This window comes from Hibiscus syriacus, unplaced genomic scaffold (assembly GCF_006381635.1).
Source record: "Hibiscus syriacus cultivar Baekdansim isolate YM2019G1 unplaced genomic scaffold, ASM638163v2 tig00110339_pilon, whole genome shotgun sequence".
Lineage (NCBI taxonomy): Eukaryota > Viridiplantae > Streptophyta > Magnoliopsida > Malvales > Malvaceae > Hibiscus > Hibiscus syriacus.
Window position 1 is genome coordinate 11092 of NW_024062692.1, and position 127108 is coordinate 138199.

Sequence of the window (127108 nt, forward strand, 5' to 3'; positions counted from 1 at the left end):
AATCCACTATCACTTGAATATTTTTGGGATCCACTCTTATGCCTTGTGCCGAGACTATATGACCAAGGAAGGCAATCTCAAATAACCAAAATTCACATTTGGACAATTTCACATACAACTTCTTATCACGTAGTGTCTGAAGAACCACTCAAAGATGAGCATCATGTTCCTCCATTGACTTGGAATATACCAAGATATCATCTATAAACACTACCACAAACTGATCCAAATATGATTGAAACACTCTGTTCATTAAATCCATAAATGTTGTAGGGGTATTTATTAATCCAAACGACATTACCACAAATTCATAGTGTCCATACCAAGTTCGAAAAGTCATTTTGGAAATATCTTCCCATTCGACCTTTAGCTGATGGTACCCCGACCTCAGATCTATCTTAGAGAACACTATTGCACCTTTTAGTTGATCAAATATGTCATATATCCTCGAAAGAGGATACTTGTTCTTTATCGTTACTTTATTCAACTAATGATAGTCAATACATAACTGCATATACCAATTCTTCTTTATCACAAATAGCACAGGTGCTCCCCAAGGAGAAACACTGGGTCGAATGAATCCTTTATCAAGCAGCTCTTGTAACTGTGCTTTTAATTCTCGCAACTCCGTTGGATCCATTCTATACGGAGCCATTGAAACAGGTTCAGTACCTGGGTAAACCTCAATTCTAAATTTTACCTCACGATCTAGGGGCAAACCCGGTAACTCTTCCGGAAAAACCTCGAGAAACTCCTTAAATGTGGGAATATCCTAAAATCTTACTTCCAGAGCTCTAGTGTCTATTGCATTAGCTAGAAAATCTATGCATCCTTTTAACATCATTTTCTTGGTGGTCATGGTTGATATCACATTAGAGAAAAATTTCACTTTTTCGCCGATCACTACAATTTCGAAACCATTGGCATCCTTTAGAAATAAATGTTTCTTACAAAAATCAACCCATCCATAATGTGAAGACAACCAATCCATACCCAGGATAATTTTGATTTCTTCGAAGGGTGATTCCATCAAGTTGGTTGAGAACACAACTCATTGTATCTTAATCAGACATTTTCTACATACCCGAGTTACCCTTGCACTATCACCCATAGGGTTTACGGCTATCATTTTACTAACAATGGTTCTAAAGAAATTCCTAGTTCTAACCAACTTTGTACTAATATACAAGTGCGTAGAACAAGGATCAACTAGAACAAAAACATGCTCATTAATGAGGGGAAATGTACCTGTTATGATCTCCGGATCCTCCCAATCCTCAGCTGTCTTTATATTAAACATTTGGGCCACTCCTCGAGTCTCTTATCTTTGGCTAGTCTCATTTTGACCGCATGATCTTCCTCTTCCTCTGTTTCTACTAGGTGTTGTTACCGATATCTCAGATTATACTGATCTATCCCTTGATCTTTGTGGACAGCTCCTAGCATAATGATCGGTTCCTCCACAATTAAAGCAAGCGCCAGAGAGCACTCTACATACTCCCCGGTGAAATTTACCACATGTCTGACTTGGGTTATATTTTTCTCCAAAAGCTCTACCCGAGCTCGTAGCAAAAGAATGGGACTGTTTAGACTTCTGTGTAGCTACAACAGTATCCATTCTATCAGTATATCGGGAACCTTATCCCTTGTCTCTCTTAGCATAATGTGTAGATGAAGACATCCTAGTCCTTTTTCCTATATGCACACTCCGCTCCGCAGCTAGTGTCTACTCTTGAGCTCTTTCAATCGCCTTAGCCCTATTTATCACTTCTTGTAGACTAGACAAATTTAATGCAACATCATCTCTTTAGCTTAGACAGACCCTCAATGAACCAATCTCGACGAACTTTATCAGTAGGAACAACCTGTAGCATAATAACTAAGCTTATTATATTCAACCTCATACTCATACCGCTCGATCACCTTGTTTCAAGCTAAGAAACTTAAACATCATTGATCTCATAAACTACTCCCCGATACACTTGTTCTTGAAATCCTCTTGGAAGAACTGCCAGTTCACTTGCTTGGGAAATGCATACATCGTTGTGTTTGTCCACCATACCCGAACTGATCCTCTGAGTAAGGATACAACTCCACCAAATTTTTCATTTTTGGAGAACTGTAGACTTTTCAACATCATCATCACATCATTTAATAAGTCCGCGTGTATAGAACCTTCACATTCTTCTCCCCTGAACTCAGGAGCTCCCAAACTTCTTAACTCATTCAGAATTACCATTGACGGTTCTAGAGGGGGGAGGCAGTGGAGGTTGGAATCTTGTCAAGATAGCGTCAAGAGCTTGCATGAATGCTCCAAACTCCAGAACAAGCATACCCTGAGCCGATGCACTGGCGTTCTCAGACGAAATCGGGTATTCACTATTCTCTTCATAGTTTTCACTACTCGATTCGTCTCTACTCTCTCGACCAGCTTCTCTTCTCTCAAATTCATAGAATCCTACATCTATTGTAATATACATAAATATAATTTACGTTAGTAAGGTGAAACATCTTATTATATTCATTCTATATCCTATCAGTGACCTTGACATCTTAGTGGCATGTACTCTTTTTACATTAAATTACACTTGATTCAGCCAAGAATCGGCTAACCTGAAGCTTTGATACCAATAAATGTAACACTCATATTTTGTATACCCTTCCGTATACGAGATATAGATGTCACATCACTATTATTACTGTTCCTAATTCGAAATCCGTAAAATTTTGTTTCATTTTATAAAACATCTAATTCACTTATAATAACATACATTAACTTTAATATACGTACAAAAAGATATGTTCAAACACCTCACCATTTTATAAAAGTTTAATCCAAATGTGAAGTATCTTCGGACTATATTCTTAAGAATCAGCTCCTGATTTGTAGGTAAATGTCGGTGACAAAATCGAGCAGGTTCGGTTCTTCCACTGTCACAAACATGGAGTTGACCGTGTCTTTGTTGAACACGCAATGTTCCTCGAGAAGGTTTGGATTATATTAGTTAATCTTGTTTCCCTTACATGTTTTCCTTTATTCTTCTGTTTCCTTATTTGACGATAATAATGGTTCAGGTATGGGGAAAAACTGAATAAAAATCTATGGCCCTAATGCAGGCGTGGACTACAAAACAGTCAATTGCGGTTTATCTTGTTATGCCAGGAAAAAAGTATACACTTCTCAATCTCACCATCCTATTGTCTTATTTTGAACCTTTTTTTCTGGTTTGCAGGCTGCTCTGTAGGACCCAGTGTTTTAAATTTAAACTGTAACAAATATTTCTCATGACCATGTGGTTTGGATTGTTCCTCTTTGGTCTTAACCTTGAAAGTTTCAACACTTATTTTCATGAAAGTTAGGCCTTGTGTGCTTCATCTTTTTCAGGGGAATATGTTATATTTATTGCCAATGATTGGCACACTGGTCTTCTTTTATGTTATTTGAAAACATGTACTAGTCAAGGGGTATCTACATGAATGCCAAGTTATGGTTGATGGACGCTTTGTTTAAGTGAATCAAAGTTGGGGTTGATTTAGGCATGTTCAAGCTTCAAACTTACGTTTTGTTTTTGATAAATATGTTAGGTTGCTTTTTGCATCCACAACATATCCTATCAGGGAAGATTTCCGTTTTCAGATTTCTCCGTTCTCAATTTGCCTAATCAATTCAAGAGTTCATTCAACTTCATTGATGGGTATGAAACCTTTAATGTTGATGTTGTTTTCGTTGTTGCTTGGAATCTATGATTGATACTATTTTGATGCAATATTTTCTTAGGCTAAAGACTTCAAAGATTTTTTGGTTGTCAGGTTACCAAACCTCAAGGGAAGGAAAATTAATTGGATGAAGGTTGGAATTCTGGAATCAGATAGGGTCTTAATAGTAAGCCCTTACTATGCTCAGGAGCTTATATCGGGCAAAGACAAAGGTGTTGAACTCGATAACATCATCCGTAAAACCTGCGTCACTGGTATTGTGAATGGCATGGATGTTCAAGAATGGAAACCCTACCACTGACAATTACATCGGTGTCAAATATGATGCAACGACTGTATGTGCTTTCAATGACTTCCAATCCTTCAATTGTGTAGTAGTAGCAGCCATGTTATATATGATATGTTATCATTTTAGGTAATGGATGCAAAGCCTTTACTGAAGGAAGCTCTTCAAGCAGAAATGGGTTTGCCTTGTGACAACAATGTTCCGGTTATTGGCTTCATCGGTATGCTAGAAGAGCAGAAAGGTTCAGACATTTTTGCAGCAGTGTCATAACTGGTTTTGGCCCAGGTACAAATTTCCTTGGCGGAAAAGTATGGTGAATAAATAAATGGTTTTTAATGAAATGTTTTGGAGTCGCCATAGACCTTTTGGGTTAGGTAGGTCGAATACCTAAAAATCATCTATTACAAGAGTTTTTAAGAAAACATCAGTTAAAAGATAAACCGGTCTGCGTTTAACCAAAAATTCATTCTTTTTGATAATAAAAGGGATTCGTGGTCGGTTACGTTTAGGGAAGGATTAACACCCATATAACGCCCAAGATTGGTACCCGTCGATTATAAATTGTCTCTATTAGTGGAAATATAAGAATTCGAATATAAATTTAATTTATGATCCTATTATTTCAAATTCAATTGTATAATTCTAAAGAAAAATATAACCAAAGTAAATATGTATATTTTTTGGATTCTTATAAGTAAGATATTTATTTATTTAAAAATATCAGAAAATAACATCTAGTTACTTTAAGACATCCCATTTCTTAACATTAAAATTTATCCTTTAATTCAAATTATAAATAGGTCAATTTATACTTAAAATATAAAATTATAAGATTAAATTTAAAAAGTAATAAAATTTATGGTCTAAAATAAAAATTATTTAAAACATCAGGATTAAAACATAAAATATCAAAATTAAAGGCCCTAAGTTGAAATATTATGAAATATAAGGATTAACAGTGTAATTTAACCATAATTAATTAATCCGATATTAAAATAAATAATTATTAAATATAAGGAACTAAATAAGCTATTTACCCTAAATATAAGCATATATAGCAGAGATTAAAATATAAATTAAATAAAATTGAAAAACTGAATTAAAAGGCACATAAATTGATTTCAATGACCAAAATAGAAGTTTACAAAATTCTAGGGGCTGCGGACATTATTTTCCCATGCGTGAAATTACACAAACACCCCTCCCCCAGAATGACGCCGTATAGGAGAGGATATTTAAACCAAAATTCGGCCCCAAAAGGGCCAAGCCCTCTCATTTTTCAAATTGCTCTCTGTCATCTCTCTAGGTTTCCCTTACCGGAGGGAAACCAGTCGCCAGCAAGCCGCCTTACTTCGGCGCCGATCGCGACCGCCGACTACCTCCCACGATGGCCGAAAATTACAAACTTACTCCACAATAAAGCCCCGTTTATTCTAAATCTAGCTCTAAGGTCGTTTTGGCCTAAAGTCTTACCAAACTTTGTAGATTTAAAAGAAACCAAAGTTTTACCTTCGATTCTTTAGTGGCTCTGGCGACGTTCGACTCCTCGATGGTAAGTCTCTTCACTCTCTTCTCTTTTCTTTCGGTTTGTAGCTGTGGGTTACTTGTTGTTGGTGTTTATTGTTGGTTTGTATTTTGCTTGCTGTGTGTATTATTTCTCTCTCCGTTCGTGGTTTTTTTTCTTGCAGGGGATAGATGGCTTTTATAAGCCACTATGGTTCTTATCTCGGACCGATCACAATAGTAGCCCTTGGTGAGTCACCGAAGCTACATTGGTGACTCACCATAGGACGTTGACGTGTGTGGCCAGAGTAGATATTCTGGAGGCTTCAGTTGAGGCGTGGCAGCGGCTGGAATGGCTTCAGAGGCGGTGGTCGTTGAGTCCCTAGGGTTATGATACCCTAAGGTTTTATGCTAGAACCATCTGGGCCATTGGATCAAGGCCAGATCCAACGGTTTTGAGCTGTGGCCGCTGGGAGATGAGATGTTGAAACCCTAGATGCATTGGCCCTTCTCGGGTCTTGACCTGGATCGGGTTGTGTTTGGGCTTTCGGGTTTGGGTCTCTTGGATTGAATTGTAAATGGGCTTCTGGTTTACTGTTGGGTCTGTAATGTATTTAAAAATATTTATTATTCAATAATAATGATAATAATAATATAATATTAATAAAATAATAATATTAATAATAATATTAAAATAAAATGGGGAAAAAATAGTGTCTACAACTGCCCCTTTTTGCTCATTCTTGTGTTAACAAGAATAGAGAAAAGACAAAAAGACAATAATTTTTTTGTCCATTTGACTTTTTTTGATTCTGATCTATCTCCTTCTGCGATGAATCGATCAAAAGGTTGAATAAGTTCTTTAGATTGTGAACTTTTTCTTCCTCTTCAGATGAGTTTATCTTATTACGAACTCCTTCTGGAAATTTTGATGCTACTCTATTTCCTTCTGCGATAGAATCGAGCAAAAGATTGAACAAGTTCTTTAGACTATGAACTTCTTCTTCCTCTTCAGATGAGTTCTTCTTATTACAAACTCTGTCTGGAAATGGTTCTGTTGCTCTATCTCCTTCTGTGATAGAATCGAGCAAAAGGTTAAACAAGTTCTTCAGACTATGAACTTCTTCTTCCTCTTCAGATGAGTTTTTCTTATTACGAACTCTATGTGGAAATGGTTTGCTGGTCTATCTCTTTTGTGATTGAATAGAGCAAAAGGTTGAACAAGTTCTTTAGACTATAAATGTTGAGTTAATCGATTGATGGAATTGGCCAATAGGGGGTGAATTGGCAATTAAAAAATTGGTGGAAGCTTTTGCAGAAAATTGAAAGTAATTGCACAGCGATTTAGAGTGGTTCGACTTTCTCAATCAAAGTCTACGTCCACTACCTTAGCTATCCACACTAAGGATTTTCCAACAAATTCACTAATTTGTTCTTTCTTTTGAGGCCAAAGAGATAACCTTACAACACCTTCAAGAATACACCCCAATTCTTGAGAGCACTCTTTCCCAAAGAGAAGATTACAAATTTGCAAACTTATAAGGTAAACCTCACAAGGTAAGATGTTTGCACAATTCTAGAACAAGAAAAGAACACTCACAAATAATTACAAATGAGCACAAATGGTGTTCTTTGAAAGCAAAATGAATATTGAAAGGAAAACTGGCTTGATTTGCACAAACTTGGTGTTTGATGCTTTCTCTCTTGTTTCTCTATGATTTCTTATATTTCAAAGGCTTCAGAACTTGTTTAAATACACCTTGAATCACTTATGAACGTTGGGGATGATTAGTGAAGATCATATAGCCGTTTTAGTGTGAAAACAATTAATAAAATAGTTTGGAGCGTGGGGGGAATCGGTACCCCCTATGGGGAATCGGTTCCCTAAGTGTAAAATTCAAATATTTCGACCGTTATACAAGGGGGGAATCGGTACCCCCTGGGGGGGAATCGGTTCCCTCTGAACATACTGGAATTCTCGGAGCCAAACCATTCAGGGGGGAATCGGTTCCCTCTGAGCAATCTGGAATTTTTGGCTTTGAAATGGTTCGAATACTTTGTAAAATTATTTTGAAATTGTTTTAAGATTAAAATTTAATTTTACACTTTGAGTAAGGATTAAAAATGATCTTTGAAAGATTTGGAGTAATGTTTTGATATTCGAATAATTCTATCGAATATACTTAGAAAATCATTTGAAAAATCTTAAAATTCATTTAACTTAATTTGTTATATCGAAATATCAAAATGTTTTCAACAATCTCCCCCTTTTTGATATAACAAAACATTTTAGTAATTTTAAGATTTTGAAATCAAGTTTTGAAATTACTCCCCTTACTTTAACACTTCTCCCATTTATCATTTAAAAACACTTTAACACTTCTCCCCCTTTTTGTTAAATCAAAAAGACATTTTAAAGAATTTAAACAAGGTTTTGAAATTATTTAGCAAATTGATTATATATAATATAAGCTGCTAAGATCACAAGCAAGAGAAACGTTAGCCATTAGTTTCATAATCAATATTCATAATTAATGCGAAATGGCAAAATTGGTCATATATCTAATCATGAAGTAAATGATGCAATAATGAATAAATTTAATCACACAAATTCAAACATTCCAAAATATTCAAAATGTTAAAACAATAAGTTTGGAGTTCAAAGCAAAAATATTGAATCACATATCCGGATCAGGAGGAGGAAAACGAGCTCGCATAGCGGCCATTTCGTTAGTGAGGTCATTAATACGTGCGTTGGTTGCTTCATTATTTGCACGCATTTCCCGAAGAATTTCTAATTGTTGAGCTCCCATTGTGGATAAATGGGACTCTATAGAAGTAAAGCGCGAATCCATAGTAGCGTATCGAAAATCGAATGTCTCCATAAAGGATTGGAAATATGGATGCATTGGATGCGTTTGTTGTGCTTACTCTTCGGGCTGCTCCTCGAGCTGCTCAGGCTCATCTTCGACTTCATCGATGTCTCAAATTAATTGCTCAAGCTCGAGATCTTCGTCAGCTTCGGGTGGAGCTTGTGAAGAACTAGCTCCCGGAGTATTTGCAGAAGATCGAACCCATTCACCGATTTCCTTATCCTTAATCCATCACGCTCTCGTTAAGGAAAGAAGGTTAATTTGTTTCTTAAGGGGAAAAACGACATCTAGACCGACTCTAAGCCCAGCTTTGGAAAACAGATTACTTAAAATGCAACCATAAATAAGAGATGAACAGAGTTTTTTGTTAGGAATAAGATTTACGGTTTCAACAATTTCAGCAAAAATAATCTGAGGTAGGATGATTTTAATATTGTTTTCGAAACAATGTAACCACCAAAGATCTAAGGCTCTAAGAGTAGAATAACGACCTCCGGATGGTCGAAACCACCAAGAAATCATTAGATGAAGAAAACGTTCATGAAGGTCTAGGACACTTGCACTATCCCTTCTTTTATAACGAGATCCTAAAACCTATTTTTCATTTGAAATACCATCATTATCTAATCCGAATGTATTGGCTATGTAAGCCGAGTCAATATATAAGAATTGACCTAGAAGTTAGGAATGAATTCCTATGGTTTCGGTTTCAGTTTGGTTTTTAACACAAACGGCATTAGAATAGAAAATACGAACAAGTTGATGGTAAACGAGGGGTTCAAGGTCAAAGAGTTTATCAAATTTCCACTCTTGTAAAAGAGGAAGATATTTAAAATTGATAGCTAACATAGCTTGACGAGAAGGAATACGTTCTTCCCGGATTTTGTAAGAGTCAAAATATTGATAATACCAAAAATGATGATTTCTAGGACCAGGATGATTGAAACACGAATTTTGGATAGTCAAATTAGGATCAATAGGATTAGGATTAGAAATTGGAATAGGTGGAGGATTTGGAGGTGGATTTGGTTGACGGTGTAAACGACTAGATGAAGACCTATCACGTTTAGGATTGGACATGGTTTAGGAAATCGGAATAGAATTGATAACCTGCAATTTAGAAAACACATGTATGCAATTCAATCAATTCCAAAACTCAATTGAGTCCTCAATATTTCAAGGTTCTCTAAATCAATCCTAATGGGCAAAATTTTTGAAAAACTTTTGAAAAATATGGTTTTGAGAAATAATATATGTATAGTTTTCATAATAACAACATAATTTAATCAAAACACAATAATTTGAAAATTAATAATTTTTTTATTTCGAAAATTTAGAAAATTTTGAAAAAATCTTGTGTTTTTTATGAAATTAGTTGTAATATCTAGTTTCTAATCACTAAATAATCAATGCCCGATCAAAAATTCAACTGAGAACTAATTAAAACTAGTTCTATGTTCATAAATTGATAAAAAGAAGTTTTGGAAAAATACCTTGAATGATTTCGGATTTGATTGAGATTAGATGAAGTTTGCACGTTTTTGATGATTCCAACAGGTTTAGAGGATGATATTTGAAGTGAATTCCGATTAAAAATGTTGATTTGAAGCAAAAATGGAGATTTGAATGCTTAGAGGGTGAGAAATGGCGGAATGAAGAAAATAAGAGAGGTTTGAGCAAATATTGGGTTCTGCCCGTGTTAAAACCAGAACCCTAGGGGGGTATCGATTCCCCTGTGGGGGAAATCGGTTCCCCTTCAAAGGGGGAATCGGTTCCCTCAAGAGGGGGATCGATTCCCTCTGCACCAAAATGCTAAAATCCGATTTTAAACATCCAAAATGCTAAATTAATTTCCTCTAGTGGTATTGGCAACTCATATATTGAAAATTAATCATGTTCAAACAATTCAATTAATCTTTAAATGATATCTGAACATAAAATTAATTTTTCGTCAAGAATCATAAACTCCCCCTAACTAATAGCAATGAATGCAATCAAAAATTACTATTATAAGCATTTTTCATTTATTATTAAAAGTGCTAAAATTATTTTAAACACTCAGTGAAGATAGATTGGTCAAACCTAATTCTCTCCTAAGTGTCCAAAATCGTTCCTTGTCTAAAGGTTTTGTAAAGATATCCGCTAATTGGTGCAAAGTATCAACAAATTCTAGAACTACATCTTCCTTAGTGACATGGTCTCTAATGAAGTGATGTCTTATTTCAATGTGCTTAGTTCTAGAGTGTTGGATGGGATTTTTAATGAGACAAATAGCACTAGTATTGTCACACTTGATAGGAATGGTACCTACTTCAATTCCATAATCAAAAAGTTGTTGTTTCATCCATAAAACTTGTGCACAGCAACTACCAGCTTAAATGTATTCGGCTTCAGTAGTAGATAATGCAACACAATTTTGTTTCTTTGAAAACCAAGAAATTAGCATATTTCCAAGGAATTGGCAAGTACCGGAGGTGCTTTTCCTATCTAATTTGCATCATCCATAATCCGCATAAGAAAAAGCATGCAAGCTAAAGCTAGAGTCTCTAGGATACCAAAGTCCTAAACTAGGAGTGTCTTTAAGGTATCTAAAGATTCTCTTAACAGCTAGTAAATGTGATTCCTTAGGACATGATTGAAATCTAGCACATAAGCAAACACTAAACATAATATCCGGTCTACTTGCAGTTAGATAAAGTAGAGATCCAATCATTGACCTATATAATTTAACATCTACACATTTACCTCCTTCATCTAAGTCAAGCTTTGTTGAAGAACTCATTGGAGTGTCATGAGGTTTCCCATTTTCCAGTCCAAACTTCTTGAGCATATCTTTGACGTACTTAGCTTGATTGATGAAGATGCCATCTTTTCTTTTCTTGATTTGGAGTCCCAAGAAAAATGAGAGCTCCCCCATCATGCTCATCTCAAACTCACTTTGCATTAGCTTAGAAAATTCTTGGCAAAGAACATCATTAGTAGAACCAAATATTATATCATCAACATAAATTTGAACTACTAATAATCTTTACCTTTATGCTTCAAAACAATGTAGTGTCAACCTTCCCTTTTGAAAAACCTTTTTCAATTAAAAAATTTGACAATCTTTCATACCAAGCTCTAGGAGCTTGCTTTAAACCATAAAGAGCTTTTGTCAATTTTAAAACATGATCCGGAAAATTTGAATCTTCAAAACCTGGAGGTTGTTCCACATACACTTCTTCTTTTATAAAACCATTTAAAAATGCACTTTTAACATCCATTTGATATAATTTAAATTCATTGAAACATGTAAATGCTAATAACATTCTAATTGCTTCCATCCTAGCTACGGGAGCGTATATTTCATCATAGTCTATGCCCTATTCTTGAGTATACCCTTGAGCAACAAGTCTAGCCTTGTTTCTCACTATATTATCACTCTCATCAAGCTTATTCCTAAATACCCATCTAGTACCTACAGTAGATTTATTTACTAGGCCTTTCAACTAATGTCCATACTTTACTTCTCTCAAATTGATTTAACCCTTCTTGCATAGCCATAATCCAATGTTCATCATTTAATGTTTCTTTAATATTCTTAGGCTCTATGCATGAGATAAATGCAACATAATTACAAATATTTCTAAGAGAAGATCGAGTTGTTACCCCTTTTTATGGATCACCTATAATTTCACCATCCTTGACATAGTTGTACTCTCTTGGATAAGATACTTCCCTTTCTTCAATGGTTGGATTCTCAAGAGGATCATGAGTTTCCTCATTTTTCGTTTCTTCCTTTGATGATGGTTCTCCAACGTCATGTCTAACGTCATTTGTATTTATAACATACCTACATCATCATTCACACAAGAATCCCTCCTCGGAAGGGGATTATCATCGAAAACAACATGTATAGACTCTTCTACAACTAAAGTTCTTTTATTAAATACACGATAGGCTTTAGATTTTAAGGAATAACCCAGAAAAATTCCTTCATCACTTTTAGCATCAAATTTGCCAAGGTTTTCTTTACCGTTGTTTAAAACAAAACATTTACATCCAAAAGGATGAAAATAACTAATGTTAGGCTTTTTATTTTTGAAAATTTCATATGGAGTTTTCTTTAAAATTGGCCTAATCATTACTCGATTTACAACATAACAAGCGGTATTTATGGCTTCCGCCCAAAAATATTTTGGCAAATTATTTTCACAAAGTATGGTTCTAGCCATTTCTTCTAAAGTTCGATTTTTCCTCTCAACAACTCCATTTTGTTGAGGGGTTCTAGGTGCTGAAAAATTATGGCTAATACCGTTAGAGTTACAAAATTCAGTAAATCCAAGATTTTCAAATTCAGTTCCATGATCACTCCTAACACTAGTTATAGAGTAACCTTTTTCATTTTGGATTACTTTTGAAAACGTGATGAATTGTTCTAATGCTTCATCTTTAGTATTTAAAAATAGAACCCAAGTATATCTAGAATAGTCATCTACCAAGACAAATGCATATTGTTTTCCACCCAAGCTAGTAGTTCTAGTTGGCCCAAAAAGATCTAAATGGATCAATTGTAAAACTCTACTAGTTGATACATCATTAATGGATTTAAAAGAAACTCTCTTTTGTTTTCCTTTAGCACAAGCATCACATATTTTATCATTATCAAATTTAAGCTTAGGCAACCCTCTTACTAGGTCTCCTTGAATTAACCGTTGCAAAACACTCATACTAGCATGTCCTAGTCTCCTATGCCATAACAAATCATCATGCTCATCCCTAGCAACTAGGCACAAAATAGTCATATTAATAAAATCTAAATGCATCATGTATATATATATATATATATATATCCCTATTTTATGACCAATAAGCATAATCGAAAATAGATGCAATGTTAATCAATTTTGCAATCATTTAAAATAAAACATTGTATCTTTTATCAAATTTATTTTTCAAAAGATTATGCTTTTAACCCATTCACATATAAAACATTATGCAATGTTGATTATAGAGATTAAGAGAACATGCATAAAGTTTTTGAAAATGTTATGCATTAAAACTTTATAATAATTAAACAAAAAATCTATGCATAAACATTAAGAAAAAAAATTTAGGTCAAAATTTTGCAAAACCAAAGTTCTTGAAAAATCGATATCAATTGTTAAAGAGATATCAATTACTTTTTAAAAACAATTTTGACCAAAAATTAATATGATGAACTATAGTTTATAAAATATTACCAAAATTTACCATGTTCATCATACAATATTTTTCAACATACATGAGATAAAACATAATTCAACATTTTAAAACCTCATGCATCCATAAACTAAATGAGCAACCAAATAATAAAAACATTAAGTTTAGAGGTTACCCATTCCCTTTTTATGTGTGGCTTAGAGCATCTTGAATATCATCATCTTTAACACAATTGCTCTCACACACCTACAAGAGACATTTAAGTAGATTTTGGTATCCAAATTACTTTGGATCCTTGAACATTAGTTTCAATGCCTCTTGTTCCTTTTGGAACACATACTTGTCTAATTTTAAATCGTTTTCCTTTCTTTAAAGGACAAGTATGTTCCTTATGACCATAATAATGACAATGTGAACATATTGTCATTATTGAACTAGATGAATTATTTAGAATGGTCTCTTTTTCTCTTGTTAAACATTCAAGCTTATCTTTCAAATTGAAATTTTCTTTTTCAATACTTTCAAATTTCATTTTTGAGAGTTCTAAATCCTTCTTCAAGATTTCATTTTGATTTTCAAAATCCATTTTCATTTCTAGAAGAAGTTTGTTTAATTTGAAAATTTCTTTTTCAAAGTTTTCAGATTTTATTTTTGAAAGCTCTAACTCTTTTCTCAACATTTCATTTTTAATTTTCCAAGTCTGTTTTAGCTTTCAAAAGAAGATCATTTTTAGCAATAAATTTAGAAATCAATTTATTGTATTTGGAGTTCATAGTCTCAAACTCCGAAAATAATTTATCATAAGCATCTTGTAACTCATTAAAAGATTTTGAATTTGATATATTTGAGTTAGTAGATACCTTTGGCTCTGTGAGAGCTAATAGAGACATCACTTTTATTGGTTCTTCTTCTTCCTTGTCTCTATAGATCTCCTCAAGCTTATCCCACATTTCCTTGGCACTTGAACAAGAAGAAACTCCTTTATATACATTAGGATCAATTGCACAACACAATATGTGCATAGCCTTTGAGTTTTGTTGAGCTTCCTTCCGTTCTTGAACACTCCACTTCTTTGCCTTCTTAGTAGGAGAGGAATATCCTTTCTTGATTATCATCCAAGCTTCCATATCAAATGCTTTGATGAATATAATCATACACCTCTTCCAATGACAATAATTTGTTCCATTGAAGTGTGGAGGCACGTCAATAGGTCTGGATTCTTCCATGAAGAATGAACCGGAAGTAGACGCAATCTTTATCGATTTAACTCTTCCCGAATCGACTCAAGAGGCGATTAAACCTTCAAATGAGTGAGGCTCTGATACCAATTGTTGAGTTAATCGATTGACGGAATTGGCCAAGAGGGGGGTGAATTGGCAATTAAAAATTTGGTGGAAGCTTTTGCAGAAAATTGAAAGTAATTGCACAACGATTTAGAGTGGTTCGACTTTCTCAATCAAAGTCTACGTCCACTACCTTAGCTATCCACACTAAGGATTTTCCAACAAATTCACTAATTTGTTCTTTCTTTTGAGGCTAAAGAGATAACCTTACAACACCCTCAAGAATATACCCCAATTCTTGAGAACACTCTTTCCCAAAGAGAAGATTACAAATTTGCAAACTTATAAGGAAAACCTCACAAGGTAAGATGTTTGTACAATTCTAGAACAAGAAAAGAACACTCACAAATAATTACAAATGAGCATAAATGGTGTTCTTTGAAAGCAAAATGACTATTGAAAGGAAAATTGGCTTGATTTGCACAAACTTGGTGTTTGATGCTTTCTCTCTTGTTTATCTATAATTTCTTATCTTTCAAAGGCTTCAGAACTTGTTTAAATACACCTTGAATCACTTCTGAACGTTTGGGATGATTAGTGAAGATTATATAGCCGTTTTAGTGTGAAAACAATTAATAAAACACTTTGGAGCGTGGGGGGAATCGGTACCCCCAATGGGGAATCAGTTCCCTAAGTGTAAAATTCAAATATTTCAACCGTTATACAAGGGGAGAATCAGTACCCCCTGAGGGGGAATCGGTTCCCTCCGAGCATACTGGAATTCTCGGAGCCAAACCATTCAGGGGGGAATTGGTACCCCCTTGGGGGGGAATCGGTTCCCTCTGAGCAATCTGGAATTTTTGGCTTTGAAATGGTTCGAAATACTTTGTAAAATTATTTTGAAATTGTTTTAAGATTAAAACTTAATTTTACACTTTGAGTAAGGATTAAAAATGATCTTTGAAAGATTTGGAGTAATGTTTTGATATTCGAATAATTCTATCGAATATACTTAGAAAATCATTTGAAAAATCTTAAAATTCATTTAACTTAATTTGTTATATCGAAATATCAAAATGTTTTCAACAATGAACTTCTTCTTCCTCTTCAGATGATTTCTTATTACGAACTCTGTCTGGAAATGGTTCTGTTGCTCTATCTCCTTATGCGATAGAATCGAGCAAAAGATTGAACAAGTTCTTCAGACTATGAACTTCTTCTTCCTCTTCAGATGAGTTCTTCTTATTACGAACTTTGTCTGGAAATGGTTTTGTTTCTCTATCTCCTTTTGCGATAAAATCGAGCAAAAGGTTGAACAAGTTCTTCAGACTATGAACTTCTTCTTCCTCTTAAGATAAGTTCTTCTTATTATGAACTCTGTCTGGAAATGGTTATGATGTTCTATCTCCTTCTACGATAGAATCGAGCAAAAGTTTGAACAAGTTCTTCAGACTATTAACTTCTTCTTCCTCTTCAGATGAGTTCTTCTTATTACGAACTCTATCTGGCAATGTTGATCTCTTGAGTGAGGTTTCGAATCTTTGCTGAAATCTTTGCTAATTTTTGGAATTCCTGTCAAATATTCAACATTGATAAAATAAATAGAAATGTCCCTATTTTTGTAAATGCCTAAATATGATGTATGAATGTTGAGTTCATCTTTATTTGACTTCAAAGTAACGAAACCGGTTTTCCTTCACTTAGTCAAATGTCATTTTAAACTGGAATTTATGATGAACCATGTGATCCACTTGCATCTTTGTGTCTTCTTTGCTTCATTAAAGTCTCTAAAGAAATATTTCTTTTATAGTACTCTTACTGCAGTCAGAATTATGGCCTTTATGCCCCCATGTTGTGTTTGATAAAACTAGCTTTCTTCGCCTGGACTTGTGTAGAAATCCAATAAAACTTTCACCTTTGAAAAGAAAATCTATCATCTTTGGAGAATGTAGATGTAAATATGTTAAACTTAACAGAGATTATTTAGGAAATCAGTGCATGTTCTGATTTAACTCTTGAAACACGTCACAATGAGGATTTATCCTAACTCCTTTCATGTCTCCACATCTAACTGGATCTTGAAGAAAGCCAATCAGGCCATATCATGTCGAGATTCTTAACAACAACCTATTGTTCAACCTTAGTTGGCTCCACTAGTTTCTTGTTGTTAAAATTTCAGCTCTCCTTTGTGGAAGGAAATCTTCATCATTTCTCACTTTTAAACTTGGGATTGAAGAAGAGAAACTTCATCTTGGGTCAATAAATGGAAACACCATATGATCGTAATATCGATTCAGCAATATAATCATTGGTTCGTAAAACATTTGACAACACATTCATCATTTCCCATGGTTTCTACCTAGATGTTTGTAAAACATTTGACAACATATTCATCATTTCCTGTGGTTTCTGCCCAGTTTTCTCAATCAGTGAAGCTCTTTGTATAGTGTTTGGAGCTTTTCTATGATATTACAAGGACACTAAAGAACAAACCTTAGTGGGAATACAAGTGGGACGCTTTGGCTTGCCAGCATCGATGTAGGTGAAATTACCAGATAATGCAACTGTATGATGAGCAAAGCAATTATGTATAGTCAGCTCCATTGTCACTGTTTCACCATTTTCATTCTTCATACCTTTCTGTCTCATTGGAAATATTTTCTCAAATCAATTATCTTTCCACAAGATGATATGGGCCTTCAGCATGCCCCAACATTTGTTGATATGAACGTTCAAAATGCATTCAAAATTGTTTCTTGCTGATGTGAGCCTTTAAAATACCTCAAATTCACTGTTTGCTGATATAAGTTTCCGAAATGTCCCACTTGGGCCTTCAAAAATACCTCCAATATTCCATGTCATAAGGCTTACTCTCAATATTCATTGGATTTGAGTCTCATGATCCCCACGAGGTCCAGTTTGGATAATGCCCCATTGTGGGTACTCGTGGCTCTTGGTGCAAAATCTGTTTATCTTGAATGTTCTCATTTGGGTGTCACTAAACAACAGTGTTGTTAAGTAACTTAAGGGATTCTCTTCATGTAGTCCCAAACTTAAGAAGTGATCAATCATTCTAACACAAATGTCTGAAATATATGCATCTTCTGAATGGGGTGATCATCTTCTTGCCCATTTTTTTGCCATACACTGGGATATGTACGCTTTCTTGAATAGGGTAATCATCTTCTTTATGAATTGCTAATAGCGTCATAAGAGAGTGTTACAGGTTCAATTCTCTAGACTTTCTGGTTTCTCGGTCCACTTGCCTTCAAGGATGTGAAATGCTTCATCATTTTGGTATCGCTCATTTTTTTTCTCCAATAAAGGTAGAATAGGTGTCAACTTGCTTCAAGGACCTTCCTCATTTGAGACTGTCCTATTTAAAAATGTTTTTTCTCATTTCTTTATCAAAGAATGAAATAATTTTGTAAAGTATTGTTCCTTAATTCAGGTTCATAATAGAATCAAATCATAAGCATGAGTTCAAAGAATATTAAAAGAATCAATAGCTCTTTAATGTTTGATAAGTATAGTTCTTTGACAAGTATCAAGATTTATGGGTTAGTTTCAGGATGGCTTTCCTATTTTCTATGGTTACATCTATTTAAGATATCACTCCTCTCTCGCTCTTTGTGAACTTTGTTACATGCCTCACTTTAAGGACTTGGTATTTTAACCAGATGCAGACAAAATAGCGCAACTAGCATAGCCAATTACTTAGACTTTCTATAATACCTCTATTTCAGTTCTCTGAAATCTTTCATTTAGACTCATCTAACCAAAGCAGTGCAAAAATATCGGTCTAAAAACAAAATTTCTGAGTGCTTATGTGAGGTTGACTATAACAGGTGTTTCTTAACTCCCTTAGCAACTTATTCTCTTTCTTTTCTGTCTTTTTCTTTTTTTTTCTTCTTTTTTTTCTTTTTCTTTTTTCTATTTGAAACTTATCCATAAAGCTGGGGCGATTAACCAATCTAGAGGGACAACTTTATTGTATAACAAACTAACTGAATATTATCCATAAAGCTGGGGCTATTAACCAATTGCTTTAACGAGATAACTCAAGCTTTATTGTATATATAATATAATATGAGTATAAGGCTCCAATTTCTTAAGCTTGTTAAGAAGAACCTGTTATAGTCTATGTGTTTTTGGTGGAAGTCAAAAAATCTCTTCGTTAGAGTTCAATTCCCAAGCAACTGACTTAAACTAGATTTACCTCTTTGTGAAGATTACGTCCTTCATCAAACGTCATCAATAGAAAAGTAGTCTAGTCAATTTTGAAATTTCATACACAAACGATGCCCTATGTTGTGCATTCATATATATAAATATCAAACCTTTTGTCTAATTCCTTTCAATAGGAGAAGGCTATCTCATATTTGTAAAAGGATGGTATGATGTGTATTTCATCTGAGGTAATGTTAAGGGTCCTTGTTTTTATATTTTTCAATCTTGATATTTTGTCAAAGATTACAACTCTAATCATGAAGAGTTTTTAATCTCATTGATATTCAAAGAATTACAAGATTGCAAAATTGATTCAATGCTCATAATCTTAAAAGCAATACAAATTTATTTATTACACAAAAGGAGGAGAAAGGAATAAAAACAAGTTCAAACAAGATGCTGAAAATAGAAAGTACTATAGTGGTAGATATCAGCTTCCACTTGTTGATCTAGAATGCCCCATCATTCTTATAATGTTGGGTATGTAATCGACCCATGATTTTTGTCCTCATTTGACCCCCATTTCTTGATCATTTCTTGTGTCAAGATTCTCTTGTCAACGAGCATCTCTATTTCCTTTAACAATGACCAACAATTCCCTGTTGAATGCCCAAATACTCCCAAGTGAAAATTACATAAGCTATTATGATCATAGCAATGAGCATAACGCTTTGGTGACACTTTCACCAATCTTGGTGTAATGTATTGACCTTTAACCAAATGAGGGTACAAATCTGAGATAGATTCTTGAAACACTTTCAGAGTTTTTCTCGATCGGGACACTTTCACTTTCTTTGATCGTTCTAAATGACTAATTGCTATTTTACAATTGAGGGGGTTCTGGATGCGACATTCATTCATATCATTAACTTTTGTTTCTTGATTGATTGGTCTTTTTCTGATTGCATTTCCAATTAATTATCCACTTGTCTTCAGGAAATATGATATAGATGTTTGAGGTTTCTTCAGGGTTGCATATACCCCATTCATTCTTAAACCTATGGGCCAATCTCGAATTACCTCTCCTTTTACTTCTTTTTTATCATTTATAATCAAAGAGGTATTGAGAGTTGGATCTTTTATCTTTGGCTCAAATACCTTTTTTTGCTCGTCCTCTGCGGTATGTACTTCACTTGTTTTAATATTATTAACTCTATTTTGGGGTTTGATTCCAATTGTTTGACCAAAACAGACTGATCATTAACATCCACTTCTATGATTCCCTTAACCAAAAGGTCTTGAACTTGTCGTTTGAAGTTACCACAATTATTGATGGAGTGCCATCGGGCTCCAGGATGATAGTCACAAGAAACATTCTCATTAGACCAACTTAGGTATGGAAGTAACAAAGGCTTAGCTGGACAAGGAGTGATAATTTGGGCTTAGAGCAACTTGTAATATATCTTGTTGCACGAAACTGAATGGAAATTGGGTAGAAATTCTTTTGACCTAATTTCCTCGCCATCATCTTGAAAACCTTGTGAAAGATCGTCTAGATTTTTTCTTTGTTTAGCTTTCTTCAATGGCATTTGAACTTCTTCCATGCTTCTCTTCAACTTGATCTCTGTTGCATTTTCTGGGATCATGCCCGATTTTTGGAGCCTTATTGGATTTCCATTTTCCCTGACAAGTTCCTAGTTATTTGTCTTCATCGCATCAGCTACATCACTACCATTCATAATACTATCCAAATCTTTTGCAACGGGATTTCCTCCATGGATCACAACGTTCACCATGTCCCTTAATTTGGTAATTTGTTCTTTTGAATCATCCTGTGACTTTTTTGCTTGATCAATTATCTCTTGTTGAGTCTTGATAAGTTGTTTTTGAAGTTTCTCGATTCTACTAACCTTTGCTAAAATTTCATTCATGGCTCTTATCCTTCTCTAGAAAGACCAAGTTAGCTTCAATTTGATTTCGGAAATTCTGTCTTGGAATCCTCCATGAATTATTGCCATATTTTGATGATTCAATGCATGTAATATAGTTTGAAACAAAATGTAAATGCAAAGATGCAAATGCAAATGCAAATACAAAGATGTGAATGCAAAATAAAAATACAAATGAAAATGAAAATATAAAAATGCAAATGCAAACATAAAAGTACGAATGCAAAATGAAAATACAAATGCAACGAAGGAGTTAATCAAGAGTGATCATCTTAAAACAGATTTCATTGGACACAAAAAGTTTCGATATATCAAACAAAACTTTATATATAGGAAATAGCTTTCACTCCTAACTTCTTTATTTCTCTTAAAAGTGAAATTAACTTCTACTCATGCTCTGGTGTGGAGTTGTTAATCTACTTTAATTCTCTCATGAAGCCAACTAAATCAACCAGTTTTATTAGCCATATTGCTTGCTTGAGCAACAACTTCCTTCATGACATTGTCTTTTTCTTTCATCTTCTGTGTCAATTCTCGGAGTTGCATGCAATGTTGTTCATTTTTTCTTGTGAGGGAATCTTTATGGTTATGGATTTCTTGTACAAGATCTTCATAATCCTCTACCATCTTCATCAATGCATTGTTCTTAGCTTCAGTGGCTTTTAATTCAGTATCAATCTCATGATGATGGATCTGATAAGAGGCTTCCCTGTTGGCTATGACCCTTCTTAACATTTGATTTTCAGCTTGATATTCTTCCAAATTGATGATGGTTGTATTGCATCTTTCTTCTGTAATCCGTAAATCATGGGAGAACTTCTTTGCTCAATTTTCGTGTGTCTTACAGTTCTTTTTCAGTTTAGTGACCCCTGTTATCCACTCTTCTGGGGTATTTCCTATGCCAGTGTTTTGAAAGCTTGACTAATCTTTTGGAAATCCTCACGCATGGTTTTCATCTTTGTACTCAATTTCTTGTTTTCATCATTCAAATAACATGTTTGAGCTTCATAAAAACCTCTTTCATTCTGAATGTCCCTACTGATACTCTTACCTCTGAATACTTTAGGAATTAATCTAGCATAACCTTCAGTTACCAAACTAGGTCTTTCATTTATCATAAACTTTAAGATTCCATGATCCAAAAGACATTGGACTCGATGTTTGAAGGCAATGCAATTCTCAATGGAATGTCCTTGAGCTCCGACATGATATTCACAATGAATATTGATGTCATACCAATTCAGATACGGAGGTTGCCATGGTTTCACATAGTGTGAAGCCACTTCTCGCGCTTCAAGTAGCTTCTCGCACAACTCCTTATATGATATAGGGATAGCATCAAAATAAGAACTACCTTTCGTCTTGGATTGAACCTGAGTCGGGAACAGACTAAACCTCGACGATTTCAGATTACATGATTTCTTCTCATTTCTAAGAGCTTTTATAGTTGTCACCATTTCCTCGGTATTTCCAGAAAACTTGTGAATACGAATGATGACTGTATGCAATTTCTCAAATTGGTTAGTATTAGAAGTCCCTTGTATATATGAGATTGTAAGATTATATTCATTGAACTCTCTCTCTTTTTGTGCAGGAGTCTCTTTTCCTTTGGCTAAAACAAATATTCTACCCATCATCTTGGACATTTTCTCTCTTATTTCTCATATCTCCTTTTGTTCTTCAATGATCATACGATTTTTGGGTGCATAGTTCTCATCTATCATCAGAGGTCCCTCAGGACGTCATTCCTTGGCTGCGTCATAGTTTGCTTGATCATAAAACTTTTTGTCCATTAATGAAAACTTTTCAATTTGATGACCACTCTCGAATCAATACATTCTGGTAATGTCATGATCATGCAATGCAAGCAAAAGAAATCAATATAAACAAGTTAGAGCAAAATAAAATGTATCTTCAAAATAAGAAAAATTAAAGAGAAAATCGCCTCAGTGACCAAAAAAAAGTTATAATATACGATTTTAACCAACTTTTTTTGGATTTGCCAAAATGACCAACAAATTCGCAACGCGAAATAAAAATCGCAACGCGATCCCCAGAATCGCAAATCAGTTTCCAAAATCGCAACGCGATTCTTGAAAATCGCGATGCGATAGTACAAATTCGCATTGCGATTTTCCATAATCGCAACGCGAATATGAAAATCGCAACGCGAACACATAAATCGCAACGCGTATCCGTAAATCGCAACGTGTATCCGTAAATCACAACGCGTATGGGTAAATCGCAATGCGTATCCGTATATCGCAACGCGTATCCGTAAATCGCAACGCGTATCCGTAAACCGCAACGTGTATCCGTAAATCGCAACGCGTATCCGTAAATCGCAATGCGTATCCGTAAATCGCAACGCGTATCCGTAAATCGCAACGATAATCCGTAAATCGCAACGCGTATCCGTAAATCGCAACGATAATCCGTAAATCGCAACGAGAATCTGTAAATCGCAACGATAATCCGTAAATCGCAACGAGAATCTGTAAATCACAACACTAAAATTTTGGGTATATAACACTGAAATCATAAACTAAATCCCTAAATCGCAACTCATTCCATCTCCATCTATCACTCTCTCCGGCGACATCCGTTCCTATATCCAACGACATCCTTCCCAATCCGGCAACAGGTTTTAGTTTCGCAGCTCGTCTGTTTAGTAAATTAATTTACAACCATGAAATCATCTAATGTTGATCATGTTTGGATAGATTTGTGTTTTGGAGGGTCATGGGATAATGTTCATGGTGTTTTACAATATATGCCTTTACCCATGAATCTTCAACTAAAATTGTCTTTACAAAAGTTAACTTATGAAACTCTAATGCTACGTGTTTCAAATAAATTGAATTTAGAGCCCCTAAGTGGATTTAGGCTATCTTATCAGAGAAATGGTAAAGTTTATTTGTTAACCGACAATGAAGATGTTGAACGATTCATTGCTTACATTAGTGTTTCACAAGATGATGTTACATTGTATGTTGTTGAACCTAGAAGTAGTATTGTTGGGTCAGTAGCGGGTAGTAATCAACTAAGTTTTTCTCAAAACCCACAACCTTTCTCTAATCCAAATCCCAATCAACTTTCAGCACCAAATTCCGGTTTTCGTATTGACCAGTTAGACGATGATGAGCCAACAGAAAAAATTGTGAGTACTAGTCAGTATTCGAAATTTGGTCTTGGTCAATATCCAGACTTTGATATTGGTCAATACACGGATTTTGATGATGTTTCAGAAGAAGAAACAGACCATGCGTGTAATGATATTGATATTGGTCAATACCCGAATTTTGATGATGAAACAGCCGTTGCCGAAGAATGTAATGTTGATGATAATGAGGAGGAAGTTACGACTGTGAATGAACATGTTGAACATCCATTCTGTAATTCATATAATCCTGAAGAAGAAAAAGAAGAAGAAAAAGTCCCCGAAGAAAAGAAAATGCCACGGGCGTATAACTGGAATATGCCAGAATTACTTCAGATACCGGAAGAAGAGTTGATAAAGAAAGCAGTTGATTGTTACACAAAAGTTATTCGTATCAAGAAAGATGATTGTTTTGATACAAAGGAAGACTTGAAGATAGCTTTATATACGAAATGTGTGGAAGATGGCTATCAACTAAAAGTTAACAAATCAAGCAAAGATCGTTTCGAAACAAGGTGTATGATTGACAAAAACTGTACGTGGCGTATGATTGCAAAGAGAATAAAAGATTGCAAAATGTTTCAAGTTAGGACTTTTATTGATAAACATACATGTTCAAGAACCCAAGTTTTTCCTCACCATAGACAGGCAAACAAAAAGGTGTTGGGTGGTTTTCTGGCTGAGTTAATGTTTTTGAATGGCAGGGTATATCGGGGACATGAAATTATGACTGACATGAATGCTCGGTTCAAGATTAGTATATCATATTCTCAAGCTTGGAGAGCCAAATGTTATGCCTTGGAATTGTTGAGGGGGTCGCCAGAAGCATCGTTTGCCCAACTGCCGGCTTATTGTCACAATTTAAAGCTGAAAAATCCTGGGTCGGTAACTCATATCAAAACAGATAGAGATGGACGCTTTGAGTTGTTGTTTATCGCCATTGGTGCTACGGTTAGTAAATCAATATAATTTTGTTGACTCATTTTTGTTAGTTACATGCATTTCACATTTAAATGATTATATTTCTTGTGTATATTATTTTGTAGATTCGTTCGTTTATTACTTGCATGCGCCCAGTTATTATAGTTGACGGAGCACATTTGAAAGGTCGATACCTTGGAGTAAACTTATTAGCAGTAGCCATGGATGCTAACAATGGGATATTGCCAATAGCTTACGGGGTTGGCAAATCTGAAACCTCTGATTCATGGACATGGTTTATGGGGCATCTTAGGGATTGCATAGGTCCTATTAGCAATCTGACAATCATATCCGATAGGGCAAACTCAATTGACAACGCTGTTAGAAGGTGTTTCCCAGATGCTTTTCATGGACTTTGTGGTGTTCATTTGTATAGAAATCTAAAATCAAGGTCTGCTGGTATAAAAAAGCACAAATGGACATACTGGAAGGCTGTAAAAGCTTATCGGGAAGTGGATTTCAATAAGCATATAAATTGTTTAAGACGTGTTTTGCCTCAGTGTGCTCAAACACTAGAAGATGTCGGGTTTGAAAGATGGTCAAGAGTACATCAACTTGGAGCAAGATATGGTTTCATGACGTCTAATAGTGCAGAATCAATCAACGCTCTAAGTCGTCATTCCCGGAAATTACCCATTACTATGTTAATGGAGTTTTTTCGAGCCTCTATTCAACAGTGGTACTACAAGAAAAGAAACCATGCAGGTATTATTTCTTTGAATTCGTAACTTATCATATTTATATTTTACTAAGTATTGTTTATTTAAATTTACAGGAACATTGGAACATCGTGTTACACCATGGACTGAAAAAAAGATAACGAAACGTGTTGTGAAGTCAACGTCATGGAGAGTTGAACCATGTTCAAACACTTTGTTTCAAGTACTGGATAATAACTTAAATGGGCTAGTCGATCTAAATGCAAAGACGTGTAGTTGTATGAAATGGCAAACATCTGGTTATCCGTGTGGCCATGTTATAAAAGTTGCTCTTCATTTAAACCAAGATGATTCAAGCGCATACGCTATGGATTGCTACACTACAGAAGTTTATCGACAGACTTATGCCGAGATTGTCTACCCTATTCCACATCCTTCTGAGTGGGACATACCAGATGACTTACAAACAGTTTTGCCACCAGCCATGGACAGAAGGCTACCTGGCCGACCAAAAAGTCACGATCGTATACCGTCTAAGGGTGAAGAGAAGAAGAGATCGACATGTAGTCGGTGCAAGGAAAGTGGTCATACAAGGTTGACATGTGGATCACCAGTGCCATCAAAATCATCTTTTCCTCTACCAAAATATGGATCCTCATCAAAATCCAAAGCTCATATGGTGTCAAGCAAAAGGCAATCATCTTTAAAATCCCAATCACGATTGGCTTCACCTTTTGAGACTGTTAACTTAGGTGATTTTTAAATGCAAACGTTGTATTATGTGGATTTTATGTGTGAACTTTTAACATTTTCAGTTGAATTAATGACTCAGGCCAACCATTTTGACTTAACCAACTCTTGTTATTCAGTTGTTATCACTATTAGGCATGCATTTGACTATCGCAACACGGAAAATACAATCGCAACGCGAAATGAAAATCCCAACATGAAAATCGCAATGCGGAAATGAAAATCGCAACGAGAGAATCGCAATGCGAAATGAAAATCGCAATGCGAAATGAAAATCGCAACGAGAGAATCGCAATGCGAAATGAAAATCGCAATGCGAAATGAAAATCGCAATGCGAAATGAAAATCGCAACGACAGAATCGCAATGCGAAATTAAAATCGCAATGCGAAATGAAAATCGCAACGAAAGAATCGCAATGCGAAATGAAAATCGCAACGAAAGAATCGCAATGCGAAATGAAAATCGCAATGCGAAATGAAAATCGCAACGAGATAATCGCAATGCGAAATTATAAACGCATTGCGATTTTCATTTCCGCATTGCGATTTTCATTTCGCATTGCGATTCTCTCGTTGCGATTTTCATTTCGCATTGCGATTTTCATTTCGCATTGCGATAGTCATTTTTGCCTTCAACATAATGCAGATTGAAATCAACAAAATCAACCATTACATTTCAATCAATTAAACAAGCACAAATAAGAATTATGTTCGCATCAATTACACAAATCAACTTTTACAAATCATCTTTTACAAATCAATTAAACAATCAAAAAATAAGCAATAATTCTTATTTCCGATCATCTACTATTGAATCAACTTTTACAAATCAATTAAACAATCAAAAAACAATCAATTAAACTATTGAATCAACTTTTGCAGCTCGACATCATTTTCACGCAGTTCACTTCTGAGATTAACCTGCAGAAACCAAACATTTGTTCAAACAACACTTTCTACACATCTAAAACCTACAAACAGCAAATTATTGAATTCTAGTTACTTAACCAAACATTTTCAAACCAAAAGTATAAAACTTACCAATTGTTTATGGACATTTTTATAACGCGGAAGCAGGTAGGCAGCGTCTCGTATATATCGATTTAGCCATATAATGCCGAAACCACAAGCCTACTGCAGCTTTATCTCTATCGGTGGGAGGTAGATACTTGATGCTTCCCGTCGTCAAACGCTCCAACGCCAAGCATACGAGAGGACCACAATCTCCTCTGGCTCCGCTCGTTTGTTGTGGCGCGGTCTCGTCTCTAATAACTGTAATATTGAGCTTCTTTGGCTTCTTGTTTCCAGAACGAGTCCAATAATTGATCGCATCCAAGAATTTAGCCAAATGAGAGCTCCATCCCTTAATAACATCTCTTAAATCAGCCAATGATATGTAATTTATCATGCTGTCATACACTATTGTCTTAAGGGATGGGAGCTGAAGCTCGACGAGAATCCAATGTTTACGTTCCAAAACAGGGATAAACACCTGCAATCATAAGTAATAATTCATTCATTTGCGCACTTATTTCATAAAACCTTTAAACTCAATCTAAAATAAATACTAACCTTATCGACCTCCCACCATGCAGGATAAAGTTTAGCTTGTCCATTGCCCAAATCAAATGATTCATCTCGTGCATTCTTCAAGTGAACGGCGTGAAAAGACGTCGGCATTATTGTATATCGTATATTTTTATTTTTCTTAAGTTTTCTTATTATTAGAAGACGTGTCACCCACGCATCGATATGCTGTTTTACAAAAAAAGACATATATTAGTGACTTACATAAATTTAAAAAAAAATTAATCAAATTGAAATATAAGAAAAATATAAGACTTACCCCCCCCATCGAAATAGCCATTGTCTTCGACCCCTAATAATACGCCCCACCAAGGCCGTTCAAGCAACAAAAAGATATCATCGGTGAGCTTGCATATGTCAGTGAAACACCCCTTGCTCCGCTCATGTAGATAAAAATCAACTGCGGTCTTAGCCCAAAGGGTGTTATCCAAAATTGTGTCCGGTAGTTGTTCCCTCTCCTCTTCAGATACCGGTATGGTACTGGCCGGTAACTCATACGAGAGCCAACTTGAATCCATCATGTCCGGCACGTCAGAGGGTTTCTCAAGAAGCCTACATATGACGCCATGTGAATCGGGCTCTTGAATGGTGGGAGGGACCTCTTCAATGATGACAGTGGCCTCTTGAACGGTGGGAGGGGACTCTCGAGGAATGATATGGGGGGCCTCTTCAACGATAGGAGTGGACTCTTGAGGGATGACAGGCGAGTCGGGCTTCTTCTTGCGGTGTCTTCGCACTATTGGGGTGTACGGAGACTTAATAGCACGTGCACGCTGTCTGATGCGTGAACTCCGTCGTGCAAGCATAACCCGACGTAAAGCATCCACTCTATCGGGCCGCTAAATAATTAAATACAAAAATCAGTAAATAAACAGACATGATATTTAAACAGTGAAAACAAAGACAAATATGTTTCAAACTTGCATTGTATTCACCCAAGTCATTATTCTATCATAGTTCACAAAATGCATCAGATAACAAAGAAAAATATGTTTCAAACTAATACCCTGAAGTTAGTATTTGTCTTTGTTTTGTCTATTGGTTGAAGTAATGCAATCCATTCAAGTTTCAATTTGCAGAAGAAGAAATAGTTTACTTTCGCAACACGAAACTTAAAATCGCAACGCGAAACCAAAATCGCAACGCGAAATGAAAATCGCAACGACAGAATCGCAATGCGAAATGAAAATCGCAACGAAAGAATCGCAACGCGAAATGAAAATCGCAATGCGATTTTGGTTTCGCGTTGCGATCTTGTCGTTGCGATTTTGGTTTCGCGTTGCGATTCTGTCGTTGCGATTTTCATTTCGCGTTGCGATTTTGGTTTCGCGTTGCGATTTTAAGTTTCGTGTTGCGAAAGTAAACTATTTCTTCTTCTGCAAATTGAAACTTTCAACCAAAAGACAAAACAAAGACAAATACTATTTCACAGTGTTAAAGAATACACAGTTTAGCAGAATTGGCAGCAACCGAACAAATTTACTTTCAACCAAAAGACAAAACAAAGACAAATACTATTTCACAGTGTTAAAGAATACACAGTTTAGCAGAATTGGCAGCAACCGAACAAATTTACTTTCAACCAAAAGACAAAACAAAGACAAATACTATTTCACAGTGTTAAAGAATACACAGTTTAGCAGAATTGGCAGCAACCGAACAAATTTACTTTCAACCAAAAGACAAAACAAAGACAAATATATTTCACAGTGTTAAAGAATACACAGTTTAGCAGAATTGGCAGCAACCGAACAAATTTACTTTCAACCAAAAGACAAAACAAAGACAAATACTATTTCACAGTGTTAAAGAATACACAGTTTAGCAGAATTGGCAGCAACCGAATAAATTTACTAAGCAATCTAAGTGAAATGGCTAATCTAAGTGAAATTACGAGTAAATTTATCATTAAGTTAAATATGGAAAATCTTAAACTTACCTCGTTGCGTAGAGTATGAACCTCATTCTGCAACGATACTATCATCTCACGTAGAGCGGCAACCTCACCACGTAAAGTTGACACCTCCACACGCCATGCACCATCGTTATCGCGTAGAGTACCGATCTCCTCACGCAAGGCATTGACCTCATCACGTAACTCCCTTGACTCATCCCGTTGAGGTGGAGGTGGAGAACAGGGAGATAGGAGTCGTGGCATCTTTGCCGGTCGCCTATCATGAGGTGATGGTGGAGAAGAGGCTCGATGATGTGACGGGATAGGTGATGGCTCTCGTTCTAGAGGTGTATAGTCGGTTCGATCGGGTGATGGCTCTAGGTGAGGTGATGGCTCTCGAATTGGAGGAAGTGGATGCTGCTCATCATCCGTGCCATCAAAAAAATTCTGACTAGCTTGCCACCAATCAGTGGCAAGCTCTTCCTCCGTGGGTGTCAGTCTTTGTAATGGAATGTTGGCCTCCTAAAATATAAAAACTCAAACAAAGTTAAACGTCTACTATTAATAACTTATTTATATATTATATGAAAGTATTTGTGTTAACTTACATTATTTATTGTGGCATATGGTATTAAGTCTTCCCAATCCAACAGAGTTTTCCTCTTCCAGGAAATAGCCCTGGGAATATCATTTGACGTTTTTATTGCATATGTACGCATGCTGGGGAAAGCCTCGAATATCCAAATCTACAAACAATATAATAACAAAATTAGTAATTGTTAAATAATTAATTATAATTTTAGAAACATTATATAGAAATTCTTACCTTAAAGGCCCAAACAAAGCCTGACAAAGTGTATTTGGACCCATCGCCCCGCAAACTTTTGCGGTCATCAAAGGCAGACGACAACTTAGTCCAGGTAGCTTTCCATATATACGAACCCCACGGAAACAGATTCCATGCATTCAGGTCCTCTACCAATATTATTAGCTCCCGATGAATAGGTTGTCTGGCCTCTCTGCCTAAAAAGCTGGCATACACAAGTAGTAGAAGGCATACTCGGACAACATCGACGTCTTCCATCCGAGTGAAACCAGCTTTCTTATTAAATAATTTCTTCAGGTCGTCAACATGTAGGTTCGGCTTCTCCATTGACTCATCCGGAAAAACCCGGGATAACCATGATGGCGGGCGATATGACGAGTGTACCGGCCTACATCATCGTGTCCGAATCGTAGACCAGTGATTAAGCAGAACTCCTTCCGCCCAAAGCAAGTATACGCTGGTGGAAAATGAAACCATATCTCTTCCTCACCACGTTGTATACTGTCGGGTAGATTTGATGTCATGGTCTGAAGCCACAAATGGGTCAAATTAGCATCTCCACCCGGATGCTGTACTCTCAGCCATGGCCCGAAGCAGGTTTCCTCAAACAATTGTCTTTGAGCAGGTGAAAGCTTCTTTGCAATTGTAGTGGCCAGGCTGACTTTATTTCTCAAGGTCAATTGAGCCGAAACAAATTTCTACAAAAACAATAAACATACCAAGTTAGATATACCAAAAACTACACTGTGAAGATATACCAAAAACAATAAACATAAAAAGTAGTAGTTTATTCTTGAAACTAAAATTTGCAACACTGTTTTGTCTTTTGGTTGAAATGAAAATCGCAACGAGAGAATCGCAACGCGAGATGACAATCGCAACGAGAGAATCGCAACGCGAAATGAAAATCGCAACGAGAGAATCGCAACGCGAAATGAAAATCGCAATGCGATTTTGGTTTCGCGTTGCGATTCTCTCGTTGCGATTTTCATTTCGCGTTGCGATTCTCTCGTTGCGACAGTCATTCTCTCGTTGCGATTTTCATTTATCTCGTTGCGACTCTTCTGCAAATTGAAACTTGAATGGATTGCATTACTTCAACCAAAAGACAGAACAAAGACAAAGATAAATACTAACTTGAAAATCGCAACGAGAGAATAGCAACGCGAAATGAAAATCGCAACGACAGAATCGTAACGCGAAATGAAATCTAATTGAAATGGTTAATCTATTATTGAAATGACCAGTAAACTTATCATCAGTTTCAATATGAAAAACCTACAATAATGCAAACATTTCAAAATAAAAATAATTAAAAAAACTAACCCTCGGAGGTTGATTTTCCATTTCTGAATATTGTGAGGGATTTCTGACCGTGAATGGTTGTGAGGGATTTCGCCGGAGATGGGGACGGAAATCTTCGGAGATGGGGACGGATTTCTTCGCCGTAGAGAGTGAGAGATGGAGATGGGACTGAGTTGTGATTTTAGGTTTTAGGTTATGAGTTGCGATTACGGGATTTTGTCTTAATATTCTTTTTGTAATTTGAAAATAAAATACGCGTAGCGATTATAATGGCGCTTTAAATATCGCGTTGCGATTTACGGATACGCGTTGCGATTTTATGTATTATCGTTGCGATTTACGGATACGCGTTGCGATATACGGATACGCATTGCGATTTACCCATACGCGTTGCGATTTACGGATACACGTTGCGATTTACGGATACGCGTTGCGATTTATGTGTTCGCGTTGCGATTTTCATATTCGCGTTGCGATTATGGAAAATCGCAATGCGAATTTGTACTATCGCATCGCGATTTTCAAGAATCGCGTTGCGATTTTGGAAACTGATTTGCGATTCTGGAAACTGATTTGCGATTCTGGAGATCGCGTTGCGATTTTTATTTCGCGTTGCGATTTTGTTGGTCATTTTGGCAAATCCAAAAAAAGTTGGTTAAAATCGTATATTATAACTTTTTTTTGGTCACTGAGGCGATTTTCTCAAAATTAAAATGGTTAGTACCAATTAATGGAAAGAAAAGATCCTATCTATCATGGTATCTATATATAAATTCTAACCTCATGCTTTCTAATTCCATGCTTTGTTTGAAAAAATAAACCTAACCGCATGATTACTAGTTCGCATGCATAGAAAAAATCAAATAAATTAAAAGATAAAATTTAGAGTTCATTTCTCCTTTGTGTACACCTACGGACAAAGTTTCCCTATGCCTGACATGGAGAATAGATCCTCATGAAGACATAGGGTATATGAACCCCGAAAGCTACTTGCTAGGTCTGACACGGAGAATAAATTCTCACGAAGACGTCGCTTCCACTCCCACTTAAAAGGGAAAAGAGCTCAAGTATAGAGCTTATGTTTATTAAATGCACGTGTTGTGTGTGAGGAGAAATTCTCAATCTTTTAACAAAGCATCACAAAAATTGAATCCTAATATCTAAAAATCAATCAAATATTAATATACAATAGTATAAAATGAATTGAAAGAAATCAAAAGAATCATAAATTAAATAAATCTGAATTCTTACTTTTCAACTATAGAGACAATACATAATCGATTTAAGGCTTGACCAGCTTTTCCCAGCAGAGTCACCAAGCTGTCGAAACCGGTTTTCTCCCGGGTACGAATCTCCTTGGCAGAAAAGTATGGTGAATAAATAAATGGTTTTTAATGAAATGTTTTGGAGTCGCCATCAACCTTTTGGGTTACGTAGGTCGAATACCTAAAAATCATCTTTTAAAAGAGCTTTTAAGAAAACATCAGTTAAAAGATAAACTGGTCTGTGTTTAACCAAAAATTCATTCTTTTTAATTAATAAAAAGGGATTTGTGGTCGGTTACGTTTAAAGAATGATTAGCACCCCTATAACGCCCAAGATTGGTACCCGTCGATTATAAATTGTCTCTACTAGTGGAAATATAAGAACTCGAATATAAATTTAATTTATGATCCTATTATTTCAAATTTAATTGTATAATTCTAGAGAAAAATATAACCAAAGTAAATATATATATATATATATATATATTTTTTGGGTTCTTATAAGTATGATATTTATTTATTTAAAAATATCAGAAAATGACATCTAGTTACTTTAAGACAGCTCCATTCTTAATATTAATAAATTTATCCTTTAATTCAAATTATAAAATATGTCAATTTATACTTAAAATATTAAATTTAAAAAGTAATAAAATTTATGGTATGAAATAAAAATTATTTAAAACATTAGGGATTAAAACATAAAATATAAAAATTAAAGGCCCTAATTCAAAATATTATAAAATATAAAGATTAACAATGTAATTTAACCATAATTAAATAATCCGAGATTAAAATAAATAATTATTAAAATATAAGAAACTAAATAAGCTATTTACCCTAAATATATAAGCATATATATAGCAGAGATTAAAATATAAATTAAATAAAATTGAAAAACCGAATTAAAAGGAACATAAATTGATTTTAGTGACCAAAATAGAAGTTTACAAACTTCGAGGGGCTGTGGACATTATTTTCCCATGCGAGAAATTATACAAACACCCTTCTCCCAAAACAACGCCGTTTGGGGATAGTATTTAAACCCAAATCTAGCCCTAAAAGGGTCAAACCCTCTCATTTTTCAAATTTCTCTCTCTAAAAGAGAGAGATGAAATTGCTCTCTACCTTCTGTCTAGGTTTCCCTCACCGGAGGGAAACCAATCGTCGACCGGCTGCCTTACTTCAGTGCCGATCGCGGCCACCGGTCACTACCCACGGTGGCCGAAAATTATAAACTTACTCCACAATAAAGCCTCGTTTATTCTAAATCTATATCTAAGGTCGTTTTGGCCTAAAGTCTTACCAAACTTCGTAGATTTAAAAGAAATCGAAGTTTTACCTTTGATTCTTCAGTGGCTCTGACGACGCTCGGCTCTTCGGTGGTAAGTCTCTTCACTCTCTTCTCTTTTCTTTCGGTTTGTAGCTGTGGGTTGCTTGTTGTTGGTTTTGTATTTTTCTTGTTGTGTGTATTGTTTTTCTCTCCATTCGTGGTTTTTTTCTTGTAGGGGATTGACGGCTTTTATAAGCCACCATGGTTCTTCTCTCGAACTGGTCACAAGAGTGGCCCTCGATGAGTCACCAAAGCTACGGTAGTGACTCACCATAGGGCGTTGACGTGTGCGGCCAGAGTAGACCTTCTGGAGGCTTCTGTTGAGGCGTGGCAACGGCTGGAATGGCTTCAGAGACGACGACCGTGTAGTCCCTAGTGTTATGATACCCTAGGGTTTTATGCTGGAACCATCTGGGTCGTTGGATCAAGGCCTGATCCAACGGCTGTGAGATGTGGCTGCTAGGAGATGAGATGCTGAAACCCTAGATGCATTGGGCCTTCTCGGGTCTTGACCTGGATCGGGTCTGGATCGGGTTGTGTTTGGGCTTTCGGGTTTGGGTCTCCGGGATTGATTTGTAAATGGGCTTCTAGGTTTACTATTGGGCCTGTAATGTATTTAAAAATATTTATTATTCAATAATAATGATAATAATAATAATAATATAATATTAATAAAATAATAATATTAATAATAATATTAAAATAAAATGGGAAAAAAATTAGTGTCTACAGGCAGTAATTCTGAAATTCATCGGAGAAGATTGTCATATTGTAGTCCTTGTTGGTGCAGAATTTTAACCTTCCATTGAATTTTACTTCTACTTCGATGTGCTCAGTTTTAATAATGGGATCTATCTTCCTTTCAGGGAACTGGCAAAAAGGCCATGGAGGACCATATTGTGAAATTAGAGACTCAATATCCTGACAAGGCTAGAGGAATAGCCAAATTCGATGTCCCACTAGCCCATATGATTATTGCCGGTGCTGATTTCATTTTGATCCCTAGCAGATTTGAACCATGTGGCCTCATCCGCTGCATGCTATGCGATATGGAACCGTAAATGCTTTTCACCATTTATTTTCTGCAACCAACTTATTTGGCTTCATGAATTTGCATTTAATCTATTAACCTCATACACCATTTGCTCTATGCTATAGGTGTCGATAGTTGCCTCAACTGGTGGACTCGTCGACACTGTCAGTGAAGGATTCACAGGTTTTCAAATGAGAGCCTTCAAAGTCGAAGTAAGAAGTAGAAATGATTCCTTGTGTTTATCTATGTTTTTGCAGTGTGATGCATTGGGCCCACAAGACTTGGATAAGTTGGCAAAGACTATCAAGAGAGCTCTTGCAACATATGGCACACAAACCATGAAAGAAATGATCTAAAATTGTACGTGTTGAATAATCGGGTAAAGAAAACATAATGAACACAAGAATTTTAACGAGGTTTAGCAATGTGCTTACGTCCTTGGTGCCCTAAGTGACGCTAGAATTTTTATTCAATTCAATGTCTCATAGGTTTAGGTTACATCTCCTTTTATAATAAATAAACCCTGGTACATATTTACAAAAATAATCCTGTACCATACCACGGGGTCGCACCCCCAACCCACATTATCGTAACCCCCACTACGAGACTTTCTCGGTATATTTATGAGCCATACCTAACAAATCTCTACCTTGGCAATTATCCTGCCCCTTAGGAAACATTCAATGTGGGTTGGGTTACCTTACTTCTTTAACAACTCGAAACACTCAACAAGTCCAAGCAATGCATGAACTTGTCTGTCGTAACTGGCTTGGTGAACATATCAGCGTCATTCTCATCAGTATGTACCTTCTGAAACAAAATCTCTCCAGATGCAACCAACTCTCTGATCTTGTGAAACCTTACATTAATATGATTAGTTCTAGCACGATATACCTGATTCTTAGCCAAGTGAATAATACTTTGATTGTCACAAAGCAACTGAACTCCACCTTGCTGAACACCCAACTCCTTCACTAAACCAGTAAGTCATAAAGCTTCTTTTGTTGCTTCAGCCGTTGCCATGTATTCAGCTTCAGTTATAGATAATTCCACAACAGATTGAACATTATACTTCCAAAAAATAGTCCCTCCACCAAGAGTAAAGACATACCCTGTCGTAGATCTTCTATTATCCAAGTCACCCGCATAGTTTGAATCCACATATCCTACAACCAAAGGATTATCCCGCTGACTACAAAAAAAAATTTCATGCCCCACAATACCCTTTAAGTACCTAAAGATCCACTTGGCTGCTTCCCAATGTTGCTTACCAGGTTTAGACATGTACTTACAAACTTGACTAACAGCATGACCTAAATCATGACGAGTACATACCATTACATACATCAAGCAGCCAACAGCATTAGAATACGGAACCTTTGCCATTTCTTCAGCTTCTTTATCTGTCTTAGGGCACTGTTCTGATGAGAGCTTAAAGTGATTCACCAATGAAGTGCTCACTGGTTTTGCTCTGCTCATCGCAAACCTTTCTAGCATTTTCTCAACATAACCCCGTTGAGATAGCCACGGTTTCCTTGAGTCTCTGTCCCTGCAAATTTTCATTCCAAGAATTTTCTTTCCAGCACCTAAATCTTTCATATCAAATTTCTGACTCAGTAAAGTTTTCAAACCGATAACATCATCTATGTTCTTCGTAGCAATTAACATATCATCAACATAAAATAACAGAAAAATAAAAGAACCATCATCAAGGCTCTTAACATAGACATAACAATCATACTCACATCGCTTGTAGCCAATCTTGATCATATAGGAGTCAAACCGTTTGTATCATTGTCTCAGAGACTGTTTCAACCCGTACAAAGATTTCTTCAATCTACAAACTAAATGCTCATTTTCAGGTTGAGTGAAACCTTCAGGCTGCTACATATAGATCCGCTCTTCTAAATCACCATGCAAAAAAGCAGTTTTAATATCCATATGCTCTAAATGTAAATCCCAACTAGCCACCAATGCAAGTACTGCTCGGATTGAAGTGTGTCTGACCACAAGAGAAAAAAATTCATCATAATCAACTCATTTCTGCTGTGAAAAACCCTTTGCTATAAAACGAGCCTTGAACTTTTCCCCCTCTTTTTCTGTTATTGCTAGTTTCTTCTTATACGCCCATTTGAAACCAATAGGTTTATTACCCTCAGGAAGGTGAACTAACTCCCATGTGCGATTGTGATTCAAAGACTCTATCTCCTCAACCATGGCAACCATCCACTTGTCATTTTCCTGACTAGTAACAACATCATGAAAAGTAATCGGATCATCACTACTAACAGTAAGTGCAAAAGAGACCAAGTCTTCAAAACCTAATCTGTTCGGAGGCTTTATATTTATCCATCTCACCCTGTCTCTGGCGAGACTATAATCCTGGAAATCATCCGTAGCGGAACCACCAGAAGTCGGTTGAGAAGTTTTTGTTTTCACAACTGGAAACTGATCGAAATCCACCACTGTCGTGGCTTTCATCAATAAAAGTAACATAATACCTAGATTCACCCAAAGACGATGTCGTGGAAGGCCCCCAAACATCAGAATGCACATAATCAAGATTCCCTTCAGTTGTGTGCTTCCCAGTCTTGAAACAAACTTTAGTCTGTTTACCAAGAACACAATACTTGCAAAAATCGAGCTTACAACTTTTAACGCCATGCAACATATTTTTTTTATGTAATTCAGCCATACCATGTTCACTAAGATAAGCAAGACGTAAATGCCACAGTTTGGTAGTATCATCACAAGACTCAACAGAATGAACTCCACCTACAATAGTACTCTCTAACAATCTGTAAATATTCCCTGTAGTCATCTTTCCTTTCATCACAGTCAAAGCTCCTTTAACAATCCAAATGGTTTCCCTATCCTCATCAGCCTTAGGGATAAAACCATTCTTGTGCAAAGTGCCCAAAGAAATCAAATTCTTCTTCAAATCTGGGATATGCCGAACACCACACAACGTCCGAACAGAATCATCATACATCTTAATTTTGACATCATTAATACCAACAATATTGCAACATCGATTATCACCCCAATAAACTGAACCGGAATTAACTGACCTGTATGTTGAAAACCATTCCTTATTTGGCGTGATGTGATAAGAACATCCAGAATCAAGAATCCAAGCATCTGTCAATTGAGTCGTTGAAATAGAGAGCATATCACCCTCACTGCAATCAGAATTGTCATCCTCGACCACATTCACAGACTTGGATGAGTCATCACGTTTCTCATCACTCTACTTTTTCAAGTTCAGACAGTCTCGCTTCATATGTCCCGCCTCCTTGCACTTGTAATAGTGAATTGTCTTATTATCCCTAGATTTGGATTTGAAATTCCACTTCCCAGACCCTGCCTTCTCTGGCTTCCGTCCACGGTCTCGATTACCCTTGACATATAAGCTATCATCTTGAGGGCTTTCTCCTGCATTCTGCTTCTACTTGTTGTGAGCCAACAAGGCTGCAGTAATCTCTTCAACTTTGATAGTCTCTTTCCCATAGGTAAGAGTAGTCACCATGTGTTCGTAAGAGCGAGGCAACGAACACAACAGAATCATTGCTTTGTCTTTATCCTCAATTTTCACATCAAGCCGAGCCAAATCAGAAATGATTTGATTGAAGACATTCAAGTGTTGCACCAAATCATGATCATCCTGCATCTTTAGCCAATACAAACACTGCTTTAGATACAGTTTAGTCGTTAAGGATTTGAACATAAACTGACTTTCCAACTTCTTTCAAATTTCATCTGGAGACAGCAGATGCATGATGTGATACACGACCTCGTCCGCCAAACATAATCGTATGGTTCATGCCACTCCCTACTGCAATTCTTCCCAATCTTCCTCCTCCATCGACGTCGGCTTTGTAGGTCGCAAAGCCTTCAGGATCCCTTGTTGCACCAACAGATCCTTCACCCTTGTTTTCTATAATCCAAAGTTACTATGACCATCGAATTTCGCAACTTCGAATTTGGCTCCTGATATCTGATACCAATTGTTGAATAATCGGGTAAAGAAAACGGAAAGAACACAAGAATTTTAAAGAGGTTCAGCAATGTGCTTACATCATCGATTCTCTAAGCAACGCTAGAATTTTTATTCAATTCAATGTCTCATAGGTTTAGGTTACATGTCCTTTTATAATAAATAAACTCAGGTACATATTTACAAAAATAACGTTGTACCATACCGCGGGGCTGCACCCCCAACCCATATAATCGTAACCCCCACTACGAGACTTTCTCAGTATATTTATGAGCCATACCTAATAGTATGTCACAAGATATTTCATGGAAGGTTAGTATCTTGTTGATCACGTTACCAAATTTAGAGCTACGGGAAGAATGAATACAATGGAAAATTTGTTGGTGTATGCAGGGACCAGCAAAGATGTGGGAGAAGTTGTTGTTGAGCCTAGAGATCTTATGTGGTGAACCCGGTGACGAAGGAGAGGAGATTGCTCCGCTTGCCATGGAAAACGTTGCCACTCCGTGAACGTGCAATGGCGTCTAAATGATTAGGAATGTTGAGGTATCAAGTGTTTAAGTTGGGGCAGTCATTAACTTGAGTGGTAGAAGAACAAATTTTGCTTAGCGTGCAGTCAATGCTATGTTTGAGGGAGATTTGTTATAAAATAAATATTTAAACTCCATATCTTTTAGATATTTATTTTGTTTAAACTCCATATTTATTTTGTTTAAATATTTATTTTAAATATAATTTAAAAATACAACTTAGTTCGTATAAAAATGAAAATACTAAATATAGCATGTGAGTAAATGAAACAGCTTTACATTCAAAATATCAAAAGGGGACTCACATCATTAATACTATACTATTAATAGATAACTATTTTATGAAAGCGAAGGAGAAGAGTTGCTGTATAATATGAGAAAACATAGGGTAACAACTAACAAGTAAATAAAGTGTGTCCTTCATTGATGTAAAATTTATCTTTTTCTTCTTTATAAGAAAAAGGTTAATAGAGAAAAGTTTCATTCTGACACCCATGACATAGGAAAACATTTATGGATGCTAATTAATGGACTCCTTGCTCATAAGTACTGTACTTACTAAATGTGGTAAAAAAGAAGTGATAGATTGCTAATATGTTCCTTCTGCAAGCTTCTGATGATGATTAATGATAGTGCCATTGATCTTAATTGGAAATTAAGCATATTTAGTCATATTTTTACTCTACAATTCAAAATCACAGACATTAACGAGCTATGGGATGTAAAAGCAAGGACACCAAAACAAAGGGCATACAGCCATTCACCAATCATCGCAATCCATAAGCTTCTAAGCTAACATTGACATTGGATTTTCATTTCAAGAAAACCCTTTGCCCAATATTAGAAATGTTCTAAGATTACCAAAGTTAATGAAGTTATTTTGCTTAAGTTGAAGATCAAAGTTAGCTAGCTACTAGGGGGATGTCTCATGTGCTGTTGCTGCAACTACTTGTACTTGTGGTTTGACTAGTTGCAATGCCAAGGCACAATGCTTCAGCCAGTGGTCCACCGGGCGACGACCCCAACCATGAAATGGTATCCGCCATTTGGAGTGGTCTCAAGGCCCTCGCGTTTTCGTTGCTAAGCCCGTGAAACCGAAAGCACCCATTTCATGACTGTTCTCATCGTCTTCCTCTTGATTGTTTCGTTCCCGCCCGACATCGACAGTGTGAGAGATGAGTGTGACAGCTTCTCGTTCGAATAAACATGGCGTTTATCCCTATTCCATCCATTTCAACATCTCTTCTATCCGCTGTTGACCATGCATCGATAAAGGCCCTCGTTTCTTGTGAATGTGATTGGTTGAGGTTGAATGATCCTCCCAAAGAGGCTAAACTGGGGCTAAACTGCTCGTTTAGTTGCAGCTGATGATGTTCACTAGCATTTCCTCCATAATTCGTCCCTTGTGCCTTAAACTGCTGCCACTCGGTGTTGGAATTGCTGGCTAAAGGAACGGTAGTCTCCCCTTTAACGAACCACTCCAAGCATCTTCGCGGGACGACAATTAACAGTAACTCACATAAGACAATAAATCCACATCATGCATTATATACTAACATGGAGAAAAATTATATCAGATTCAGAGCATGACAGAGAGTTGGGTTATCCGAAGCTCCACCTTGATTGATCAAATGAAGATGTGAATAAACTAGCATCGTTGTCGTGGCTCGTAAAATGTGAGTTTTGATGAGGCTGCTTGGTGCCATCAGATGCCATGCTGTTAAGTGTTAGCATTTTGTGATCATTATTGTTGATATTGGACGAGTGGTTTGGCAATTCCACAGGCTTTCTTGAACGGGGACGGCTCTTATGAGAGTGACGCTCGCAATATTTTTGGTCAGGAGCCACGTCTCTCGAGCACCTCCATTTCTTCCCATCTGTTCTCCTGCACCTCCATGGCTCCGGGTCCGAGCTCTTGCTCGAAAACCCCAATTCCAAAGACCCCTTTATCGCTACTATCAACACCAACAAAATCGCATGTCCCCCTTATATTTAATGCAAGAAAAAGATAAGGAAAGAAGGGGGGGAAAATATTACCATTTGAAGGGTTTCTGGTGATGGGTATAAGGAGTTCAGCAGGGACAGGGACAGAGGCCATCATGTACTTGAATATCATGGTCTGCCTTTCCAGCTCTTGCCACTGAGCTGCTGTGAAAGGAAGTCTAGCACTCACAGGGGCTGCCATTTCTCCTACTTTCATTAAATTTTGAACAGAATGCATTAATCCATATACTCTTTTAATTACTTCATAAAACAAAATTAGAAGAAAAATGGATGAAGGAAGGAAGTTTTTGTTTTTCTTTTTTACCAGAGAAATTGTGGGCAAAAGAAGGGTCAGCGGAAAATGAGTGATGGTGCAGAGACTTCAACACAAATGCAGCACCAGAAGCAGCACCGACAACATCGTATACATCGCCCCTGCATGGTTCCTGATTGCTTGTGTTGCAAACAATGGGACCACCAGCACTAGCTCCTCCATCAAATCCTTGGACATAACAAGAAGATGATGATGATGATGAATGATGGTCATGATTATGAAGGGCCATTGGCATTGCCATGAAGCTCTTATTTGAACAAGAGTCCTCAACTTGTTGCATCATCAAACCCAATCCAAAATCACAACCATGATCTGATCTACCGACAAAAGCATTATTCCTGGTATCCATGTCTTCAAAATGACACCTTTCCCATCTAAAAGAAACAGAGCAAGACAAGACAACCTTAAACCCAACCTACTTTCACTCTTTTACACAAAATAAAAATAAAAACTCTTACCCGACACTGTAAATAAATCCCCTTTGTTTCTTTTCACACATCCCAAGCCCAGCCAGTGGTATTTGTAGGTAATATGTAAAAGAGAAGTTGGCAGATATTATGGTGCAGCGGTGCCGCTATTTTCAGCCATGCGTTTCGCTTTGCTTCCTTAGCTTCCAACATTCGCACCCCTTATGGAATACAGACAAAACCCACTTCAGTTCACTCCTCTCTCTCTCTCTCTCTCTCTCTCTTCCCCCACTCTTGACACTGACAAAAACACAGACACATCCCTCAACGTTAGCCTTTGCTTAACATTGTCTTAAAATCCCTCAAAGCACTGTAATAATTCAAAACTTTCAAGTACAAAACTGCCATTTTTTTATTGAATAGAGTTGGCCGTTTGACCTTTTGGTTTCTGTCCTGTCCCTTTTTTCTGAGTGTGTTTTTATTGGCTGTGAGTTTTTTCAATTTTAAAGATGCTAAAGGGCTCTTCTTTGACTTTAGTTGACTGAGTTATCTGTCAAAGTTAACGCCGTTAAACTTTGACGGCGTTAACTTTGACGTGTGAGTGTGAGTGCGTCGGGAGACGTGAAAGAAAAGGCTGGGTCACTTGGGTTTCGTGTGAGCGTATGGGGGGACCAAACCCGATTGATGTGATGCCGTAACTAATTTGTGCATCGAGTTATAAATATTTAATAATCTGCATTTAATTTGGAGCAAGGATTTTAGCTTGGTTCAGTAGTCATAACTTTTATTACTTGACAAGCATGTTAATTATGCTCATTTTGCAATTACTGAGAGTGGGTTTAGATAATTGTATTTCAAAAAGTGTTAACGAGTAGGATAAGATCATATCTAAGCAAAATATTAGGTTTTATTTGATTTCAAATAACGAATGTGGTTTTTATTTTTTTTTTTAAATACATCTAGAAAATGTTAATTAAAAATAATAAAGGAGTCTCGGATAATAATACCATTATAAGAGTCTTAATGGGATTGCTCGAGTATAATTTGAGTAGGCATGTGAGAGTTGAAAATATATGAGTGAAGTTTAAAAATTTGTTGTATACATTCTCTTTTCAAAATAAAAGAGTTTTGAATTTTGTACAATCGTTTTAATTTGAATATTTTGGTTTGTTTTATTTAAAAGAATCACTTTGATAGTTGAATGTAACACTCGCAAATTCGTTGACTTTTGTAAGTCGTTAGAGTATTGCATTTAATAATATCAAAGCTGTTTAGTTGATTTTAGATCAACCTAGTTATGTCTTAGAGGTAGTTAAAAAATATATTCGTCGAATGAAGCTCTGATGTTGTTCATCCATCACTAATTTGATAAGTAACATTGACTGTTTGATGAGTTAAATAATAAAAATTTGATCTAATAAAATTCGTAAATTGTCTAAATTGAGAATTTGAAATCCTTAAAAGGATTGTGTATCAAACAAGAAATTAGTTAATAAATGTTAGAGTGATAGTCATGTTTATTATCAAGAAATGGATAAGAGAAGCATTTGTGAATCGTCGGATAAAAATATTGAAAATAAAGCGCGAGAGATGACTAAATGTGATAGTACAAGAATAAAATAAGGAGTTAAATTGAGACTCAGAGATGATAATTTTTACTTAGTGATAAATGATTCTTGAGAACAAATTATCAATTCAAATATTCTCATGATGTTGGTATCGTAGGTGTAATTAGAGGTTTGTAAGTCATCCTTTACACATTTTCCTAATATTAAAGTGCACAAAAAAAATGAAACATTATTTTTCGTATGTAAATGAATAGTTGAGTGATGAGGTTTTATATTGATCAGTATTGTTGTTTGATGTGTGTTTTATATTGCATATATTTATTGTTATTTACTCTATTTTTTGATTGGATATTATCGATTTATCTTTATTTTGAATTTATTTTGGACATGAGTTTTATTGAATTAATTAACTCAAAAAATAACAGATTTCGATAGTTCAATCAGTATATTGAATATTTAATTGAAATTTACCTAGCATAAGGTTATCCATAAGATACAGCAGAATTTAACCAAAAGTACAAGACTTAAATATTTATTTTTATCTTTTTTGATAAACCTTTTAAATTTAGGATTTTTAATTTGATTATTCTATTATTATTTTATTTAGGAATTAGTTATTTTATTAGAACTCTTGGTAGGAGGTTTAGTTTGATTAGGAATTAGTCATTTTATTTACTTAGAACTTTTGTGTTATAAATACCCCTTAGGTTCAACCTTTGAACTCAAATTGGAATTTATATTTCCTTGGCTATTTATTGAAGTTATACTTTTCTTTCATTATTTTATTTTCACAATTGTAAGCATGATCCAATTCTTTTAGCTGAATCTCTTTCAGCTAAATCTCTTTACATATTATTTTTACTTTTGGCTAAATCTCTTTTAGCTAATAGTTGAGCGATGACTCAATCCGTTTCATGAGAATTGAAAAGTTCTTCATACCTTCAAGTTTCTTTCTTGATTTTCAGCAAATAAGGTTCGATAATCGACTTAATCTTTAAATGCTTTACACTTTCAATTCAAATATTGCACTTTGGCTTGAATGTTGTTTTGATTTACCGTTGGGGAAGAGAATCAACTTGTAGCAAATTCATATCCCTAAGAACAAACTTAGTGGTGATCTGTTAAGAAAAATCAAAATCGGATTCGATTCTCATTGAGATGCATAATCCGAGCATGATGTCACGAACTTGGGCTTTTTCCCCACACTTTGGGTTGTTTTGGCTATGTTGGGCCACATTTGATCTTGGAGGTTGATAGAATAGTGTAGATTATTCTAGAACACTAAAGACTTGTACATATGTAGAGTATTCTAGAAGCATTCTAGAGTTTTCCATGTTAGGTAGGAAATTATGGAGAATTCTAGAGAATCTCTCCCTACCGTAGGATTAAGTCAATCTCCACCGTCCATTGAGGAGGTGGGATGCTATAAATAGGTGTAGAATCCTCATTTGTAAATCATCCAAGAGTTGTAAGCTTTCAAGCATATCAACAAGCTTTCTTTCAAAGTTCTTTCCTTTCTTCTTTGTTTCCTTGCCAATCCTTTCCCACACTAGCACAAGTTTGAGTGAGGCTGACATAGTTATCGCGAGGGGCGAAAAGGAGCTAAGGCCGCACGAGGCTTATTGAGAGATTAAGTCCGTGACAGTTGGTATCAGAGCCGGTTAAGGCATCAATATCGTGCACAAATCTTGTAGGAATGGTCGGGAACCCGAACGAGTCAACTGTTACTAAAGAACGTGGGAGAGAAGCTGCACCCACCAACCCGAAGAAGAAGAGGGACCAGAGTAAGGCCCGCGAAGGAAATTCCATAGAACCAATGGTGGCGGAGTTCGGCGAAAGGCTGGAGAGGGTCCAGCACGTCTTCAAGACCTGGAAGACCATGTCTTGGAGCAAGTTGACGCGCTTAAGGGGAGTGTCGAAGAGACCAATAACGAGGTAGAAGCTCGGTTCGTACAGCTAGAGGATATGATCCAAGCCTTACGTGAAAGTATCGAGGGGATGCGGGAAGACTTGACGCTCTGCAAGAGAGCTACCGTTAGTAGGAGTGCTAACATCACTGTCTCCACCCCGAGGGTCGAGTGCCTTAAGTCGCAAGGGTTCAACGGGACAAGGGACGCCAAGGAAGTTGAAAACTACCTATGGCGGATGGAATAATACTTCGAGGGAATCGGCCTTAACGACGAGGCCGCCAAGGTAAAGATCGCTGCCTTATTTCTTTCAGATACTGCTATGTTATGGTGGCGTAGGAAACATGCCGACATAGAGTGAGGGGCTTGTCGGTTAGATACGTGGGATGAGTTCAAGAAAGAACTCAAGAAGCACTTCTATCCCGATAATGTGGTATACGAGGCTCGCAAGAAATTGCGGGAGTTGAAGTAACGGGGTATTATGCGGGACTATGTAAAAGAATTCACAACTCTTATGCTTCAATCCCCAATATGTTCGAAGATGATCTATTGTTCTATTTCATTGACGGACTACAAGGATGGGCCAAGCAAGAGATACACCGTCGAGACGTTAGAACGGTTGATGAGGCCATTGCCATCGCCGAGTCAATCGTCGATTTCCAACCCTACTCCCACACCAATACGGCGAAGAATAAGGATAAATACCCAGCCAAAGGTGGGGGAGAACGGCGGGAGAATTACCAAGGCAACTGAGACCGAGATCACCGAAGGCTATAAGCTAAAGAGGGAGATCGAGATCGACGTCCGGGCCGAAGGGACTACGAAGAGAAGAAAAAGGCCTTCGTTCCTAAAGGAGGATGATTCTTGTGTAAAGGGTCGTATCCGATCGATCGTCAAGACACAGAGTCTCAAGCCGAGATGGGGTCACTCTAAGTTATAAACTCCTTGAAGGCCAAGTCATTGACACCAACACCGAGTAATGGGCTCATGTATGTGGAAGCGGTGATCAACGAGAAGCTAACAAGAGATATGGTGAACACGGGGGCTACCCACAATTTCGTGTCTAAAGACGAAGCCAACCGTTTGGGCCTAAAGTACACTGGGAGCATAGGATGGCTCAAGATGGTAAATACATAAGCGGTACCACTCCATGGTGTGGCACGAGGGGTCGAGCTACGCTTAGGCACTTGGAAGGGCCAAGTGAACTTTTTAGTCGTTCCCATGGATGACTTTAAGGTCATTTTAGGGTTGGACTTTCTCCGACAGGTAATCGTTATCCCTATGTCTTCCTTTAGTTCAGTTTGTATCTTGGAGAAAGGGTCTCCCTACATGATCCCCACGGTCGAGGCAACGAAAGAGTAAGGTCGAGATGCCAAATAACTCTCGGCCATACAACTTGGTAGAGGCATCAAGAAAGGGGCCATGACTTATTTGGCCATGCTAAAGGAAGATGGCAAGATTGAGAAAACGAATGACCTACCACCAATCATCCATGAAGTCTTAGAGGAGAACAAGGACGTGATGCTGCCCGAGTTACCAAATAAACTTCCACCAAGGCGTGAGGTGAATCACAAGATCGAGTTGGAACCCGGTGCCAAGCCGTTTACCCTAGCACCATATCGAATGGCCCCACCCGAACTTGAAGAACATCGAAGGCAACTCAAGGAGCTAATCTATACGGGAAAGATTCGACCTTCAAAGGCACCGTATGGCGCACCGGTACTCTTCCAGAAGAAGCACGATGGGTCGTTGCGCATGTGTGTCGACTACCGGGCACTTAACAAGGTAACAATTAAGAACCGCTACCCGATTCCTTTGATTGCCGACTTATTTGACAGACTTGGAGGAGCCAAGGTGTACACGAAGATGGACTTGAAAAAAGGCTACTACCAAGTTCAAATTACAGAAGGCGACGAGCCAAAGACCACATGTATCACCCGATATGGATCGTATGAGTGGTTGGTCATGCCCTTTGGTCTAACCAATGCACCGACGATGTTTTGCACGCTTATGAACAAGCTCTTCCAATTGTACTTGGACCAGCTCATGGTGGTGTACTTGGACGATATCGTGGTATATAGTAACTCCATGGAGGAGCTTATAGACCACTTGAGGATTGTGTTCAAAATACTTCGAGAGAACGAGTTGTACGTCAAGAAGGAAAAGTGCACGTTTGCCACTGAGGAAGTACACTTCCTTGGACATGTAATCGGCCACGGGAAGCTATTAATGGACAGGAACAAAATCAAGGCCATAATCGAGTGGGAGCCGCCGATCAAGGTAAGTGAGATGAGGTCCTTCTTTGGTCTAGTAAACTATTATCGTCGGTTTATACAGGGTTATTCGGCACGAGCATCACTATTGATGGACCTACTCAAGAAGGGGAAGGCACGGGAGTGGTCCGAACAATGTCAGAAGGCCTTTGAGGACCTGAAGGCAGCAGTTAGCCAAGAACCTGTCTTGGCCTTACCTGACTTTACCATGTCGTTCGAGGTGCATACCGATGCATCCGACTTCGCTATCGGGGAAGTACTAATGCAAGAGGGACATCTGATAGCATTTGAGAGCCACAAGCTGAACGACACCGAGAGACGGTACACGGTGCAAGAGAAGAAGATGACGACCATCATCCATTGCATGCAGGTGTGGAGACATTACTTACTCGGTGCACACTTCACCATCAAGACCGACAATGTGGCAACGAGTTATTTTCAGACTCATAAGAAGTTGTCACCAAAACAAGCCAGGTGGCAGGACTTCCTAGACGAGTTCGACTATATGTTGGAATACAAGCCTGGCAAAGCCAACGTTGTAGCTGATGCCTTAAGTCGAAAGGCAGAGCTCGCCGTGATCTCTCTAGCCAAGGGAACCGTGTTGGAGCGCATCAAGGAGAGCCTTAAGCAGGATCCAATGACAAGAGAATTAGTAAAGCTGGCTAGCGATGACAAAACCCAACGGTTCTGGGTAGAGGACGGTCTACTCTACACCAAGGGACGGCGAATTTATGTCCCAAAGTGGAACAACTTAAGGCAAGATCTTATCAAAGAGTGCTACGACACCAAGTAGGCTGGTCATCCGGGTCAAAAGCGCACTATGGCATTGCTAGAGACATCATACTTCTGGCCCCATATGAAGGATAACATGGAGCTTTACGTGAAGACTTTTCTTGTGTGCCAACAAGACAAAGTAGAGAACAGACAGCCGGTGGGATTACTCGAACCTTTACCAGTTCCCCAAAGACCTTGGGATTCGATCACCTTGGATTTCATTAGTGCATTACCCAAGTCTGAGGGATACGGTTTGATCATGGTCGTCGTGGACCGATTTTCCAAGTATATGACTTTCATACCATGCCCCAAGGATTGCACCGCAGAGGAGGCCGCGCGAGCGTTCTTCAAGAACGTCGTGAAGCATTGGGCCTTACCAAGCAGCATCATCAGTGATCGAGACCCTCGATTCACCGGACGCCTATGGACGGAATTATTCAAGCTCCTTGGCACCGAGTTAAATTTCTCCACAAGCTTTCACCCTCAAACTGATGGGTAGACCGAACGGGTGAACGCTTTGTTGGAGTGTTACTTATGGCACTTTGTGAGTGCCAACCAGCGAGATTGGGCAAATTTGCTAGACGTCGTCCAATTCTCTTATAACCTGCAGCGGAGTGAAGCCACAGGACGGAGTCCGTTCGAGCTTGCAACCGGACAACAACCGCTCACGCCGCACACATTGACAATGCTACTTGATGAGGGCAAAAGTCTCGGAGCTGCCAAGATGGCTAAGTCATGGGAGGAGAACGCCGACATCGCCCGCGCATGTTTGGAGAAAGCTAGGAAAAAGATAAAGAAGTGGGCGGACGAAAAGAGGCGACATCGAGAGTTCACCATTGGTGACTTAGTCCTTGTGAAGCTTTTGCCACAACAATTCAAAGCTCTCTGAAGCGTTCACAAATGACTAATACGGAGATACGAGGGACCATTCCAGGTACTTGCCAAGGTGGGTAAAGTGTCTTATCGCTTAGACTTGCCAAGTACACTTAAGATTTGTCCGGTCTTCCATGTAAGTATGCTCAAGCCATATCACGCCGACAAGGAAGACCCAAGCCGAGGGTATTCACATCGAGCATCTCCCGTAATAACCAAGTCTTACGATAAAGAGGTTGAAACAGTGCTCACAAGCAGGACAGTCCGCAAGAGAGGAGTTCCACCACGTACCGAGTATTTAATCAAGTGGAAAGGACTACCAGAGTCTGAGGTAACATGGGAACTAGCTGAAGACTTGTGGCAGTTCAAAGAACATCTCAAAGCGTGCGAGGCAACGAGGATGACGCCGAAATAGGTGGGGGAGGATGTCACGAACTTGGGCTTTTTCCCCACACTTTAGGCTATTTTGGCTATGTTGGGCCACATTTGGTCTTGGAGGTTGATAGAATAGTGTAGATTATTCTAGAACACTAAAGACTTGTACATATATAGAGTATTCTAGAAGCATTCTAGAGTCTTCCATATTAGGTAGGAAATTATGGAGAATTATAAAGAGTCTCTCCCTACCATAGGATCAAGTCAATCTCCACTGTCCATTGAGGAGGTGGGATGCTATAAATAGGTTTAGAATCCTCATTTGTAAATCATCCAAGAGTTGTAAGCTTTCAAGCATATCAACAAGCTTTCTTTCAAAGTTCATTCCTTTCTTCTTTGTTTCCTTGCCAATCCTTTCCCACACTAGCACGAGTTTGAGTGAGGCTGACTTAGCTATCGCGAGGGGCGAAAAGGAGCTAAGGCCGCACGAGGCTTATTGAGAGATTAAGTCCGTGACAACGAGCTTTTCCTGTATTAAAGAATATATTGGCGTTAACATCGATAGTCGAAGTTAAATCCAAACAAGAATTAAATTCCAAAGATTGACTTAGGAAATTAGTTCACAGGAGAGAAGAGCAAGTTACAAGGGTTGGGCATTGTAGAATGTAATCGTCAAGAATCCCGAAGTAAAATCTATTTCAAGGATCGAGACAAGTTTAGTCCAAGCGAAGCTAGAGGCTATCTCCTATCATTATCTCTTTCAATTATTTATTTTTATTGCTTTGTTATTTTTATTTAATTGCAGTTTATTCAATTAAATTATATAAATCCCCTTTTTATTTTATTTTGCAGATTTTCTGGTTAGAGATCAAATCCGAATTAATTGGAAATTCCTTAGTCCATGTGGATCGACCATATTTCTCTATATTATTCTATTTTATTTATTTATTTTATTTATTTAAATTGAGAATTAAGTTTATTTATTTGACAATTACGATGTTTGTCATTGTTTGAGTCAATGATCTTTAAAAGTAAAATTGAGTACGAAAATAATTTAATCTAATTGCTATCGGACGGGAGTTTTTTAACCGTGCCTTTGGGATTGATCACTACATTAGATGCTTCTGTAGATTTTGTAAATATGGTGTTCTAATATAATTTAATCGTTTTGGTGGTTAATTCTATCGATAATAATGTCCGGGTGTGTCTTTAATCGAGAACGAGTACGAAAAATCCCTTTGTATTATTCTATCAACCTCAAGGTGAATACCTTATGTATTGAAAGAAGTTCATACCTACAATTTTCCAAAATAATTTCTGTTACCTAACTCTAAGTCATTGAACTAAACTCAATATTTTGATCAAAATTTTAGTGTTGTAGTTATTTGTGTATACTTTGAAAGAGAAGCCACCCGACTGGAAATTACGATAGTTGAGCCCTTGAACCCCAATTTGTGAATTTTGAAGTATCATAAATTGTAGCCTAAAAGTTTTACATATGTTTCATTGGAATATTCCGGCACGAGTCGTCAACCATTGGATTTTGAAATATATATATGTAAATCACTTGTTCTAAACTCGACTGAAACCAGAAATTGTTTAAATTCCGATTGATCACTTCGATATTTTGAAACCGTAAGACAGAGAATTTTATTCGTATACAACATCAGAACTTGTCCCAAGCTTTTAAATACGTGCATAATTTCTTTTACAATAGTTAGAGTCTTTTCTGATCTAATTGTAATTGTAAAGCTTGCGAATATTAATTGGAAAGCTAGCGCTTTCATCCCCATCAACCAACTGTTTGGCAATGATAACATTAGCAGCTTCGGTGGGGTGATACGCATCCCAAAACACATACTTGGATCGATCGTCGCATAAAGCTGAAGTGCTGGAGTTGGCGTCGCCTCTCTTAAAGCAAACGAATGGTGGTAAATACCCACCGCAACACGGTTCATCCGCATTCTCAAATCCTACAAATGTCCTACCACATTAAACTTAGCAACAGTAAGGAAGTATGTGCAGGTAACAATTACGAGTTACTAACCAAATCCGCGATAGTTAGCTAAGATGTCCATGAAAACATCATAGGAGTTTGCAAAGACGAAGATGGCATCAGGTCCCATCTCCTGATTTAAACGATTCAAAAGCTTTTTTAATCTCTGATTATAGGCTTGTATCAATGCATTCACCCTACTCGAGCATTTTCCACTCGGCAATAGATTGAATGCTCGAACAAACGGTATGCAACCGAGCGGTCCGACCCCGACAATGATAAACTTTCTAGCCCCCATCTCATGCAGTCGCTACCCAAAATAATACGAAATAGTTCGAGTTAGTACAGTGACATTATAAACCAAGTGACAACAATGTATTGTTATGGTTATATATATTGTTACCTCAAGTTGAAGTGTGAGGTTAGAAATCATGAAATCTAGGAATGTTGTGGGGAAGACCTTTTCATGTCCCAAAAACGGTATGGATGGTTGGACATAGTTTAATATATCATTGGACCCAATGGTGAGAGAGAAGACTGCCTTCTTTAAAATTTCCCTTGTGCCATTTTCACCCATCGCACTCACCATATAATTTCGATTTTGCTCGAAGTTATTCACTTGTTCCCCGAGAGGGATTCTCCCGATCTGCATACATTACATTAATTCTACTTTAACTTGAAAAAAAAAAAACCCCACAATGAATGTATTATTGAACTCACAAAGAAAAACCCAGTTTTATCCATGATTCCAGAGGCCCCAGAAGCATAATTTATTCCCTTGAGAATCGTCTCAGATTCAGTGTTTGGGGCCAAATAAGGTGGCGGATATGATTTGGCTCCAAGGGATTGACCTGATTCATCATCCAAAATCAAACAACATCGAAACATCTACTAATCAATTTAGATTTCGAAAATGTAGGCGAAATAATTATACAATTTACACGTATGTTATTATGTACCTACAATGTCGGCTATTGTTCTGCCATTTGTAAATCTTCCGGTGGGTTGGCCACGGGAAGGCTTAAAGTCGATACCGTAAGGAGGGGAATCAGCCTTGGCCAGGGTGAAAATATAATCGTTGTTTCCGGCATCGACCAATGAGTCACCGAACACGAAAGTGGTGAAATTACTGAAACTTGGGACTGCATGCAAGGAGAGAAGGACGGGTATCAACAGGGAAAAAGGCTTGAAATTAGTATTGTCGAAAATCCCCATTTTGCATTGAAGTGCCATTGTTACTTTGCAATGATTAAATAAAATCGAACCGGTTGTGTACTTGCAGATTTTATTACGTATGTAAATATATTGCTTAAAGAAGGAGCTCAGTATTGTCATTGGGGGCAGGTATGATTTTGAGCTGGTCGTGTAAGATTAGGTTGTGGTAAAAAAAAAACTTATTCGAGTAAAAATTTTCTACCAGTTGATAATAATGTACACGCCTTATAAATTACGTTGTTCAAACTCTTAAAAGTAAGTCTATTTTAAACAATAATCATAAGAGATTCATTAGGATAATTAATGAAAAATGATTATTAAGTTAGAAAACCTAAAAAGGTTAAAATCAGGACATGTTGAAGGGTTCAAAAGTTGGCAAAAAGTACACCAAACAAACCCTTTTATGTTACTTCTACTACATGATAATTATTACACTGTTTACTTTAATATTTAAACATAACTTTTTCATCCCGACACCATTATTATTATTATTATTATTATTATTATTATTATTATTATTATTATTATTATTATTATTATTATTATTATTAATGTTATTATTAATGGGTTTTCAGGTTACAACCGACTCAGAACCCATTACACCTACAACCCAAGTTACCTAACCGGAACCTGGCCCAGATAAAATTTAAACCCGTTAGGGTTTTCACCCTTACTCAGCTGCCGTCACACAATCACAATCGTTGGATCTTGGAGAGATCCAACGACCCCGATCACCCCAGATCAGCTGTACCCTAGCCCTGTCACTGTCGCTGCTTCCACCAACCACACGCCAGTAGCCATGCAAAGCAATCACAACATGCCACTCCAACTCCTGCAACAAGTAACCACACGCAAACAATTGTAATCATTTCAATTTTAATGATGAAATTTTTGTAAAATAAGGGTTATAAAACCCGAACACTAGTGTAAGAAAAAGGGTTCCCTTTTTATGGTTTTCCAGAAAACAATACAAGTAAAGCAAAAAAAATATTCAAGGAATCCTCTTGTTATTATTTACTTTCGGTTTTCGAAAAAAAGCATAATAAATAAGAAAAAACGAGGCTTGCATGAAATAAAAAGGGAAGGGAGCAGATCTAGTTACCTGGGGAAAGTTGAACCGTATGACCGATTCATCTTCGTCACGGCCGGAGTGTGAGAGAATCGAAGGGTCGAACTCTTTTCAGGGTCTTTAGGAGTCATGTTTGGTGATTTTAGCCTTAGATCTAGGCTTAGGAAGGTAGATCAGAGAATAAGAAACATTTTGGGTCAATTTAGGAGTTCCAACCGCCGTATATGCCGGCTTGAACGGTGGTCGGGTGACGTTGTAGAGCGGCTGGCAGTAGACCGGCTAAAGAAAAGAAGAGAGAAAAGAGAGATTTTTTGGTTTTTTTTAGAATTCGGTTTAAAATGAAAAAAAAAAGAAAAAGGTATTTATAGGGTAACTTTAGGGAAAATCGAGCTTAGGTCCCCCTAACTCTAGCTTATTTTTACAAAATGGTCATATGTAAGGATTAAATCTCTATTTACCCATTTTTATGTATGCTTTATAATTTTTGGGATATTTGCTATTTAGTCTCCTGTAGTTTAGCGTGTTTTTGTATGTTAGTCACCTGTAGGGACCAAACGTGATATTCACCCATTTTTTGCATGTTATATATTTGTAGGGTTATTTGCTTCTTAGTCCCTCTATGTTTAGCGTGTTTTTAAATTTTGGTCATATGTAGTGACTGTTTAATTTTTTAAATGTTTCTGGACTGATTAGGAAATTTACCCATTTTTCTTTAAAAGCATGTTTTAGGCTAGAAAAAAAATATATAATTATGAAATGGTCCATGTAGTTTGAACATGTTTATATTTCGAACTGTAATCTATATTTTTATTTAATTTAATTTAGCCATGCAATTTTATTTTATTTTAATTTGGTCCCCACGTTTTATTTATTTTTACCCTTTGTAATTTTAGCACTTAATATTAAAAATATTCATTGTAGTCACTTTTGCACTTTATTTTTTTTTAAATTTTTGGCACAATGATTTGATTGTTTATATTTTAGTCTTATTTAAATTTAGTTTTATTTTAATTTTGGTATGTTGCTTGTGGGTTATTTCATTTGAGTCATTAATTAGTTTTGCTTGATACCCTCATAAGCATTTCTTGACTTGAATCAAAATAATTTGAGTAAGGATAATATTCGTTCATTTTAATATTGTCTTAAAGTAACTGTCTTATCGTATAATAAAGTTACTTTCGATAATTTTAAAATGAAAGTCTATCTCATTTAGTGACACGAATTAAATTGAATCCATTTTAAAATTTGGGGATTGAGGAAAAGACCCTGTTCTTTTAATTAAGTTCACTGAGAAAAGACTATTAGATCGATGTATTTTGGTAAAAATAATTAATTAATTGTACTTTCTTGATGTATGCTTCTTTTTCGTTTTATTGTTGCATATGTTTTTCAATGGGATTTCAAAAATGTAACACTCGATATTGAAAATAATAATATCTTTTCATTTCGGTTGGAGTAATAAATGATTGGTTTAAGACATAAGAGGTCATTTATTCTCGATTGAATATAATTAGATATTACCGTTTTCTCCCGAATCAATATTGATTTTTAAGACGGAATAATGGCATATCTTCATTTCGATTGGAGTAATAAATAAATGTTTTAAGACATGAGATGTCATTTATTCTCGATTGGAAATCATTAGATATTATCGTTTTCACTATAATCAATATTGAATTTTAAGACAAAATAGTGATATCTTTTCATTTTGATCGGAGTAATAAATGATTGCTTTAAGGCCTGAGAGGTCATTTATTCTCGATTGGAAATAATTAGATATTATCGTTTTTTCTTAAAATTATTTTGTGTTGTTATTTTGAATTAATATTGAACTTTATGGTGTAATTATAATATTTCCGTATTTCAAGTGGAGTAGGAATCAACTACTTTAAGGCATGAGAGGTCGATTCTTCGCGATAGGAAATAATTAAATATTATTATTGTGTTTCATCCTAAAATTCATAGAATATTATGAGTATGGGATCTTAAATTAAACTAGACTCTAATTCTTAAATTGTATTGCAAAGACAACTAATTAATCGACTAGGTACTGATTTAGGGCAATGTGGGGTGCTAATCCTTCCCCACACATAACCGACTACCGAACTCAAATTTTGGTAATGTAGACTGCAAATTTGTTGTTTTAATTAAGATTAATATCTTTATTAAAATGACAAATACTTTTTGGGTGCCTAATCGCACCCTAATCAAAGGTTGATGGCGACTCATCGAATCACACTTTATTATTAACGAGTCACTAAATTGTTCGAAAATGAGACCACTTTAAAAAATCATTTCGACGCCTTGGTAACTCTAGTGAAGAAGTCTATGAAGCTTGAACAAATGGAAGATTTCAAAAGAACTGAAATAGAAGTGTTCTAACAAGTCTAGTAATTGATTATGCTAATTGCATCATTTTGTCCACATCCGATTAAAATACCAAGCCAAGAAAGAGAGGCGTGTTATAATGTTCACAAGGACCGAGGAAGAAATGACATCTTTGATGAATGAAACCCTAGAAAATAGGAAGCCAACCTGAAGCCAACCCATCAATTTTGACACTTGTCTAAGAGTTATAACTTTGAAAATATTAAAAGAGCTATTGATTCTTTTGATATTCTGTGAATTCATGTTTATGATTTGCTTCAATTGTGAGCCTGAATTAAGGGGTAATACTTTAAAAAATTCTTTCGTTCTTTGATTTCTAAAATAAAAGAAAGGAGAAAAACATTTTCAAACAGGACCATCTCAAATACAAAAGGTCCTTGAAGCGGGTGAGGCCCATTCTACCTCTATTGGAGAAAAAGAATAAACAATGCCAGAATAATGAAGCATTCCACAATATTGAAAGCAAATAGTCTGAGAGATCATAAGGACATGAGGATAGAACTTGTAGCATTTCCTTGTGACGTTGTCGATAACCTGTCGAGTAGCAGATGATATCCTTATTTGAAAGGGGCTCACATCCCAGCTTGTAACAAAAATGCAAGAGTGAGACTAATCAAGGATAAAAATTTGGCACCCAAATATGGATGAGCCATGAAAATATCCACTTTGGGGCATGACCAAAAAAACTAGATCATGTCGAGATAACAAGGTACAGATCGAAAAGACATTAAGAATGAGCCTCATAACTTGGAGTGTCAGGGGTAGACCATGAATTTGAGAAGAAATTACCTTGTAGATCAAACCAGGTGAGCATCAATTAACTATAGAGTCCTGAAAAGACAATTCTAATAGAGCAATTAAGTCAAGGATAGAAAAGGGCATCAAAGTCATATTCCTGACCGCAACAAGAATTTGAGAAATGAAACATTTCTTCTCAGACTTTAACGCATGTAAGAGGCAAAGAAGACACAAAGACATAAGATGATCAGATGGCTCTTCAAAAATGCAAGCTTGAAATTATGAGTTGCTACACTGATATCTGAGTAAACCCTAAAGAAGAGTGATCAAGTGGAAGAAGACCTAGTTCTCCACTTTGGAGTCAAAGGAAAATTAAATTAACATGTATGCATGCATGAGAACATCATTTACATAAAAGAAAATGCACTACATTGCATTCGCATTTTAAACATAAACATATGGTTTTTACAGATCTTTCAATAATAAGAAAAGATTCATGATATCAAAATCCCAACAAGTGGAAGCTAAAATTCAAACCTCAAATGAAGGGAATCATGCACTACAACAAATTTATCATTTGTGACGAAATTTCTATATGACATTGTGAATAATGTCACAAAATATACTATAAATGTGACAATTATCTGTTTTCATCATATTTAGTGATTAATGATATATCATTTATGACAATTTAAAAAAGGTCATTGATTTTCATCACTATATGTTTGTAGCCAAATTTTTGCCTCAATTTTTTTTTTGAAAATACATGATTAATGCAAATTTTTTATTCATTGTTATATGTCTTGTTTTTATATGATGATTTGAAAATACATATTATGTTTGTCAATTATTTTTTAGTGCCAATAATTAACATAAAAATTTTGTCAAAAATTTTTAGTGACATGTTGGATTTGTCAGTATTTCAAAATTTTATTAGTGGCAAGATTTAATATATTTTTAGATTTTAAACTCGTAATTTTAATTGCTCCTATTAATTTTTTTAAAATTGTGTGCTCAATAAATATTTTATATATGTATATAGATTTAAGATTTATATATATAACTTAAGAATTCAAAAATCTCAAACCATATGAAATAAAATTAATCCAATATTTAAATTTTGTTGCACCCAAGTACGCCTTTACACTAAGAAATTAAATTAAATAAGCCATTATATTGTAAAAGTATATTAAATAAATCTTTTTGAACAATTTTGACCTATAAGTATTAATATTTTAAAGTTATTTTCTATGTGACAACATCAAAGTGAATCATATGCCACTCTTTAGTGATGTCATGTGGTGTTTCTAGATTTTTTAAAATTTAATTTTAAAAATATTTAAAAATCTTTAAAATAAAAAATTATGAAAAGATTTTAAATAATATTTTAAAAGTATAACAAATAAATTACTTATTTTTCTAAAAACTTTCAAAATTTATTTAAAAAAATAAAAACATTAAATGATATTAAAATTATAATAAATATTAAAAATTTAAGAAATATGAAAAACGTTTGAAAAATATTATATAACTATCTAAAATATGGAATTATTTTTTAAAATCTTGAAATTTATTAAAAATTTAAAATATTATTAAAATTGTAAAAAAAGGATTTATTTTTCAAATATAAAATATCACGTAATTATTTTAAAAATTGTTATAAAATGTTAAATAACTATTTAATTTTCCTGTTATTAATGTGGGCTAACATTTAGGTATATGTTATATTGAAAAATTAAATGATTTTGCAACTTAGGTGGCGTTTGGTTCGTTGGAATGTTTATGAGGGAATTGGAATTTGTTCAGGAATTGGAATCTGTCAGGAATTGGAATCCAATTCCAAATTCTGTTTGGTTGGCAAGAATTGAATTGGAATCCAATTTCATATTATGTTTGGTTCGCAAATATGTCAGATGAATTTGATTTCAGTAATGTAAAATGATAGGATTGTCCTTATTTTTTTGCTTAATTTTAGTTTGTTTTATAAATTACATGTAGCAATATATTATAAAAATTTAAAAAAAATAAATTTTAATTTTATTGATTGATTATTTATATCAATAAATTATAAAAATCATGCTAATAAACATCATAAGTTAAAATCATCCCAATTAGGGATGGCCATGGGTCGGGTTGGGTAGGGTTTTTGGTCCACCCAACCCTACCCGAGAACAAGGGAACCTCTATCCGAGACCCAACCCGAACAAAATAAAGTTTCACCCGACCCAACCCGAATATATGAATTAGAAACCCGACCCGAAATAATAAAAAATATTTTTATTCAATAAAAACAGTGACTTAATTGAAAATATATATATAGAGAGGGGTATTATTGTAATTATTCCTAAATATATAAGGTAAAATTATATATTTTTTGGGTCGGGTATTTTTCACCCTAAACCCGAACCTGACTCGAGCCGAATATCACACTCAAAAAACTGACCTGACCCGACCAAAATAAAGTTTCACCCGAACCGACCCGAATATATGAATTAGAAATCCGACCTGACCCGAAATAATAAAAAAATTATTTTTATTCAATAAAAACAGTGGCTTAATTGAAAAAAAAATTATATATAGAGGGGTATTATTATAATTATTCCTAAATATATAAGGTAAAATTATATATATTTTCGGGTCGGGTATTTTTCACCCTAAACCCGAACTCGACCCGACCCGAATATCACACTTAAAAAAACTGACCCGACCCGACCAAAATAAAGTTTCACCGACCCGACCCAAATATATGAATTAGAAACCCGACCCGAAATAATAAAAATATTTTTTATTCAATATATGAATAAGTTACCAAAAGATTGATGAGGGTAGTATGGTCAAATTTCAATTCCCTTTAACAAGGGAATTGAATTCGATCATAGAATGGATGGAATTCACTTTCCCTCATTTGATGGAAAGTTGAAGAAATAAGAGATTCTAATTCCCTTGGAAAACTTGAATCAAACATGAGAAAGTGGTGGAATTGGATTTCAATTCCCCCTAATTCCAAGGGATTCATGCGAACCAAACGCCACCTAAGAAAAATATGTATTATTATCTTAATATAAATTGTGTACAATGATTTTTCTAAATTATATATTTATAGACAAAATGAATAAATATTATATAGAATTTTAATCCTAACTGATATTAAAGTCCTAATAAAAAAGTATAGTCCTACTTAGTACATAGTTTTCTAATCATATTAGTTTTTCAATAGCAATTTAGTTTTTCGTTATTATTTACCAATTTTTTTTTTAAATTTTTTTTAGTAGTCTAGGACGATTATAAGGTAGTGTATGTTCATAATCTTTTTTAATCATTGGCAATACATATACACCCTATAAATATAAGTATTCGAACTCAGAATCTCCAAAAAAAAAATCATTCACTTTATTTAATTACTAAGATCATTTAATAAATTTAGTTTTATCCCGCCAAAAACAACAAGGGTATTTAATTATGGGGCAGAGGCTCCATCATTTTGGATGCCTAGTGAGCATGCCATATAAACTCATAATTTTGAATTATAAGTTGGTTCCCTTAATGGGATGCTCCTCATTATGTCAGTTCTCCAAAATTACTAAACATTGTTCATATCTAATCGAGTTTTTTTTTTCGAAAAAATAATTCAAAGTTCTTCAAAAATACTAAATATTATTCATATCGTATTGTCTAAATGTTTTTTTTAATAATTTAAGGTGATTATAAAATAAATCTTTCTTAACTATTAATAATACATACTCACTTTACAGATGTAGTTGTCCAAACCCAAAATTTTTAAAGAGGACAATATTCCTTTAATCACCGAAGTCGCTTGATATATTCATAGGTAAGGCTAAATTTAAATTTAAATTTAAATCAAGGATTAATTAAGATGATTAGTTACTAATTTAGTATAGTAAACTCTTATTCTTAAACCCCTAGCATTGTTCGTCTTTAATTATTATGCTTTCTACATCCTTCACATGTGTAATAATAACTAGGCGTTGACAAACCCAATCAACGTTAATCAAAACAGTCTCTAAGCTACCACATTTTCTAATATAATTTAAATTCAACCAAATCAAATAAAATTTCTTCTAACTAACAAACAATTGGTTTAATGGGAGGAGACACTAGATCTTTTAAGTAAGGTCATGGCAAATGGAGTAAATTATATTAGGAGGGTCGCCCTCGTCTCTATAATACCTAATCTAAATTAGTCGATCAATAGATAGAATACTGATGGTTATAAAAAAATTCCCTAGATAAATTAAGCAATAATCATTGCATGAAAAAAATACAAGATTGAGATGGAAAAAAAGGTATTTCACTTCAGTTTCTTGATATAATCCTTATAGGTACAATATTAAAAATGTAAATATAATTTTATTATTGATTAAGTTTATTCGTTCCGTACTATTTGTTAATATAATATATAAGATGATATAATATCAAGTATATTCAAATATTTAATATTTTTTATTTATAAGTGGTTCAAATGGTTAAATGAATTGGATTTTATTGCATTTAGGGATTGAGAACTGATTTTTCCTATTTTACAATAATAATGGATTAATAAAATTCTTAAGATATCTCTATCTATAATTTAAAGAAAAATAAAAATCAACTCTCTAGAACAACTTTTGCCAAAATTTTCAAGGATTCATAAGATTATGCAATTAAGATAAGGTAAGGTCCAACATTTTTGGGATTAAATAATTATTAATTTTTCTTATTTAGATTATGATTCACTTATAAAATGTTTTTTATTAATTTAACATAAATTTAAGACTGTTGAATGAGTGAATATAGATGACATAAATTAACTCCATATTTTTATTATCAGTAAATATTTTCTCATTTTTTACGATAATAACAACAATCTATTTTCACTCATAAATCCTCTACAATAGAATCATATCCGGTTCATTTTTATTTGATCTTCCATAATATAATATTGATAAGTATTATATTACCAAACTTACCCTTCACCCTTTGGTGTATTTGCCTTTGAATTGAATGTGGACCGGGTCTATAAATCAAACCACCTTGCGCAGTTCTTTCCACCAAAATTCTTTATAGAAAAAAGAAAAGAAAAGAAAAAAAGACATGAATTCCATGGTCAGCTCCGTTTGCTTGATCGTCTTCCTCCTCTTCTTCACCATATCTCACGCTGGAGCCGCTCGGCCGGAGCCCACTGCATCTCAAGTTCAGCATCCGAATACCCCAATCAAAACTCCAAATCCGGTATGTATGCTTAACTTCTTCCTTTTCAAAGAGTACACGCAAAAAAAAAACAGTTTTTTTAAAGCAAATCTGCTTCAATCAAGCCACTTTTTCCTTTCATTTTGATTCGGTTCATAAAACTCATTAAATGAATGGGTAAGAATCATGTTTTTAAATTTTCTGATGAATTGTTTGTTAAACAATATTTCCAGGATACTGAAACAGAGAGGGTTGAAGTGGATGATATCTGCCGAGGAATTAAAGAAGAAGAAGAAGAGTGTTTCATGAGAACAACACTTGCAGCTCACGTCGATTACATCTACACCCAGAAGACCAATCCTTGACTCATAGCCTCTCTCTCTTCTTCATAGATTCGTATCATGTTGTTTTCAGCTTCAGGAGAGGTTTTTAGTTGATAACGATAGAGGGTAAACTACGTATTTAGTCAACCAATTATTTTTACGGTTTCATTTTGATCATCAAATTATTTCTTTTTTAAAATCATATTTAAAATTATGTTTTTGTCATCCCCCGTTAAAAAACAAACAAAACTACTAACTTGACAATTTTCTTATTTTTTTTCAATGATAAACCTTATAGTAATATATTAACATCACCGTTAAATTTTTAACGGCGAGTGATCAAAACGAAACTAAAGCGTAATTTTAAGTACGATTCAAAAAAAATAGTTATCAAAATAGAACTATAAAAATAGTGATCTAAACTTTATATATGCAAAGATTTCATGCACAAATTCAGAAGAGAAGACATATTAAGGACACAAATAAGGAAATAATAATAATAATAATAATAATAATTACAGAGATGTTGATTAAATTTTAATTCAGTTTTATTATTATGTTTAGTATATTTTAAATTTAAATGTAATTATTTTTAATTTAAAATTAAAAAAAAAGAGTTATAATTATCCCTTTCAATTACCTCAAGAGAGCAATAATAGAGAAAAAGGCTTTTCCAAAAATATAAAATATTAATGGAAGGAATATGCATATTAATTAAGCAGGCTATAGAGTTTGGTTGACAATCTCGCGTTAACTTTTTTTTATTCTGAAAATTTTAAATTTATAATCTAAATATATTAAGTGATCTATTTAAAATAATATTTGATATTTTTTATTTGTTTTTATAAAATAAAGATAAGATTTTAATATTATTATATGATATATTGTATATAATAAGGTATTTTTAAATGCCACAGATACTTCAAGGGAAAATAACCTCACGGAAAATTATTTCACATCAAGCTTCAATATAAGAATACTTTTTTTCCATTAATCTAAAGAGATTATAAAATAATATTTGTTATAAATATTCTCTATCATTTGACATTTGACATGAACATCCAATTACCATTGTAGTCGCTGATGCTTGAACTCATGATCTCTAGAAACAACAACGATTCTTTAACCACTAAGGTAAGTTGGTTCATGCATATGAAATAACTTGTTGTTTGTTCAATGTAGTGTTAGTTTTCAATCATTTTTTTATAATCATCGATATCTGATTTATTGACCGAATAATTCAGATTAAGAACTACAAAAACAAAAATTATTCTTCCTACTCAATTTACTCCATTCGCAAACTGTAGACACTAAATTTTTCCTTTTTAAATTATTATTATTATTATTAATATCAATTATTATTATTATTATTAAAAAATAATTATAAATTACAAAATCGGAGCCCATTTATAACTAGACCCGGAGGCCCGTTTTACAAATCTCAGAGGCCCAATCCAGTCCAGGCCCAACATAACCCTTCTAGGGTTTCCATCATCTCAACCAGCCGCCAACGATCTCAGCCGTTGGATCTGGCAAGATCCAACGGCCCATACGCATCCAGAATAAACCCTAGGTTTATGATACCCTAGGGACCACGCGGCGCTGCTTCAGCTTCCAGCCGCCCCACGTCTACACTGTCGACGCCTCCACTGCCATATTGTCCAACCAGCCGTTGCCGACGCTGCTGCTGCCACGATGCTGGCCTATCCGAAGCCTCCAGAACTGCCACGAAGCCACACACGTTGTTTCTCTAGGAGTGAGTCACCACTATAGTTTGGTGACTCACCGAAACTTCCCCCTTTGGACTGGTCCAAACCGAACACTATGGTGGCTATAAAAGCCACCATCGAACCTGCAAACAAAGGAGGGATAAGGAGAAAGAACCACAACAAACAACAGAGAAGAACAGCGACAGACAGAAGGCAGAATAAAACCAACAGATAGCAGAAAGAACCACCAACAAGCAACCAACGACAAACATCAACAACATAAAGGAAAAACAGAGGAGAGAAGAGACTTACCGAGAAAACTACGCGATCGTCAGAGCTTCACCGCGGCGTTGAAAAACCGAAATATCTAACGTAAATAACCTTAGATCTACGTCGATATAAGGGGATTTAGGGAAAAAAAAAAGAGGTCAGATTTGGCCTTTAGAGGTTGAAATCTCTAGTTTAGGTAAGTTTGGGATTTTCCGGTGACAGAAATATCTAACGTAAATAACCTTAGATCATTTCTCGCCGGTGACAGAAATTTAGAGAGAGGGAGAGAGAATTTTTCATATCTCTCTTTAAGAGAGAGAATGAAAAAAAAATGGGAAAGATTTGGCCCTAAGGGCCGGATTTTGGGTTTATATACCCCTCTCCAAACAACGTCGTTTTGGGGAGGGGTATCTGTGTAATTTCATAATAGTAAAACTCTTTCCGTAGCCCCTCTAAGTTTGTACTCTTTACAATTTAGTCACTGAAAGCAATTTTTGAATGTTTTAATTTGGTCTTTCAATTTTATTTATTTACAATTTAGTCACTACCTTATTTAGAAATATTTAGGGTAAATAATATGATTAGTCCCTTATAATTTTTATAATTTATATATTAACCCAAATTAATTAAATAAGGCTAAATTACATTATTAGCACTTAGATTTTTTTATTCGAGTTAGAGCCTTTAATTTTAACAATTATTATTTTAATCACTGATTAATAATTAAGGAATAATTACAATATTAGTAATTATATTTTTATAATAATTCGAATTATGTTCATTAGTTTTGATAATTTACATTTTAATCTTGTTTTTTAATTTTATTTAATTACTATTTATTTGCATTTTATTTTTTTATTGTCTTTTATTTTTCAATATATTTAAATTATTACTTTAAATTTTTATTATTATTTTCTTAATAGTCATATAAATATATATATTTGTTTAAACAATAAATTATTTATTTTTAAATACCAAGAAAAGAGCAGTCTTAAAGCAACTAGATGTCCTATTCTGGTATTTTAAAAATAAATAAATATCCTACTTATAAAAAAAATACATATTGTTTTATTTAAATTATTTTCTTAGGAAAAATTATTATTTTTAATATTTATTTATTTTTCAAATATTAAGAAAGGCCATTCTTAAAGCAATTAGATGTCATTTTCTAATGTTTTAAATAAATAAATATTTTATTTATAATTTATAAAAATTATTTAATATCTTTTTCTTCCTTAGAATTATCTGATTAAAATAAGAAATAATAGGATCATAAATTAAATTTATATTCGAATTCTTAAATTCTATTATTAAGAGAATTTATAATCGACAAGGACCAATTTTGGGCGTTGTGAGGTACTAATCATTCCCCAAACGTAATCGACCACAAATCCCTTTTTTTATTAAAAAAAATGAATTTTTGGTTAAACGCAGACCAGTTTATCTTTTAACTGATGTTTTCTTAAAAACTCTTTTAAAATATGATTTTTAGGTATTTGACCTACCTAACCCAAAAAGATCGATGACAACTCCCAAAACATTTTTTAAATCAAAATAATTTTTTATCCATATTATTTTTTGCGCCAAGTAAAATTTCGTGCCCGGACAAAAACCGATTTCGACACAAACGTAAAACATGTAAAATTGTAAAATTTTGTCCTATAGTATCTTAACAAGGAGAAATATGTAAAATTGTAGCCATACAGAGCCTCATCCTTTTATCTGAATATTGAAAAACAAAAACCTGTGGCTGCCTTCTTCCCTTGGAGAAAACAAAGAAGAAAAATGGTGTAACGTTCAACAATGGGTTCAATAGCTCAAAGTGTTTTAATGGCACTGACTGTGACAGTCAACCAATTCGCTTCTTCAAACGTGCATGCGGTTCATAGGAAGCAAGGGAAATCGCCATCCGCCGCTTCTAAACCAAAACCGACCAATACAAGAACAGCATCCGCCATAAGCGGTGGTGGTGACATCGGAATCGCGAGGAGAGGCCTCATTTTATCCGCTGTGGCTTCTGCTCCCCAACTCAGTGATTCCAGAACTGAGCTTCTCAAAAGTATCGTACTTATTTCATCTTCTTGCTTATAAAATAGTCTATTTCTTTGGTTTCGGAATGTGAGAAGGGCTTAATGTGACAGGATATTTGAAGAAATCAGAGGAGAACAAAGCCAAGAATGACAAAGAGGTAGGATTCTGTATTCTGATAATTTAAGTTAATATACTATTTAACTCATTTAACAACTTTAGTAGTAAAAGAGAATGTTTTCCTTAGAAGTATCGGATTAAAACTTTTACGTCTACGTAATATGTGTCGTTAATAATTAAGAAAGATTATGAATAGATAGTGATGTTTGTGTTTAGAGAATGGAGAACTATTACAGGCGAAACTACAAGGATTACTTTGAATTCGTGGAAGGGACATTGAAAGGGAAGAACGAGCAGGAGCTAACTGAAGCAGAAAAGGGAATTCTTGATTGGCTTAAAGCTAATAAATGAGAGATTTATTCAATCTCTCAACATGTGTAGATTCCAGTTAGACATTATGCACTTTAATCATAATCTTCTTATTCTTACTGTATATTGAATTTTATGCAAATTTCTAAAGTACAACTTGTTAACATAGTTAAATACAGTAGCAAAATTTAGTAATAGAGTTTAGGAAGGCTAACTAAGAACTTTTTAAAAAAATAGGGTCTATTTTTTTTAAATGGGGTCCGACTAAAACTTAGTGATAGAGTTTAGAGATTTAAATTAATTTTTCAAAAATTTTGAAGGATTCAATTCATATTTTTTTCAAAAAAGATTAGGGTATGACTAAAATTTTTGAAAATTTGAGAAGCTTAATGAGATTTTTTTTTAAATTATGGGAGAATTTAATTAATAACATTAAAAAAATTTAAAGCTTTATATGAATGTTTAAAAATTTTATGGGAAAATTAAATATTTTAAAAATTTAAGGGCTTAAAAATTAATTTTTCAAATTTTGAGAGAACCATGGCCCCTACCGGTCTGTTCACTGTGCTTCGCCCATGGTTAAAGAACGGCATGAATTGATTGTAATTGAAAATTTTATTAAAAGCGTGATTTTTGTAGGTTGGATAGAATAATATTTTTAATTTGTCGGAACGATTTTTAAGTTTTTTTAGGGTTATGGAGGGAGCGATTCAACTTAATCTTAGAAAATATTGATTTTTTAAATAAATAAATAAATAAATAAATTTGGACTTGCCATCGACCTTCGGCTGAGGTAGGTCGAACACATAAAAAAATATCATTTAAAATAATTTTAAGAAAAATGATTTTAAAAGACAAAAAGTGATGTGTTTAACTAGAAACTCATTTTGAAAAGGGTTCGAGAGTCGATTATGCGTGGGGAATGATTAGCACCCACAACGCCTAAAATCAGTACCTAAGCGATTATACGTCATCTAAATATTGAAATGAGAAAAATTGAAAATACATTTAAATTATTATCCTATTAGAACAAAAATTTTGAAAATGAAATTATTTCGTACGGACCATCTTCAAAAACACACTCATTGCTAGTTATAAGGCGTGTTTTTATGGATTCTCCATACCAAAGATCATTATCTTAAAAAATGGTGTCAATTCGTACTAAGAATCCTTGGGAACACTCTCCTTGCCAGTTAAGGCGTGTTCCCCAGATTTCCTTACGAAATGACATTGCCTCAAATTTTTAAATATATATATTAAACATTTACTCGAATAAAAATATATCATTTTGTACAAATAGTTCTAGGAGACACACATCTTACCACTCAAAACGTATCTCCATAAATTATTCACACAAATTAATAGCGTCTTAAAATGTGAACAAATAATATATATGTAACAAAATACAAGAAAATTCATAAATCATATTCATAACATCAAAATAAATACACATATACATTAATAATATGGGGACAGCCTACTACCCTATCTCCCCCTTACCTCATTACATATGGGAATAGGGTTTTGTTGTTGTTGTAATAATATCATAATATATAAAAAATGTATAACGTACATTAATAATTATTTGTAATATATATAGCTACATATGTATCAAAAATTAATATACAAATGAATATTATACTACTAAGCATTTGAAAAAATATGTAAAATGGGATAAAGTGTACGAAAACAAATTGTAATAGTAAATGATAAAGAATAAAGGGTCAAAATAAATTAAATGCCAAACGATAAACTAAAATTATAAATAGAGGTTGCTCAATGGATTAAATTAAAATAACCTAAAGAATAAAAACATGAATGAGACGAAATGGAAATAAAAATATCGAACATAATGAAAGTTTTGAAAATGTCAATAAAACAAAACAAGAATATTAAAATTAAAATAATACACCAAACATCATATAAGGTTAAGATGGAAAAAATAGGCTACATATCTACATATATATACTATATATGCATATATAATATAAAGTGTGAAAAATTACTTAATATATATATATACAACATATATTATGTTTAAGTAAAAAAACATAATAGGTAACATATAAGCAATTTAAATAATATAATATAAGTCCGACACACACACACACACGTATATAAGGGGAAAAAAGCAATTTTAAGGACCAGAACAATTATTAAACCAAAGTTCCTCAAAGCATTCATGATGATTAAAATGTAAACAGGAATAAACTTGAAGTTCATATCATAACAATCAAAATTTGCACTTAGTGGCTAAATCGAAATGGTTACAAAATCTGAAGAGTAGTGGAGATGGTTTTCTCATGCGCCCAAAACAAAACACACAGCTCCCCTCCCAAAACGACGTCGTCCATGCTTAGGTATATAAACCCAACCCATGGCCGAAAATGACATTGTTTTCTCATTTGTTTCATTTCCATTTTCTTTCTAAAGAGAGAAAACTCTATTCTCTCTGCCTTCTCTCTTTCCCTTCCCCGTCGAGGGAGGCCAAAAGCCTCCATTCGCAGCTCATCAGAGCGCTCTGCCGCCGTACACGGCATTCAGAGTCCTAGAAACTCAACCCAAAACAAAGCTTACTCTTTCTTAATTCTAAAAACAACCTTCCCTCGTCCAAAAAGCTCCCCCACCATCATAGATATAAACGTTTACCTTTGAAATGGAGGTTTCACGACGATGCTTGAATACTCCGATGACAGGAGAGATAAGCTTTTCCTTCATTCTCTCTTTCTTTTTTTCCTCATTTTTCTTTTCGAAACGTGCTCTGAGTTCTCCTGGAAAATCCTTATTTTTCTGTTGTGTTGTTGTATATATCCCTTTAAAACGAGACCCCTTCCCCTTTTTAATATTTATTTCACATGCAAATGGGAGAAATGATCTCTGATTATTTTCTTGTGATTTTTACTTCTTTTGGCTTTGGTGGTCTGTCCGAGGAGGGAGATACGATGAGGAGAGCGCTCTGCAGATGGCGTACATATGAACGGGGTAAAAACATTTACCCCGAGGCTCCCTTTTCAAACTTTTCATGGTGACCGGCGAAAAATCCAGGGACGATGGTAGACCTCAGGATGGTAAAAAGTCATGGGCAAGGCTCTTGGATATGATGCGTGGGCGCGTGTAGAAGTGACCGGCGCGTGGAGACGGCGGGCTTGGAGCGTGGTGGCATATGGGTTTAGGTTAAAACCCTAATCATCTAATGATCATGACCGTTGGATATAGGCATATCCAACAGTTGAGATAAGGTGTGGCTGGAAGCTGTAGCTGGAAACCCTAGGGTTTCGAGTCTTGGGCTTGCTTGTTGGGTTGTAATAATTTTGGCCCGGTTTACTGATGGCTGAAGGACTTAATAATTTTGGAAATAGTTTATTAGGTAAGAAACTTTGGAAACCGTTTTCTTACTTTTTCAAAAATTTCATTTTCTGAAAATATTAAATGAGAAACTTTGAAAATTGCTTTTCTCATTTTTTACAAGCATCATATGAAAACATCATGCCTAAAGGTCTTATAGATGACCCGGATGATTTATCTTCTCACTCGAAATACTGTTAGACAACCTGAATGATTTAATCATCATGCTCGAAAGACTTATTGATAGCTCGAATGACTTACCAGTTATGGAAATAGTCTATTGGGTAAGAAACTTTGGAAATCACTTTCTCATTTTTGAAAACATCATTTGAAAGCATCTTGCCCAAAGGTCTTATAGATGGTCCGAATGACTTATGATCTTGCTCGAAAGACTGACAGATGACTCGAAGGATTTAATCATCATGCTCGAAAGACTTATTGATGGACCAAAGGACTTACCAATTTTGAAAATAGTTTACTAGGTAAGAAACTTTGGAAATTGCTTTCTTACTCTTCAAAATTTCCATTTTCTGAAAATATTAAATGAGGAACTTTGGAAATTGCTTTCTTATTTTTCAAAAATTATCATAAAAACAACTTAATGGTCGAGTAACATGCCCTATTTCGAAGTAATGCTTCTTCTGTAGATTGGGCCCCTCTGTTCTTCAAGTTCTGCCTCTCTAAACATGATTTCCTATATTTGAGGTTTGAATAATAATTTTCACTTGTTATGATTTTGACATCACAAATCTTCTCATTTCATTAGAAGATCTGTAAAAATCATGCATTTATATGTAAAACGCGAATGCAATTAAATGTATCAATTTAATGAATTTTCTAAAACATCCTTAATACCGGGTTAGTGACTAAATTGTAAAGTTTTAGAATTTGATGATTTAAAGTATAATAATTGATTAGTGTAAGGACTTATATGAAATGTTGTGTAGGATCAAATTATAAAGAAGAAAGAATAGAAGGATAAAATGGTCTTTTGCAAGGAAAATAATTAAAGAAGGGATTTATATATATTAGTTCCACGTGGAAGAGAAGAAAGAAAAACAAAGGTTCCAGAGTTCTCTTCTTCTCTTCTTTTCTCCCAAACGTGAAGACTTATAGCAAAGGTGAGATTTTTCATAAACTAATTATTTGCTGAAATTTAAGTTTGGTTTTGCTCCTTAGATGTTAATTAAGCTTAAGGAAAGCTTAATTTGCTTTAAAATAACAAGATAAAGAGTATAGGAAGAATTAAAGATTAGGAGTGCTTGAATGGAATTTTGAAAAAGAGTTCATATTTGGAATCGGAGGTTGAATTTGACTTTTTATCAACTTAATTAAGACATACGAAGTGTTAGAATTAGATTTAGAACATGTTGGAATTTGAGGGAGATTCTTGAAATCTATGTGGAGGATTGAATTTTTAAGTATAAGAGGTATTGAATGGGTATTAATTAGTTTAAGTAGATGTATACAAGTTAAGGAGATAAAAAGATGGGAAATATTAAGTGTTGAGAGGATTATGAAGAGATTTTCGTGCTAAAATAACATTTCTAGGTTGTGTGCATCGATGCACATTCAATGTGTACCGATGCATCAAGGGTAAAATCCCAGAAATTGTTCAAGGTGTATCGATGCACTCTTTTAAAATAAAAACATCAAATGTCATTAGTGTATCAATGCACAAGTAGTGCATCGATGCACCCCCTTAAAATACAAACATCGAATGGGATTTATGTACCGATGTATATATTGTGCATCGATGCACCCGTCAAGGGTTGCATCGATTCATGGTGTAGTACATCGATGCATACCTTCATTAAAAGATGAAAATAGCTTTCTTTTTAGCCTAAGGGTGATAGTTTAGAATATATTAATTAGTATACTGATTAGTATCAATGTATTACTATGTAGATATAGAACGTAATTTCATTCCGGAACAAACAAAGGATTAGGATCAAGTCAAAATAAGCAAGGCCAAGGTGAGTGCATATCCTAGATGAAATGAAATTGAGACAAGACTTGCGATAAGTCTATATCTTATCATTGAAATTATGATTTTATATTCATGCACATGCATACATATATATATATATATATATATATATATATATGTTAACGTTATAGTGATTTCATGCATTTTTCATTCATGATTAACATGGTATTATATGAATGAATGTCATTATCAGAGAATTCTTCCAGATATGTGAAATAATGAAAATGATCATATGAAGTGACTTATGTGTTTACATGGAAAGTGATGAAAGAGATATGAAATGAGAACTGTATTTATAATTAAGCCCATGTTATTTAATATGAGAGCTATAGGTATAATTGGCATGCCAAGAGTCGAGGGATTATCAATGGTCCTTTGGGATATAGTGGTTCTTCAGAACAATCAGTGGTCCTTTGGGACATAGTGTTCCTTCGGGACAAATATTCAGTGCCCCTTGAGGGAATTATACGAGCTGTGGTGACAGCATAGTGCACAACCTCTATGTACTCACATACATTTGTTCTTCATAATGTACATGGGCAATTCAAAGATAAGTTAAAGTGGAATTAGCATAAGAATATATGTTTTATATGTGCATGTTACCGTCATATATGTTATAGTGAAATAGATGCATACAAATAAAGATATCATGATCAGATGGTAAGAATGCATGTTTATGAATGCATTGTTATATATATATTTTTATATTATGCCTCACTAAGTCTATGACTTAGCGTGTAAGTGATTTATACGTAGGTACCAAGAATCAAGAGGAGCAGTAATAGAGGTGGCAAGGACAACATAACTACTAAAAGATCATATCAGAAGTAATTGACAAAGTAGATATTTTGGTTGTGTATAGAGTGTTGGCATGTAATAAGTGGTTAATTACGAATGCTCTGATTGATTTTGTATTTTGTGGTCTCTTTTATGTAAATTAATGTATTTGGTTTAAATGGAAGTTTAAAATTTCCCTGTTTTTCTTTAAGTGTCAAAGTTTGAAAAGTCAATGTAACATCTCGGACTCATATTTGGGTCGGATATGGGTTAAGGGTGTTACATTTTCTTTTATGCGAATGATGTTCTCATGAATGTGTAAATGTTGATTTAATTTTCCTTTGACTCCAAATTGGAGAACTCGGTCTTCTTCCACTTAATCACTCCTCTCTAGGGTTTACTCAGATATTAGTGTAGAAACTTATAATCTCAAGCTTGCATTTTTGAAAAGCCATCTGATCACCTTATGTCTTTGTGTCTTATTTTCCTTTCATTTGCATATAAGTCTCAGAAGAAATGTTTCGTTTCTCAGATTCTTGCTGCGGTCAAGAATATGACCTTGATGCTCTTTTCTGTCCTTGACTCAATTATGCCATAAAAGTTGTTTTTCCAGGACTCTACAGTTAATTGATGTTCGACTGGTTTGCTCCAAGAGGTAAGCTCTACTCAAATTCATGGTCTGCTCCTGACATTCCAAGTTGTGAGGCTCATTCTCAATGTCTTTTCGATTTGAACCTTGTTATCTCAACATGATATGGGTTTTTGGTCATGCCCCAATATGGGTATTTTCATGACTCAACCCTATTTGTGTGCCAAAATTTCACCATTGACTGGTCTCACTCTTGCATCACTAAACAGAAATGTTATCGAATAGCTTGAGGGATTCTCTTCATAATTTCACAGACACTTACTAAGTGATTAATTCTTCTAACAGTTTTGCTATGAGTTGGGATATATGCCCCTTTCGAATAAAGTGGTCATCTGCTTCTTAAAGGATTACGGTCAACATCACAAGGAAGTGTTACAAGTTCTATCCCTCAGTCATTCTGATCTCTTAGACTATTTGCTTTTAAGATTGTGGAATGCTTAATTATTCTGGCATCATTTATTCTTTTTCTCCAATAGAGGCAGAATGAGCCTCGCCAACATCAATGACCTTGTTCACTTGAGATTGTCCTATTTTGAAAATGTTTTTCTCATTTATTTTATTTTAGAAATCAAATAACAAAATAATTTTATAGATTATTTCCCCTTAATTTAGGCTCACAATTAAAACAAATCATAAACATGAGTTCACAGAATATAAAAAAACTCAATTGTTCTTTAAATTTTCACAGTTATACTCATTTGACAAGTGTCAGGACTGGTGGTTAAACTTCAGGTTGGCTTCATATTTTCTAAGGTTTCAGCCATCGAGATATCCTTATTTGTTTATATGCCCATGTGAACCTTGTGACATACCCCTCTTTCTCGACTTGGCATATTAAGTGGATACAGACAAAATAAAGCAACTAACACATTCAATTGCTAGACTTTTTGGAACAATTCTGTTTCATTTCTCTAAAATCTTCCATTCCTTCAAGTTTTACAAACTTCTTTAGTAGAGGCACTATCGAAAATATCAATCTAAATATAAAATTCTTGAGTGCTTGTGTGAGGTCGACTATAATAGGTGTTCCTCGACTCCCTTAGTCCATTTTACTAAAATCCATTATTTAGTAAATACGATCTAATTTGCCATTGTTTGGCTAGCTAAATTTAGCTTTATTGTGTGTATGTGTGTATATATATATTATAATCACCTTTATTGGGCTAGTTGAATCTATTCATAAAGCCGAGGCATTTAACCAATTGCTTTAGAGGAACAGCTCATGCTTTATTGGATACATATTATAATTACGTTCATGGGTATGTTCAATTCAATTTCTTAAGCTCGTTGAGAACCTGTTATAGTCTGAGTGTTGTTAAAGGTCATAAAATCTCATCTTTAGAGCTCAATTCCCAAACAAATTACCTAAACTAAATTCATCTAATCTAATATTCCATCTGAATAGATTATAATCATCATCGAACATCATCAATAGAAGTAGAACCCAATCAGTTTTGTAATCTCATATGTAATATGCCCCATTTCATCCACTCCTATACATACCTTAATGCCAAGCCTTTACTTGTGTCTTCATACGAGGAAAATGCTAGCTTGGTCCCTGCAAAATAAGGGTATGGTATTCTGGTGTATCTTCTAGAGTAAGATCAAGGGCTCTTGTTTTATACGGGTTCAGTCTTGTCACTTTGTCAAAAATTTATAACTCTAGTTATTTACAGAACCCTTAATCCAATTTATATTTAGAGAATTTCAAGATTACAAATTTGATTAAATGCTCATAATCTTTAAAATGTCATACATTCATTTAAATATCCTTACAAGAAAGCTAAGGAAGGACAAAAAAAAATTCAAACAATATGCTTTCAACGTAAGGTGCAACTGTGGTAGAATAACGACCTCCACTTGATCCAATAATGCCCCCTATCATTTATTTAATACATTAGAATTTGACTTAAGCAGATGCTACATAATGTGCTTTGATGGCCCATTCGAGTTCGTCATCCAATGCTCCACCAATTCTTGTATCAACATTCCATTTTCAAAAAGCATTTCTATCTCCTTTAACATCGGGCTACAATTACCCGTAGAATGCTCAGATGCCCCCAAGTAGAAATCATAAGCACTATCTTGATCATAGATGTGGTAACAGGGTTTGGTGGTAATTTCGTTGGCCTCGGTGTGAGGTATTGATATTGTTAGGATTTTCAGAAGCTCGAAACGACAACCGAAACGATTTGCAAAGAGGGGTCAGAACGGTTTTGTGTTTAGGGAGTAAGGAGATTGAAAGATAGAAAATTGCACAGCGATTTAGAGTGGTTCGACTTTCTCAACCAAAGTCTACATCCACTACCTTAGCTCCTCACCAAGGATTTTCCAACAAATTCACTAATTTGTTCTTTCTTTTGAGGACAAAGAGATAACCTTACAACTCCCTAGTTTTTCCGGGCTAAACTAGAACATTTCCCTAGCTTTTACATGGGATAAACTAGAACATTTCCCCTTTACAATAGGATAAAAGATGTAAACAAGAAAACCTCTCTAAGGTAGGTGTTTACAAGATTGAGCTCACAAGAACAAAATATTTACAAGAGAAAGATGAAATAAGAACGAAAAACTCTTCTCTTGTGTTTGATTGCTTGGATAGTTGTTCTCTTTCTTCTTCAAGTGTCCTTAGCTTGTATTTATAGCTTGGAATGTGTTTGAAGTCATATCTAGCCGTTGGGGATGTTTTGGAGCCGTTTGGGAATGATTTTTCTGCAAAAATAGGCTGCCCAGAATGGGGGGAATCGGTACCCCTTCATAGGGAATCGATACCCCTTCATAATATTCAAATATTATAACCGTTGGGCTGATGAACAGTGAGGGAATCGGTACCCCCTGGGGGGAATCGGTTCCCCTTTTACATACTGGAATTTTTGAGCCTCGGGGTACTGTTCAAACAGTGATTTACTGCTCAAATAGTAATTTACTGTTCAAATAGTAAATTACTATTCATAAAAACATTTTTGTGCTCAATTTTAAATTAAAAGAACTTTGAATTATTTTTGTAAATTTTGAATAAATTCAATTAAGTCCAAATACATTTTGTAAATTCAATTCAAGTCCAAAAACCATTTTGCCTTAAATTGTTATATCGAAACATAGTTCAACAGATATTTAATCAAATAGGGGTACAAATCTGAGATTGAAGTTTAGAACACCTTTAAAGTACTTCTTGATTGTGAGACTTTCTTTGGTCGGTTCGAACGACTAGTTGTTTATTTTATTTTATGACTGTGACATTCTATCACCCGTCAGCTTTCACTTTTAGAAGTAACTTTCAAGCTTTTTTTATTGATTGCATTTTCAATTAACTCCCCATCTATCACAAGATCCTCGAAGGCTTTTGTTGAATTTTCCAACATTAACTCAAAAAACGGAGTTGAAAGAGAATTATGAAACATGCATGATATTTCTTCTTCTAACATGGTAGGCTAAGCTTGTGCTGCCACCCCTCTCCATTTTTGGGCATATTCTTTAAAGTTTTCAGTAGCTTTCATCTTTATTTCTCTGAAGATCTTGACATTTTGGGGCTAAGCCTTTAACATATCGATATTGCCCTAGAAAGGCATCAGCTAGATCGACCCATGTCTTGATATGCTCTCTGTTCAAATAGTTATACCATATTACCACTGGCCCAGCGAGACTATCATGAAAGTAATGGATCAGTAGATTATCATAATTTAAATACTCTTCCATCTTCCTCAAGAGCATTTTCAGATGAATTAGGGGATAACTGATGCCATCATATTTCTCAAAATTAGGCACCCTAAATTTATGTGGGATAACCAAATCAGGGACCAGACTAAGTTCTCTCGCTTCTAGTTCTTTATGGGGAGGCATTAACACTTTACATAGTTCTAATTTCTTTCTTCAACCGCTTGAATTTATCTTCAAATTGCTCATGATCAATGAGGCCATTCTTTAGGTTCGAGTGGGATGCCACAGGGTAGGTTATCATTATCGACGTATTAGTCTGATAACACTGGTATCATTTATCAACTATTTTCTCTCTATCAATATGATTGGTTGGTAGGAACTGGATCATTTGATTCGATTCATCTTGTAGAGAAATCAATGCTTGATTCCTCATATCTTGTTGTAACCATGTTATCTGCTCTTCCAACCAATCTTGTGATTCTTCATGAGATTTCTCTTCCAACCGAGACAAACAAAACTAAGGTCCAAGGCAAAGTACCTGAGTAAGCAGTTTGTATTTTGGATACAGTAGCGAAGATAGCCAGGTGAGTGCATTTAATTGTGTAACTATATGTTGTACGAATTATATATGTATGATTGTTTAATATGTGTGTGGTGATTGCCAAATAGGCACTAAGTGTGCATTTCACGAAATTCATCATATGTTGATGAATAACCGTTTCAGCACTAAGTGTGCATTTTACATAATTCATCATATGTTGATGAATAACCATTTCAGCACTAAGTGTGCATTTCACGGAATTCATCATATGTTGATGAATAACTGTTTCGGCACTAAGTATGCATTTCACGGAATTCATCATATGTTGATGAATAACCGTTTTGGCACTAAATGTGCATTTCATGGAATTCATCATATGTTGATGAATAACCGTTTCGGTACTAAGTGTGCATTTCACGGAATTCATCATATGTTGATGAATAACCGTTTCGGCACTAAGTGTGAATTTCATGGAATTCATCATATGTTGATGAATAACCGTTAAGGCACTAAGTGTGTATTTCACGGAATTCATCATATGTCGATGAATAACCGTTTCGGCACTATGTGTGTAAAACAAGGAATTCATAATATGTTTATGAATGACCGTATGGGCACTACGGGTGCATTACAAAGAAATGATAATGAATGGAAAATAATGAATGGGTATTTGATGGACAAAAAATAATGATATAATTATTTCAATGTATGATTAGTTTTTGCCTCACCAAGTAATAATTAACGTGTGCTTATTTCACGTGTAGGTTTAATACAAGCTGAGTAAGGAGATCATCAAACATAAAGCTAGAGTCACCTCATCAGTAACAGTATGACATACATGTATACTTTTGATGTATTTTAGTTGGCATGTAATAGGGTTTAGTAAAAACGCTCTGAATAGTATTTGGATTAAATTGTTGTAAAATGGTGAGCTATTTCAACATATCTTTTTGTTCTCCTATTTTTATTAATGTATGTTTTATTATAAATAAATTAAAAGGTATTATAAAACGAAACAAAATTTTTATGGGTTTTCAAATGAGAAACAGTTTTAATAGTGATATGACATGTATCTCGTATACGGGAAGGTATATGGGAGATGGGTGTTACAGTTATGATCACATAGCCCTCCATAAGTTATTTCCATGTTTTCATAACTAATGCATGTAAAATGTTTAAATAAACAAATGCAATACAAATGCGATACAAATGCATGTATGCAAAAGGTGTCATTCTAGAGTGACCATCTTAAAAGAACTTTCATTGAACACAAAGGTTTTGGTACATCAAACAAACTTTACATATAAGGGATAACTTTCACTATTAACTTCTCTATCTCTCTAAAGATCCAAGTTAACTTCCACTTATGCTCAGATATTGAGTTGTCAATTTGCTTCAATTATCTTGCAAAACAAACTAAATCAACTAATTTGTGAGCCACGTTGCTTGCTTGGGTAATAACTTCTTTCATGACATCGTCTTTTTCCTCCATCTTATGTGTCAATTTTCAGAACTGTAGACAATGTTGTTCATTTTCCTTGTAAGAAAGTCTTTGTGGTTACAAAGTTCTTGTACAAGATCTCCATAACCATCTACAATCTTCATCAATGTCATGTTCTTGGGTCTAGTGGCTTTTAGCTCAGCATTATTCTCATACTTGTGGCGTTGATATGAAGCTTCCATATTGGCTATAGACATATTCAACTTCTGATTTTCAGGTTGACATCTTCCCAAATCATTAGCGGTTGTATTGCACCTTTTTTCTCCCATCTGTAAATTATAAGAGAACTTCTTGGCTCGTCCTTCATGGACCTTGCAATTCTTCCTCCATTATTCAGTATCGTTTTTCTGTTTAATGACCCCTTTTGCCCACTCATCTGGGGCATTTCCTATACCAACATTTTAAAGGCTTGACTGATCCTTTGAAAATCCTCACGCATGGCTTCTATCTCTCTATTCAGTTTATCGTTTTCAATCATAAAATGATGCACTTGAGTTTTATACTTTAGCAAACATTCTTCATCTTGGATGTCTCCACTGATACCCTTATCTTTGAACACTTTTGGCTTCATCTTAACATGACAATCAATTACCAAACTAGGTCGACCTTTCATCTCAAACTCCAATAGTCCATTATCCAAAAGATGTTGGACTCGATGCTTGAAGGCGGTGCAATTCTCAATGGAATGTCCTTGAGCTTCGGCATGACATTCACAACGAACATTGACGTCACCAATTTAGATATGGAGGTTTCTAAGGTTTTACATAATATGGGGCCACCTCTCGGCTTCTAAAAACTTATTATACAACTCTTATATGATATAGGGATAGAATCAAAATGAGAGCCACCTCCCAGGTTGGATTGAACTGGAGTTTTAATTTTTATTTCCCCCGACGTTGGGAGTAGACTCTCAAATAACAATGAGTTCTAATTCCATGACTTCTTTTCATCTTTCTGAACTTCTATAGTTGTCACCATTTCCTTGGTGTCTTCAAACAACTTGTTGATACGAATGATGATTGTGCGTTGTTTCTCAGATGGGCTAGAATCAGCTTGTTCTAAAATGATCCCTTGTGTATTTGACATCGCGAGATTGTTTTCATCGAGCTATTGTTTTTGTAGAAGTCTCTTTTCCTTTGTCCAAAGTAGTTATCCTATCTATCATCTTGGATATTTGCTCTCTCATCTCTCTTATCTCCTTTTGCTCTTCGTCGAACATACGATCTTTGGGTGTATAGTTCTCCACTATTCTTGGAGCTTCCTCAATATGTCACTCCCTAGCTATGTTATAGTATACTTGATCATGAAACCCTTTATCCATCATGAAAACCTTTTACTCTAATGACCACTCACAAATCAACACCTTTTGATTACGTCATGATCATGCGATGCAAGCAAAAAGCAACATAAAAACAAGTTAGCACATGTAAGATAAAATGTCAAGAATTATTATAAAAGCAATAATAATAAAATAAATAAATAAGAAAGCAAATGCAAAATAAGAATGCAAATGCACAAGGTGTTAATTCCAAAAGCGACCACCATAGAACAATTTTCATCAGACCATAAGATTTCCTTACACTATACAGATGAGCTTCATTTTCTTCATTTACACTAGACAGACGAGCTTCGTTTTAATTAACCTACTCTGATTGTTGGATCTCTAGATCTCCATTTTCGTGGGATTCTCCAAGAGGAAAGCGGTATTGACATCTCGTGAAGGACCTTCTCATTCTTGACTCAAATAGTATCTGACTATTTGGTACCATCTAAATATTTGTTCATTTAAAAGAAGTCGTCGATCGACTTTGAGCCCTTCTTTCATAGATCAACTTTTGTTTGTAAGTCGTCGCTCTTCTTACGTATTTGACTACCTAGTTATGGAGGTCTTATGTTGATATGAAAACCTTCTAATTTGGTCAATCACTTACGAACTAACGCCTGGTCTGGTTATGATGTGAAAATGAAAATGCAAACAAAGACATAGAAAAATAAGATAAAAAAAAAAAGGAAATTGTTAGTACCACTCAACCATAAAAAAGCAAAAAAAAAATTTACAAAAAAAAAAGATCCAACCCAACATGGTATCTACCCTTACATGCGTTTATAACAGTCCTACCCATACATGTTTTCTACCCCAATGCTTTGTTCAACATATAAATCCTAACCTTATGTCATCTAGTTCACAGGCTTCGTATGGAAATATAAAACCTAACCGAATACTCTTCTAATTCTCATGCGTTTTGCAAAATAAATAAATAAATAGATCTGAGGAAAGGTTAGAATGAGTTTCCCCTTTTAGATTTTTGAAAAACCACAGACATAATTTCAGTACAAAACGGGTAGAGTTTCGATACTACTAAAAGAGTCCTCGAATTATCCTTTGTTGGTGCCCTCTTGGCTCCTATTTCCACGTAAGGAAACTCAATGTTTCACTCATAAACACAAGGCATATGTACCCCAAAGGTTACTTGCTAAAGCCCATGCGGAGAAAAATATATTTTCTTACGTAAGCGTAGCGTTCACCCTACATAACGGGACAGAGCACAGTTAGAAGGCTCTAATTATTCTAATGGTTATAGCGTGTGTTAGGGGAAACTCACAATCCTTTGCCTCGATCCAAAAACAAACAAACTTAAAAATATGTTAGAAATTTGAAACACGAAAATTACACATTAGTACAACTAATAAATAAATAAAAGATGTATGATGTGATGCAATGCAATGCAATGCAATGCAATGCAAACAAAACATAAAGATCAAACATTTAAATATCATTAATATTTACCATTTTCAACTAGAAAGATGACATATAATCGATTAAAGACTGACTCTCTAAGGTCCCCAGTAGAGTCGCCAAGCTATCAGAACGATCCTTAAGCTTTTTTAGGGCAATGGCGGGGCGCGATCCAACTTAATTTTGGAAAAAGATTGGTTTTCTAAATAAATAAATAAATTTAGAGTCGTCATCGACCTTTGGGTGAGGTAGGTCGAACAACTAAAAAATATCCTTTAAAATAATTTTAAGAAAAATGATTTTAAAAGATAAAAAGTGATTTGCGTTTAACCAGAAACTCATTTTGAAAAGGGTTCGGGAGTCGATTATGCTTGGGGAAGGATTAAAACCCCCACAACCCAAAATTGATACCTAAGCGATTATGCATCATCTGAATGCTGAAATTGACAAATTTGAATATACATTTAAATTATGATCCTATTAGAACAAAAATTTTGAAAAGGGAATTATTTCATATGAACCATCTTCAAAAACACACTCCTCGCTAGTTAAGGCGTGTTTTTATGGATTCTCCATACCAAAGATCATTTCCTTAAAAAAAAGGATGTCATTTCGTACGAAGAATCCTTATGAACACTCTCCTTGCTAGTTAATGCATGTTCCCCAGATTTCCTTACGAATTGACATTGCCTCAAAATTTTAAATTATATATATATATATATATATATTAAACATTTGATCGAATCAAAATATACCATTTTGTACGAACAGATCTCGGGACACACTTCTTGCCACTTAAAGTGCATCTCCATAAATTATTCACACAAATTAATAGTGTCTTAAAATTTGAACAAATAATATATATGTAACAAAATACAAGAAAATTCATAAACCATATTCATAACATCAAAATAAACACATATACATTAATAATATCATAATATATAAAAAATGTATAACGTACATTACTAATTATTTGTAATATGTATAGCTATATATACGTATCAAAAATGAATATGCAAATGAATATTATACTACTAAGCATTTTAGAAAATATGTAAAATGGGTTAAAGTGGACGAAAACAAATTGTAATACTAAATGATAAAGAATAATGGTCAAAATAAATTAAATGCCAAACGATAAACTAAAATCATAAATAGAGGTTGCTCACAAGGATTAAATTAAAATAACCCAAAGAAAAAACACATGAATGAGACGAAATGGAAATAAAAATATCGAACACAAGGAAAGTTTTGAAAATGTCAATAAAACAAAACAAGAATATTAAAATTAAAATAATACACAACATCATATAAGGTTAAGATGGAAAATATAGGCTACATATCTATATATATATATATATATATATATATACACCATATACACATATGTAATATAAAGTGCGAAAAATTACTTAACATATAAATATATATATACAACAAACATTATGTTTAAGTAAAAAAAATTATAATAGGTAACGTGTAAGAAATTTAAATATTATAATATAGGGCCTACACATACGTATATAAGGGGAAAAAGCAATTTTAAGGACCATAACAATTATTAAACCAAAGTTCCTCAGAGCATACATGATGACTATAATGTAAACGGGAATAAACTTGAAGTTCATATCATAACAATCAAAATTTGAATTTAGTGGATAAATCGAAATGGTTACAAAACTCGAAGGGCTGTGGAGATGGTTTTCCCATGCGCCAAAAACGCACAAGACCCCTCCCAAAACGATGTCGTCTAGGCTCATGTATATAAACCCAACCCATGGCCAAAAATGGCATTGTTTTCTCATTTGCTTCATTTCCATTTTCTTTCTAAAGAGAAAAAACTCTCTTCTCTCTGCCTTCTCTCTTCCCCTTCTCCACCGAGGGAGGCTGAAAGCCTCAGGCCGCCGCTCATCGAAGCACTCTGTCACCGTGCACAGCGGTTGGAGTCCTAGAAACTCAACCCAAAACAAAGCTTACTCTCCCCTAAATCCAAAAACAACATTCCCTCATCCTAAAAGCTACCCCACCATCCTAGATCTAAACGTTTACCTTCAAAATAGAGGTTTCCCGATGATGCTTGAAGACTCCGATGACGGGCGAGATAAACTTCTCATTCCTTCTCTCTTTCTTTTTTTTTCCTCCCTTTTCCTTTTGAAACATGCTCTGAGTTCTCCCGAAAAATCCCCCTTTTTATGTTGTGTTGTTGTATATCTCTCTTTAAAACGAGACCCCTTCCTCTTTTTGATATTTGTTTCGCATGCAAATGAGAGAAAGGACCTCGGATACTTTTCTTGTGATTTTTAATTTTTTTTGGCTTTGGCGGCCTGTCATAGGAGGGAGACACGGTGAGGAGAGTGCTCTACAGATGACGTACGTACGAACAGGGTAAAAACATTTACCCCGAGGCACCCTTTTCAAATTTTTCGTGGTGACCGATGGAAAATACGAAGGCAATGGCAAACCTCGAAAAGGTGAGAAGTCATGGGCAAGGCTCTTGGATCAGATGCGTGGGCACGTATAGGAGTGACCGGCGCGTGGAAGCAGCGGGCTTGGCACATGGTGGCATATGGGTTTAGGTCAAAACCCTTGTCGTCCAAGGATCAGAACCGTTGGATCTAGGCATATACAACGATTGATATAAGGCAGTGGCTGAAAACTATAGCTAGAAACCCTAGGATTTTAGGTCTTGGGCTTGCTTGTTGGGTTATAATAGTTTGGGCCCGGTTTTGGGCCTATAACAAAAAACATGTAGTAATAATAAATGAATAATAATAGTAGTAATAATAAATGAATAATAATAGTAGTAATATTAAATAATAATAATAATAATATTAAATATTAATAATAATAACCCGAACAAAAAGATTATCTACATAATTGTTAGTTATAAATCTCCCGCAATGTAATTTTTCAGTTGCATGCAAAAATATTACAACTTTGTATAACTTTTAAGATTGAACATAATAACACACTAAGTTGAAACCGTATTAAATTAACCTTAAATTAAGATGTTCACTACAACAAAATGGGTTTATAGTGGCATTTTTATCGGTGTTTTTTTTAACAAAGCCGCTAAAAACTCGTACTTTGATTGCATTTCTATATAAACGCTGCTAAAGATTGTACTTTAGTGGCATTTCTATACAAAGGCCGCTAAAAACTCATACTTTAGTGGCGTTTTTAGACAAACGCCGCTTTAGACTCGTACATTAATGGTGTTTTTTAATAAATGTTGTAATTTCTAAGTACAATAGTGGTGTTTTTATATAAACGTCGCTAAAGACTCGTACTTTAGTGACGCTTTTAGACAAACGCCGCCATAGACTCGTAATGGCTTTTTTTGAATAAACGCATCAATTTCTCAGTACATTAGTGGCGTTGGCGTTTACAAACGCAGCAAGTTTACAGTTTCCAAGTCCCAAGCCCCTTTAACCCGAATACCCAAAGCCAGTTCTTGTAGTTCCAATTTTCTTTTTTTTTTTCAAATTAGGCGGATTTTGAGTTGGAACTTGAAATGTTCCTTCATCCACCGTATTCAAGTTTCCTGTATTTTTCTTTACAAGAGTGAAGTTCAAAACAAAAAATAATAAATATGCTATTTTCCATTTTCCAATCTTGTCGTAAGCTCAGCTGTGTTCCTTTCCTTTCATGGCTTCCTTTCGCAGGCTTCTTCCCCTTTGCTCTTCTCTCAAAGTATGTTCATATCTCGCTCTCTCTATTTTTTCTCTCATATTTTATAAAACTAATAGCAGCAATGATCTCACGTTTCATGTATCTTTCTTGCAGAGAACGAGATTTTCTTCTTCTGGAGTTCATATAGGTTTCCCCCTTTTAGTCTGTTTTTACTGTTTGGTTTTTTTTTTTAAAGAAATCTGTAAATTTGGACTTATATATTTTTGTTTTTGTAAATGTTTCAAATAGGCATGTTTCGATTACAATCTTATTTTTCTAACTTTTAAATTTATTATGTTCTCTTGGTACAAGTTGTGAGTTGTTGAATTATTTGCGATTTATATATATATTGTAAAAAAAAAGGATTTGGCGCAAATGTCCGTGGCTACAAGCAAACAGTATCCAAGTACGAGGAACGAATAAAGAGCGCAGAAGCAAAAACTTCGGAGGTTAATGATGACATTGACAGGATTCGGACGGAGTTTCATGCTGCCAAACGGAGTTTTCTCGAGATTCCAGAAGCACTCATGGCAATGTCGAAGATGAATCCTCAAGGTTCGATTATGTTCTGTTCCTTTATGTTTAATTTGAATCTGTTTTAGCAGATTTGCGGATCCTATATAGTCTGTAGTGTTCAAAATGTTATTCTGTTTGACGTTAATGTAGGTATATATGTGAATAGGGGTATTAGACTGGATCTTATTCAGGTATACGGATTTGATTATGATTTTACATTGGTACATTACTCTGCAAACTTGCAAAGTTTGATATATGATCTCGCAAAGGAACATATGGTGAATGAGGTTAGCATTTATGTGATATTATAATGCAGTTATGTAGTTGATCTTTTCTACTGTGGCTTATTGTTGGTGTTGACATATTGTTATCTATCGCATTCTTGCAGTTTAGGTATCCAGAGGTTTGTATGAGTTTTAAATATGAACCATCCTTTCCCATTAGAGGATTGTACTATGATAGGCAGCATGGATGTCTCTTGAAGTTGGATTTTTTTGGTTCCATAGAGCCAGAGGTGTGCTTCTATGGTCGTCGCCTGGTACTATTAATTATTTCTGGTGACCTGGTGTTCTGCTTATTGTGCAATGCTGGAAATAAGTTTGCCTTGATGATTAGTTTGGGTTATTTATTACCAAGCTATAGTGGTGTATGATTGGCAATAAAGGGAGAGAGAGAAAAATATTAGATAAAACCTGCCATGTTTGATATGGATGGTTTTGACACCTGGGAAGATGTGAGTTTAAAGTTCTTAAAACTTGTAACAACTCGTCATTTTTATTAATGATCACTAGCAATAGGTTGAGGCTTCTTATCAGTTTGTATCATGTGCATGTGTTGGGAAATTCTTGCATGACTATATGAAATATCATGCTTCTCATTTTGCAACTTCTAAGTTTTTAGTTCATTTTAGATTTTGCAAATTTGAGGCTAAGGTAGCATGTTCACTTGCATAGTAATTTTTGTTTAATGCTCATGCTTCGAATTGTATAGCATATAATTTTAATGATTAGTTTGTTTATACATGATTATATTGGGAAACCAATGAGCTGGAGATAATTTTACAAACCTTGTTATTTGACCGTAGGAATATGCTTCCTGTGCCCTTCATTATACTGTACCTGAAGAGGTTTGCTACTTTTCTTGCTGGGAAAAACCAGTCTGCATTTAGGTTTCTTGACATGATTTTCAAGAGGGCTAAGGAGAAGGATGGTCCTGTGGAAGAATTTCAATGGCTCGGGCTAATGCTTTTGGCATTTCCTTTAGGTGCACAGGCTGATTTATCAACATATATATCTGCTCCTGGCATTGTGCAACAAATATCTGCTCTGCATTTAGAATTGATGGCTCTTCAATCCGAAAAAATACGAAGACTTTCAAAATCAACTTCAAGTTATGATGCAGATGATACGACAAAATCAACCCCAGAGTCCACCATCTTAAGTGTTATTATTGTTTATTCTAGTTAACAATGTTGAACTACATTATATTTTACGTTAATGTAAACTTTGATTTATTATTATGGATTTCAAGTTTCTTGTTATGGATTTCAAGTTTGTTGTTATGGATGTCAAGTTTATTGGATAATGCTACGTGATAAATTTAGCTAACTAAAGAGTAGAAAACAACATTTCAAAAATTAGTTTTAATTCGCTGCATTTGTATAAAAAAAGGCCACTAAATACAGTCAATATTGGCGTTTTTGAAAAACGCCACTAAAGTTCTAGATTTTTTGTTGCGTTTATACAGAAAACGCTACTATATACGTAGTCAATAGCGGCGTTTTACATTCACAATATATGACATAACATTTAGCGACGTTTTTGGGACAAAACACCACAAAAGACAAGATAAATAGCGGCGTTTGGAAAAAATGCCACTAAATATCATTATCTTTAGCGGCGTTTGTGAACTACAAACGCCGTTATCTTTTGCGACGTTTTTTAGCGATACTTTTTGCGGTGTTTATTTTTACATCACAAAGGTTTTTAACGACGCTTAAAAACACCGCTATATGATTGAAAAAAGCCACTAAAAATATATTTTTACTGGTCACACAACAGAATTACCCGAATATTATGTGTAGTAGATGAATCCAACGACGATAGTAACAAATAACTAATGGATAGCTTATAAATGAGCTTGAGTTTGTGATGTTTTGCTTACGTTTAGATAATACACGTGACTGAATGGACCTTTTTTTTTTGAGATGTGATTGAATGGACTTGATTGAGAATCTTCGGGATATTGTTCATGATTTTGTTTAGATAAATTATGTGTTTATAAATATTAAATAAATACGCTTACAAACAAATAATTCAAACATGTTAACAAATTTTGTTTCAAGTTCCTCAAGTAGTTGATAGTGACATGGATCCGAATCATATCCCAATCATATACGATTTATTGACGAAAATCATAAAGGTTAGATGTTTTACTATTCGTATATTGAGATTTAAACAAATGTTTAGTGAAATAATATAATTATTCATTAAACAAGTGAATAAGTATAAGTTTTTAAATAAAAACTCGATAACACATCTAATTTCAACTTCAATTGTGTTGTACGATGATCCAGTCATCAAGTAGCCATAATACCTTGAAATGCTCACGAGTGTTCTAGAAAGATGAATTGTCTTCCGTAAGAAGTGACTAAATTTTCACACTTGTATAGGTGATTTCATCAAATTCATCTCAATATGAACCATCTGAATCTAAACTATGAAACCATTAAGAACAATAATAAGTTCATTTTAAAATCAATTCAGTAAATCAATTAAATCATTCTCCTAGAACCACACAATTTTGGAATATGGTTCGATTATGGGTAAATGTCAACCTCATAAGTATACAAAGTATGTCATAAAAATGGGTTATTGAGTACATTATGAGTGTTTTCATGGTTTAATTTAACTACATTACACTTAGTAAATTAGATCATGTATCCCCTATAAATCCTTCAATCAATAAGCCTAAGACATTCACCTCGATTAAATCAAGAATCATTTTTCTATTTGAACCTTCAAGGATCAACTAAGTTAATTTCAAATCTCAAACTATTTTTCTACAATATTTGAGATATTCCACTCGTTCAATCGTAAAAGAGAATGTTGTTCTCCTTAGAGGTCATGAGTTCGAACAGTTGCATCTGCATTATGTGTGTAAGTTATCAATAAATTAAAAAGGTTTTGAACAAAAAACTATTTTATAGTCACCACAAACTATTATTAACCTTAGTTTCTAATATTACATTATTCTCACCCAATCAATCATTTCAAATTGAGAGGAAAAATACTCATAGTTTCATTAATGGCATTAATATATATACCAAAAATCAATATATCATTCACATATAAACTAATGACGACACAATTAAAACCAAATGTTTTGATATAAACACTTATAAAAATCTTAACAGTGAAAATAATATTTTTAAATTAATAATATACTAAATAATAACTCAAATAAAAATAATAATATTTTGTTTGACACGAATAAAATGAGCTCCAATTCATATTATTTCCATAACAATCCACCCCACCCATATCTATTTGTCCTCAACAATCATCACCCTGCAATTTGCATGAATTGTTTCGGTTCATTGTGCTACCAAAATCTTTTTACGACCAAAGAAACGTGCTGTCTTGTTATGCATGCATGAACTCCATTCTTTTTTTTTTCGTGGCAATCAGATTGACCAAGACAATTTCAAAGTATCTTCACAAATATTAATGAATTTTGATAAGTTATTTCGATATTTTAGACTTTCGATATCCGACGATTGAAAAGATCTTTTTCGATAAGTTATTTTGGTATTTTAGATTCTCGAGACGGGGATTAGTTTTATAGTTGGATTAAAGAGTAAATTGCTGTAATGAGTGTTTAATGACTAAAATATAAAAAATGAAGAGTATGGTGACTTTAGTAAAATGTGAGTATTTAGGTGCTCAAATGAAATCAGAAGAAAAGATTAATGGTTAAAAGTATGATTAGCCCATCAAATGCTTAATCGATGGAGAAGAAAAGATGAAGGACTAGACTTGGAATTTTATCATTTTCAAAGATGATGAATAAGCTACTTAAGTATCTTTTGATTATGATTTAGTCCATTTCTTTATGTTCTTTAATTAAGCAAATTAGCTTACCATCCTTGAAGGGCTTGCTTTCACCCGTCTAAAGACATGAAAAAAAGTAGAATTGAATGCCATTCTCCCATCATCTTCCCCTAAATTATCTTTTGATTATAATTTAGTAGAGGGGTTGTTAAATCAAATGTCCTCACAGTATGATCCTTATTTTAAATTGGTCCCTAAAGTATAACTATAATTCTACATTGATCCTCAACTTTTGAACATTTCAATTCATCCCCAAACTATGACTTTCATTCTAAATTGGTCCCCAAAATTTTTGAACATTACAATTTCATCCCAAACTATATGTATATACTAATCACATCCCTTATTGATAAAATCATTAAATCAAGTTATATTATTATATGTTTGAAAAAATAACAAATATTAGGTTAAACTATGGTTGAAACTAATTACATATTTGGATGGATTTGGGGATGAAATTGGAATATTCAAAAGTTTGGGGACCAATTTAGAAAGAGGGTCATATTATAGGGATTCAATTAAAATTTTCAAAAGTTTAAGGACTAATTTAGAATAAGATGTTCAAAAGTTTAAGAATTAATTTAGAATGAGAGTCATAGTTTGGGAATGGAAATATTTAAAAGTTTAAGGACTAATTTAAAATAAAAGTTAATCTCATCTATCTATTTTCACTCACCCAATTGTTATATATATATATATATAATTACTAAAGGTTTATTATAGAGTAAATACAAAAAATATCTTGTATACACTGGTTGATCCCACGGTGGATAGGCAAAGTTGATATTGTAAATGGAATTGGAATTTCTATGTACGGACACTCGTCACTCAGTTCTGGCAGGTTTCTCTTGCCATTAAATTTATACAAAATTTACTGTAGGAAATCATGTGCAGCCAAAACCCAGATTTAATGTCTGAATCAGATTTACAAACCGTAAAAGATTAAAAGAAAAGAAGGAAAGATAGAACTAATAATCAGTTGATCTAGTAGAATGAGGTACTAGATTCTTTAAATAAGATTAGGGGTTCGAACTCATGACATTTGCTAATGGAGCAAACTGAATTGGGAGAGTTGCTCTCACCTCTGTAATACCTGATTTAGATTAATCGGTCAATAGATCGGATACCAGATGATTAATTAAAAAAATAGAGATGCATGGCTATAAGAGGGGGTGCCCTGGAAAATGGAAACAAGGCTTGTTCAAGGTGCAGTGCGAGACATGAACAGAAAACAGATAAGTAATATACAAACACCACAATGCCATTGTTTCTTTACAGACCAATTGAAGGTTTTGGCTTTGGTGGTGGTTGCAACTACATTTTGTGTTTTCTCCCATACTTCCCTTATCCGATGCAGGCTTCTTCCTTTTTTATTATTTATATCCCACCAGATAAAATTATGGCTGAACATGCAAACAAGTGTCCTATTCCAAGACGGACACAAGATTTCATGTTAGAAGCGGACTCATAAAATTTGAGAAAGGAACAAACAGTGGTAAAATTTGGTGATAAAGTTTGAGGGGTTAATTTAAAATTTTCAAAAATTGTGAAGGTTCAGTTTACATTTTTTTCAAAAAAATTGAGGTATAACTAAAAAAATTTAAAATTTAATAGGCTTAATAAAAAAAATTTAAAAATTATGGGAATGATTTAATTAAAAATATTCAAAAAAATAAAAAATCAATATGAATTTCTAAAATTTTGTAGACGTAAAATTAATTTTTTTTTTCTTACAACTGAATAATGGATAAAGATAATAAAAATATTATCTAAATTATATTTTTTATTTTAAATATTTAAACTATTTTTTATCAAAATATCTAAATTACCATTTCGTTATCATTTTGAATCCTATTGTTAAATTAATTACTTAAAACATGCTTTGAAGCTTTAACCAATAAGACGTAAGTTAAAATTTTATTTTTACCTCATTTTCTAATAATAAATACCCATTGAAACCCAGGAGAAAGTGGATAGAACTATTCAATCATAAGAATTCATGTTAAACTTAAGGGTAAACCATGTGAATAGTGCCTTTTGTTTAGGGTCTATCCGACTTTGGCCAGTAATTTAAAAAATAAGGGTGAATGATCTCTCACATTATCGGTTCGTTCGGTTTAAGTCTATTTGTTATTAATTTTCTTTAACCCTCTTTTGTTTAAGTACCTTTTGTTTAAGTACCTAACATGGCTGATGGACAAAAGTAGAACGGGAGTTAACGGCCTATGGACCAAAATTGAACAAATCGATAACGTTAGGGACTAAAATCGAACATATCAATAATGTTAGGGACTATTTCCCCTTAATTTTTTAATTGGTAACTAAAGTCGATCAGATCAAAAACATAGGAGACTATTCGCATAGTTTACCCTAAACTTAAATACAACATAAATACAAGCAGAAAGCATACAATTTTTTTATTTTTTTTCTACAATTTTCAACTGAACAGAAATTATATAAATCTCGATAGGAATTTGGGGGGATAATTAGATGCATAAAAAATTCAAAGCAAAAGACATATAATTGTGTATGACACCAGGTTCGATGACAGCTGCACGGCAGCAAGGTTTGAGAGGGAGCAAAGCGGCATTAATATATCATGCAAAGAAATTATATGAAAAATAAAAGTAAGTTTTAATTATATTAAATAATTATAAAATAATATATATTTAGAAGTTTTATTGTTCTATTAATAATATACGTGTATATATTTTGTAGACGTAATTGTTCAAACTTGAATTATTTAAAATGAATAACATTCTTTATTACTAATAATATCACTAAAAAATTTGGGTAAAGTACATGAATGGTCCCTCGACTATAGGGTATTACTTTGTTGAGTCCCTTGATTACTAGAAGTTACAAAAATTGTCCGCTGACTATTGGGCATTGTTTAATTGAGTCCTCTGACTATTAAAAGTTATAAAATGGTCATCCGACTATTCATATGTTTCAAACTCGTTCTTTTCCATTGAAAATTTGACGATCTTCTGAGCTTGACGTTAACATATTGACTGGGATATAATAAAATTTGATCCCATAACCATTTGATGTGTTGTGGATCGAGTCTCCGTTTATATTATGTCGTCGAGCTAGTGCTTGAAACATTATATCATCGAGCTAGTTCTTAAAAGCAACGACGAAGCCAATAAACATCATTAAAATATAATTTTATCATATCTCAGTTAATAGGTTAAAGTCCATCTCAAACGACCATCAATGTTTTAATAGAAAAGGATGAGTTCAGAACATATGAATAGTTAGGTGATCATTTTGTAACTTTTAATAGTTGAGGGACTCAACAAAACAATGTCCCATAGTTAGGAGACCATTTTGTAATTTTGAATAGTCGAGGGACACAACAAAATATTGTCCCATAGTTAAGGGAGCATTTTGTAATTTTTAATAGTTGAGGGACTCAACAAAGATATACTCTATAGTCGATACCATTTATGTAGTTTACCAAAAAAATATTTATGGAAAAGAAGAAGAAAAAGCCTTATAAAAGAGAGGAAATTATTAAATATAATGGGGGCATGTTCCTTTGGGGTCAGCAATATGATGATGGCAGGACCTTCTTGGCTTAAAAAATAGGGTTATGGAGATGCATATGAAGTACTCCAACATTAATTTGTGATTTTAGCTTGAATGCTTAACAAGCCAAGTTTCCAATTTTGATGTTGGGGCAAAATCCGACCTACTCAAATCTCATCTTCATATGATCATATTCTATAGGAGTGGCTATGAATTAAAGTTGAGCGTATGAAACATCCATTTTTCCTGTTTTGTGTCCAAAATAATATTTTAGTTATTAAACAACAACATTAAAAGAAATGACAAAGGCTAAGTTCACTTGCACAATAAATTTTGTCCTTGGCATTCAAGTTAATTGATGGTGTGTCGGTTTTTAGGTTCAAATTTATACCAAACAAGGAGACTCAAAGAGTAAACTAACATCTCTATTAATTATCTACCTATGCCTCACATGCATGCTGCATGCACACAGCTGAGGGGGGTTTGTTTTTATCTCTTATCCTTTTTGGCTTTGAAGTTGTGGATAAGTAATTTATTACAAAACAAGCATGGGATTTTGACAAAAGAGGTGATGGAGACAGGTTTGATAGGAATGTCAAAAGATTAGGAGGCATAATCAAGCTTAAACTTAATTTATTACGTTGCAAATATGTCTTTTTCAAAATATTTTTAATTAATGATAACGTACACACATCTTGTAAACATAGTTGGTCGAACCTAAAACTTGAACAACATTTCTTTTTCACTATTTCATTAAATGGGTTTTGAAAGCGAGGATTTAAACTTTCATTGTGGATAATTTCCTTCATATTGGAGTATTTTGTATTTAGTTAAACTTAAGTGATGAAGTGGTGTGCAAGTTGAGGTATAAAGAGAGCATGGTGCTCCATTCAAGAAACAAAGACTAAGCTTATAATTTTGTTCTTCCTGGGCTGGAAAATCAAGTCTTGATAAAAAAAAACAAGAAATTTTATTTCCATGTTTTGCTCTTAAGCATGGCTTTTGAACATGAAGTGAAAAATGAAAGGAACAAGATCATGATCATCCCCTTTTGAGATCTGAATCTTTCCATCCATTGACAACCCTTTCTTCCATTTCTTCTTAAGAGTCAAACTCCATTGTAGCAACTAGCAAGAGCAGGTTGATATTCAGAAACATAAACCACCTTTATCCCATCTCTCTAATTCCATTAAAACCACCTGTCAATGTTGAAACTTCAAATGAGTCGATAGTTCAAAAGGAAGATGAAGCCAAAAGAGTACCAAACCAATAGGAAATCACTTAACTGGTGCTCTTGTAGGTGGTTTCCGGATGGAGAAGGCTGCAAAAATCCAAAGTGGTCTTGGAATGCGGGCCCTCCCTGCAATAATTCAATGGTTATCAACAAGCTCTAATGGAAAAAAAAACTAGAAAATATAAGTTAATGGTTCTTCAAATACCTGAAAGTGTGTTGCAGAGAACCCCTGGGGATAATGGAAGGCGTGTGTTGCAGAGAACCCCTGCGGATAATGGAAGGCACTTTCCTCCATTGAAGCTTGAGTATTATTGGTGTGAGAAAAATTGTTCTGGAAAATTTGTCAAGAAACACGTGGTCAAACACCATTACTGATAAGAGACTGATATAGAGAAGATCAGTGATATATTACCTTGGAGAAATTGATGAGAGGAGAGCTGGCAGTATCATCATGTAAAGAAGGCAGTTGTTGTTCCTTGTTCCTATGTCTTTTACCACCATTTTTATTCAATGTAGCAACTTTAGGCGCAGTGTAGTGATGATGATCATCATCATTGAAATAACCATCATCTTCATAGAAATGTGGAGGCCCAGAAGATGCATCAGAAACCATGGAAAGGTCTTCTTCTTCATCATCATCAACAACAACAACAGCCTCTTCTTTACCCTTATGACCCTTCCTATATTCACCACAAAAACCACTCTTTTATCAATGGAAACATCATCAGAACAAAAGGACTGCTCTAAGTAACTAGTCCAACCAGATTCACACCCGCTACTGCACTCAGAGGACAAAACATTCATTTTTTTCTTCTTTCTTCTTCTATGTTGCTAATCACAACAAAAGAACTCAATGCTGTTTCCCTCAACCAATGGCTCCTTTTAATGAAGAGGTAAAGGCTGAAAAAAAGAAGAAAACTCAAAAGAGGGTGGTAAGTGTAACTCAGAGAGGGTGAGGTTATATGTGTGCCCTATATAAGGGTGTGGGAGTGAAAAAAACCAAAGAGCAATTAAGAGAATGAAGACTCAAATCCCAGACTAGTTTTGTCTGCATCCTCCCCATTCAGCCATTGATGTGAATGAATCAAAAGTGCCAGTTGGGGTGGGTGCATGCAAGTAAAAAAGAAAGAGAGAAAGGGCCTTCACATGCTAGACAGCAAGGCAGTGTATGTACGCTCTAATGAAAACTGGGCACACATCCATTTTCACAGCCATCCCCTTCAACCATTAATATACTCTCATCTCTTTCTATATAATCTAATCCCATTCCCTCACTTTCTTGGTCTTGGTGAGATGACAACAATGGCCTTGACATGATTGTTTTGGGGTTACGTTTTCTTAAGCAAATGTTTATCCGAATTAATAGCTATTTAGATAATTTTTCAATAATACGGTGAGATTATAATATAGTATATGTTTATAATTATTTCTTAATTATTAACATATGTAAACAGTTTTTTTTAACTATTAACATATGTAAACATAGTTTTTTTCAGAAAGAGAATTTTATTAAAATAACCATTACCTGGACTGCAAGCCTCGTTAAAAATCTCACCAATTCTAAATGAAGTAAAAGAATACTTACAGCTAAGGGAAAGAAAATTCACAACTGCTCTAGGGAGCTAAACTCAACCGAACAGACCACACAAGCACCATTATGTCAAATCAAACAAGCCAACCTAGCAACTCTAAAATACGAACAATGAGCTCTTATTCGAGTTCAGAATCATAAGAGAAAATAATACTCTTTTTAATGATTGGATTCACCCGATTGATTAACTATTTAAGCAATTTTTGTGATACATTGTTGGTTGGTAAGTGCTATTTTTCAAAGGCATGTGTTGGTCAATAAATTGTTTTAAAGTAGTGCTTTATATTCACGGACCAACCTTTATCTGTTGTTGTCGTTAATAAAATGTCATTTATGAGTTCACGACATGTCAAAGGTGTAAAACAAAACACTATCCGTCAAATACAATTAGGGTAAATTACAAATTTTACCACTCAATTTTCTTTTCATTCCTATTTCAGTCACTAAAGGTTTAAAATTTTCTATTGAATAATTAAACTTTCTATTTATTCCTATTTTAATCACTCGTATATTAAATCATAAATGAAATGATGACATGACAACCACTAGTGTTGATGTGGACTATTTTTTATTGACATGAAATCTATGTGGCATCTGCATCATTTTTCCTTTTCTTTTTTTTTTAATTTATCTTTTTCTTCCAAAGATAAAAGTTTTACAGTTCTATCCTTGTGTCACGTCGACACTGTAATTATCATTCTTCATCATTTTCTTCGACCACTCAAAATATTGACGAACTCACCTCGCTGTCTCTCACCACTCTATCAGTTTAGGTTTTATCTAAACCACTTTAAAACTCATAAATTCAACTTTAAATCCTAAACTCATGAAACCTCAAATCATAATATATACCATTATCTGATCATCGTGGAATCAATGTTACAAATCGCTTCCTCCTTCTCCACCTCTCCACTGTTAGGATTTGGAAGAATATGCTTCATCGAGAAATCAAAGGCAATTCGACACTTGGAGGGTTTTTTTTCACAAAAAATAGGAAAGTCTTAGGCCATTTCATAATTTTAAAAGAAAAATATTTAGTCGGAATGTCGTTAAGTATTTAACATCGCAGTGACCAAAATAAGAGTAAATTGAAAGTTTAATAAATAAATTGAAAATTTTTAAACTTTAATAACCAAGATACGAGTGAAAAGAAACTCAATTCAATTTGAAATCTAGGCAACCCTCGAGGCTGCACAAGTTGGGAGACTAGGGAGTTGAGATTTTTTTTATTGTTAGAATTGAGGTATGCATTTTTTGGATTTAAATTTTATCATAAATTAATCTATAACTCTACTAATTTTAGAATTAAAACACATTTTCGTTTAAACTTTTTTTTTATATAAATCTAAGGTGAATATAAGGTAGTATATATTTAAATACTCTCAATATTTTGATAATGAACATTTATACATCTACATATGCAATTCTCGAACCTGAAATTTTAAAGGATAACAATAAATTCTTTAACTAATGAAGTCATTGATATATTTGTTTCAACGTTGAAATTAATATAAACTTATTGATATGTTGAATAATTCATAATAACATTTAAATTCGAAAATATTGTTATTGTGTAAATGCTTATGCATCCACAGTTCGTGCACTTTTTTTCATTTGAATTTCTAAGAAGTCGTGCACACGTGTAAGCACATGTGTGTTTATGTACAAACACGAGCTTCTATATATACCTTTCTTAACCTTTTGGTTAAAATCTAGAGTTTCTAGATAGCACACACATGTTTGCACATGTACACGAACTTCAACCTAAATTGCTCTCTTCACCTTCGATTTATAAAATTGTTGGTTCCAAGGCTTGTAGTTTTTTGCCATGTTGGTTCTTTCTTGCCTAGTTTTACATTATAAAATGGGAGAAAATTACCTGATTCTTTAACCTTTTAAATAATATTTTTGGACTCTACTTTTATGCTTGCCACGTGAATTTGTTTACACAATTTAAGTAAATTGTGAATAAAATAATTGTTGAATTATTTCAGTTTTTTAATAAAATGATACTTGTTGATGGTAAAAATGAGATCGTAACGATTATGCGGTTCATTCTTTATAGTTTAGGTGGAGAGTCACGATCGTTGGTAATATAGGTTAAAGGTGATGATGAATGGTAGAGAAATTAAGTCTAAGAGAGATTGTGTGAGAGAGGGGAAAATTGTTTTTTCAAGAACATTGCATGATGACTTATATATAACCTCTTAGTGTTAGTGTTATACCTAAGATGATAATGACTATTTATATGTTGACCAGACGAACATATATAACTATTAAATAATAAATTTAACTTATCACGTGAGTTTATTAATGGTCACATCAAATAATCAAAGCAGGTTAGAAGATATGTAATTCTAAAAACCTTTAAGTAGTGCGAAAATTTCAGTAAACAGATAATAAACCATAGAGGAGCGATTTAAAAAAATCCTAATGAAATAAAACAAATTATTTATAAATAATTAAGTAAATTACTTATCCCTTACAATTGGAAGTTTAGGTTTTCTTTTTATTTCTTCTAATTTTATTTTTATTATTATATATATCTTTTGAAGAAATTAAAAACGAAGATATTATACGTGATTTTTTTATTAAATTAAAGATAATTACAAAGTAATATATGTTTTAAATACTCTCAACCATTTGACAATGAACGTTCAATCACGTTTGTTATTGGTGCTCGAACTATGACCTCTAAGAACAACAACGATTCATTTAATAACTAAGGTAAGTTGATTGAAAATAAATTTAAGAGTATCCATAATCGTAACTTCTAACCCCATACAAAATTTTGAGAATTTATTGTTACGTGTAAAAACATGTGTATTTTTACGAAATAAAATTATAAGATTTTTTAATTAAAACGGATGATATTTTATAAGTTGAGTATAAAACTTAAGTCCATATTCAAAGATTCTTTTGTGGAAAAAAATTTAAAAAATTATTAATAAAGTAACAATACATTTTAAATTAGATGGGGATATTCTTACAGGGAAAGGTTTTTTTTATATATAATCTCCTAATTAAATCAATAAATCAATATAAACTTATTAAATGGTTTTAATAGTTAAAGGGAGTATTGTTCTTTTTAGATATCTTATGTTTGAGTAGCTACGTCTATAAGGTGTATATGCATTGTCAGTAATTTAGAAAGATTGTGAACAAACACTACATTATAATCACCTAAAAATATAATCAAATCAATATGCCTTAACACGTATACCTCTAAAATAAATTAAACCATGTAAGCTAAGTATCGAGTTCAAAAGTATAGGAGAGATATCCACATTTTAACAGTAAACCATTTTTAATTTTTACACATGTGATTTGTCAAATAAAGACGAAACACATGTCTATACATAGACTAAAGTACATCACATGAATGATGGTATTAGTCAATAATGTCATTACCATTTACTTATAAAGATGAAGCATCGTCAACGATAGTTCCAATAATCTCCCCTTTCTTGTGCATGATATGTTATGTTAATGCTTTACACCCAAAAATAATGATGGTGAACTATATAATATTTTTAGCGCTGGTGTTAAACCTAAAATAATGATGGTTATTTATAAGTTGATAGGCAAAATATATATGACTATCAAATAATACATTTAATTAATCACATGAGCTTATCAACAATCACGCCAAGAGATCATATCAAAGGGTTATAGTTGTCCAAAAAAAATATGAAACTCTAGAAGTTTTGAGGGACTTCAAAAACTATTAATAGAAGGAGAAATAGTTGAAGTGCAAGTTGTAAAGCAGGTTCGAAAGAAATATAACGAATTTCAATATTAGTTACAACTAAATCGATGATAACTGTTAATTGTTTTAATCTTGCTTGCATATAATTTTTATATACACAATAAACTAATTAGTTTTATTGAAAATTAGCATAGAATCCAAATCAGTTTTGTTAATCATGTTTTCATTTGAATATTATAATTGAAGAATTAAATGGGATGATAAAATCAATTGTCAAGGTTTTTATCCTTGAGTAATAGATATGTGATTGTGATTGATCTAGTAGGTCACGCGATGCTCATCACTAAATCAATTCAGTATATATAAGAACATTTTATTTGCATGAGTTAAGCTCACGTATGCAGAGATATGAGCGTTCATTGTCAAATGATCGAGAGTTTTTAAACATATATTACTGTGTATTCACCTCAGATTTATAAAAAGAAAAAGAATAGTATTTTTTTAATTTAGTGTAAGTTGGTGAGAAAAATAAATGGTTTTATTAGTGATGAAAAGCAAATATGTTGAGTGATAAATGTTTTCATATAGCGGTCTATCCAACAAAGTTTACCCTAAGCTAATCTTTTGTAGTTTCAGTGGTTTTCTTATGTACCATTGACATCCAATGGAATGACAAATATTCGAATTTCATACCATCTTATGTGATTTCAATGCCAATTCACATTTTTCATAAACAAAAATATTGAGTTTTTTTACCTTTGTTTTTCACCTCAAGTTATGTAGATGCATATACACACAAATGGAAGGTACCATATGAAACTTGGAATCCAAACATTTAGTTAAAATTAAGGCCTTTCACTTACCCAAAAAAGGAGTATATGTTGGCACCCATGGAGTTTGTACAATGTTAGGTATAATGAGGAAATGAATTTGGTCCCCATTTCCCTTCTCTTGATTCAAATGCCTTTATTTTGTTCAGTCCCCAAAGTTTTATGTTTTTATGAGTGAAACTTCTATCAATTATTTGCATAACATTTTCAATAACACAAGGAAGCAATGGTTTATGCTTCTTTGATCATTCATGCCACATTATTGGTGATGTACTTACCATGGAGCAACTATTTCCCGATCCCTATGCACACATGATTTTGTTTTTCAATGTTTTTAATCTATTCTTTACCTCTTGGATCCATCTCCAATTAGTTCACTTAAAAAATATTACCACCCAAATTAACATCTAAATGACTCACCTAAAGAAAATATTATAAACTTTAATCCATCAAGTGGTATCTATAATATCCCAAATTTTTGACTTGTGATCAAAATGTAAATTTTGAAAGTTAAGTGGTCAAAGTATAAACTTGGGAAAAGTTTAGGGACCAAAGTGTCATTTTAAAAATTTATGTAATTCGGTCCCATAAATGAATAGTTTACCCCATGAATGGATTTTATGTGGAATCATATTTTTGTACGGCTTTTGTATTAAAAGTTATAAAGCGATAAAGTTCGAGAAAAATTCGGATAATTGGATCGAATCACATTTTTGAAAAAATTGAAGGATGATGAGGCAAGGTTAAAATTTTCATTTCCATAGTTTAAATTTGAATGATTTAATATGGATCATTGGATTTAAGTTGGTTTTCTATATTTAATTTGGACCGTTGGATGAAAAATGACTAGATTGCAATTTTGGAAAATTCAGGGGCAAAGATGGTAACTACTAACTTATTGGCTTATTTTTTTTACCATTAGATGAATAATTTGAAATGTGGAAAAATATGGAGCCTAGAATTTCAAGGGCAAAATGGTTATTTTGCATTAAATAAAATTTTAATTAATTTTATCATTAAAAGATGACAAATTAGGCTTAAATTTTTTTAAAAGAAAAATCAAGATTTCTCTTCATCTTTCTTAAGTTGGTCGTGAGTTTCATCCAAGGTAAGGAAGTAATTTTTTTTATTTTTTTCAAGCTAATTTCTTAGGAATTTGACATGAAATACAAAGTTGATCTCCATGAATTTCTCTAACATTTGGTACCATTAGTTCATGTTTTCCATGCTTAGAACCTTGAATTCTTGAATTTGATGGATGAAGGGGATGTTAGGTTTTGATGAATTAAGGCTTGATTATGGTGTAGTTGATGTTGGAAAATCATTTACATGATTGTATGATGATTGAAACTATTTGGAAATTCATATACATATATTCGGCCAAGTTAGGGTTTTAAAGGAAATTAGTTGTTTGAATTGAAATTGATATGGACTTGATTGTAAATGAACGGAAGTGATGTTTGGAAGTTGAATTCATGCTTGAAGTAAGTTAGAAGTCAAGCCTTAGGTGACCTTTCAAATTAGGCCAAGTGAAGAAATTAAGGGAAAATATGTAAAAATTTCCTTAAGGTTAGAATTGATGAATGGATGATTTTGCAAGCTTTAGAAAGTTGTTTGGATCAAATTGGAAGCTTATACACATTTAGGGATCAAATTGCAAAAAGGAGGAAATATGGGTTTGAAATGTAAATTAGCATGAAGTTGAAGAGTAATGTTTAAATGTGTGATTAGAATGCTTGAGTTTATTGTTGGATGTTTGGATTTGAATTTAAATGGCAAGGGATCATTTTGAATAAATTGGAAATTTTGAGATGAATTCTCAAAGAATTCATTTTAATAGTTAAATGGTGGAATTTGAAGTGGTTAGTTGAATTATAAGTTGATATGAGTATTAGAAGGATTGAAGTTATATTTTAAATGTTTATGTTAGTTTGGACGTTTTGAAACGAATTTAGATTCAAATAGGTATCAGTAGAATTTTTATGAATTTTATAATCAAGTTGTGCCTATGTTATTAGGATATGAATCTATGCTTTGAAATTGTATATGGGTAAATAATGATTGTGTAGATCGTGATAAAAGAAAGTTCAAAGCGAATAAAAATCAAGGAAAAAGTTCAAGAATAAAGGAATATTGATAGTAGGATTTCTAGTGAGGAAGACTTGCAATGAGTCAACCTCGAATGATTTGACAAGAAATTGTTTTTAAATCGTTTTATTTTATATTTCATATTATTTTATTAAATGATTCTTTTGAATGATTTCGGGTATGAACTGCCCATTGTACTTTATACCGTTAAGTGTTTCTTTATTTTGTTAATTTTAGAAAAGTATTTTGATAAGTGAATGATATATGAAGCAATGAAAATGTCCATTGTAAATGCATTGAGAGTTATAGGTATAATTGGTATGTCATAGAGTTAGAGCATTATATGAAACTTATCACGAGTCTGACGTCACGAATGTGACGGTGGTGCTACTAGCAGATGCATTATATTTATAGCACAAGTCTGACATCTGTGTGACGGTGGTGCTATTATATGATATTGAGCCGAGTTTGACGTCTGTGTGACGGTGGTGCTATTATATGATATTGAGCCCGAGTCTGACTTCTATGTGACGGTGGTGCGTTGGTATTTAGCACGAGTCTGACATTTAATGTGACGGTGGTGTTAAAGTACAGGGAATACATTTTATGGCACACATATGAAAATGGTGTATGTATGTATGTGATGATGGTGTGATGTATTCCATATTAGTGGCACATTGATACTGTGTTCTACAGTCCTTATGCATTATAAGTGTATGCTCGTTTGACTCACTTACCTTGCAATCTCATTGATTTACATTGGGCTATGAAATGAATAAAGTAAAAGGCTTATTTGAAGTGTTATGAAAATGAATTACTCTGTTTGGCCTGAAAGGAAAGTAAAGTTTTATTAAGAACTCTAATTTGACTTAAGCGTTTCATGATGGATCTTCGAATCATAGACAATCTTTTATATGATTTTTTATATTTTATATTTATGTGATATTTTTATTAATATGTTTTATTACTGTTTTTATTTTATTTATATTATTTTATTGATAGAACTAAATGTCTCACTAAGTGTATACTTAGTGTGGAATGATTTTCACGCGTAGGAAAAAAGAAAACATACGGAGTAAGGAGCTAGGCCAGCATCAACTTTTTGAAGAATCAAATCTACTCCATATCCAATATGACATCTTTGGAATATTGATAATACTAGTTGGCATGTATATTACATGGTTATGATACTTGGGACTCGAGATGATTAAATCTGGTTTTCAATGAATGGTACTTACTATTACTAATTATGAATGATAGTTTGTTATTTAGTATTTTAGTGAAAATGATTTTTAATGCTATCAAAATAAAATATTTTATGATTCTTTGATAATAATTGAATGATTTTAGAAAGAAACAATTTTTATTGGTTTTCGAAAAAGAATTGATTTGTAAGTATTATGTGATATCCTGTACTCGTTTGCGAAAACATATATGGGAAATGGGTGTTACAGTATTAGTGGTTAAAGGGAGTGTTGTTCTCTCTAGAGATTCTGGGTTTAAGCAGCTACGTTTGCAGGGTATGTGCGTTATCAATAGTTAAGAAAGATTTTGAACAGATACTACTTTATAATCATTCAAACTATTAAAAAAAAAATATTAGACAATTAATACCTTGAGAACACGTAATCTCTAAGAGTGTCAACAATAGATATGCTACCTAAGTTAGTGTTGGTACACCAATGATTTTTACCACCCAAATTAACTTCTACATGATATCTTCCTTTCATTCATATTCATGTCGTAATGAGAAATCATCTCATCCATACATGTGAATGAAATTTTTTATTCTATGACTATCCAGCTCAGTTGGTAGAGCACAAGGTTCTTAACCTTGAGGTCGTGTGGGATCGAATCCCACGGAGGGCATTTCATAATTCGGAGGTCTTCTACGGAAGTTGCTCTCAACCTGATGTTGGGGGCAGCCTACTATCTTACCTCCCCCTTACCTCATTACATATGGGAACAAGGGACAACCATTTACTATTAACAAATTGTTTAGATTTCACAAGTAGGTTTGAAATGATGGTGCATACTTCCTATTTTGTACTTCAAAAAATGAAGGTTTTTTTTGGTTAATTAAGCTTATAATGTATTGTTATGGAGCATCATTTTAATCCTGATTGACATTAGATCATCGTTTCTATCTTGAACAAACTTCACTTTCTCATAAAAATATGTTCTATTAATTTATGACTACTATGTCGTATGTTATCCCGTGTTGATCGGAATATATATGATTTTATGTTAATGTCTGGTTATATTTAAATGTAGAACCGATTTGATAATCGAATGTTTAGTCTCGGTTTTATATTATGCTATGTTTAAATACTGATTTAATCACCATCAGTTCAAGATGTAGTGTTAGATTCATCTATGGCGGCTAGAGGGGTGGGTTCAGTTGAAGCCCAAGTTTTTGATGACCCTTATAAGTTTAGATGATATTTGATACTTTGCTTATTATTGTATTTTTGTTTTAGGGATTTAATTATTATTATTTTTGGACAAAATCAAATTTAAAATTATGTTTTGTTTCTGTTTTAGTTACTTCTTGTTAATTTTGAAAATTGATTTAATAAAAATGATGACGTAATCTTATATAATAATAATTTTAGTCCCTAAAACTTATACACTCCATCAATTAGATCATAATTTAAATTGATTTAGAGTAAATTACACATTTAGTACCTAAACTATTACTTTTGTTCCATTTTAGTATCCAAACTTTATTTTTTTTCCAAATCATACTTAACGTTTAGTTTTGGTTTCAATTTGATACCTCGCCGTCAAAAAATTAACAGAATTGCTGACGTGTAATTTTTTTAGATTTTAGTGGAGAGGTACCAAATTGAAACCTAAACTAAACGTCAAGTATAATTTTGGAAGAAACAAATAAGTTTGGGTACCAAGTATGGTTTTGAAAAAAATAAAGTTTGAGTACCAAATGAAACAAAAGTAATAATTTAAGTATCAACATGTAGTTTACGAAATAATTTAATAAAACTTTAATATTTAAAAATCCTATCAATCTCATATTTACGTTAATTCAAAATATTTTATAAATATAACCATCTAATAATATAAACCAAGGGATGATCCTGTTACTCCATTATTGAACCAATGGACCCTATCAGGCAATGGTTCATGAATTGATAGGGTATTCAAGATAACAAAGTGGATTTGAGATAGAATATGCATTTCATAAATATCAAAGAACTCGATTTTTTTATGATATACATTATTCAGTTTAATATTTTTAGCAGTTACTTTTCAATTCTTAAATCACCGATAAAATTATATTTAATTATAATCTATTATTTATTTCTAAAAATAAGATTTAAATTGTCATTTGATTATATATTTTTATGATATAATTTATCATAGATGATTAAACGAGTCGCATTCATACAACTATGGTTTCATCATAAACACATTATGCTAGTAAATAGTAATTAACCCCATAGTTTTGGATAAATTACATATTTAGTACCTAAACTATTACTTTTGTTATGTTTTAGTACCCTAACTTTATCTTTTTTAAATCATACCTAACATTTAGTTTAGGTTTTTTTTGACATCTCACCATTAAAAACTTAATGGTGATGTTGATGTGTCACCATAAGATATATCACATCATCATTGAAAAAATATCACGTCGGTGGGTACCAAATTGAAACATAAAACAAACGTTATTTATGTTTTAAAAGAAAATAAAGTGTGGATATCAAAATAGAATAAAGGTTTAAGGGTCATTGTTGCCCCTGTAGTAAGCCCAATTTATCAATTTCGTCCTTATTATTATTTTACATCAATTTAGCTCTCGAAGTTGTTTAGGGTATTTATCCTAGCCATTGAAGTCTGTTTTGACTAACAGTCCGTTAGTCTTTTACGTTTATCAACACCAGTAACTTCCAATCAGCCAATATTACAAACGTGGCTTGATGATGACGTGACACATATTAAAATAAATAAATAATAAAATATTTACTAAATACAACGGTTAGAAAAATTCCCGAAAAATTTGACCTAATTCCTGAATATCACTCAAATAAAAAATATTTTTTTTGTAAATTTGTTCTAATCATTGTGTTTAATAAAATATTTTAACTTAATCACTTAATCAACATACGCAGAAGCCTCACAATTATGTTAGTCAAAACGGTCAACGGATTTCAAGGGAAAAGACGAATATCCTAAACAACTTCGAGGACTAAACTGATGCAAAAAAAAAACAATAGGAATGAAATTAATAAATTGAGCTTACTACAAGGCGACAGTGACCCTTAAATCTAAAACGAAAGTAATAGTTTAGGTACTAAACATATAGTTTACCCAAAAGTTTATTATTACTTGTAAAATATAAAGTAGCTTTTATGGTTTTATGACTCGATCCAACTGTCAAGCAAATGATTTGTTACAGAATCAATATCACATGGTTGTTGCAACTTAAAACAAATTATAGTTTCTTTTCTTTCGGTTAGAATAGGATCTTGAATTTTATGTTAAGGAGATAAATTTATGGGTATAAATTTATAAAATATTATAAGTAAAAATTTATAAAATTTGAGGGACAAAAAAGATATTATCAATAATAAATATATATATAAATTATATGAAAATTCTGTCTCATCTCTTGAGTCATCCCTGTATGTAATTAATATACCTTTTCTCTAACTTTATCTAATTATATTAAAGATAGTAAAGCTTTGCACTTCCCTAACGATACAACTATTCCAAATCTTCCATTTGCTGTCAATGCATGTTCGTTGTTGTGTATGTTATTATATATAAGACATTTATATAATAGTTGCTAATACATTTGGGTCCAATTTGTCCAGTGATCTGTCCATTTGGCGCCTCCTGCTTTTAGTACGTACAATTGTATATATATTCACTTACAAGTGGGAATTATGGAAGGCGTTTGACTTTCTTGATTTAAATATTTTATTTTAATTTCATCTTTTGTTGTGGTTTGGATATCAAACAGACCTCCTTAGAAAGTAATTTTAATGTGATCAATTTCCCCTCTTTTGCAATCATTTTCGCTATAGCACCCGCTGCTCTAACTAATTATCCACCCCTTTCAAGTGTGATTTCTATGTTATGTATGGCCGTGCCTAAGGGCATATCGATTGAAGTATATTCTTCTTTTTGATCGATCAATCAAAACCCCTTCCCAAAATGTACAAGCTTCTTCCAAAGCGTTCTTTTGTAGATGTAATTAAATTTGTTCGTATTAGTCTTTTGTTTGAGTTATTTAAAATTTTTAGCTTTTTCATTTTACGGAGTACCTTGAATAATCTCAAATGGTTAGTTTATTATGTAATAATGATAGGAAAATATCTTGTTATATGTTTAGTTTACGTTTATGGTTGTAAGCTTTTCATTATAATTTTAGATATTTTTTATTTTTAATAAAACTAGTGGCTTCTAATTGCATCAAAAAAGAGAATTGATGTTCACGTTGATTCTCAACTATATAATTCATAAGTGTAAGAATTAAAATAAATTTAATTTTGAACTCATTGATTGAATATAATGGTAAAAAATGAAGTTTTTTTATATAGGATCCAGATTCGAACAACACTATTAACAGGACATGGATGAAAATTGTTGTCTCCCCAAAATTTCAGATTCAAATATAATTATAAACACTTTATTTATATTTTTTATTAATAATATTATTGTCCATAATATAAAATCTTACGTATTTTCTGTCATTTTTTACCCTACCATTTTTTTACAATACTGCTAGTAATCAACAAAATTATGGTTGATACAACCAAACCATTTCTACAAAAGCTCATCTCCTTGTTCCATGGCAGCTTATACATTATCTAAAACTTAAGAAAGGAAAGGATGGATTGAAACGTGTGGACGGGATGATTGTTTTCCTGAAAATTTTAAATTTTTGTATATTTAACGTATTTTATTTATACTTTTATTGAAAAATATTTTATTTGTCCTAAAATTTTATAAGTATGTGTAAACACTAATTTTTCATTTTACTTAAATTATTATTATTATTATTTTAAATATTATTATTATATTATACATATTATATTATTATTAAATAATTATTACAAGCCCAGATCCCGGGAGCCCAAATACAAACAATCCAGGCCCGTCTTACAAATCCCAGGCCCAACCTGAACCGGCCCAGACCAGATAGAAACCCTAAACATTTAGGGTTTCAGCTAGGGTTTTCAAACCCTAGCTCCCAACCGCCGCTTCCAAAAGACCCCAGCCGCCTCTCCATCTTCCAAACGTCGCTGCCTCCACGCCTCCACTGCCAGATGCTCCACTCTGACAATGCCACGACGCTGCCGCCTCGCCGAAGCCTCTAGAAGCTTTGCTGCCACAACTCCTACCACCCACGTTGAAGCCCTAAGTGTGAGTCACCACCATAGTTTGGTGACTCACCGAGGTTATCACCCTTTAACCGGTCCAAGGAGGACATCGTGGTGGCCTATAAAAATCACCACCGAACCTGCAAAGAAAAAGGGAGGACCGGCAAGACACACAGACAGCAAGAAACGAAAAAAATAGAGAAAGCAACAAAAAAGGACAGAGAGCAAGGGAGAACGAGGAACATCGACAGAAAACAAGAACCCACAACAACCATCAACATAAAAGAAAGAGAGAAAACAAAGAGGAAGGAACTTACCACCGAGGAATTTCCAAAACCACCGTGGAACCACCGGGAACCGAAGCGTCGAACGAAACTATCCTAGATCTAGGACGATTGGTAAGGTTTTATGCTAAAAAAACCTTAGATTTGGGAATAGAAAAATAAGGGTTTCGATTTGGGGTGGGTTTGGTAATTTTCAGCCACCGTTCACGGTGGTCGGCGGTGGAGATAGACACCGGAAACAGTGGCCAACGATGGCCGGTTTTCTCTTCCGGCGAAAAAAATTAAGAGCTTCTCTCTCTGTTGAGAGAGAATCAAAACCAGAAATGAGGATAGAATGGCTCTTAGGAGCCGGATTTTGGGATTTATACCCCTCTCCAAACGACGCCGTTTTGGGGAGGGGTATATGTTTAATTTCAGAAAGGGTAAACCCTTTCCACAACCCTTATAGTTCTGTAATTATTCAATTTAGTCACTAAAAGCAATTCCTGGTTATTTCAAATCGGCCTTATAATTTTAATTAATTTATAATTTAGTCATTATTCATATATATATTTTTATGATAAATATAGCATTTAGTACCTCATAATTTTATAAATTTTATTTTAGCCCTGAATAAATAATTAAGGTTAAATTACACTATTAATTATTATATTTCATAATATTACGAGTTAGGGTATTTAATTTTAATATATTCTAATTTAGTCATTATTTTTAATATCTTCATTTATTTTTCATTACAAGCTTTATTGCTTTTTATATTTTAAATATGTATTTTTAATTTTATTTATTTTAGTCACTATTTATTTATATTTTAATTTAATTTTATATGTTGTTTTGCAATATTATTTTATTATTATTATTATTTTTTAATTATTACTTCCATTATTATTATTATTATTATTATTTTCATCTTAGTCATATATATATATATATATATATATATATATATATATATATATATATATATATATATATATATATATATATATATATTTGTTTAAATAACAATATTTATTTATTTTTTTATATCGAAGAAAAGAGCTGTCTTAAGGCACCTAGAAGCCCTTTTCTGATATTTTTAAATAAATAAATATCTTACTATATTAAAATAATTTTTTTATTATCTTAAAAAATGTTTTAGTCATTTATTTATTTTTTAATATCGAAGACAATAGCTGTCTTAAGACACCTAGAAGTCATTTTCTGATATTTCTAAATAAATAAATATTTTATTTATAAATATATATAAATAAATAGATTTTCTTAAAATTATAAATTTGAAATAACAGAATTATAAATTAAATATATCTTTGAATTCTTAAATTTCTAACAATAGAGACAATTTATAATTAATAAAGTACCAATTTTGGGCGTTGTAGGGGTGCTAATCCTTCCCTAAATGTAACCGACCACGAATCCCTTTTTATTTCTAAAAAGAATGAATTTTTGGTTAAACGCAAATCAGTTTATCTTTTAACCGATGTTTTCTTAAAAACTTTTTTAAAAAGATAATTTTTAGGTATTCGACCTACCTGACTCAAAAGGCCGATGGCGACTCCCAAAAACATTTTAAAAATCATTTATTCACATCACTTTTCCCGCCGAGTAAAATTTTCGTGCCCTGGCAAAAACCGGTTACGACAGCTTGGCGACTCCGCTGGGGACCGGTCAAACTTTAAAATCAATTATAAATTGTCTCTATCAATTAGAAATTAAAAATTCATATTTATTTAATTTTTAATTCTTTTCTTTTAAAATTTTCATTACTTATTATTTTCATAATATTTATATGTATATTATTTCATTAATATTTTATTTTATTTAAATTTCATATTATTTGTATGTCGGAGGGTTGAATATTTCTCCTCACACACATCACTTGCATTTGCATAAAATAAGCTTTATAATCAAGCTTGTCCCTTTTAAGTGGGAGTGAAAGCGACGTCTTCGTGAGAATTTATTCTCCGTGTCAGACCTAGCAAGTAGCTTTCGGGGTTCATATGCTCTATCTCTTCGTGAGAATTTATTCTCCGTGTCAGGCATAGGGAAATGTATCCCCTCGAATTGAACTCGATCCGCTTAAGTTTGTAATGGACTAGGATTGAGGGTTTGGCAGCCCAAGGGGGCACCGACAAGGACAGTTCGAGTACCTTTACTCTTAGAACTGAAACCCTACATATAATAAACCCTAGAAATTCACCTGATCTAAGACAATGCTGAACCTCTGTCCATAGGTGTACACAAAGGAGAAATAAGCTCTAGCTTTTTTTAATTTCTTTTCTTTTTCCTGAATAAATGTATGCGAACTAGAAATCATGCAGTTAGGTTAATTTTTTCCAAACAAAGCATGGAACTAGAAAGCATGAGGTTAGGATTTATACTTTGATAGATAAATTCTTTACATTAGTTGGTACTAACCATTTTATTTTTTCTTTTCTTTATTTTCCATGCATGTTATTTTGCTCTAACTTGTTTATATTGATTTCTTTTGTTTGCATTGCATGATCATGGCATAACCAAAAGGTGTTTACTTGAAAGACTGTTCATCAAATTGGAAATAAATCGTAAATGGACAAAAAGTTTTATGATCAAAAAAATATGATGCGGCCAAGGAAGGACATCCTGAGGGAACTCTGAAGATAAAGGAGAGCTAAACACCCAAAGATTGTATGCCCATTGAAGAGCAAAAGGAGATACGAGAAATAAGAGAGCAGATGTCCAAAATGATGAGTAGAGTATCTGTTTTGGCCAAAGAAAAAGAGATTCCTGCACAGAAAGAAAAAGAGGTCAATGAACATAACCCTGCAATCTCAGAAATACAAGAGACTTCTGATCCTAACCAATTTGAGAAATTACAGACAATCATCATTCGTATTTACAAATCGTCTGGAGATACCAAAGAAATGGTGATAACTGTAAAAGCTCCCAGAGATGAGAAGAAATCATGTAATCTGAAATCATCGAAGTTTAGTCTGCTCCCGACGTCTAAAACTCAGGTTCAATCCAAGACAAAAGGTGGTTCTCATCTTGATACTATCTCCATATCATATAAAGTGTTATATGAGAAGTTACTTGAAGCGCGAGAAATGGCTTCGTACTACATTAAACCATTCCAACCTCCGTATCCGAATTGGTATGATATCAATGTTTATTGTGAATATCATGCCGGCGCTCAAGGACATACCATTGAGAATTGTCTTGCCTTCAAACGCCGAGCCCAAAGTCTTTTGAATCAGGGAATCTTGCAGTTTATGATAAATGATCAACTTAGTTTGGTAACTGAAGATCCTGCTAAATTAATACCAAAAGTATTCAAAGGTAAGAGTATCAGTAGGGCCGTCCAGAAGAAAGAAGATTTGCTGAGATTTAAAACTCAGATACTTCATTTGAAGGATCAAAACAAGGAATTGAGCACAGAAATGGAAACCATGCATGAAGATTTCCAGAAGGGCAGTCAAGCCTTTCAAAATGCTGGCATGAGAAACACTCCAGAAGAATGGATAACAAGGGTTACCAAACTGAAAAAGAACTTTAACATATATGAAGGTTGATCCAGGAAGTTTTATCATAATTCACGAGTTGCAGAAGAAAGACGCAATGCATCTATCAATGAATTGAAAATATGTCAAGTTGAAAATCAAAGGTTGAATAGTGCTATGACCAACATGGAAGCATCATATCAGATCCATCAGCATGGGATTGATACTGAATTAAAAGCCACTAGAGCCAAGAACAAGACATTGAAGAAATGTTTAGATGATTATGGAGATCTTATACGAGAACTTCTTGAGCACAAAGATTTTCTCACAAGGAAAAATGAGCAACATTGTTTACAACTTCGAGAGTTGACACAAAGGATGAAGGAAAAAGACAATATCATGAAGGAAGCTGCTGCTCAATTAAACAATGTAGCTCATAAGCTGGTGGACATAGCTGGCTTCACGAGAGAATTAACTCCACACCTGAATATGAGTGGAAGTTAGTTTGGCTTTTAAGGGAAATAGAGAAGTTAGGAGTAAAAGTTGTCCCTTACATGTAAAAGTTTTGTTTGATGTACCGAAACTTTTGTGTTCAATGAAATATGTTCTAAGATGATCACTCTTGAGTAACACCTTTTCATACATGCATTTACATTTTGTATCTGTGCATTTCCATTTTGTATTCTTACTTTTTACATCTTTGCATTACATAGTTTGCATTCTTATTTTTGCATTTATGCATTTTCGCATTTACATTACATTTTTTTAGTATTGTTATATCCATTAATTATAAAAACATGTTAATAATCTATGAAAGGTTTTGTAACAGTAAAACCAAGATCATTCATTCATATTACTTTACCATCATCATGAAAACAATGGAGCAATCTTATGAGGGACTACAAGATCAATGGTCAGAACAATTGACAGGGTTACCTCAGGATATAAGGAAAGAAGCATCAGATTCAGTACCAGATGGATCAAATCAAATTATTCAGTTTGTGGCATCTGATAAAGAAGAGATAATTGATAAAGAGCAACCATGCTGTCAGACTGAAGAGTCAAAAATGGTAAAACCCTCTGGGGAATCCCAATTGAACCTAAAGAATAGCCTTGTTCATTATTCACAATATGAGGAAAGATTCAAGAGGATGGATGAAACAATCAGAAATATGAAATGTGTTGATACTTCCCACAAAGAACTAGAAGCAAGAGAGCTCATCTTGGTTCCGGATTTGGTTATTCCCCATGAATTCAAAATGCCTGATTTTGAGAAATATAACGGCACCAGTTGTCCCCTAATTCACCTGAGAATGTTTTGCAGAAAAATGGAAGGATATTTAAGTTCTGATGAACTGTTAATTCACTCTTTCCATGATAGCCTCGTTGGCCCAACAATAGTCTGGTATAATCAGTTGACACAAGAACAGATCAAGAGATGGATTGATTTAGCTGATGCATTTTTGGGACAATATCGGTATGTTAAAGGCCTAGCTCCAACATGTATGAATCTTTGAAGAATAAAGAAGAAAGCCAATGAAAGATTTCAAGAATATGCCTTAAGATGGAGAGGGGTGGCAGCACAAGTTCAACCTCCCATGTTAGAAGAAGAGATATCACATATGTTTCGGGATTCTATTCCCGCTCCTTTTTGCAAGTTAATGCAGGCAAATCCGACGAAGGAATTCAAGAATCTTGTGACAAGTGGAGATTTAATTGAGAATGTAATTAGTGAAGAAAACTCAAAAGTCACATCTAAGAGTCCGATTGATCAGAGAGCTAAAGTTGGTAATGTGAATGAGTATCGCATCCAGAGTCCCCGCAACTGCAAAAGAAAAAGAGTAAATAGTTGTTCAGATCGACCAAAAAAAGTCATGCGATCAAGAAATACTTTGGAAGTGTTCCAAACCTCTATTTCAGACTTGTACCCTCATTTGATTAAAGGTCAATACATCACACCAAGACCAACGAAAGTGACACCAAACCCTTCTACTCATAGCTATGATCAAGGTAGTGTTTGTAATTTCCACTTGGGGGTATCTGGGCACTCTACTGGCAATTGTAGGCCATTGTTGAAATAAATAGAGACGCTTGTTGACAAGGGAGTCTTGACACAAGAAATGATCAAGAAATGGGGAGCAAATGAGGATAAGAACTCTGGTCCAATTGCACACCTAACATTATAATGACGCATGATAAGATAAATAAGTGGAAGTGTTATCTACCACTGTAGTACCTTTCATTTTTAGCATCTTGTTTGATCTTGTTTTTTGTTCCTTTCTCCACCTTTTTGTGCAATAAATAAATGTGTGTTGCTTTTATGGTTATGAGCAAAGAATCAAATTTTATTCTTGAGATTCTTGAATATCAAGTAGATTAAATATTCTTTTAATTTATCAAGAGGTATATATCTTTGGAAAATGGTAAAATTATATCTTCCATATCTCATCCAACGCCAATTACTCGACCCGTACCAAAACCAAATTCTGACATTACAATTATCTGAGACTCTGAAGAAATGTCTCTACCTGTTTTTGAGACACTCACTCTAGATGTTTACCTTTTCGGGTAAAATTGATTGATGATACTACATTCCAACATATACATGACTGCAAAAAGTTACACATTTTTCCTTACAAATACAAAACCATCATAAACCAAAAGACCTCAAAAGAACCAAACTTTCAGTTATCCGTGAATCTTCCTGCAAGAAGAGATGAGATGAGGCATCATGGACCAACTTATTGAAGATAATTTCGAATGATTGGGGCATACTCAAAGAAGAAGAAAAAAGTAATTGATTGAAACAAATATATCATGCATTAATTACATTGTTTCCATGTAAATGAAAGTTAATCTTGAATATTCCTCCCCCTGGAGATATCTCTTTTTATAAAGACTTCTATGTATGAGATGACTGAATTTTGTGATCAATCATACAAACTCAGTGACATATTGCCCAAAGATGAATGAGGCAGTTGAAGGAGCAAATAAATGATCATTATAAAGATCACTGAAACTTACAAGGATAGGCACGAGAAGCTACCTTTTGCCTTATATATCGAAATATTGTTCGAACATCACTGGGGCAACACCTTATTGTTTAGTCTATGGGATGGAAGCAGTCTTACTAATTGAAGTTGAGATCCCATCATTTTGTATCCTAAAGGAGGAAAAATTAGAGAAGACTGAATGTATCCAAGCTCGATTTGATCAATTAAACCTTATTGATGAGAATCAATTGAAAGCTAAGTACCATGGGCAGATGTATCAGAAATGGATGATGGAAGATCACAACAAGAAAGTACATTCGAGAAAGTTCCAAAAGGGTGATCTAGTGTTCAAAATGATCTTGTCTATACATAAAGATTTCTGTGGGAAATGAATACCTAATTGGGAAAGGTCATATGTTGTAAAAAAGGCCTTTTCCGGAAAAGCGTTGATCTTGGCAAAAATGGAGGGGAAAGTTCTGAGAAACTAAATAAACTCAGATTCTGTCAAGAAATATTATGCTTGAGAGAAAAAGGACAAAAGGAAAATGAGGCGTTCAAAGCAAATGAAGTATTATACTCATCCAATAAAGAAAGAAAAAAGAAAAAAAGAAAAAAGAAAAAAGATGAAAAAGGAAAAATGAGAAAAAAAAGAAAAAAGAGAAAAAGAAAAAGGGGAGAAATTGAATCAAGATGGGTGACTCCAGGGAGCCTCAAGTTACAAGATGGATCAAGTACAATTAATTCAGATATTCATATTCAACAAGAAGAGCAAGAAATGATGAAGATATGAGAAAACAGAAATGAACCCAAAATTTGGCAATCTATAGGGATCCAGATGATGGAAAAATTCCCAGTAAGGCAAATACAAGTCAAGCAAAGCAAGATTGAAGGCATCTAAAGAGAATATCTTCAGAATTCATTCCGCCTCTCAAGATTGATTTTTCTTTGCAAAAATTGGTATTTAAAATCTTTAATGCATGAGATGAAAAATAATAAAAGGGGGGTTCAAGATGTAAATTTTTAAATAACATCTTGAAACCAAAGGAGGATTCGAGTTGAAAACCTAAAAAGGCGGCTCGAATAATGAATGGTGCAAAATGACATAAAAGACGATCTTAAGCTCTTAATGAAGCACCACACATCCCAAAGACGTTCCTGAAAGTCTGGAAAAAAGAAGTATTTCTACAAAGATGAGAGCATAACAACCATTTCTTCAAGTTAATGGAAGCCCGAAGTGACATACTGAACCAACTTGAAAGAACCTACTTTACCAAAATAAACCTACACCTCAAATCAATCAATAATTTTGAACTTGCCATAGGACTATGATTTTTGAATGATTTAAAAGAGTAGTTGAATTATTTGATATTCATTAAACTCATTGTTTATGATTTGGTTCTATCGTGAACCTGAGAAGGGCATTACTTTGCAAAATTCTTTCATTCTTTGATAAAGAAATGAGAAAAATACATTTTCAAACAGGACAGTCTCAAATGAGGAAGGTCTTTGAAGCAATTGTTGCTTATTCTACCTCTGTTGTAGAAAAAGAATGAAAGAGGCCAGAATGATGAAGCATTTCACTTTCTTGAAAGCAAGTGGACCAATAAGCCAGAAAGTCTGGAGAATTGAACTTGTAACGCTCTCGTGTGACATCATTAGCAATCCATCAAGAAAGATTATCACTTATCTCATGCAGAGGTCGATAAGCATCACCAGACAAATTATTTTCCCCATCCATCAATCCACATTCTCTAGAAGATTTCATCACAGAGCTATAAGTACCATTAAGGTGTATTATGGGAATGAACAAGTCACTATTTGCACTCTGGTTATATTGTGATACTGGCTCAAGTCTTGATACATCATTACTATTTCTTCCATACCGATCATTTTCTTTGTCAGGATTATATCCATTATGTCCTTCAAAAGATTGATGAACTTGAATTTGAGAATTTATGGCACAAAATAAGACATGGGAACATATTATACACTTGTAGGCCTTTCATATGGGGTAATATTGGTTACAGGATTCCAAAAGTAGAGATAATCAGTTTTACTACCAACCAAACCTTTCCATGGTTCAGGAAGAGTGGGATATGGAAATGCATATCTTGGAGCAACAAAAAAGACAGTCGTTGTAGCAGTCATTGCAAGAAAATGCACCAACAAAAATCTTCTAGTTTATCCCGATGATGTTTATTTCTTCTAGTAAGGTTGTTACACGGGATGCCACCGACAACAATGTTGAATCCTCCAAATCTACTCATCAATTACTCCAACTGATCACCATTCAGTTCTTGCACATCTGCTTTCAAAGGTATGCCAAGACAGTAAAAGGTGACCTCTGCATCACTGATCCCAGAGAAAAGAGACAGGACATTGATACCACCGGGAAACATGTCTCTAGCATAGATCCTCCTCCCTGTGTATGGGTTTTAGGGAAACCTAGAAACATTTCCACATCATCAAGTTTAAGTGGAACAAATTTATGCCTTCCAACCCATACCAGGTTCCATTTTTGGCACTCATCAAGAACATACTTTTGGACACTCGAATGTGACTCATCGTCATAAGCTTCAAGAGCCTTACATATCATTTCTGTTAATTTGGAACTTCCTGTACATGTTTGTAAACAGTTCAACTTTGTTCTTGGAGCCCAGGAAGGCCACCATTATTTTTGTCAATAGAAAAGCATCATGTATGGCGCGTGGAGGAAGCAGAATAAGAGGAAATCTATTCTCAATTGACAGATTATGAATATAGCCCTTTTCCATGCAGCAGCACAAAAATACTTCGAATTCTGGCCTTACATCATATAAGTACCGTGACATTTCGGTCCAAGCACCAACTGGAGCAAGTGCCACTTTCTCGTAGTAGAAATAAAGAGGCCCAATAGCATTTTCTGGAAGTGTTCTTTGAGTTATCTGATCTGGTTCAGTAAGAACCCCAAACCAATCATTAGATTAGAAAGATGAATTACATGATCGTCTTTATTAATAAGCTTCTTTTCAAGCTTCCTCTGTTTCTTCCTTTTCCAAAAATCATAGCCCGAGTTTCGTCTTTGCTTGTAATTGGGGTCATTGCATAATTGCTTCCTATCTTCTACTGAAAGAAGTGCGTCAGCAGCCTTAGCCATTTGAGCAACACATATAAAATCTGTCAACTCTGCCATTGATGAATCCATATCACATCTCTACATGGCTATTGAAGCATCAGCCTCTGATTATCCCATTTTTGTCAAGTATAACAGTTTACTCTCCTCATCATGAAAGATCGTTTCATAATCAGATGAGTAGTTATCAAAATCAACATGTTGCATGCGTGCGGATTTTTGATGAGCCTGTATCACTGTATATATAGTCTTGCCATTGCATCAGATTATTGTTCGCATAAATTGGTTTCTCTCCCACAGAAAAGTATATTTCAAAGATAGCCTTCACTGAAAAATGATAAGCTACTGTGTCAGCCTGGAATGGATTACCAAGCAATTTATACTGCTCTGTCCTACTAGACTCCTTCAGAAAAGACACATATCTCAGACGTTTTTGTCATAAAAATTGAGAACTTCTTAAATTTGTGACAATATAAAGAGAATTCCTCCAGTTACCTGACAACACTGCTGTTTAGTGACACCAGAATGAGAGTATTCAAGATAAACAGATTTGGAGCACGAATAAAGCCACAAGTATCCACCATAGTGCATTGTCAAAATTAAACCTTGTAGGGATCATGATATTCAAGTCAAACAGACGTCGAGAGTAAACCAGAAATAGAAAATTGAGGTATCTCGAAAGCCCAATTCAGACAGATATAGAGGGACATCTTGAGGGCCCATTTCAACCAGAAATAGAATATTGGGACATTTTGAAGGCTCACAACAATATGAATATTTGGGCATTCTTGGAGGCTCATCTCAACAAGAAATAATGTGAACACACTTTTAACATCTGTATCAGTAAATGTTGGGGAATTTTGAAGGCTCAGGTCAGCAAGAAGCAAATGATAGGGCAGACTGAAAGCCCATTTCAATCAGAATTAGGATTGTTGATGCATTTTTGAATATTTGTATTAGCAAATGCTGGGGCATGCTGAAGGCCCACATCATCATGTGTTAAAAATCATTGACTTGACCAGATATTTCCAATGAGACAGAAAGATATGAAGAATGAAAATGGTGAAACAATAACAGTCAATCTGACTATACATAATTGCTTCGTTCATCAGGCAGTTGCATTAGGGTCTTGTTGTTGAACAAATATTTATTCAGCAAGTATGGTTTCAAATACCCAATCTTCTTAAACCATGTGTCACATGATAGTGTGTTCTTTGTTAAGCTACATCACGGTTGCATGAATAAAGATGGTCCCCTCGTAGACCATTCGATCCAAGGATCAGTTACTCGAGACCTCGAACTCTGAATTTAGCCTTTTTGTGTGTCGGTGATAATTGAAAATATTTCTTTGAGATTCTTGTCAGTTAGTTTCAACCATACTGTTGAGGTTACGAAGTTGTTTTTCACATCAATTTTGTTTACTTGATGACATTGAAGAGAGAAGCTCATGTATATTGCTCTTTCCCGATGTTACTGGGGTTATCATTGCCAGCTAGACTGAACTGAGTTTTCATCTATTTGGTTTATCATGTGCGTTTCATCCCCAGCGTCAAGAATTCTACGGATATCTTTCCATACATGGATCTTATAGTGGGTGTGTTTCTAATTCTTACAACGCTCATTACAGAAGAAAGCGTTATCAATATCACTTTTGCCTTTGCCCGAGATGATATCAAGATCAGTTAGTGTCTCTTATTCAGTTCGACACTAGCATATTTTGTGAATTTGATCAAGTTTTGGTCATGAAACACACCAACATCTCACTTGTATTCCCATTGAGTTTTGTTCTCAAGTGATCATGTGACATCATACAAAAGCTTTGAACAAATATGCAAAGAGTTTCAATGATTGAGAAATCTTGGCAGAAACCACAGGAAATGATGAATGTGTTGTCAAATGTTTTACATCTGAGTAGAAACCACAGGAAATGATGAATGTGTTGTCAAATGTTTTACGAACCAGTTATTCCGATGCTAAACCAATGTTATTATCATATGGTTTTCCTTTATTGATCCAAGATAAATTTTGTCTTCTTCAACCCCAAGATTAGAAATGAGATATGATGAAGATTTCTTTCCACAGAAGGAGAACTGAAATTTTAAACAAGAAACTAGTGGCGCCAACTAAGGTTGAACGACAGGTTGTTGTTAAGCATCTCGACATGATATGGTCCAAGTTGCCTTATTCGAGATCTGATTATATGTGGAGATATGAAAGGAATTGGAATAAATCTTCCTTGTGATGTGTTTCAAGAGTTAAATTAGAACAGACTCTACTCTCCTAATTAATCCCAGCTGAGTCATGCATATCTACATCTATACTCTTCAAAGATGATAGATTCTCTTTTTAAAGATGATAGATTTTCTTTTCAAAGATGAAAGCTTTATTGGATTACTACACAAGTCCAGACAAAGAAAGTCGGTGTTACCAAAGATAAAATAGGGCATCAAAGGCATAGTTCTGACTACGGCAAGAGTTCCACAAATGAAACATTTCTTCTGAGACTTAAATGAAGCAAAGAATACACAAAGATACTGATTGATCAGATGATTCTACAGAAATGCAAGCTTGATAGCATAAGTTGCTACACTGATATCCAGAGGTGACCCTGGAAATAAATGATGAAGTGAAGAAAGACCTAGTTCACCACATTGAAGTCAAATGAAGATTGCATCAACACTCATGCATTCATAAGAATATCATTTACACAATAGAAAAGGCATTACATTGATACATATGATTGCATTCAAACATAAGGTTTTGCAGATCTTCATATGAAAAAGAAGATTCATGATGAACAATACCTTACAAGAAGAAGGTAGAATTCAAAACCTCGAATGCAGAAATCACGCCAACATCTGAAGAATAGATGGACGCAATCCACAAGAATGAACATTATCTTGAGATTGGGTCATGTTACCCAATCAACATGTTATTTTGAAAAATAATGAGAAAACGATTTCCATAGTTTCTCATTCAATCTTTTCTAAAAATGAAATTGTTGAAAAGTAAGAAAACGAATTTCATAGTTTCTTACTTAGTAAACTATTTCTCACATCTGTAAGTCCTACAATGCATGATGTTTCCAAAAAGCCTTCGGGAGCTTTTTGATGTTTTCAAAGCCTTAGGGTCATCTGTAAGTCCTACAGTGCATGATGTTTCTAAAAAGCTTTCGGGAGCTTTTTGATGTTTTCAAAGCCTTAGGGTCATCTACAAGTCCTACAGTGCATGATGTTTTCAAAAAGCCTTCGGGAGCTTTTTGATGTTTTCAAAGCCTTAGGGTCATCTGTAAGTCCTACAGTGCATGATGTTTCCAAAAAGCCTTCGGGAGCTTTTTGATGTTTTCAAAGCCTTAGGGTCATCTGTAAGTCCTACAGTGCATGATGTTTCCAAAAAGCCTTCGAGAGCTTTTTGATGTTTTCAAAGCCATAGGGTCATCTGTAAGTCCTACAGTGCATGATGTTTCCAAAAAGCCTTCGGGGAGCTTTTTGAAATTTTCAAAACCTTAGGGTCATCTTTAAGTCCTACAATGCATGATGTTTTCAAAAAGCCTTCGGGAGCTTTTTGATGTTTTCAAAACCTTTGGGTCATCTGTAAGTCCTACAGTGCATGATGTTTCCAAAAAACCTTCGGGAACTTTTTGATGTTTTCAAAGCCTTAGGGTCATCTATAAGTCCTACAGTGCATGATGTTTCCAAAAAGCCTTCGGGAGCTTTTTGATATTTTCAAAACCTTAGGGTCATCTGTAAGTCCTACAGTGCATGATGTTTTCAAAAAGCCTTCGGGAGCTTTTTGATGTTTTCAAAACCTTCGGGTAATCCGTAAGCCCTTCAGTGCATGATGTTTTTAAGACCTCTGGAATGATGTTTTCAACATTTCAGTCTTACTCAAAAGAAGTCAAATGAAAAATTATTGTTTTTTCGTCTTTGCTCTATTATTGTTAACAAGGGAAAGAGCAAAGAGGGGCAGCTGTAAACACTAATTTTTCATTTTACTTAAATTATTATTATTAAAATTATTATTATTATAATTATTATTATTATATATATATATTATTAAATAATTATTACAAGCCCAGATCCCGGGAGCCCAAATACAAACAATCCAGGCCCGTCTTACAAATCCCAAGCCCAACCAGAACCGGCCCAGTCCAGATGGAAACCCTAAACATTTAGGGTTTCAGCTAGGGTTTTCAAACCCTAGCTCCCAACCGCCGCTTCCAAAAGACCCCAGCTGCCTCTCCATCTTCCAGACGTCGCTGCCTCCACTCCTCCTCTGCCAGATGCTCCACTCTGACAATGCCATGACGCTGCCGCCTCGCCGAAGCCTCCAGAAGCTTTGCTGCCACAACTCCTACCACCCACGTTGAAGCCCTAAGTGTGAGTCACCACCATAGTTTGGTGACTCACCGAGGTTATCACCCTCTAACCGGTCCAAGGAGGACATCGTGGTGGCCTATAAAAGCCACCACCAAACCTGTAAAGAAAAAGGGAGGACCGGCAAGACACATAGATAACAAGAAACGAAAAAAAAATAGAGAAAGCAACAAAAAAAGGACAGAGAGCAAGGGAGAAAGAGGAACATCGACAGCAAACAAGAACCCACAATAACCATCAACAGAAAAGAAAGAGGAAGGAACTTACCACCGAGGAATTTCCAAAACCACCGTGGAACCACCGGAGAACCGAAGCGTCGAACGAAACTATCCTAGATCTACGACGATTGGTAAGGTTTTATGCTAAAAAAACCTTAGATTTGGGTATAGAAAAATAAGGGTTTCGATTTGGGGTGAGTTTGGTAATTTCCGACCACCGTTCACGGTGGTCGACGGCGGAGATAGACACCGGAAACGGTGGCCAACGATGGCCGGTTTTCTCTTCCGGAGAGAAAAATTGAGAGCTCTCTCAAAGCAAAACCAGAAATGAGGAGAGAATGGCTCTTAGGAGCCGGATTTTGGGATTTTATACCCCTCTCCAAACGACGCCGTTTTTGGGAGGGGTATCTGTGTAATTTTAGAAAGGGTAAACCCTTTCCGCAACCCTTATAGTTCTGTAATTATTCAATTTAGTCACTAAAAGCAATTCCTGGTTATTTCAAATCGGCCTTATAATTTTAATTAATTTATAATTTAGTCATTATTCATATATATATATTTATGATAAATATAGCATTTAGTACCTCATAATTTTATAAATTTTATTTTAGCCCTGAATAAATAATTAAGGTTAAATTACACTATTAATTATTATATTTCATAATATTAGGAGTTAGGGTATTTAATTTTAATATATTCTAATTTAGTCATTATTTTTAATATCTTCATTTATTTTTCATTACAAGCTTTATTGCTTTTTATATTTTAAATATATATTTTTAATTTTATTTATTTTAGTCACTATTTATTTATATTTTAATTTAATTTTATATGTTTATTTGCAATATTATTTTATTATTATTTTTATTTTTTAATTATTACTTTCATTATTATTATTATTATTATTATTTCTTTCATCTTAGTCATATATATATATATATATATATATATATATATATATATATTTGTTTAAATAACAATATTTATTTATTTTTTTATATCGAAGAAAAGAGCTGTCTTAAAGTACCTAGAAGCCCTTTTCTGATATTTTTAAATAAATAAATATCTTACTATATTAAAATAATTTTTTTTATTATCTTAAAAAATGTTTTAGTCATTTATTTATTTTTTAATATCGAAGAAAAGAGCTGTCTTAAGGCATCTAGAAGTCCTTTTCTGATATTTCTAAATAAATAAATATTTTATTTATAAATATATATATAAATAAATATATTTTCTTAAAATTATAAATTTGAAATAACAGAATTATAAATTAAATATATCTTTGAATTCTTAAATTTCTAACAATAGAAACAATTTATAATTAATAAAATACCAATTTTGGGCGTTGTAGGGGTGCTAATCCTTCTCTAAATATAACCGACCACGAATCCCTTTTTATTTCTAAAAAGAATGAATTTTTGGTTAAACGCAGATTAGTTTATATTTTAACCGATGTTTTCTTAAAAACTTTTTTAAAAGGATAATTTTTAGGTATTCGACCTACCTAACTTAAAAGGTCGATGGCGACTCCCAAAAACATTTTAAAAACCATTTATTCACATCACTTTTTCCGCCGAGTAAAATTTTCGTGCCCGGACGAAAACCGGTTACGACAATATGCATCCCTTTAAAATTTTATAAGTTCATTTTTTATATAAAATTTTACGTATGTTCCTAG

General features: G+C 34.1%; 4 protein-coding genes, 1 long non-coding RNA gene and 2 pseudogenes across 9 annotated transcripts; 4 read left to right on the forward strand and 3 right to left on the reverse strand.

Moving 5' to 3' along the window:
• Window positions 1-2890: 2890 nt before the first annotated feature.
• On the forward strand, window positions 2891-40274 carry LOC120120527 (annotated as a pseudogene).
• Window positions 40275-41114: 840 nt separating this feature from the next.
• Window positions 41115-43254, reverse strand: LOC120120515 (annotated as a pseudogene).
• A 9251-nt stretch (window positions 43255-52505) lies between these two features.
• On the reverse strand, window positions 52506-54006 carry LOC120120528 (GDSL esterase/lipase At5g41890-like). Its single transcript, XM_039140160.1, has 5 exons — window positions 53733-54006; window positions 53494-53624; window positions 53177-53419; window positions 52825-53083; window positions 52506-52750 (listed from the first exon to the last, which is right to left on the reverse strand). Exons 1-5 carry the CDS (start codon window positions 54004-54006, stop codon window positions 52512-52514), a joined length of 1146 nt encoding a protein of 381 aa, XP_038996091.1. The 3' UTR covers window positions 52506-52511.
• A 9252-nt stretch (window positions 54007-63258) lies between these two features.
• LOC120120521 (phytosulfokines-like) lies at window positions 63259-63815 on the forward strand. The gene is made up of 2 exons (XM_039140155.1): window positions 63259-63412; window positions 63604-63815. Exons 1-2 carry the CDS (start codon window positions 63275-63277, stop codon window positions 63733-63735), a joined length of 270 nt encoding a protein of 89 aa, XP_038996086.1. The 5' UTR covers window positions 63259-63274; the 3' UTR covers window positions 63736-63815.
• A 3565-nt stretch (window positions 63816-67380) lies between these two features.
• LOC120120459 lies at window positions 67381-82081 on the forward strand. 2 transcript variants are annotated; one of them, XM_039140090.1, is made up of 4 exons: window positions 67381-67731; window positions 67814-67860; window positions 68037-68167; window positions 82061-82081. In XM_039140090.1, the coding sequence occupies exons 1-4, from the start codon at window positions 67476-67478 to the stop codon at window positions 82062-82064; spliced, it is 438 nt and encodes a 145-aa protein (XP_038996021.1). In that variant the 5' UTR covers window positions 67381-67475; the 3' UTR covers window positions 82065-82081. The 2 variants fall into 2 exon arrangements, with proteins under 2 accessions (XP_038996021.1, XP_038996022.1); XM_039140091.1 differs by lacking the exon at window positions 82061-82081 and having other exon boundaries at window positions 68037-68171.
• A 4772-nt stretch (window positions 82082-86853) lies between these two features.
• LOC120120461 lies at window positions 86854-87149 on the forward strand. Its single transcript, XR_005515904.1, has 2 exons — window positions 86854-87022; window positions 87116-87149. It is a non-coding gene; the product is annotated as an uncharacterized LOC120120461 (long non-coding RNA).
• An 8967-nt stretch (window positions 87150-96116) lies between these two features.
• On the reverse strand, window positions 96117-117963 carry LOC120120460. 4 transcript variants are annotated; one of them, XM_039140095.1, is made up of 6 exons: window positions 117952-117963; window positions 106509-106518; window positions 96810-97220; window positions 96640-96728; window positions 96450-96526; window positions 96117-96362 (listed from the first exon to the last, which is right to left on the reverse strand). In XM_039140095.1, the coding sequence occupies exons 3-6, from the start codon at window positions 97008-97010 to the stop codon at window positions 96331-96333; spliced, it is 399 nt and encodes a 132-aa protein (XP_038996026.1). In that variant the 5' UTR covers window positions 97011-97220; window positions 106509-106518; window positions 117952-117963; the 3' UTR covers window positions 96117-96330. The 4 variants fall into 4 exon arrangements, with proteins under 4 accessions (XP_038996026.1, XP_038996023.1, XP_038996025.1 ...); XM_039140092.1 differs by having other exon boundaries at window positions 96450-96523; window positions 96603-96728; XM_039140094.1 differs by lacking the exons at window positions 106509-106518; window positions 117952-117963 and adding an exon at window positions 97268-97582 and having other exon boundaries at window positions 96450-96523; window positions 96603-96728.
• Window positions 117964-127108: the final 9145 nt, after the last annotated feature.

Coding starts and splice junctions, on each gene's coding strand:
- LOC120120528 (XM_039140160.1), bottom strand. CDS start 54,006: ATGGCACTTCAATGCAAAATGGGGATTTTCGACAATACTAATTTCAAG. Junction 53,084..53,176: donor ACCTCACACTTCAACTTGAG/GTAACAATATAT, acceptor TATTTTGGGTAG/CGACTGCATGAGATGGGGGC. Junction 52,751..52,824: donor AGCTAACTATCGCGGATTTG/GTTAGTAACTCG, acceptor GGACATTTGTAG/GATTTGAGAATGCGGATGAA.
- LOC120120460 (XM_039140092.1), bottom strand. CDS start 97,010: ATGGTTTCTGATGCATCTTCTGGGCCTCCACATTTCTATGAAGATGAT. Junction 96,729..96,809: donor CTCTCATCAATTTCTCCAAG/GTAATATATCAC, acceptor CAAATTTTCCAG/AACAATTTTTCTCACACCAA. Junction 96,524..96,602: donor TCTCTGCAACACACTTTCAG/GTATTTGAAGAA, acceptor GAATTATTGCAG/GGAGGGCCCGCATTCCAAGA.
- LOC120120521 (XM_039140155.1), top strand. CDS start 63,275: ATGAATTCCATGGTCAGCTCCGTTTGCTTGATCGTCTTCCTCCTCTTC. Junction 63,413..63,603: donor CAATCAAAACTCCAAATCCG/GTATGTATGCTT, acceptor CAATATTTCCAG/GATACTGAAACAGAGAGGGT.
- LOC120120459 (XM_039140090.1), top strand. CDS start 67,476: ATGGGTTCAATAGCTCAAAGTGTTTTAATGGCACTGACTGTGACAGTC. Junction 67,732..67,813: donor CAGAACTGAGCTTCTCAAAA/GTATCGTACTTA, acceptor TTAATGTGACAG/GATATTTGAAGAAATCAGAG. Junction 67,861..68,036: donor AAGCCAAGAATGACAAAGAG/GTAGGATTCTGT, acceptor GTTTGTGTTTAG/AGAATGGAGAACTATTACAG.